A 121896-nucleotide genomic window follows, 5' to 3' on the forward strand; every position below is an offset into this window, starting at 1 on the left:
AACGCAGTTTGGACAGAAGAATGATAAGCCCTTCGGCCACCGTTTCTGAGCAGCAGTAGCACGAGCCCTCCAGCCTGGCGGGGGGTGAGCTCTGGCAGGATCCTGGAGCCCGCCCTGGGCTCTTTCTGCTTTGCCAGGACACACTTCTCTGCCTCCTGGGACGTGTCAGCAAACCTCAGCCAGCCCCAGGCAGGAGCAGCCGGGTAGCTCCAGAAGCCCACGTGAGCTCCGTCGAACCTCACGTCTCTCTTTAAATTTCGCTCTCATATTCCAACTTATATCAGACCGGTCTCTCTTCTGCTCAAAACTCTCCAATGGCTTCCCAAGTCAAAATAAAGTCCAGTGCTACATAGCCTCCAGAGTCCTACAGGATCCAGGCCCCGGAACCTGCCTTCATCTCCTTCCTTCCTCCCTCTCCACCTAGGATGCTCCCGTCTCACCGCCCTACCCCAACTGTGCCACGCACGGCCCTGCCCCAGGGCCTTTGCACCTGCTGGTGCGCTAGCCGGTCAGGCTCTCCCCCGAGGAAACCACACGCCTCCCTCCCTCCTTCAATCCTTCAATCACACCACATGTGAGAGCCACCCCCGAGGGTCCCATCTGAAATCACACCCTCTGCCGCTCCCTAGCTCCTTGCCCTGATTTACTTTTCTTCAAATCACTTAACTCACACATGCACACCCACAAAGGGACGTGTAGGCGCTGAATGAGTATCTGTCAGAGACGAAGGCTCCAACAATCCACTGTCATAAATTTCATTTGAATTCTTAGAGGCTTTTCCAGTGTCATTCATGTATAGATACCCTTACAAAGTATCCTTATCAGGGTCCAGTCTCAGGCTTCCCTGTCCACAACTTGAACCTCATTTCAAAAACATCCGCTGCACTTGGAGTTTGTTCAGGGAGAAAAGTGGGAGCTGGGGGGTCAGGCTGCCTGGGCTTTGTCCCCAGCTCTGCCATTTACAGCAGGCCGAGACCTCAACCTCCCAGAATCTTGTCTTTAAAAAGGAGATAACAATAACAATAACCTCTTAAATACGTGGGAGGATTCAACAAGGCAACAGCCACAACAGTAATAATAGCTACCGGTAATTGACAGATGAGGACAAACTGAAATCCAGAAAAGTATCTTAGACATAGTTACTATATTAGTTTCTTGTTGCTTTTGTAACAAATTACCCCAAAACTATTGTCTGAAAGCAACACAAATTTATTACCTTATAGTTCAGGAAGTCAGAAGTCTGCAGGGGGTCTCCGTGGGCTAAAATCAAAGTGTGGGCAAACCTGTGTTCCTTCTGGTGGCTCCAGGAAGGAATCTGTTTCCTGGCCTTTTCCAGCTTCTAGAGGCGCCTGTGCTCCTTGGCTGGTGGGCCCTCCCCCACCTGCAAAGCCAGCACGGTCACGTCTTCAAATCTCTCTGATTCTGACTCTCCTGCCTCCTTTTCCCACATTACGGACCCTCGTGATGACATTGGGCCACCTGGATAATCCAGGATCATCTCCCCGTATCAAGAGCCTTAATCTAATCACACCTGCAAAGGCCCTTCACAAATTCTGGAGATTAGGACATGAACGGTGCTGGGAAGCCGTTATCCTGCCTACAAGTTACTAAGAGACAGAACTGGGGTTGGCATCCGGCTGGTCTCTTGACGGCTGTGCTACAGAAGGACACAGAAAGCCCTGGGAGTAACGAAGGCGGGGTGGAAAACTTGCATCTCAGATTCGGGTTTTTGTCTTCGACATTGAGCAAGACGATTCATCCCCTCGGCCCTGCTCACCGGCTGTGGGTGCCAGAGCAGCACGGCTGACTCTAAAAGTCACTTTATCTCATCGAGGCCAGTTTTAAATAATCAGTCTCACTTCAACCTCAAACATAGCATTGACTTTCAAGAAACCACAGACAGGGACTCCCCTGGTGGTGCAGGGGTTAAAAATCTGCCTGCCAACGCAGGGGACACGGGTTCAATCCCTGGTCCGGGAAGATCCCACATGCCGCGGAGCAACTAAGCCCGTGCGCCACAACTACTGAGCCTGCGCTCTAGAGCCCATGTGCCACAACTACTGAGCCCACGTGCCACAACTACTGAGCCTGTGTGCCACAACTACTGAGCCCGCGTGCCACACTATTGAGCCCGTGTGCCACAACTACTGAGCCCATGTGCCACAACTACTGAGCCCGCGCACCTAAAGCCCGTGCTCAGCAACAAGAGAAGCCACCGCAATGAGAAGCCTGCGCACCGCTACGAAGAGTAGCCCCCGCTCGCCACAACTAGAGAAAGCCTGCACGCAGCAAGCAACGAAGACCCGAGGCCAAAAATAAATAAATAAATAAATAAATTTATTAAAAAAAAAAAAAAAAAGAAACCACAGACACTCCATAAAAGTCGGTTGCAGAGTGGGAATGAAAGCCCTGCTTGGAGACAGGCCATGCCGCACCGCCCATGGGGGTCGGGGTAGAGGGGGTGCCTGGACGCAGGGTGCGGAGCAGCTGCCGAAGACCCAAGAGCCGGGACACGCCCCGCCCCCATAAGAGAGCAAGCGGCAGGGGCCGTGGCATGAACACCTGGGCGGCACCTGGCGGGCTGGGGGGGGCCACATGAGAGGCAAAGAGGACGCTTTTCATTAGTGCCCAGGTCAGCAGTGTAAACGGGCCGGTCTGGTGGCACTGCCGGGCAGGGGCCGGGCTCTGGGTCCCAGACCTCATTCACGGGCACCAAGACCCCAGATGGAGCCGCCTTGCCTGGAAACGTGATCATTCAGAGGGATTTTCAAACCCTGTAGGCTTCTTGCAGCCTCAGACATTTCTGTTCCTTTCACAAGGAAGATAAGAAGCCACAGGCCAAGCTTCGTACAAGGAACATCTGGGATATAACCCTTACACTGGCCACCGTGTTAAAGGCAGGTGTCCTTTCTCCAACAGACAACTGACACATTTGAGAGTTCTGAGGTTTCTTCTGTGACGTTTTCCTGAATCGGTTGCTTTTTTTCTCTGCTGTCTCCCCACACATTTGTGAGGGAACCACACATTCACAAGAAGTTCTCCTTTGCCTGACTCTCCCCCAAATGCAAACTTTTCAAACTGCAGGTCAGCATCATAGGTCTTAGTGAGTCACGAAATCCATCTAGTGGGTGGAGACCCGCACTTTTTTTTTTTTTATCTGAAATGTGTTTATATTGTAAAATCATTACCATGATAAGTTTAGTGCACATACGTCACCTCGCAGTTACACATTTTTTTGTATATGATGAGAGCTTTTAAGATATACTCTCTTAGCGACTTCCAATATATAATAGAGTATTGTTAACTGTGGTCGCCATGATCTATATTACATCTCCAGGTCTCCTTTACAACTGGAAGTTTGTACATTTTGATCACCTTCACCATTTCACGTTTTGAAGAATAAAATGTAAAAGACTAGAATATGGAAAAGATAGAATAAAAAAGAACAGGAAGCATAGTAAGGGTAAGAATTATTTCATGACGATCTCTCCCAGCACTGCACGTGGGGCTGGGGGAAGCCGTGGGGATGTAAAACTGTACTTCCTAGTTTGCGTTGCTGTCAAAGACTTGGAAGCACTGCTGTCAACATGTGCAGGTTCCCTTTCTCCTGGGTCCTCTTGACGCCTATGAGCCCCCCTCGGATACTCCTCTCTCTCTGCAGATGGCTTTGCCCTCCTTAAGGCAGGAGCCAATGAAATGCTTTCCTACTTGATCAGCTCTACAAATGTGAGTCTTCATGGAAAAAGGAAAAGGGAAACAAAAGATCAAAACACAACCACCTGTGCCATTCATCCAAGAGGGAGACAGCCGTGTGAGCAGAGCTCTGGGGGAAAGGCTAGACAACCCTCGCCCCCCCCCGCCCACAGCATCTCCCCTGCAGCACCACTTGCGCCTGGCGTGGAGGTGCATGAGTGTGTGTGCTGCTCTAATTCACCTCCCTTCTAGGGCCTGAAATAAGTAACACCACCACAGCCTGAGGGACCAGCCCCTTCCGCATTGTTTCATGGTCTCTGCAGCCATGCAGCCTCTTCCTGTAATTTGGCAGAAGGGCTGGGGGGGGTCCTCACTGGTTCCCACATCAAAGGCTGCCTTTGGTGACTGCTGGCCAGGGGAAGGGAGAAGAGGGGCCCCCGTGCAGAGCAGAAGGGAGCAGGACGTCTGGAAAGAGAGAGAAAGCAAACTGCAAAGGTATTTTAATAGACATGCCGTTTCCATTCTTGGCCCATGTGTTTTTCATTCTGATTTTGGTTACTTTTGACTTAAATTATGGAGCTCTGTCTCTTGGTTCAGGCAACTTAGATGCAATTGCTTTTCTATCTCAAAAATGAATACTGACTTTTGGGGCGGGCGGGGGTGCTGGGGATGGTGGGAAGTGGCTGAGACAGAGAGCGTATCTCCTTTCAGAAGGCAGGGAATTTCTGTTTTCCCTCTTCCTCAGGGGACTAGAGAGCGTATGTTTCCAAGAGCCCAGGGGACTTTGACAAACGCAGAGGGTAAAACATTGCATCCTCGTGGAAGAGGTCGATGATGCGACGCTGCGGCCCTCCTGCTCAGAGGAAGCAGCTCCTTTCCCCAGAGGAGCAGGACGTAGAGATAAACAGCCTTCCCGCTGCAGAGACATGGCGGACCCATCCCAGGGCTCCTGCAAGCACTTCCTCACTTCTCCTCTAAGATGCAGATAATTATGTTTGTCAAGGGTCGTTGTCATGAAATACGCTTTTGAAATCTTCAAGTGGCTTCTGAATAATTGAAAGTTGAGCTACAATTTCCAGTCTTCAGTGAGCTGCCCCGTGGCCTGTGTTGGAGCCCTGTCACTCTCTTGACCATTCCTAGCATCTGGGTATCAGGAACTACCTAGTTCTGTGGCAAAATACAGAAGTATCCTCTCTCCTCTGTGGGCAGAGATCAGAGATGGGGAGGGAAGAGGGGCCCCAGGGACACCACTGCCTGAGTCAGGCCCATCTGAGCTGCAGGAAAAGGCAAGAAACAAGAGACAGAGAAAATTAACACTCTGATACCGAAGTCCTCACCATGCTTCCCTAGCCATCTTAGGGACACAGTGTCTACTGAGTGGAGAAATCAGAATGAAAAACAGTCACACTGCAAAGATTTTGGTATCTTGACCAATGCAACCCATAGTATAACTGATCCAGCCAATTGTTTTCTCAACCAATCAATCAATCATCAAATAAAGAGGACACAAAAATCACCCCCAAAGACATAATTTGGTGGCTGTATTAAACTGCAGTCCGTGTTCAGTGTCACTGAGATTTCTTTCATCTGGGGCATTTTGTTGTCAGAGATAAGTCACCATCTGTTTGGACAAAAAAAATATTGACAGAAAATTTATTTTAATAGTCTTGATGTATTTAAATGGCTGGTGGTTCAGTTTGTCGATTCATGTCTAATCTAGAGCTTTAATCCTGTGATGAAAAAGTAAATCAAACCATGAGGAAACTGTAAATCAAAAAAAAAAAAAAAAATAGTCTGTCCTTGTCTGTGACCCATTGTTCCATCACAGTTCTGCTTCTTCAGTGGCTTTGTCTTCTCTGAGAAGCTGCAACTATCCGTCTACTGGCCCTGGCCATTCCCTCATGTGTCCACACATGACATTCATCTCCACGTCCATCTTGCCACCCACTTGGGAAAGCCAGGAATTAGTTATAGTTTGTTATTCTTACCAATGACACCATTTTAAAATCCCAAACCAAAAAAGCAAACAAGTTACAAACACAAGCAAAACAACACATCTTTATTTTTTTTTTAATTTATTTATATTTATTTTTGGCTGTGTTGGGTCTTCATTTCTGTGCGAGGGCTTTCTCTAGTTGCGGCAAGCGGGGGCCACTCTTCACCGCGGTGCGCGGGCCTCTCACCATCGCGGCCTCTCTCGTTGCGGAGCACAGGCTCCAGACGCGCAGGCTCAGTAGTTGTGGCTCACGGACCTAGTTGCTCCGCGGCATGTGGGACCTTCCCAGACCAGGGCTCGAACCCGTGTCCCCTGCATTAGCAGGCGGATTCTCAACCACTGCGCCACCAGGGAAGCCCAACAACACGTCTTTAAACCAAAACAGGTTCTTCTCACTATGACTTTTCCTTTCTGATCTCATCGTGGCCTAGATCACTGCTGAGCAAGCCTCATGCTGGGCGACCCGCTCGTGGGCAGCTGGCCACTCATTCTTTCCTGGGCAAGTCCTCCGGGCTGACCCTCCACTCAGCCACAGGCAGGACCCCAAGGGAGGCAAAGAGCTGATGGGGACGAAAAGGTGCAGTATTGAACATGCTCTAAATATAAAAATAGCGTGGTGAGGAACTAGAAATGTCGTTCCTATTAAATCAAAGAAACAAATCTGGAAAACCAGATCTGAGAGGGCTGAGTCCCGATGGCAGGACTGTCGTTTGCAAGGCTGGCACAGGGCCAAGCCCTCTGCAGGGGAGATGCGTTGACCTCACAGCAGACATCAAGGTCATGCCAAGGGATGCCTGCGTCTTGCTGCTTAGAATGCGTTTGCTTTCTGACCTCAGGCACTGGGCTTTCTTTGGGGCAGTTATGAACCCTCCAACCCAATGCCCAGCATCCTGTGACCAGCGCTCCTTCCCCAGGGTCACCCTGGCCTGTGACCCTGAGCAGAGCAGGACCCCATGGCGGAGCCCCAGGTCACTTGCGCCTAATCAGGACTCTGTCCGTGGTGCTCCACAGGGAGCAGGCCATCCTTCCAGCCCATGACAAGGGTGACACTGGGAAACTGAGCCCTGCTGGGGTGGGCTGTGGCAGCTCCCCAACACAGAAGGGCTTTAACTGACAAGATGTGTGGTGGTACCAATGGATGTGATTTGGAAGAGCGACAGAACCAGTATTTCTAAATATTACAAAATAACCAGTAAGTAAAAGATCCACTTAAAGTTCAAGACAGACCAAATGGGTTTTAGTGGAAAAGAATATGAAAAGTTTATTGATGTGGTTTCAGATTGCACATTGAAAGTAATCTTTAAGAAACTACCATTGGCCAAGCTTTGGTTTGGTAGTAAAAATATATACCTTGACAGTTACCTGAAATGGCTATGAAACACCTCTCTTTTCTAACAACATATCTGTGTGAGGCTGCATCTACACTTCAAATAAAAACACATACCTCAAAAGACGAAGTGTAGAAGCAAATATGTGACCCCAGCTACCCAGCTGTCTTCAATTAAGACAGACATGAAAGAGATTTGCAAATATGTTAAAAAAAAAAAAAAGCCACCCTCTCACTATTTGCTTTGTTTTTGGAAAAGAGTCATTTTTCATGAAAAGAAATATAAGTTAACATGTAATGAGCTGATTATTGTGATTTTTCAAAGAATTAATTTTTTGTTTTCTCCATTTTAATTTTTAAATTTTTATTGGAGTATAGTTGCTTTACAATGTTGTGTTAGTTTCAACTGTACAGCAAAGAGAATCAGTCATACATACATACATATATCCACTCTTTTTTAGATTTGCTTCCCATTTAGGTCACCACAGAGCACTGAGTAGAGCTCCTTGTGCTATACAGTAGGTTCTCATTAGTTATCTATTTTATACATAGTAGTGTATATGTCAATCCCAATCCCCCAATTTATCCCACACCGCTTCCCCCCTTGGTAACCATAAGTTTGTTCTCTACATCGGTGACTCTATTTCTGCTTTGCAAATATGTTCATCTCTACCATTTTTCTAGATTCCACATATAAGCGATATTATACAATATGTTTTTAATTTTTAATGTAGTAAAAAATCTATAGGTGTAACTCACAGAAACAAAAGCCCTTTGGGATCCTGAATAATATTAAAGAGAGTGAAGGGGTTCTGAGAACAAAAAGGTTGAGAATAGCTGGTTTAATTAAACTTGAGATTGATTGAATATGATTCCACACACAGAGTTTCAATTCCCTTAATGTTCCTCACCTACCCCGTCGTATGAAACACTGAGTCACAGACTATTTTTTGGCTTAAATAACCTAGATGATTGTACTGTACATGCTGTCTCCTTCATTTCCATCGACCCCTGCTGCTTAATTTGGGGTTAAGGACGCAGAGAAATCTTTCAGAGGTGCCCGAATCGCTTGTGCTTCTAAGAAATTTGCTTCAGTGACTATTTTTTTGTTGTTGATCTATTTTAGGTACAAATTTTCATTGGGCTTATTTTCCCAACACAGGCTAGTGCAGTTTCCAGAGACACAGTTTTTGTTCTTGCAAACGGATTATCCCACTGCCTGTTGTGAAGCCATTTTCCTTCTCTCTTTAAAAGCATTATTGAATTTTTTTTTAATAAATTTATTTATTTTTTCTAGTTTGGCTGCATTGAGTCTTCGTTGTTGTGCGCGGGCTTTCTCTAGTTGCGGCGAGTGGGGGCCATTCTTCGTTGTGGTGCGTGGGCTTCTCACTGCGGTGGCTTCTCCTGTTGCAGAGCACAGGCTCTAGGTGCACAGGCTTCAGTAGTTGCGGCACACGGGCTCAGTAGTGTGGCTCGCGGGCTCTAGAGCGCAGGCTAGGTAGTTGTGGTGCACGGGCTTAGTCACTCCGTGGCATGTGGGATCTTCCCGGACCAGGGCTCGAACCCGTGTCCCCTGCATTGGCAGGCGGATTCTTAACCACTGCGCCACCTGGGAAGCCCAGCATTATTGAATTTTATTATTTAAAGACATTATTTAAACTGTCTTTGCTCTAATAGGAGATACCACATTTTATTATTCTATTTTATTTAGTAGATCATCAATGCACACGGTGCAAAATTCGAAAGGTACAAAAGGAGAAATGATGAAAAGTGGTCCCTCCCCCGACCTCCATGTTCCCTCTCCTCCACAGAGGCAGCTGTGATTGCCAACTAGAGATAGTCTAGACGTGTCTGGTGGGCACGGGTCCTTTCCTTACGCACATGGGGTGGCGTGCTCTGCAGTGATTTGCACTGCGCTCTTTTCTCTCACACCCCACTTGGAGATTGTTCTGAGCGCACATGCTCTGTATGCAGCGAGTCTGCCTCACTCCTTACAGCTGTCGGATCCCACAGTCAGGATGAGTGATTTATTTGACTCTCCCCTGCCTACCAGCATTTAGATGGTTTCCCATCTTTTGCTACCGTAAACAAGGCTTTAATGTCTTTGTACACGTGTGTTTGTGTATAATAAATATATACAAGTACAGCACAGGGCCTGTCATACGACATCCCTAAACTACAGTGTATCGCAGAAGGTGATGTCCTGGGTCCCGAGAGCGACTGGTAAGGAGCTGCAGGGCAAGTAGCTCTTAGCTTAGTCACTGTCAGTGCAGCTCTGGGGACAGGAGGTGGTCTTCCCTTTAAAAACACAGTGGAAAGGAAAAAAAAATAGAGCGTGGAAAGTTTCCTTCTGTGACTAGGAAGAAAAATCAGGTTTTATGCTTCTTTTTTTTTTTTTTAATGAAAGCTTATTTATTTATTTATTTATTTTTGGCTGTGTTGGGTCTTCGTTTCTGTGCGAGGGCTTTCTCTAGTTGCGGCAAGTGGGGGCCACTCTTCATCACGGTGCACGGGCCTCACTGTCGCGGCCTCTCTTGTTGCGGAGCACAGGCTCCAGACGCGCAGGCTCAGTAGTTGTGGCTCACGGGCCCAGTTGCTCCGCGGCATATGGGATCCTCCCAGACCAGGGCTCGAACCCGTGTCCCCTGCATTGGCAGGCAGATTCTCAACCACTGCGCCACCAGGGAAGCCCCAGGTTTTATGCTTATTGATCTTGGAAAGTTTCTGTCCGTTTTTGCTAGGAGGGTGAAGGGAGAGAGGAGCCTTGGAGAGAAAAGGGACGGGAGAGGCTTTGCCTTTCTCTTGGAGGGTCGATTCCTGTGCTGGCTGCGAAGGAAGAGCTGTGAGGAGAGGAGGCGAGCCGTCCCAGGAGGCAGCACAACGCGGGCGGAGGACCACAGGCCGTGGAGTCAACCTCCCCTGGTCTGAGTCCTGTCCACACCGTGACCTCCGATGTTGGGCACATCGCTGACCCTCGGGCCTTGGTTCCTACCTGGGTGACCACCGCTGCTGCTTCTGTTTATTCCCATCGTTACTAACCCAGATTCTTGGCCTCCTTAATCAATAGAAATTGAAGAGAGGCCAGACAGGAAACTCCGGCAAGGCTTTATTGGGGTCCCTGCTGCAGCACGGGGCGGGGGCGGGGGCGGGGGTCGGGGGAGTGAGAGCAAACAACAGGTTCCCCTGCTTGCTCCCTCCCTGAGATGGGGACGAGCTGGTGAGGGTAGGGGTGGGTCCAGGCGTCGGGCCAGAGGGCTGGCTTAGGCGTTTCGCCCACCCCTTAGGTGTTGCTGTGTGCAGGGGGCATGCATAGTACCCTGCTTTTGTTCCTGACACCCTGTTTTTGCTCCAGGCTCCTCAAAAGTGGCAGTTGGGGTTTTCTGGTCTCTTTGTATCTTTTGGGTCCAGAATTTGCCCGGACTGCGCATGCACGCAGTTATTTTTAGTTCCATGCAGTTTCTTTGTATTTTGTTGGTCAAGGAGAGGTGTGTCCATGTGCAAGCACTGCAGCACCACAGCAAAGGGTCCCAGGTCCCAGCCTGTCTCACTATCACACTTCTCATACCGCCATCGCCACATCCTCAGTTGCATTGACTTCAGCCTACTGAGACTTGGCCTCTGTCCCCCTGAAATACATTTCAGAAGCCGCCAACCATCTCCACGCGGCCACAGCCCACCATCACTCCCGGCCACGACTCTCAGGGATATGTCAGTCACTGGTGTACCGCCCTCTCTCCTGGTCCCCCATTGCTGCTGGACAGCCCTCCTCAGTCCTGTGCCTCCTCCTCCGCCTGCCCCGCAAACCCTGGAGCCTCCTGGAACTTGACCTTTGATCCACTCCTCACAACCCACACCCTCTCTTGGGTGACTTACTGTGTTTTTTAACTGCCATTTAGCCTCCCATCCACATCACCTGCTTTCACCTCCCCCAAGCGTTCATACAAATTTGGAAAATATTTCTATTTGGATGGCTGTCCCCAAAGTGCTTCAGCTTCAATAGGTTAAAACCCAGGAATTCCCTGGCGGTCCAGTGGTTAGGATTCCCCGCTTTCACTGCTGAGGGTTCGGGTTCAATCCCTGGTGAGGGAACTAAGATCCTGCAAGCCACAAGGCCAAAAAAAAAAAAAAAAAAATCAATAGGTCAAAACTGCATTCATCCCCAACCAAAACTTGTATTTCCTATTTTCCTGATACTGGTACCTTCCAGTTTTCCAAGCCAAAGAAATTATCTTAGACTCAACCTCAGTATTAGCATTTCTACTGAGTCGACATGTTTAAAATTCTTGAAGCTGACACCCTCCCCCCCAGTTACTCCCACCCTTGCTCATCACACACCTTCTACCGAGCGGCCGCCACCTGTCGCAGGTTGGGTTTCCCAGGAGCAGAGTGTGGGCTTTGTGAGGAAGTGCCCCCCTCCACAGGAAGTGGGGAAACAGGACAGGGAAGGGGAGGGCTGAGCCAGGACGTAGTTTCAGGTCAAGTCCCAGCCTCAGCCTGATCCCACAGGGATGCGCGTGAGTGTAGACTTTGCCTCTGGTTACCAGACTTGCAGGAGGGGGCTGGGCTTCCACACCCCCCCCCCACTCCGGGGAATCCACACAGAAGCACTAAAAGGGATCCAAAGGGACCCCAGGGTGTCCGAGCAGAGGGTCTCCTGCACCTGCTAGATGAGCCACTGGTAGACTTCTACACCTGAGCCAGAGTCGTGTGGCCCAGGGGTCCCCATCCTGTCTGCAGCCCACCAGGCCGCACAGCAGGAGGTGAGCCGCAGGCAAGCGAGCCAAGCTTCTTCTGTATTTACAGCCGCTCCCCATCTCTCGCGTTGCCACCTGAGCTCCACCTCCTGTCAGCATTATGGTGAGTTGTATAATTATTTCATTATATATTACGTCATAATAATAGAAATAAAGTGCACAATAAATGTCATGCACTTGAATCATCCTGAAACCATCCCCCGCCCCCAACCCCCTGGTCCATGGAAAAATCGTCTTTCACAAAACTGGTCCCTGGTGCCAAAAAGGTTGGGGACCGCTGATGGTGCCAATCAAAGAGCTGAGCAGGGCAGGCGCCACTTCAGCCTTTTCAGAGGCCTCCAGTGTCCCAGCAGCACCCTCTGGGAACTGGCTTCCCTCCCCATCTTAATAGGAATCAGAAGTAGACAAGGGGAGGACTCGTGTTAAAATCCAACATCCCCTCCTGAACATGTGCGCGGCACACCGGCTCATTAAAGGCTCTGAAACATCCTGCAGTAAAGAAGCCTATGAACCTTGCTTAACCTGGGAATGACCCACCTTCTCTGACCTCGGCCTTGCACGCTAGCTTGCTGGTGTCTTGTGTGAGGCCCTGTTACACACTGCCGTCTGCAGACCTCGTGGGAGATGCTAGCCCACAGGATAAAGCTCCCTGACGGGGCACACGAGGTTCTCCATGGCCTGGCCACACCCCCACACCCTCATCCCTGGCTCTGCTAACGCTTGACCTGCCACAGGGGCCTCAGTGGCCCATTCATGTCGGCCAACTGGGCACCTCGTGCCTGTCTGTCAAGGCTCAGATCCAATGACATCCCTTCCAGAAGCCTTCCCAGGACCCTATCTCAGTCAGTCAGTCAGTGTTCTCCAGAAATAAATCTCCAGAGATTTATTATAAAAAAACTGGCTCGTGTGATTTTGGAGACCAAGAAGTCCCAAGCTCTGCAGGGTGAGTCGACAAGCTAGACCCCCAGGAGAGCCTGTGCTTCAGTTCTAGTCCAAAAGCAGGAAAAATACCGATGTCCCAGCTTGAAGGTCATCACGCAAAAAGAATTCTCTCTTACGCAGGGCAGGGTCAGCCTTTTTGTTCTCTGCAGATCTTCAGTGGCTTGGGTGGGATCTACCCCCATTAGGGAGGGCAATCTGCTTTACTCTACAGATTCACATGCTAATCACACCCAAAAACACCTTCACAAAAGTCCCCAGAATAATGTTTAACCAAATATCTGGGTACCCTGTGGCCCTGCCAACTTGACACACAAAATTAATCATTAGAGACCCTCAGGTTGGGCTAAGTGCTTTTCTTGTCTTCCCATCACTTTCTACACTTGCACTTTTCCGTAATTTTTTTTTAACCATCTTTGTTTATAAGTGTACAGTTCAGTAGTGTTAAGTATATTCACTGTTGTACAACAGATCTCCAGAACATTTTCTTCTTGCACAACTGAAACTCTATACTCATTAAACAACAACTCCCTGCTCCCTTCTCTTCTCAGCCCCCAGCACCCACCCTTCTACTTTCTGTCTCTATAAATTTGACTCCTCTAGGTCCCTCATATAAATGGAATCATGCAGTATTTGTCCTTTTGTGACTGGCTTATTTCACTCAGCATAATGTCCTCAAGGTTCATCCGTGTTGGATCCTGTGATGAACAGGATTCCCTTCCTTTTTAAGACTGAATAATCTTCTGCCATTTGTATCGACCATGTTTTGTTTATCTACTCCTCCACTGATGAATACTTGGCCTGCTGCCATCTCTTGGCTGTTGTGAATTACTTTGCTATAAACATGCAAGTGCAAATGTTTCTTTGTGACTCTGCTTTCACCTCTTATGAATATATACCCAGGGGTGGGATACACTTTCTATATCTTAACCCTGACCCTATGGTATTGGGATGTCGTCTCTACCAAGCTGGCAACCTCCCTTCCGGTCGTGCTAGACTTTAGGCTCTGGGAGCTAATGGCCTGAGCTTTATTCATCTCAGTGGCTTGGTGAGGATGACTCACTCAGCAAACAGCAAGTTCCTGCCTGATAACTTCCTCTTGCACATCCTCTTCAATCCAATAGCTCTGAGAAGGATGTCATCTGAGCTTTTAATATCAAAACAGTGCCAAGTTCCAGGCACAACTTTTTCATTTCAAAGATTAGAATTCTGGGTGATTAGGGAAAAAAGATTCTAACTCAAGCCAGCAGTAAGAGACAAGGGCTATTAAGTTGTGCTCCAAACGAATCTTGAGAAAGCAATGTTACACGTGACACTTAGTTTTCTTTGAAAACTTGCTCTAAATGTGACAGCATTGATCTTTGATAATACTCTTTCTAGAGTGATAATTTGTGTTTATTTTTAAAAGTTACCCTTTTAAACTTTACCTCAAAGGTAATACCAGGAAATTATGCTAATGTCCTTTAATTTTGTCTACAGTTTAAGATATATTGGGTGTCAGACTGCCTTAATTTTAGGATCAGTTTTACTGACTGAAGTGAATGAGTTTAAATATCTAAAGTGATGATATTAATGTGCATGTTTGTCCCCCTAGAGGCCCATTTGGAATTCTTTTATGTTGGTTCACATTACTGCTTGCCCCCCAGCCTGCCCTGCCCTTTACATTTCATGAGGATTTAATAAACAAGCCATGGGTTCAGGGCCAAAATGGTGAACGTTTTGTAAATGATGAAATGGAACTTGGAAATATTAAAATAAAATCCTTCTATGTACTGGTCCCGTGACATCTTACCTGAGGCTGGTTTAACATGCAGCGTGTCAGGGCTTCCCTGGTGTCGCAGTGGTTGGGAATCCACCTGCCAGTGCAGGGGACACGGGTTTGATCCCTGGTCCGGGAAGATCCCACATGCTGTGGGACAATTAAGCCCGTGCACCACAACTACTGAGCCTGTGCTCTAGAGCCTGCGAGCCACAACTACTGAGCCCACGTGCCACAACTACTGAAGCCCACGCACCTAGAGCCCGTGCTCCCCAACAAGAGAAGTCACCGCAGTGAGAAGCCCGTGCACCGCAACAAAGAGTAGCCCCTGCTCGCCACAACTAGAGAAAGCCCACGCAGCAACGAAGACCCAACACAGCCAAAAATAAATAAATAAATAAATAAATAAATAAACAAACATGCAGCATGTCGCTTCCTGAGATACGCAAGCATATTCATCACCTAAATTTTCTAAATGCTCACCTCCTGCCTTCAGCTTTGTAGCGCTGTTAACTTTTGTCTAAAAGGATCACTCATTTCACTGCTCCTCACCTAAGCCTCTCAGCATTTCTTTCCACCTGTGTGGATGCCAGCATCACAGAAGCACAAGCCGATACAAGAAGATGTGCATCCCACACGCTGCCCTCGGGCTCCCGGTGCCAAGAAAGCCTCCTGGTCTTAGTAAGACCATCCAAAGTGCTGGTTTCAGACACCAGCATCAACTCGCAGGGTAATGCATGACATGTCCCAGAGGTGAGCAGTGAGAACAGACTTCAAAAGGCCTTGCCCTCCTACATCTGCTGCCAGGTAGTTGACTGCCATTCAGAGCAGTGTCTGCTGAGGACTGGCCTGCCAGCCACGTTCCGTTAAAGTGGCCGTGGCCCTGCCGTGGATTCACGCAGTCTAACATTCAGCTTAACCCTCTCCTCTCCATCTGTCGAGACCGGCCCTGGACTCTCCAGATGCCAAGAGGAGAAAATCATTCACCCTGCAGTTATTTGGGGTTATTTCCCTTCCTGGGGCAGGTGCCTGCTTATCACGAGTACCGTGGAAGGGGGTCGACAGGCCAGGATGCTAGAAGGTGAAGGGTTCTCCATAAAGCTACCCCGGGTCTCCTTCCAGCTGACAAGCTGCTTCCACGGGGGCACAAAGCCCTCCTGCTCGCCTGTCCTTGCTGGTCCGGCCTCTCCGCCCCCAAATCACAGACTTTGCTTTCAGCTTCGCTGGGGGTAGAGCGTAGTCTGGGGTCCATCCGCTACCTCCCAGCCTGGGAACCGCCAGGCTCCTGGTGTTCCTCTCCCCCTGGAATGTGCCTTCCCCTGGGTTAACTTGGCCTTGGGCCCCGTGGCAGGGACCAGGCAGGAGAAGGCTTGTCCTCCTGGCAGAGCTGCTGGGGAGGCCCCGCGAGCCTCGCTGAGTAAACTGCTCCAGGGAAAAGCTCAGCCCGGGCTCTTCTAGGCGGCTCCAGACTCCAGGGGAGGCCAGAACAGACCTGAGATGCTGCAGGGTAGATTTTTTATCCCCACTCTGCCTCCTCTTTCTGAGACAAAGAGCCTTGATAGGCGTTAAACAATAATATCACATGATTTGCTAGCGTCCTGAGCAGGCGTCTGTAAGCGCGGACCAAGGGCCATCAGACCTGGTTAGTCCCGCACACAGCTGCGCTAACCACTCCATTCAACAGAGATGCAAAGTTCACCATGAACTTGCGGCCGATCCAAACTGCCAGGTCTCGGTCCCCTTCCCCTTCCCTCGGCTGCTGTCTTGCTGGGCTTAGTGTCCTGGCCTCGCTTGGAATGGCTGGAGCTGAGTGTGAAGCTAAGGGGTAGGGAGATTTGGGGGTAACTTCAGCTTCTTCCCCAGAAACCATCCCAACTGCCAGGCGTCACTGGTGAACAGTGGCCTTATTTGCCAGCGTCAATTAAGCAGCCACCTCCAGCTTCCCCAGCGGAAGCTCCCTGTCACCTGTTCTCACCACCTTCCCTCCTTCCTTCCCTCACTTCCATCTCTCTGTCTTTCCTGCCAACACTGTCCCTCCGTGCATCCTTCCCAGGAGGCCCCTGTGGCCCCTTCACTATGTCCCAAGGCCTTTCTTGCCACCATCTCCAGCTGTTTTCTGGCCCCATCGGGAGGGGCCCCCCCGTGACGGCGGCTGCCGCGGGCTCCCACCCGCGCTCTGCTCCCCCCGCGCCACCGTGGATGCAGAGCCCACCTCACACCGCCTCTCCTCCTGGGGTTTCAGGGGGAGAGGGGAAGCCAGGCATCTGCACAGACCGAGTCTGAATCTCAAGCCGAATCCGGCCTCTGTACCCTGACACCGAATTAATTTTTGGAGACAGAGTTTTGGGTGAAGTAGGAAAAAGTAGCTTTAGTGCTTTGCCAGGCAAAAGGGGCCACAGCGGGCTAATGCCCTCAAAACTGTGTGTTCCCACCTGGAGGGGGTCGTGAGGAGTTTCATAGTAATGGTTCAAAGAGGGCGTGGTCAGCTCGTGGACACTCTTCTGATTGGTTGGTGGTGAGGTAATCGGGAGTCGGCATCACCAACCTTCCCAACCCGTCTGGGGTCTCCGTGCTTGTGAGCAGCAGACAGTTAACTTCTCCCACCTGGAGGGGGTTTCAGTGTCTGCAAAACAGCTCAAAGATATTGTTCTGTGCATCCCTTGAGGGGAACCAGGACCCTGCCCCAAGGCTGCGCTATTGTTTCCTGACTGCTCCTCTATTGTCTCTGCGTCCCCTCCCTTCCCTGATTAGTAACTGTTTGAACCTGCCCATTGGAACTCAAGGAAGGTCCTGGAGGCTGAATGAAGCCTATTTCCTGTAATCAAGAAATGGGGGACACAGGCTTTCGTGCCCAGGAGCCCACACCTGCTCCGTATCAAATCCACACCCACCTCACCTTTCTCTACAAAACATTCCGCCACATCAGCAGTCAAAAACAAACAAACAAACAAAAACATTTGTTGTAACGGTGATGATGAATCAGGGATGTCAAGTTGACGTCCATCGACCCTCCGCCTGATCAGCTCTGCTCCAGCAAAGAGACGTGTCCTCTGTGTACGCCCTGTGCCTGTGAGCAAGAGAGATCTGTCCAAAATAAGCCACTACTTCTCTCTGCAGCCCCAGCTGGCTGTGGAGGGTGTCCGTCTCGTAAGCACAGGCTGTCACTCTGCCAGTGAACGGTGCTGGTCCCAATCCCAGTCAGGAAGGGCTCTCAGACCCATCTGCTGGGCCCCCATGGTCGCCTCTGGCCAGGTGTGGCTGGCCACGGTCAAGGGAAGTACCAGTTTATCACTCTGGTCCACCTTTGGGAATGTTTATACATCAGTAAGATGAGCCGCAGGACAGGCCCATGAGTCGGAGACGAGGTGCTGAGGCCAGGAATACGACTTTATTCGGAAAGTCGGCAGACCGAGAAGATCGCAGACTAGTGTCTCCAATAAACCATCTTATCGGGGTCTGGATGCCAGTTTCTTTTATAGAATCAGCGAGGGGGAGGCGGTGAGGAAGTCAAGTAAAAGGGCCGTAAGTCTTGCAAAACACCTCCAGGAATGACCAGCCTCAGGGAGGGGATGTGTTAATGTCTTCTTTTCTGCAGCCATTCACAGGAGGGCTGGGTTCCCTGAGGCAGCCTATTATGTATGATTATAATAACAAAAGCGAAGAAAAGCAAAGGTTAAAGCCAAAGAAACAGATCCAAGGTGGAGTCCCATTTAGCTCTTCCCTGTTACAAGTGAAGGAAGAGAATACAGCGCTTTTCCTTCTGAGTGGTTCTGCCTGAAAACAGTCTGGCGGATGGAGGTGAGCGGTTTGCTCCTCTCTGGGCCGTGTCCCGGGCCTGCTCGTCAAAGGCGCTCCTCCAGGGTCCGGGGCCCCTCTTCAAAGCTCCAGCAGAGTCGCTGTTGGTAAATAGGCCACTGATTTCAAGAATACGCTCCCACAGACGGTCTGCAACCCAGGCTCGGACAGTTACGGAGGAGGGAACCTGGCTGATGTCTGTGGGAGGGAGAATTTGTTTTGTATGTTCCCATTTGTGTAGATGGAGTTTGCTGAAAGCGTTTAATAGGAAATCAAAATGCCCCAAGTGTTATTTAAAGACACGAATAAGGCCAGTACGGGGTGAGGGCAGAAGCGGGTCAGGAGGGACCCCCCTCCGCCCCTGGGGAAGAGCAGGAATACCATCCCCAGAGCGGCCACGCTGACCCCTGTAGCCTCCTTTTCAGCGTCCGTACCTGCAGATGCTACACCCCTGGGCTTCCTCCAGGTAATGCAGGAAGCGTGATTACAAGTCCTCGTGTGGCCACCTGGAAGGGCAGGCCCTTCTGCTTTGCTTAATTCAAGCTGTCTGCAAGTTGCATCTCAGCACAGAGCCCTGGTAACTGAGCCGCCCAAAGGGACCACGGGCCTGATTTGTTTGCTGCAAAGAGGCCCATGTGAGCCTGTGTATGGCGGCCTTTTATTATTTTGGGCATTTTCAGGAAACCTGATGTGAATTCAGCAAATATTGAAATATAGAAACAAATGTCCCAATCCTGGCCCATCAGAAGCTCACACTCTATCCTCTGTTGTCATAAACGAACGAAAGATGAGGCAGTGTGGAATGATGAAAATGAGGCTACTGATGGCACCCCACACAGCCTCCCTAGGCCAGGTGCTTTATCTGGGTTATACAGGGTATACTGGAGTTTGCCGGGCAGAGCAGAGTGAGGAGAGGAGTTGCAGCAGGTCACAGGATGAAAGGCATCTTGCTCCCAGGCTGCAGGGGGACCTGTGGGCGGGGCCTCGAGACTGGCTCGCCAAGGTTCTCATTCCCCACGCTCCTGACCCGATAACTTTCCATACACGTTCTTACCTCTCAAGCGTTTCCTTCAACTGATTTTAGCAAGTCCTGGGGACTCAAGGGACCAACATCGATGTAGGGAAACAGACACGCCACAAAAAAGGTGGGAGAGAGAGCTGAGTCCACAGAAGGTTAACAAGGTTGGAGTGCCCGGTTATGGTGAGGCCACCTGCCATGTAAAAAGAGAATTGCAAACTGCTGAAAAGAAGGGGAAAGAAAGAAAAGAGGGAAGGAAGAAGGAAAGGAAGGGAGGGAGGGAGGGGGAGGGGGAGGGGGAAAGGGAGGAGGGAGGGGGGGAGGGGGGGAAGGGGAAAGCACCTGAATGCCAGGGCAGCTAGATGAACGTTTTGGACATCTGGCGGTTAACTTGCCCCTGGTCCATCCCTGCAGGAGGCGCATGAATAATCTGGTGCAGTTATAGAGTAATTGCTCAGCATCTAACTGTGCAGAAGTTTTCAAAAAAATATTTGTGCAGTGAGGATGGCCTAGAATTTTAAAAGACGTTTTGAGGGACAAAGTACTGCCAGGAGAGGCTGAAGGTCAGACGATTTAGAAAATCTTTTCCTGGTTTTTGAACAATCCACTGTTGCAATGATGTAGAAAGAAGCTTGACTGTTCCAGAAAGCTCTGCCATGACTCTCGGGTCCGGTGTCAAAGCACTTTCTGAAATAGGTGCAAGATAGTCCTTAACTTGTTTTTTAGAGGAACGTAAATCAATTTAAAATACAGTTCTTCATCACACTCAAATCCACACCATGGTGAAGAACCATCCACGGGAGACATTCCAGAAATCTTTCAATTATTGATTAGCCATAACAGTGAGTTGAATAAAAACTAAATAATTAACCCTTTAAGGTAAGAAGTGAGGTGGTACATCGTTTGTCTCACAGGTCAGGTGAGGTTGAGTGTGTCTGTTACCTGTGGCCATACCGCTCCGTCAGAGGTCCTGGCGCCCAGGCTCTTCCTGGCTAGACCACCAGGTTTTCTGTTAATGACCCTGATTTAGGGGGAAATAGTACAAAAGGACTTTGGTGACCAGGAAGAGAGATGTTGGGATTTTAAAGTTACAGGGTTGACTCATAAGGTTACTTCACAAAGAGTAACTGCGATTTCAGTGTGGTTTAAAATCAACATTCTGAGAAATAAGTGAAGCATGAAAATCTCCTTTATCAAGGATGCCAGGAAGGACTGTCAGAAGACCCAAACATGTTTCCTTTAAAACAGGATTTTGCCAGGTTTGCACAGACCTGGGACATTTATGTGTCCTTTAAATGGATTTTGGACTGACAGGGAGAAAAAAACACAAAAAACTGCTGGCAAGCAGAGAAGTGAATTGACTGCTACAGAAAAGGACTGGAATCAGAGACCAAACGATCCCAAAGAAAAAGCAAGAGGCAGAGTTTTTCTGGGCCCACAGTAGAAATAGTTTCATCTGAAACAGCCCAGCGTTTCCTGATCTGAAACAGACCCAAAGGAGCTGCGGTGGGAACGGCTGCCGTTCATTGGACGTTAAGCCACCGGACAGAACCGTTCCTACTGACTTAGCAAAGGCACCCTGGAAACTTGTGTCAGATACTCAAATATGCAGGAACCAACGATGGGAAAGTCCGGGATCCCAGAGCTGCTTGTGGATTTGACTCCAAGTCAGATGTGTTTGGAGGTTTTACACACTGTTTGCACCCAGTAAGTCAAAGTTTATGGAAAGGAGCACGAAGAAACGGGATGTGGAAACTCTGCATCTTGAGGAGGAACCAAGCATCTTCCCTCCAAACCAGAGCGTGCGGGGCAGGGGCAGGGCCAGGGGCAGTGTTTGTCTTTTGTGAGGGCTGAGCTTTTCCTGAACGTCCACCAGGCACAGGAACAACACTTGGGTCCTTCACGAGAGAGCGATCGAGCCATTGTAACCAGACCAAGATCTTTCTGTGTGCTCTGTGAGCACCCTGCCTGCCGGCCGGCTCCCACACGATCTCCTGCGCTTTCAGTAAGAGGGAGCGCAGGTGTCCTGAGCCCCCTCCCCTCCCCTCCCGGGAGCCCCGCCGGCCTTGTGATCTGAGACATTCCCTCCCTCTCCAATCACGAGGCAACTACGGATGATTACCTCTGAATCAGGGTCAAATCATCCACCGGCTTCCTGCCCAGGGTTGGAGTGGGCGGAACGAACTGCCTGTGAGAAATCCTCTCTGCAATGGGAGAAAAGTGTTCTGAAGATCTCCGCTGAGATGGCGGGGTAGGGTAACCAATCCTCTCCTCCTGGCGGTGGTGAGGGCCCGGGTACCTGTGGGTACCCACCACAGGGGTCTGCAGCAGGCCCACCCTCCGGGCAGCTGGCCCTCCTCTCAGGGCCGGGAAGAAAGAGTTCAGTTTCAGCGTTTGTATCACTGAGAGGCGTCTGAAACTTCTTGCCCTGTAAGGTTTCTACCTAGTGCCTCCCTCACAACAAGTGTCCGACAGCCTAAGTGATACTTGCAGTTGGATCTGAGTCCCTGGGCCTGCTCTGTGATTAGTCTATCCTCATTCCCGCCCCCATAGAAGCTTCTGGTAAATTATTGAGTCCAGAGAGGGAGTCCCTGGCGGGTATTTCACCTCAAAGCACGATCGGTCATCCGCATTACCTGGAGCGCTTTGTGCATACACAGAGCCGGCCTGAGAACGTTTTCTCCTGCCACGTTTCGGGCGATGCTAATACTTCTGGTTCCAGGTCACTTGGAGAAACACTGGCCTACCCCACAGAGCCTTCCCTTTCTTTCCTGTTCTCCCTGAACCTCTCCCTGAAACCCCCAACAAGAGGGGAAGGAGCCACTAGGGTGGTGTTGGCTGGTGCAGGAATTTCAGGAGAATTGAAATAAACTAGAGGAACTTGGGTAACCCAGCAATATTGCCACTGGATCCCTCTCCCAGGAAATATAATTTCTTAATCTTTTTCCTTCTATGAACTAGACTTGTATCTGTAGCAGAGAATTTTTCCCTCAAAAAGACCATCTTTTATCTTTAGAATAGGATCTAAACTGTAATCCTTCCTGAAGAGAATTGTGTTTCCTGCTTTTTCTTTGTTGAGATATAATTGACTTACAACATTATATTACTTTCTGATGTGCAGCGTGATTTGAGATTTGTATATATTGTGAAATGACGAGCATAGTATGTTTAGCTAACATCTATCACCTCAAATTTTTTCTTGTAAACAGAACTTTTAAGATCTGCTCTGTTACAACATTCAAGTATACCATACAGTATTGTTAACTAGTCACCACGCTGTACATTAGATCCCCAGGACTTATAACTGAAAAAGAAGTTTGTACTGTGTAACCACCTTCACATTTCCTTCTTATTCAGATTCATCTCTCCTTTACCCACAGAATAAAAGCTAATACTTACTGAGGGCCTACTAGGTACCAAGTGTGTACTAGTGGTAAGCGGTGTATATGCAGCGTGTCAAAGGATCTTCCCAACAATTTTGCAAACGATATGTCATTGGCCCATTTTACATATGAGCAAACTGAGGGTTAGGGAGGTTTTGTGTTTACCCAGGGCCACAGAGCTAGTCACAGGTAGGACAAGGATTCAAATCTGGGCCTGATTCCAGAGATCGGCTCTATTGCTGCAGATACTTATATTTTCTATAGTATTCCATCTGCTATACTATGAAATAACCTATTACAAAATGAGAGACATCACGTATTAAACAATTCTTCTGTGATCCAACCATTCATTCAAATTCTGTATTTAATAAGCGCATACTATGTGCCATGCCCTATAGTTAGGTGCTGAGAATACAGTTGGCCTTCTATATCAGTGGGTTCTGCATCTGAAAATTCAACCAACCTCAGATGGAAAATATTGAAAAAAAAAAAAAATTTCCATAAAGTTCCCAAAAGCGAAACTCAAACTTGCCAGACTGGCAGTTAGTTACATAGCATTTACAACTGTTTACATAGTTTATGTATTATACGTAATCTGAGATGATTTAAAGTATACAGGAGGTAATATGCAAATACTACTCCATTTTATGTAAGGGACTTGAACATCCTTGGATTTTGGTATCCTCAGGGGTCCCGGAACCAATACACCTCGGATACAAAGAGACAACTGTACAGTGATGTACAAGATAGAACTTTACACAATATATTTTCTCAGAATGTCTAGTGAACTATTTTTTTAGTAGTTTGTCCTTTGGTTAAAATTGTTCAGAAAAGTACATATGTCATTAAGCTCAGAAGGCATTCCGCCTTCCTCTATTTGCTTTCTAGCAAACCACTTTTGACTTTCTAAAAACTCAGTTTAACAAATTTGTTTCCTATTTTTCTTAAAGAAGGAGCATGTGTTGCTTTAACTTTTAAAATACTTTTATTTTTGAAGGGACAATACATACGTATAGCTCAAAATTTCAAAAAAAACAAAGGATTTACAGTAAAAATCAGTCTTCCTTGTACTTCTGACCCCCAGCCACCCAGAACTCCCCAGAGGCAACCACTATTATATGTATATATTGTCTTCCCTCTTCCTTTCCTTATTAACACAAATGGTTGGTTACTATTGCCAAATTAATAAATATACTTACCTCATTCTTTTTAATAGCTGCATATAGAAATAATTCTAAAATGTACCATGTGATATTTAATTAGGCCCAGTTGATGAACATATAACATGGTCCAATATTTTGCTATTACAAACAATTCTACAATAACTACTCATGTATGTATATGAATTTACGCATAAGCAAGTCTACCTGTAAGTTAATTTCCTTTAAGGGGAAATGCTGGGTTAAGGGCAAATGATATGTGCATTTGTAATTAAAATTTTTTTCATTACTGAATATTTCAAGCACTCAGTAAAGAAAGAGACCAGTATCATGAACTTCTACCACCTTTCAATGGTTACCATTAATCTGTGGCTGATACTATTTCATATATATATATATATACCCTTCAGCCCAAATTATTTTGAAACAACCCCAGACATAATGTTTTTTCATTGGTAAACATTTTGGTATTATCTCTGAAAAGTAAGGGCTTTAAAAATGTGTGTGTGTGTGTGTGTATAATTTCATTATCATGCCTAAAATAAATTAATATTAATTTATTAATGTCACCATGTGTTAGTGTTACACTTCCCAAGATTGTCTCAAGAAAACTTATTTTTCCAATAGTTTGTTCTTTGATTCAGAATCTAAGTAAGGTCCATCCATTCACTGCAGTTGGTTAAGTCTTTTTTTAATCTATTGGTTTCCTCCTCCATCTCTCTCCTTTCTTTCTGTCTTCTTCTTTTTTTTTTTCCTGAGTGATATTACTGTAGAAACTGAGTGAATTTGCTTCCAGAGTCTCCATTTTGCTGATTACATCCCAATAGGGTCATTTAATATGTTCCCCTATCCTTTAGGTCAAAGGAAATATACAAAATTAAACTGTAGAATTTCTTAAAATAATAAGAAAACAACATATCAGAGTCTGTGTGGCATAACTGAAGTAGTTATTAGAAGAAAATTTATAGAACCAAATAACTATCAATTAAAAAATTAAAATAAATGAATTAAACACTCAAATCAGAAAGCGAAAAGAACAAGTAAAATAAAATCAAGTAAGCCAAAAGAGAGCGAAAAGAAGATAAATGCAGAAATGAATGTTTCATTATTTTTTCAACTTGTTTTTACAAACTGAAACTTTAGGCTCATCATTTGAGAACTAGGAGATCATTTTGTAATTTGCAACTAAATAGACAACATACCTAGGTAACTGTCAGAGGGAAAGGCTTTTCTACACAGTTTGCCCTGGATTTCAAGATAGGGCCTGCTTTGACTGTCAGTGGGAAATCAGGTCCGGAGCCCACACTTCCGTTCTTGGTGAGAAGCTGCAAGGTTCAGGCAGGAAGCAGGCGAGGCAGAGTTCTGGGGGCTCAGGTCTGGGGCGAGTCTCAGCCTCTAGGGGCCCTGGAGTGACTGATGGGACTAGGGGTACCTCCTCTCCTGCGAGATAACAGGGCTTGGCCTTGACAGACTCCAGGTCAGATGGCAGCTGCCATAATTATTGCTCAGCAGGCCTTGAGCAAACCTCTCTTGAGCTGAAATTTCTTCATCATAAAACGGGGGTATTATTAACCTCTAACTTTTAAGGGGCGAGAATCCAATGAGATGCCCGGTAGCGCTAGATCTCAGCAGGTGGTAGCTAATAGGATGGCGCTCAGGTTCTGTGATTCCGTGATGGACACCCATGGGGGGCCGCTAAACATCACGGGACACAGAGCATCAAAGAAGGGAAAGCAATCAGAGAGCTTCCCTTCTTCTCTGAGGCCCACTGATGCTAAACGCGACACGCCTGCCCACGGTCCTTCTGCCCACCTTGCGCCCCGGCTGCACGCGGAGGACGTTTCCATCCCGGCCGCCGTGAGCTCTCCGCCTCTGACCCCTCCCCGGCCGGGCTCGGGGGCCTGGGCTCTGGTGTGGGAGGCGCTTTCTCCTCCTCTGCTAGGTCTTCCCGGCCCGGAGGGGGCCACAGAGCGTCCGAGGAGCCCTCGGCCTGGAGTGTGGGCGACTGGTCCTTCCCCTCCCCTCCCCAGCGGGACAAAGACCCGGCCTTCCCCCATTCTTCCTGCCATCGGCCGGCTCACTTGGTGGCAGAGGGGCTGCGGGGCCGCGGAGAGACGCCCCCCTCCGCAACCCCCCGTCCTCGGCGCGCCTCCCGCTCCTCCGGACCCGGTAAGTGGCCGCCCCTCCGCCGCGCGTCCCCGCACCTCCCCGGCCGGGCCGCCGCGCGCTCGGGACCCGGCGGGAGCCCCGGAGCCGGCGCCCGCGACGCCGCAGGACGGAGGAAACGCCCGCGGCAAACAAAGGGCCGGGGTCCCCAGCGCCGCCCCGGAGCCCAGGGGCGCTCGCCCGCCCGGCAGCGCCGCCCGCGCCGCCCGGCGAGCGTCTCTTATTTGGTCAAATGACACGCGGGGTTCTCCGGGCGGGGCGCGCCTCTCCCCGGGCCCAGCCGCCCGGACCTCCGCTGCCATCCGCCGTCCGCGAGCCGCCGCGCGGTGAGTGCGCCCCCGCCGGGCCAGGGGGCCGGCAGTGGGGGCCGGGGGCCGGGGGGCCGGGGGCGGAGGAAGACCTGGGGACCGGGGAGCCTGGGCGGAGGGGGACCCCGGGGCAGGGGAACCGGGGGCGATGGGGACATCTGGGGTGGGGCCATCTGGGGAGGGGGGTGCTGGGCAGTGGGGGGACATGGGGACAGGGGAGCTGGGCCACGGGGACACCCCGGGGGCACCTTGGGTGGGAGGGACCCCGCCCCATCCCGGAGGGAGGAAGGCAGCCGTCCTCCTGGAGAGGAGGGTCACGAAGCCAGTGGTCCCAGAGGGCTGGGCGCCCAGGCTTTTCCCTGCGGTAGGAAGGAGTGGAGCTTGCCGGTGGCCTCAGGCATCGACCCGTGGGGAAACTGAACTACTGAACCACCAGGGTTAAAAAAAAAAAAAAAAAAAAGGGGGCTTGTTTTAGACGAACACAGTGGTAATCTTAAACTGTACTCGTGTGATACCTTAGCATACCTAAAATTGCAGGAAGAGAGTGTTAAATGTTTTATCGACAAATGAAGAGAGTTCTCTTTACTTTCTGATACCCATTTGGGTTTCCATTCCCACCAGTCTAACCAGGTTAAATGAGCTGCACTGGGGCACTTAAATCACAATAAATCACAGCTGGGGCTCACAGCCGGAGAACTCTGTTCAGAACCAATGCCAAATACTTCCCAGCCCTTTGGCGCTAACCCCCGCTTATGTGTGTTTTGTAATAATACGTTAGAGGGAGAGGCTTTGGTGTCCTGAATGTGATTTCGACTAAAAAACATTTGGGCAAGTCTGAGAAGTACAGGAATTCCTAGGCTGCCTGTTAAACTCCTATAAAAGCAAACAGTGAAGAACATTTTATTGTGCGTGTATATGAATTTTTTCACAGTGTTTTTCATCCTGAATTTTAAGGCTATCAGTTAATATATAGAATGGGGTTTCTTCAGTGTTTGTTATCCTGGCGTGCCTCAGTGCTTCTGCACAGCTGCATGTTCAGAGGGCTGCGTTGGCTTACCACAGGCCAGGCAGTGCCAGGCACAGTGGGGTAGGCTCAGGTACAAACGTGCCACGAGGCAGGTGTGGCAGGTAGCCCGTGTGCTTGGGCTGGAGCTAGGCTGCCTGAGCTTACGTTCCCGTCCATCAGCCCCGAGCGGTGCAGTCTTGGCCAAGTCACCTAATCTCATGGTGCCTCAGTTTCAACAGCTGGAAAACACAGATGAGATGGTGCTTGCTTGCAGGGTTGCTATAAAGCCTGCACGTCAAGAAGCAGTGTATACAAATTGGCTATTACCCTCGTTTTTACAGATACACTGAAGCACAGAGGGATCAAGGTAACTTTTCTCAAGGCTTTCCAGCCTAGAAATGGTGACCCTGAGAGGTGACCCCAGGCAGCTCTTAACTGAGAGCCTGAGTTCTAACCACTAAGCTATGGCAGATGCACCCGAACATTTCATTGAGGCCTTAGTCTGCATACTTTCACCCAAGGTTGTTGTTAAACCACTTCCAGTACTGAAATGACTCTAAATTGTAGACAAAAGGGCCCACCCAGCAGGATATTGAAAAAAATCAGACTGGGCTCAAGAGGTCTGGGTTCTCTTCCTGGCGGGCACTGAGGGCCGGTTCCCCAGCCTCTGGAGCTCAGGCTGCCTCGTTATCAGCAGGGGGCTGGAGTAGGCAGGTAACTTACCTAAGCTGCTCTGACTCAGCGCCAGGAGATACCCAGTTCATTGGATACATTGGCTACTTCCTGGGTGGTTTTCTCAGGACAGTTTTATCAGAGCCACATTGGTCCCGTGGACTTATTTACTGAGTGGTCACTTCCTGAAGATGACCAACTTGAACTGAACGCACAAGCCCTTCTCTAGTGACTGAGAGCCCAGTCTTCCGGAGTCCAGGCTGGCATCGTGACTTTGGGGTGAGTTAAGGGAACGGCCTCTCTTGTCCTGACTGGTGGATTTCGGCGTTAGCTCTTGTGATGGTTAATTTTGTGTCGACCTGACTGGGCCACCAGGCGCCGAGACACAAATGTTATTTCTGGGTGTGTCTGTGAGGTTGTTTCTTGGTGTGGTTAACATTTTAATCTGTAGCCTGAGTGCTCTTCCCAAGTGGGTGGCCTCATCCAATCAGCTGGAGACCTGAATAGAATAAAAGGCTGAGCAGGAGGGGACTGCCCCCGCCCTACTGTGCCGCCCTACTGTGCCGCTGGGACTCCGTCCTTTCCAGGCTCTGGTCTCAGACTGAAGCATCAGCTCTTCTTGGGAATTGCGCCTGATGGCTTTTGAGCTAGAACTTAAACCTCTGGCGCCCTGCTTCTCAGGCCTTCAGACTCAGACTAGAACCACCCAGTAGCTCTGCTGGGTCTCCAGCTCGTCAGCCGCTTGGGACTTCCAGCCTCCATAATGATATAAGCCAATTCCTAATATCAATAATAAACCTCTTCATATTATATATATATATATATATATATATATATATATATATATATATCCCCTTGGTTCTGTTTCTCGGGAGAACCCTGACTACTACCGTTCCCCAGTAACTTTGCTTCCCAGTTCTCCCCACCAGCTCTCAGTCTTGTTTTTTTTTAAGATTCCACCACCCCTTTGCTACTGGTGGTCCTCACTTTCCTTTCGCTGTAAAATGTGCTTGCCCACCCTCTTGGGTCTCTGATGAGAGGTTCAGGGCAGCCTCTGGTCTGTGCATCTTTAGTCCACTTCTCATGGGTGATTCTTACACACTGAGTTTGGACATCACATGTCACCCTACTCATCCTTGGTCTTTGTCAGCCACATGTTGCCAGCCCTGATTTAGTCTGTGACTTACAGATCTCCTTTAGGTGTTTCTAAGTGTCTGTGCCCACAGGAGAAGTGGCTGCCCGTTTTTGTTTTTGTTTTTAATAAAATAAATTTATTTATTTATTGCTGCATTGGGTCTTGGTTGCTGCGTGTGGGCTTTATCTAGTTGCTAAGAGTGGGGGCTACTCTTCATTGCGGTGCGCAGGCTTCTCATTGCGGTGGCTTCTCTTGTTGCAGAGCATGTGTGGGCTTCAGTAGTTGTGGCGCGCAGGCTCAGTAGTTGTGGCGCACGGGCTTAGTTGCTCCGCGACATGTGGGATCTTCCCAGACCAGGGATCGAATCTGTATCCCCTGCACTGGCAGGCAGATTCTTAACCACTGCGCCACCAGGGAAGTCTGTCTGCCTTGTTTTTATGGGTAAATAAAACCAGTGTAAAAGAGCATCCTTGAAGCCTGTAAACATTTAGGTTTCAAGAAAATAGGTCTGTCTATGTTTGGTGGTACAACTTTTGGAACAAATAAGAATTAGCCAACTTAGGCAGCAAGCGAAGGGAGCAGCAGGAGGTGTGCACGCCTGTCGTGCCAGGGCCCTGATGGTTGTGCTAGAGAAACACCACGGGGAGCAGGGTTTCGAGGACAGTGAGGGGCCAGACCTTTCCTGGAAGTTGGGGTCATTGCAGATGGAAGGCCAAGCGGATGAGAGCAAACCAGAGCTGCCTTTTGGAGGCGGGAGGAGACGCATGAAGGGCAGTGAGGGTTTTTCCTTTTGTTCTTGTGCAAACAGACATGGATAACTGGACCACATGTTCCCAGGAAGCAGAGGGAGAGAGGGTGGGGTGCACGCCCCCCCCGCCACACCCACACACACCCACACACACACACACACACCACACACACCACACCACACACACACACACCCCACACCACACACACACACACCCACACACACACACACCACACACACACACCACACACACCACACACACACCATACACACACACCACACCACACACAACCACACACACACCACACACACCACACACACACACCACACACAACCACACACACCACACACACAACACACCACACACACACCATACCACACCACACACACAGCACACCACATACACACACCACACACACACCACACCCACAACCACACACACCATACACACACCACACACCACACACACACCATACACACCCCACACACACCACACACCACACACACACCACACACACATACACACACACCATACACAGACAACACACCACACACACCACACACACACCACACACACACCACACACATACACACCGCACACACACCATACACAGACGACACACCACCACACCACACACACACACCACACAACACACCACACCACACACACAACCACACACACACACACCACACACACACCACACACACACCCACACACACACACACACCACACACACCACACACACCACACACCGTACCACACACACACCACACACACACACACCCCACACACACCACACACCACACACCACACACCACACACACACACACACACACGTGCTAGTTACGGACCTGAGGCCGATCGCCATCCTAGCCCACATAATGATGCTTGTCCTGCGTAGACAGAACTGACACGTTTAGAGATTAAATATCCAGATAGTATCTTAAAGGTGATTTAAACTCTTTGGAGCTAGAACTAAACTCGTTCGGAGACTGTGTGTTTTATCTCAGTCTCCCAGGGCCTAAGACGGTACCTAGAAAAGAGAGGTTACTTAATATATCCTTGTTGACTGGATTTAAAAGTCCGCAGGACATCAAAACAAGTGTCACTATTCTTAGTTTTTGGTCTTAAAGTCAGAAATCTGACATTTGTAATTTCGCATTTTCAGTATCCAAAAGATAATTCCAAAGACAGCAGTTCACCTTACTCAAGCCTTGTCTCTCACACAAAACATTTCTTAACATGAGCATAGACAAATCAAGCTTGTTAAACGTTTTTGAAAGTTACCAGTTTATATATCAAGGTATAATACCTCCCTGATCCCTGCCTATATAGTCAGAAAAGGCTCAGTAAATGAAGCCATAAATATACAGCAGTAGGCATAGTCATTCTCAGAAGAATCCCAAAATGGATTTCAAATGAATTTTAAATACATTATAACATGTTTTTAAAAATAGCAACATCCCTCAAGCTGGTGTTCCTCTGCCTTTCACCAGAATTTTATTTAAGAGAAAACAGTTCCGCTGGACTAATGGAAAGAGTGTCGGGGGTAGCAGAGCTGGTTCGTTGTGTTGATCCTTCTGTCCATAGAGAAACAAACTGGCGCAGAATGTTCTCTGGCTTCCCTTCTGGTGTGAGAGCCCCTGCCTTTGGACAGAGGACCTCAGATTATAGGCCGCTGCGCCGGGTGGACACCCGGGGCCCCGCTGGTACCTGGAGCCTGGGTCAGGGGAGCTGGCAGTTCCGCGCAGAGATGTCGGGAACATTTCTCGGTGAGGCTTGTGCTCTTGGCCTGACCAGGCCTCATGCGGGGCTGTGCAGCTGTGTGTGTCACATGGGTTTTGGATCCAAACACAGTAAGAACAGTTCCACCCGCTGTGGAAGCAGCAGTGTATCTGGAAGGGGAAGAGGCCAGAGGCGGAGGAGAAAGAATGCAGCTCAGGATCTGTTGCATTAGAAATTGTACCAGCATCGGACGCCAAGCCCCATTACATCTGGGGTTGCTATGCACAGTGGGTTGTTCACATAAAACATTCCTCGTTTCCACTCTGGATGTTGCCTACATGTTTGTGCTCTGGGATATTTGTGTTCGCCCGCCGCCATCCGTGTGTCCGTCATTCATTCCCCAGGTGTTTATGAAGCGCCTGACCCGGTTTGTCACCCTGGCGTGGCCCCAGTGATCCTAGGGCCCACCTTTGCGGGGCTTATGGTTGGGGGCTGGGAGGTGCACGGGCAGTCAGCATCCTGTGGTGTCACGAAAACACTGCATTTTCCAACACATTCTTCAAAGAGCGAGCCCACATGCAACAGACCAATTTTCTTAATTCTCTCTGAGAAGCCTGGATGTTGGTAAGCCATGGCGTTTCCCACCTGGGACCCCGGGTGGCATTTAAAGCTGGGCATGGCTTCTTCGGCACTGACTTACTGAGGCTGCTTCCTGCTTGTGGGAAGGCTTGGGAGTGTTCGCAGATTTCTCTGGAGGAATCGAGGCTGTTAGGGCAGTCTCCTGGAGCAGCGTGGAGAGAGAAAGACGTGTGGGTTCGAGGGGCAGGAGCAAATGGCATCTTTGGGGTCAGATTAAAGTACGTAGTTGAGGAAAGGGAGCATTGAAGAGGGTGCTCCACGGACACTCGTGCGGCCCAAAGGGCCTCCTGTTCAGGAAAACACCTGAAACTCTGCCCCTCCCTTGATTCCCAAGAAGTGTTTTCGGTTATAAAAAAAAAAAATGCACGTGCTTCCTGGGCTCTAAACGCCCTCCTTCCATCTCCCTCCTCCTTGCTTTCTCTCCTTTCCCCACCCTCTCCACTTCCTCTCCTCCTCCTTTTCTTCTTGTTTCTCTTCTCTCTTCCCCTCCCCCCCAACCAGCCCGCAACTCCAGACACTGATAGTTCTTCAACCTGAGAAGATAAAATAGCCCACACGTATAAGCCTGTGGACCTTGCAGATAGTCATTATTTTTCCAAGGGGGAGCCCTGCGCGTTGCTGCCCACGGCGCTCTGAACCCGTGTCATTGCCTCTGACTCAGCGCAGGTGGAGAATGGGTTTTAATCGGAGATCAAAGCTCTCCCTGTCCCGCCACCCCAGGCCTGTCAGCACCCACCCCTCACCCTGGGACTTTGCTCTCCCAGCACTGTGGTCGGTGGCTGGGCCTGTGGCCACAGCTGTAAACTTGCCCCCTAAGATCCGGGTGCTTGTTCAGAGCCGAGGGGGATGACATCAGAGGATGACTTAACCCGGGGGAGGGGTGAGAACTCCCCGACGCTGGGATTTGGGTTTGGTTCATGAATAACAAGTCAGCAGTCACACCTGCGTCCAGATGTCTCCTCGCTTGCTGCTGCTTCATATTCTCAGCACCTGTGCACAAGGTGATGGGCAGGAGTGACAGGTAACCCGCAGGGAGGGATACGGCAGTTGAGAGAGGGTAAGCAGATTGTGCACAATTAGGTTAAAAAAAACCCCAAGATGTCTGTTTTTTTTTTTTTAATTAACTAATTAATTTATTTTTGGCGGCGTTGGGTCTTTGTTGCTGCACGCGGGCTTTCTCTAGTTACGGCGAGCGGGGGCTACTCTTCGTTGCGGTGCGCGGGCTTCTCATTGCGGTGGCTTCTCTTGTGGAGCACGGGCTCTAGGGGTGCAGGCTTCAGTAGTTGTGGCGCACAGGCTCAGTAGTTGTGGCGCACGGGCTCAGTAGTGGCACATTGGCTCTAGTGCACAGGCTCAGTAGTTGTGGCACATGGGTTTCAGTAGTTGTGGCTCGCGGGCTCTAGAGCGCAGGCTCAGTAGCTGTGGCGCACGGGCTAGTTGCTCCGCGGCATGTGAGATCTTCCCGGACCGGGACTCGAACCCGTGTCCCCCGCGTTGGCAGGTGGATTTCTTAACCACTGCGCCACCAGGGAAGCCCAACCAGGCATTTTTATAAGATTAAAAAATGGAGTTATAGGAGGCGTCTAATTGCAAGGCTATAGCTAAGTTTTTGCCATTAAAAAGAGGCTTAAGATGGATCGTATAACTTTAAATACACAATTTGTATAATAATTTTCTATTTGGTAGCATTTGATTAAAGAAGAATTGGTTTTAAACACTTTGTGGTGGAGGGGACGCTCTTAGTCTCCTCAGTAGCTCGTGGGCTACTGATTCTGACGCTCAGGGTTTGTGCTTCTTGTAACTTTGCCGGAAATGCGGCCAGATTTGTGTCCCTCTGCTCTGCCCCTCGTTAGTGATGGTCTCACTTTCCACCCCAACTTGTTGGTTTAAGCAGAAGTGCTGTCCTAGCCAATAAAACTGGAGTGACTTCTCAGAGGAGATAAGAAACAAGATGAGAGAGAGATCCACCAGCGTCCAAGACAGTTCTGCAGAAACGGGGGCTGTCGGACCCTCCGGGCAGGTCGCGGCCACACGGGTCCTCCTGGGAGTTGGTTTCAGTGATGGGGGCGTTGTCTCGGGGTCACCTCGGTCCCCTTCAGCTGACATGGAGCCCTGTGTGTTCTCACAGTTTACTCTGTTAGATGACTTCTGTCCCAGTCCTGCAGAGTTGGAGGAGGTAGAAAGCATATCCCAGGTCTGAGCACCACCAGGGCCTTACCTGGGACGAAAACAGTTCCCCACTTTGATGGCTCCAGAGCACAGGAACGGTGCCCAGTGGGGTTGGTGCAGTCTATGGTCTGTCGTCTCCTTTCCCCTGCAGGGCCTGCGCTTGTCCAAACCCACATGGAACCAACCACCTTTCCATTTAGATCGAGAGTTTCTTTTTTCTAAGTGAGATGGCTGTTGGGAATGCTCATATGAATCTTCGTTTTCATTAATATTCCTGGCCTCCAGTTTTTCCATCCATAAATGAGGTAGTCATAGATAATCTCCCAAATTGTTTCCAGATTAAAACATTTTATGATCTATAGCCCTATCTCCTTTCCTTGTTCTTATTTCAAATCCTCAAGTCATTATTCTTTAATTTGTGTGACCAAAATAGGCAATAAGCTTCCACAGGTAAATGGCAGCCTTTATTCGAAAAATCTATATGTTGGAGGGACGGCGCTTAACTGCGATGAGCTAAACGATGGCCACTTTCAAGGCCAGTAACTGAGGAATTACAGGAAAGCATTGCATCTTCTGCCAACATAAGCCGCTGCAACCTGACGGTTGGCCTTAGGACAAAGGATATTTAACATGTTGTGTTTCAGAACAAAAATTCAAAACTCTCAGGAGCCTCATCTTGTGATGTTATTGCAAGAATGTCCAGACAATGTTTTCTTTTAACCCAGGAAAAGCAATTCAGAGGGCTGGCTCTCGCTACATGTGTCCAGCTGCATGCTTCATACTTTGGGAAAAAACTGTCCTAATAAACACAGAAGTAACCAAGTATGGATGCTTGAAAGCTGTCCATTTCTTTGCTTACAGTTGTCAGGATCTTACATACACAAAAGTACAAAATAAATAACACTATCAAAATTCGCTATTATCTCATAAACCAGGCAGCAATATTTCATTTGCATCCTGGGGTATTATTTTGGAATTCACTCTGAAGTGGGTGGAAATGACTGAAAATGGAATCAAGTTTAATCAGAGTTTGTGAAACATCGCTCAGAGTTACACAGTCGACCTGTCTCCATATTTAATAATTTATAAAACTTTTTCACTTGTAGCGAATCTAATATTGCCACTTGAGAAGATACTTCTAAAGAAGTTGGACCGTGTTTCTAATGACTCGGAGGCGTTTCTCCACCCCTAGTCTTCCCAGGGTAGAGCGGCTCTTTCTGGGGTAGTGCTGACATGTTTGTGCAGGAACCACATGGGGGGGGGAGGGGGAAACCTCCCGCCTTCCTCTACCCCTACCCTGTCCTTTCTGCTCAGACACACACCACACTCATCCTGGAAAAATGCAGCTCGAGGTGTCGCCTGGAGTGGCCGTTGACTGCCGCCGTCACTGTGTTTCCCACCGTGATAATCCCTGTCCTTGGAAGCCAGCCTTTCCCTTTCTCCTGCTCCCTGGATACCTGGGCTGGGAGAGGATAGTCTTGTCATCTGGGAGGAATGAGGCCCCCGGGGCGGCGGGCGTGCTTCCCTGTGAAGCCGGGTGGAGGTGATGCTCTGACACCCCTCCCTTGGCTTCTGTGGTTTCTTCTTATTCAAATGCATGAATCATAAAGGGGAGCTCATGGAAAGTCTTTTTATAGCAATGAGCATATTGTTTTCTATCCTGCTGTGCTATTTTGGGGGCAGGGAGAATGGAAGATGTGAGGTTGCGTCCCACGTTTGAAGCAGGCACTCCTTTCCAGGGATGAGGGCTCTGATGCAAGCTCTTTCTTGGGTCCAAAACTGAGATCACGCTTTCTGACACGGCACCCAGAATTGGGACTTTTAAAGAAGTGGAATGCACTCAGACACAGAACTGCCCCCAGCGAAGTTCTTAAAAGTATCATTGAAAATTAACACCCGCTTCGAGGGTGAGTGTCGATTGCTCACACGGAGGATGTAGCCACCGGTGGGAAAGGTGATGGGAAGGGTGACCCTCACCGAGCCTGTCCTTTGTCTCCTCCCTGGTAGGTGCAGAAATCTGGTGCCAGGATGACCGAGCGCTTCGACTGCCGCCACTGCGAGGACTCCCTCTTCGGCAGGAAGTACGTCCTGCGGGAGGAGCGGCCCTACTGCGTGGCCTGCTTCGAGGCCCTCTTCGCCAGCACGTGCGAGGAGTGCGGAACCTGATCGGCTGCGACTGCAAGGTACCCGGCCCTGGGCGTCCCCCAGCCCCGTGCCCCCCGCCCTCCCTCGGGCTCCCAGCCCCCCTGGACACCCGCACTGGGACTCCCCGAGAACCACACGCTTCTCAGCACGGTTGTGCTCACGTCCTGGTCCTCATCAGCCTGGACACTCTGCAGGCCCTCTGCTGGGCTCGGACCCTCCACCGGCCTTTCCCAGCCGCCTCCCCACGGGCTTGGTCTCTGCCCGTCCCAGTCCCGCTGCCCCTGGTCGGGGCTTTTCCAGGACGTGTGTGCCAAGCATCCCAGGTCCACCTGTGATGGCCCCGTGGTCCGCATCCTTATCCAACCAGCCACCTGCCACCCAATCCCGTGCTCCCCCGAGGCAGCGCTCTCCCTCCTGGGCTGACTCGTGGGGCAGGTGCAGGCGGTCAGTGTTGGCGCAGTGAGTGTCACGTGGGAGAGCCGGCACCCACCCCCGGCTGGAGGGGCTGAGAGGCCCTGCCTGCACTGGGGCATCGGGGGAGCTTGTCTTCTTCGTGGGGAGGGTCAGGATGTGTGGCTGCCGGCTGAGCAGGTAGGGCTGGCTCTGCTGGGGGCGGTCCGGAGTGGTCCAGCGCGTGTCTGCCCTATTTCTGTCGCATCCGTCCTTCCCATGACGGTCAGTAAGCAGCCGGCTTACTGGCGCTAGGCGTTCAGTGACAGTCGAGGGATATTCCCGTCTTACGGGAAGAAGCCTTTGCCCTGAGCAGAGACAAAGGGTGTGGGATGGCCCCACTTGAGCCCGAGCTGCAGCTACGTGTCGTGGCTCCACAGAGCAGTGGCACGTGGAACGGAAGGGACACGGGACTCGGCACCTGTCCCGTGGAAGCCTTAAAGCGTCCAGAGCCTTGGCTACGACCACGAGCAAAAGTAGCCGGTCCTGCTTGTCTGAAAGCCGCCTGCCCTCCGACCTCCAGCTCTGTGTGATGTGTGCCGAGTCCCTCTGCCTTCATCTCCAGGCCAAGCACAAGAGCTCAGACACCCACGCTGCCCCGTTCCATCCTGGCTCTGCGTCTCACTGGCCGTGTGATCGCGGGCCCGTGGCTTGACCCCTCTGTGCCCGTCTGCACGTTTATAAAAGGGAGCTACAACAAGGGAGCCTGCGTCATGGGTTCTCGTGGTGTGTAGCTATCACGCAATCAGTGCCCTAAGGAGCAGCTGATGGTGTGGAAAACTCCAACCCCCTCTACTCTTCCGACTGCTTCCCTGCAATTTGCTCCCTCCCCCTGCCTCTCGAAGCTTCGCCCTGTCTCTTTTATCAGTTTTCACTAGAGAAACATCAATAAAAATGTCCGCTTTGAGGAAGAACTAAGAAGCAGAGAAAACAATTATTATTTTATAAAGGGTTTACCTGGAAAAGACATAAGTAGGTGAGAGGTTCAGATATCATTCTGACAAACAACTGTGGTTTAAAGGAGACGTTTTGGAGATTTAGGGCTCATCATCCTTGCCTGGGGGCTAAAGTAAAAACAAAAGCGAAATCACTGATCATTTCTTCAGTATGATTTAGTGGGCAGACCCTTGAAACTAGTTATCCTTCAGCACATGCTTTAGGAGCAGATAAACAAGAATTCCCCAAATGGGGCCAAAATCAACAAGAGTGCTGCAAAGTCAGGCGTCAATCACGCTGAACTTTTCAACCCGGATAACGGTTCACTCTCTGGAGTTACGCCACGTGATTCTGCGCATGTGGGAAGGGAAAAGATGTGAACTTGCAGTTAGACCTTGCCACCTGGGGCTTCTGAATATTTGGAACGGTTTTCTTGGCTTTCAGAAGTAATTACACAGTTGGTTTTGTGGAGGAAGTGATGGCAGGAAAAATGTGCCTGCACTTGGGGAAGAGAAGCCCCAGCCTGACAGGCGGGGTGCTGGGCAGAGCTGCCGGGCTGGCGGGTCTGGTGGCCCTTCTCTTGTCTGAAATAGCAGGGGCGCCACAAGCCCCACTTGGGTCTCCCTCCGAAGGACGTGGGTGTATAACTTAAAATACTGCAAGCCACCGGGGATTAGGCTGATGTTGTGGGTATTGACTGACTTTCAAATGAGGTAGGCAGGACTTCAGGATGACCTGCTTCCATAGGTAGCTTACCTGTGTTTGAGCATCATTTCTATGCAGACTCTCTTTCTGTTCTTTCTTTCCGTTTAGTTAACTCTGAGGAAATGCTGTCATCTCCAGGGGTAAAAATCATTCATTTTTATGGCCAGGGGAATAGTTGACAACAGGTAATACAAATAAAAATGTATGATCCTCTGACCTTATGCTCTTCCGGAAATTTTTCCTGGACACCTGTGGATACCAGCAAAATATATGTTTTTTTGCCTGATTACAGATGTTTTTCGGGGGATAGGTCTACCTAATTCCCGGGCTTCAAAAAGTCAAGAAACCAAAGAAAAGATAAGCTGGGCCAGTACTCAGAGGTGGCTGCTGGTCCCTCGCATCAGCAAATTGGTGCCTTTAGCAAACTCTAAAGTTGGGCCGCAAACCTGGCTCAGACTTTGGGTTTTCCGTGTCTCTGCGAGCAGCGCCATAAAGTCAGACGGGCCTCCAAACCCACCCACCCGCGTGCCTGGAGGGGGCCGCGAAGAGGAAGAGGTGATAACAGTCAAAGGACCTTCTGCAGGTCTAAAACCAGCATTGGGGGCTTCCCTGGTGGTGCAGTGATTAAGAATCCTCCTGCCAATGCAGGGGACATGGGTTCAGGCCCTGGTCCAGGAAGATCCCACATGCCGCGAAGCAACTAAGCCCGTGTGCCACAACTACTGAGCCTGCGCTCTAGAGCCCATGAGCCGCAACTACTGAGCCCACGTGCCACAACTACTGAAGCCCGCGCGCCTAGAGCCTGTGCTCCGCAACAAGAGAAGCCACCGCAATGAGAAGCCTGCACACCGCAATGAAGAGTAGCCCCCGCTCACCACAACTAGAGAAAGCCTGCGTGCCGCAACGAAGACCCAACGCAGCCAAAAGTTAAAAATAAATAAATAGTAAAAATAAATTTAAAAAACAAGTAAACAGGTCCCCTTGAGGGCACACCTGGGACAGGCCTGCACAGCGTCGTTCTTCTAGGATTTGAAAGGATGTGCAGTTGGGGACATGGTAGCCTGACAGTCTCAGAGTGCAGAACACCTTTTCAAAGCGCTGAGCACGAATGACACGGCAGATCCACCGATGAGGTGAAATCCCGTGGATTTGAGGACCGGCTAGTTTGGGAATCAGCATCTGAGCTTCCCCCAGCCCAGGAGGGATAGACAGGGTGTAAAGGAGGGTGAGGGACCCCCCTGCCCGCAGCTGCCCTCGTTAACTGGTGGGCGAGGGGGTGCTCCAGGCCGCTGACCCCCCACTGCGGCTCAGCTGAGGTCTCAACGAGGGCACATTGGGAGCAAAGCCACAGGCGCTTCCCATATTAGGAATATTTCTGAAATGGAAAAATATATAAATTCTGAAAGGAAGTGTTTGGGCCTTATCTTACCTTGTGTATCAGACATTTTACTGCAATTTATGACATTCTGCGTGCATAAGATTAGTATTGGTCTTTTTTCTGGAATGTGTCAAAGATTTTTTTTCTTCCTTTTTGTTGTTTCTCCCCTTCATGCTCTCTCTCTACAGAACCTGAAAACCAGGGTATTTCTAGGACATTTCCAAGTTCTTGAAAGTCAGTCAGTGCGTCCATATGTCTTAGCCTTGAACCTCCAGCATCTAAATGGTATCTTTGGGGACCATCTGGCATACTCGACACATAATAGAATTAAGTGAGACGAGACTAGCTCGGTACTAAAAACCAAAACTAAAACTCCGTTTGGAGCCGTGAACACCAGAGGTGGAAAGAGCCGCTAGGAAGCCAGTCTTACAGACGAGCATTCAGAGCAGCCGTGCGTTTCGGTTCAGGCACCGGGTCGAATCAACCTAACCTAACCTGGAGCCTTGGCCTTTCTGTGCCGTTTTCCGGTCCGTCCCCACGAGCCCCGAGCCCCCAAAGCCAGTGGCATTTCCCACCTCCGCGCCCACAGGGCATGGACTCTGCAGAAGTGAGTTCAGGAGGAGGTGGTGACGTGAATTATCAACTTGACTCAGACTCGCTTTTCAGGACCCCACAAGAGAAGGAGGATTACCGGGAAACCCGACAGCACAGCAGCAGATGAGGGCTTCCGTGTGTGGTCCTGAACGAGCTGCATGACGTGGGCTTTTCCGGGGGTGCCCACGTGGGTGGCACCAGGGGCACAGCGTCCTGCAGGGCCAGCATCACTCATGGCCACGCAGGCGTCACCGAGCGGCTGGTGCCCGCGCGGGGCCTCACAGCCGAGGGGGCGGAGGGGCGGGCCTCCCGAGGTCAGGCACGGGCACGGGGTGAGAGAGGAGACTGGGGCAGAGGGTGAGGCTGGGCGAGCTTGCTGAGACCTGCTTGCAGAGATGCTCCCGGGCCGCACGTCAGCAGGAGGGATGCAAGAAACGGGGTTCACGGCGTCTTGGCATTGTTACGTTAAACTTGCTCACCTATCAAATGGGAATAAACCTTATTCCGTGGGGTTACTGTGCGGCTGAAATCAAGGAAGAGGGGACTAAGAATTTTAGAATCAGAAGGGCTGCGGAGGCTGAAAGCACTGTACAGAGCAGTGACTGAGCCAGGAGCTCGGAGCTTAGGTGAGGGCGTCCGTTCCATCCCCGTCTTCACGGGTAAATGTGATCTCAGCAAGTGACGCTTCGGGGCACCTGCTGTCACCACGAGCTGGCATCTAAGACCGACATTAATCGAGCCGTTACAATGTGCCAGGACCGTTGTCAGTGGTTCACCATCATCCCTGTTTCCCCGGGCGGATCTGAGGCTGGGAGAGGTCAGGTGACGCACCCCCAGCCCCACGGCAGGTACGTACGTGGCAGAGCCAGGGTTTGAGTCTGGAGCCGTCCGCTTTAAGCGCTGGGATGAAATACATCAGGCGTTTCAGACACTGTGCTCCTGGGTCCCCGAGGGCACTGGTGGCACAGCAGGTGTGCAGGGCGGTGCCCGGAGGGCAGTCACTGCTGGCTGCAGCTGGAACAGGGGTGGATGGTTCCAGTTCCCCACGGCCCCACCCTCGACAGTGACGCTAGCTTGTTCAGAGACGTTTGTGACTCACCAAGGCTTCTGAGAGCAGGAGCGTGGGTTGGTATTTGTCTCGAGGAGAAACATTTCATCAGAAGGTTTGAGAATTATCAAATGCCCCTGAATGCATATTTCAGGGCTGTGGAGTGTTAATGCAGAAACACGTGTGTGTGTGTGTGTGTGCACGCGCGCGCGCGCCTGAGAGGGGCAGACAAGGGAGCAGCTGTGTGAGGGTCACGGTGCTCCAGGGAAGGGACGGCTGGTAATTCAGCTGCGCCGGCATCCGGGAAGGACAGAGTCTAGCTCCCTGGGGCGGGATGGGGGTGGGACCAGGAAGGGGGGATGTTTCCATGTGGCTGCTGTTAACCAGCCTGGAGGGCTAGGCAGAAGCCAGGGCGTGAGCAGTCCTTCCCTCGAATACGGGATGCGGGACGCAGGACAGCAAGTGACCAAGTGACCAGCAGCCTCGGGAGGGTGGAGCTGGGCCTCCAGAAGGTCTAGAAGTCCTGCCTGGGTGCTTAGGGTCTCGTCAGGACAGGGCGGTGGTACCCAGATTTCGAGGGAACTTTCTAGTGTCAGATGTCTGTCAACACATGAGCTCTTGTCAACCTAGCTGATGTGTTTTCATGCCGGAAATGTTCACCGTAGGCAAGTGGATTTCTGCAGTGCTTTTGAGCCACGAGATCGTTTTAAATGAGCTTTCCCCTGACCGTCCAGTCACCTAACGATGCGCGGCGCTGTCCTCCTATGGGACTCGCTAACCAGGGCAACTGGTGACAGCTGGTGGCTTCGCTCTCACGATGTCGTCCGTGGAGGGTCCCCCCTGGGCTGTGTTGAAGGTCAGGCCCCAAAGGCAGATGTCCTTGGACTTGGCTTCCTTTCTTCCCCGTTCACTCGCAGCCTTGCTGTCCCCTGCCCTGCCCTCCCAGGCTCGCAGCTCAGCGGGGTGGGGCTCACGGAGGGGACCCGCTGAACTTCTGGAAGGGTGCTTTCCACATGCCACGTGATAATCAAAACTTACTTTTTAATTGTGGTAAAATACACATAACATGTGCCATCTTAACTGTTGGGAAGTGTACAGTTCAGTGGTGCTAAGTACCTACACTCTGTTGTGCGACCATCCACCTCCAGAACCATCTCATCTTGTAAAACTGAAGCTCTGTCCCCACTAACACCCGCACTGCCCCAGCCCTGGGCACCCACCCTGCTGCTTCCTGTCTCTGAACTTACCTCCTCCAGGACCTCATATAAGTGGGATGATTCAGTATTTGTCTTTTTCTGACTGACTTATTTCACTTAGCATGTCCTCAGAGTTCATCCATGTTGTAGAGTGTGTCAGAATTTGTTTCCCTTGTGAGGCGGAATAATAGTCCATGTTTATCCATCATCTGTGGATGGACGCTGGGGTGGCTTCCACCTTTTGGCTGCTGTGAATGTGGGTCTGCAGATTCCTTCTTTTGGTTCTTTGGGGCATATACCCCGAATTGGAATTGCTGGATCATATGGTAATTCTCTTTTTAATTTTTTGAGGAACTGCCATACTGTTTTCCATACAAGAAACTGTTAAATGCATTTATTCTATAATCAGTGTTATAACAGTGATCCCATGATCAAAAACTCCTACTCTTCTTAAATTAGGCTGATTACTGTTCTTAGTGGACAGGGCATTATTTATTTATTTATTTAAATTTTTTGGCCACGACGCTTGTATCATGTGGGATATTAGTTCCCCGAGCAGGAATTGAACCTGTGCCCCCTGCAGGGAAGCACGGAGTCTTAACCACTGGACCACCAGGGAATTCCCAGCGGACGGGACTTTAAATGGTTTGTTCGACTTTCAAAGTCTCAACAAAGACAGTGCTGAATTGCATTCATTCATTTGGCCTCCTTGGTCCAGCCCGGCGGGAACTCTCCCAGCCGGCTGCCTGGAGCCGCGGCACAGCTCCGCCCGGCGCCCCCCTGTCTTGCCCTCCTGGTCTGTGCCCTTTCTCTGCCCAGCTCACTGTATCCTCGGGTCTTCGACGCTCAGCTGATGGCACCTACTGGATCTCTCCTGACCTGCTTTCCACCAGGTTGACCCAGGGCCCCATCCTCAGGCTCTGCCTCTGAGCTTCCCAGCAGCCCGGGCTCCCTCCCGCGGGGATCACAGCCATCATCCAGCACAGTTGGGTTTGCCCAGCGTCCTCGCGGCCAGAGGACTCCCGGGGTCTGTGTGTCCAGGAGAAGCGCTGACGAGTTTCATGTGCCGTTTCTCTTTCTTACGGTCCCCAAGGGAAAGGCACTCGTTTTTCAGACGCATCTCGCACACACCCCCGTCTAAACAGTGGCCCCAAGAACAGCAAGGGAAGCATCCTACCTGACTCATTCCAGCCCTTCGTTGCCCATTTGCCCCCCTCGCTGTGGGTCCAGCAGAGCCCACGCCCCCGGCTCCTCTCACGTCTCACGTCTCGTGTGCTCTGGGCCTGCAGGACTTGTCCTACAAGGACCGGCACTGGCACGAGGCCTGTTTCCACTGCTCGCGGTGCAGGGGGTCCCTTGTGGACAAGCCGTTCGCTGCCAAGGAGGACCAGCTGCTCTGCACCGACTGCTACTCGCAGGAGTACTCGTCCCGCTGCCAGGAGTGCAAGAAGAGCATCATGCCAGGTGGGCACCCAGCCGCTGCCTCCCGCCCACCCCCGCAGAGAGAGAGAGAGACCGAGTGTGTGTCCGTGCGCGTGCGTGTGGATGTGCCTGTGCGCGCTTCCCCCGCCCCCTCTGCCTCCGTCCCGCCCACCCCCGCAGAGCGTGCGCGCGCGTGAGTGCGTGTGTGTGCGCGCGCTTCCCCCCCCCCCCGCCCTCTCCGCGCCCTCTGCGCACGCGCGGAATTCCTGCCCCGTTGGTTACTGCCGCAAATGGGTGCTGGGCCGAGAGCTGGGCGCTGTGCCCTTATGCAGGTTACCTTCCCGGCAGGCTCGGCGGCAGCTGCGTCCAGTGCCAAGGCCAGTGATGGGTGACCTGTCTGTTGGTGGGGGAGGATGGGACTGTGTCCCTTGCTCTTTGGGGGGACTTTAGTTTCTTTGTTTTATGGCAGAGAGGAATCTTTCATTTTAAAGAACAGAGTGGACAAAAATACTTTATGGAATTATTCAATACAGAATTTAAAAAAACGAATCTTGTTAGACACGCACACAGTGCGGGCAAGAAGAGACTAAGATTTGGACCTTGGATGGTTCATCGGCTACTTAGGGTCAGTGACGTCCTCTGTGTGACCAGTAAGGGGTGGCTGGACGGTATAGCCTTGCCAGATTTAGCAAATAAAATACAGGACTCCCAGACAAATCGGAATTTCAGCTAATCCCACCTGGGACCTCGGTAATCTGGCATCCCTACCAGAGAGCCACCTAAAACCAAGAGAGGACTCCGTCCATTGACCGTCTTTGGGGATGTGGCCCCCGAATCAGGCTCAGGCTGGGGGAGTGGGGGTCAGGGTCACAGGCCGGGACCCCCAGCTCTTAGGAAGCTCAATACAGCTGCGCAGGGAGCCCTCAAATTGCCTTGGAAGGCATCTGTCCTCAGGACAGCTTCTTTGGTAGATACGCTTCCTTTAGTCCTGGGAAAGTTTAGAATTAAGGGCACACATATAAAGAGAATCCAACCCAGAGCAATAATAGTGTGTTAAATAATCTGGTAAAGTGTGGGTGAAGTGTAGAAAAAATTTCGTCTAAAGAGTAAATTAACCTTATGATGCTGACTGAAAGTGTGCAATCAAGAAAGTGGTTTAGGCTTGTGGTTTTACACTGGAATTTTCTTAATTTGTAAATGGTTTTGACGCTTAAGATATTTTAGGATTCATCATATTTATAAGTTTAATTCATTTCAACAACAATTACTTAAGAACTTGAGGGACTTCCCTGGCGGTCCAGTGGTAAAGAATCCGCCCTCCAATGCAGCGGATGAGGGTTTGATCCCTGGTTGAGGAACTAAGATCCCACATGCCCCGGGGCAACTAAGTCCGCGCGCTGCAACTACTGAGCCTGAGCGCCTCAACAAGAGAGCTCGAGTGCCGCAGACTACAGAGCCCACGTGCCCTGGAGCCCGTGTGCCACAGCTAGAGAGAAGCCCGAGCGCACCAACAAAAGATCCTGAATGCCGCAACTAAGACCCAATGCAGCCAAAAAAATAAATAAAATAAATAAAAGAAAAATAGGGGTTACTTTAAAAAAAAAAAAAGGAGGAACAACTTGAGGTCCAGTTTGCTAGTTGAGGCTTGGTTTGCTAGTTGAGGTTCTTAAAAGGCATGTCAAATACATTAAATTTTCAAGTGTCCTTTTAAAGGAGTTCATTTCACTACATTGGTGAATGGAACTGAACACAAAGAAATGCACCTTAAAAGTAATTTTTAAAATTCTCTGTATTCATGAATGCAGGATAAAGATGTGCAGGATGAACTTCAACTGAAGGTTTTGAATTTTCAGCTTCAATAGAATGAATGTCCATTTGTAGAAACCAAGGTGCCCTGCTGAGTCCTCCTAGTCTGCACAGCGGCTGGGGTCACACTGACACGTGAAGAGAATCAAGGCTACAGGGGTAATTTAGAGTCAGACTACTGACTCCGCGGGGAGACTGAGCAGTGAGGATGCCCAGCTGCCTGGACCCGAGCTATGGGCCACGCATTTGGGGAAAGGCACAGCTTCCCAGGGTAACAGCCTGCAAATTCCAGATTGGGAAGAAAGATATTAACTGCCGCTTTGCCAAGGACAAATATATGTCTATCTTAGAGTAGAAGGTGGATTTTTCTTGATTCTGGCAGGCTGGTCTCAAGACGATGCCCTCCTCCTCCCCAGGGATGTGCATCTCACCATCTCTGCCGTAGGGGGTTTTAGGTAGAAACGGTGGAGAAGCCTGGCTGGTACCTCCTGTGACAGAGGCACAAGCCCAGAGAAGGGCAGCCAGGAAAGGGAGCCTTGGGGCCGTCACCTTTGCGCAGTCTCGAAGGTCAAGCTGATTTTAACAGATGGAGACGTCAGGAGAGGGAACGGACCGGGCACCAGAGGCAGGGTGTCTGGAAAAGGCCTGGTGTGTGGGAAAAAAAAAAAAAAAAATGCAAGCACTAGATACTTTTTTTAAAACCAAAAAAACAAACCTAGACCTGAGCGCTAGCTTCCTTCCTTGGTCTGATTTTAGAAAGTGCTACAACCAAATCAAGGTGAAAGCAGTGCAGACCGTCAGTGTGGCTTCTGCACCGAAATCAGATAAAGAGGACAAGCGGCCCCCGCTCAGTGCAAAGCTTGCCCGCCTGCCCACACCTGCAAGTCACCAACCACGGTGCACGGCTCTGTCCCCACCCAGGGAGGCTGAGCCCCACCTAGGAGGTGCACCACGGCCTCCGGGCAGGGTCACGCTGTCACCAGGCCTTCACCTGGTTCCTCGCTTGCTCCTTTGAATCAGAAAAAGACACCCCTTCCACCAGGCGGTGGACTCTGTCCGAGGCGCGTCCTCATCCGCAGCCCGTGAGAAGGAGCTTTGCCGCCCTCTGCTGGCGATGCTGCACAAGGACCACACGGTCTGCACCCAACTCCCTGGGGCTGCGGGGTGCCGGCGGGCGCCCTCCCACGGACCTGGGACGGGGCAGTACCCCGAGCTCTGAGGTGGACAGAAGACTGTCCTTCAGAACGTGCAGAAGGCACGCGTGGTCTGGCCTGGGGCCTTTAGTGAGAATCACGATGGTCCTCCTTTCTCCCCGACCCCTGACAGGCACCCGTAAGATGGAATACAAGGGTAGCAGCTGGCACGAGACCTGCTTCATCTGCCATCGCTGCCAGCAGCCCATCGGAACCAAGAGCTTCATCCCGAAGGACGGCCAGAACTTCTGCGTTCCCTGCTACGAAAGGCAGTATGCTCTGCAGTGCGTTCAGTGCAAAAAGGTATCTCTTATTCCCCCGGCCCTTGCACACCTGTTGTCCTTTCTGAAAGAGCGTCCACCTATCCCTAAGGTGTCTTTGTTCATCGCCCTCCTTGAACAAACAAGAAACAGCCCTAGACCTAGTGGGGGGCGGGGGCGGGGAGGGGAAAAGGAAACTGGGAAGGCCTGTCCCTGGGGTGGGGACAGATCCCTCGTCACATTCCAGGGCTGCATCAGGTTAAAGAAAGAAAAGCATCCTAAGACCACAGACAGGGTGGGAAGGCAGGCTCTGGGCTCATTTTTTCCACCCAGGAAGCCAGCCCCACGGTGTCTGTTAAGCCTCTTCCTTCTTCCACCCGAGCAGCTGAGGTGGCTGTCGGAGCAGGTGCACCTGGTGCTGGAGAGACGCTCACAGGGGTCTGCCCGCGGGGGGGGGGGCTCAGGAGGGGCTGCGCGCCATCAGATCCCGGCCCCTGCGCTGCGGTCTCCCTGCTTCGCCCTCCTGCCGGCCAGGAGGCAGTGCTGTCCCGGCAGACACCCCGGTACCCACGTCACGAACGGGGATCCGGGGCCTGCAGCGGGGGCCTGGCAGCTTGGGGAAGGGGCGGCGGGGGTGACCTTGCCGTCCGGAGGACAGCGTCTCTGGGACTCGGACGCCGGTGCGGCGTGTCCTGGGCGAAGACCGCGCGTCCTCCAGAGGCGAGGGCCGGGACAAGGGCGCCAGGCACGGGCCCCCGCGGGAGCTGACGCCCTTCTGCCCGCAGCCCATCACCAGCGGGGGCGTCACGTACCGGGAGCAGCCCTGGCACCGCGAGTGCTTCGTGTGCACCGCCTGCAAGAAGCCGCTGTCGGGCCAGCGCTTCACGTCCCGCGACGAGTTCGCCTACTGCCTGGGCTGCTTCTGCGACCTGTACGCCAAGAAGTGCGCCGGCTGCGCCAGCCCCATCAGCGGTGAGTGTCCCGTCCCCGGCCTGCACCACCCGCTGCCCCTCGTGTGGCTGCCAGGCTTCGGCTTGTGGATCTGTTCACGTGTGCGGACTCTGGGCCGCCGCGCTGCCCTCCCCCGCACGCTGGGCGCGCTTCCCTGCCTCCCCCCGATCCCCGCGGCCTCTTCTCCACGGCGGCGTTATTTCTGCTTTCGGCTGGGTTCTCTCCAGACCGCAGGCTGTGGGTCTCTGACATCCCCGCACAGGCGCAGAAAAGCAGCTGGGCTGTGCACATGCTCCCCGGCCTCTGCGGGGGGCGCGCTCTGGGTCGTCCCTTCCCACCCGCCAGGCGCTCGGTGGAGCAAGAGCCCGAATCTGGGCGACTACAGGGTGTGCCCCAAATTCAGAGCGGAGACCAGATGGCTGGCGAGGCTCTGGTCCTGGAAATGCTCCCACTTCAAACACCCCTGGGGAACTCTACACACGTCTGCTGCCTGGTCATGACTTAACTACTCCGGGGGACGACCTGGGTGTTAGAATTTTTAGAAGCTGCTCAGATGATTCATATATGCAGAAAACCCTGAGACTCTGGCCTGAATCACTGGTTTGGTTCTGCCTCAGGGCCAGGGCCTGGGCTGTGCGATCTGCGGGTCTCTCGTAGTCATTGTGGGCCTAGGATGGGTAAAGGCAGTTTAAGATGTTTAGGGGAAGAGGTGAAAAGCTTTGCTGGTGCAGCTCCTTCAGTAGCAGAGGGAGTGTGGTATCAGAAAACTGGCCTCAGTTATACACATATAGATTCCTTTTTTGATATTCTTTTCCATTATGGTTTATCACAGGATATTGAATAGAGTTCCCTGTGCTCTAGGGTAGGACCTTGTTTATCCATCCTATATATAATAGTTTACATCTGCTATTATATATAATAGTTTACATCACACTTCAGTAAAAAAAAAAAAGTTAAATTAGAAAAAGTCCCTATCTAGGTTTCAGATCATAAAAAAAAAAAAGAACTAGCCTTGGAGACCTGGGTTCACCCCCCCCCCACCCGCCCCGTCCTGTCACTCACTAGCCCAGGGGATTAGCCTGAGGCCGCCCACGTGTGAATGGATGTAATGCCAGACATCAGGCTGTTAAATTACAAAAGGAGCTAACTGCTGGGTGAATGACAGACTTCTCCTGCTCCTCTGAGACCTCCAACTATTAGCCAGTGTTGTTACTTGTTCTTAACATGGCAGATTGAGCCGTTATTTCTGGAAAGAGTTTGTAATCGCGAGTCATGATCCAATCCTTTCACCGAGGATTACCCCGTGTATTTGATTCCATTTTGTTTCAGGGGCTGTGTTGTAACAGGTGGCCAGCGTACCTTAAACATTTGGTAAGAAGTAGACATCAGACAGAGTCAGACACCCCAACTGAAATGAGCTCCTGCTTCCGCCGTTTCGGTGAAGGATGGCTTTCTCCACTGCCCACACGTCCTCCTAACCCGCTCTCACGTTCCACCACCCTCACTAGACCTCCGAGTCTCGTGCATGGCTGAGGCTTGTTCCCGCAGCAGGCGTGCCCATCCCTCTGCCCCCCGCCCACGTAGCGTCTCTTTCGTGAGGCCGTTCTGGGCAGTTCCAGAGACGGCTCACATCTTCCTCGTCTGTGCTCCCTTTGGCGCCTCATTCATTAAATCGCCAAATTTTTGAGCACCAGACCTGAGTCACCCAGGGAAGGAAGGGGTGGGAGAAATCGGCTCCGTGACTCAGGCGTTTCACTCGGGTGGGAGGGACACACACACCCCGCAGGCTTCTTATAATTACGGCGATTGTCACGTAGCTGTGGAGTCCGTCTGTCTCTCTTTCTCCTGCGGTTCAGGAGCTCCCCGACCTGAGCACAGGACGGGATTTAAACGTGGAGCCCAGCGCTGATCACATCGCACCAGCCGGGCTTTGAACGCGTCCACGCAGGACTCCTCTCCCCCTGCCCCCCCCGTCCTCACCCGTGTCCTTGTCCTCCGTCCACAGGACTGGGTGGCACCAAGTACATCTCCTTCGAGGAGCGGCAGTGGCACAACGACTGCTTTAACTGCAAGAAGTGCTCGCTGTCGCTGGTGGGGCGAGGCTTCCTCACGGAGAGGGACGACATCCTGTGCCCCGACTGCGGGAAGGACATCTGAGCCGCTCCCCGACCCCCCTGCAGCCCCCCAAGCCCCTGCTCGCGCTGCACCTGGCTCCACCAGCCACCCGGGGACTCGCCTCCGCGCTGCTCAGCGGCACTCACGCCTGTTTACACCCTTCATCTACCCGTTGTGCTCGTTCTGTTAGAGGAGGAGGAAAGCCATGGAAGCCTGAGGCGGGAAGAGGGTTTTGAGTGTTTGTAATCAGGCGAGGCCAATCAAAGTGTAAAAATCCTTCTGAGTGATACCTTTATAAACGCTTTTCTTTCACTGCATATTTAACTTTTAAGTGCAATGAATGTGTCACGAGCTTGAACATTTCCAAGCTGCGTAAGGTGATGAAGAGTTGGTATTTGCAACAGTGTAACTTCCTGTCGTGCGGGGCCCAAAGCAAGATTATATGGCTTACAATAAAGTTACCCAGAGCAAAATCTTGTGCCAGGCGCAGTGTGTGAAGTGGTGATGCAGCATTCAGGTTCTGAGTACGAGTAATACTTTACCACGGGTGCCACTGATCACTCTGGCGGGCTGGGTGGGTGTCGACTGAAACGGCGTCACACCTTTTATTTAAGAGAAAGTCTCAGTTGGAATTTCTTTCTCTTGGAATTCAGTGCTCCGCCTTTGATGCAGTGACACAGGCCCCGCACATGGGCTAACGGCCTCGCAGGCAGCATGGGGTCACTTTTCTGGACAGAACTCGGCGCCCTGCCATCATCATGGGTCCGGACCTGACAGTGGCCTGCCTTCTCCTCCGTAAGTGGAGGGGTGCAGAGGGACACAGGCACCTCGAGGCCAGAAATGACATCTTGGTCGCCCGTGTAGTTATCAACACCCGAGCAACTGAGGGCATCCCGGGAGACTTCAGTGAGTGTTACTGAAAAGAAAGACAGTAAAGAGAGAGAGAATCGCTGCTATCAGGATAACACTCTTTTCCGTTAAACCTCTAAAAATGGTTCGCTACTCACTTGACCCAGAAAACCCCATAAAATTGTGCAAATCAAGAGGTTCAAATCTTTGTGTTCACTTTAAGAACACACGTGAAACTGCCCAGGCCGTTAAGGGTATGCATATCCAAAAAGCCACCAAAATATCTGAAGGATGTCACTTGACGGAAGCAACGTGTGCCATTCCGTCGTCAGAATGGTGGAGTTGGTAGGGTGTGCCCAGGCCAAACGGTGGGGCTGGATGCAAGGTCGGTGGCCCAAAAAGAGTGCTGAATTTTTACTGCACTCGCTCAAAAATGCAGAAAGTAATGCCGAACTTGAGCTTGGATGTAGATTGTCTGGTCACTGAGCACATCCAGGTGCACAAAGCCCCCAAGATGTGGCGCAGGACATACAGAGCTCACGGTGGGATCAACCCGTACATGAGCTCTCCCTGCCACAGTGGATGATCCTCACTGAAAAAGAGCAGACTGTCCCAAACCAGAAGAGGTGGCTGCACAGGAGAAAAAGGTATCCCAGGAGAAACTGAAGCAACAAAAGCGTATGGCCCGGGAATAAATGCCATAAGAAATAAATGCCAATAAAAGTAAAAAAAAAAAGATTTAACACTTAGAGCCCCTAGCCTGGCAGTAGTCTGTAAACTCGTCTTGGAAAGAGCAGTTTACAGTTGGGAAGCACTGAGCCAATTTATGAGGTAGGGCATTGCATGCTTCTCTGTTTATAGTAACAGTTGTGACTTTTTGTCCTCAGTTTTCTAAGACAATGCAATATGATAAAATGATAGGCTCTGCAACAGAAACATCTGGTAGAAATCAAGTCCCATCTGTGCGGATCATGTGTGAAGTCAGTTTCTTGACCTGAGCGCTGGTCGGTGCAGGAAACCCTTGATCACGTCTGAGACAGGCCTCTGGATGGACCGTCAGCTGGAGGCTTTGCTTAAAACGAATAACGCCCTCCATCCCTTGTGAGTTGTTTTGCCGGCTTCTTCTACTTTATGATACAAAAGTAAAAGCATTCTTGCAGATGTGCTTTTTAAGATAAAAAGAGCAAAATGTTTTAGAACAGTAAAAGCTTCCTAAATCTTGTGATGGAGCATCTCACCTGCCCCTCGTGATAACCACGGGCCACTAGACACAGCCAGCGTTAAATTACCCAACCTTAAATGAACGGTTAGGGGAGTTCCATGTCTAGGAAGTAGCTCCTATTGGAATAATCCTCCCACAAGTAACAACCACTCTGCACAGAATATTTTTAAAAATCTGAGAACACTGGAGCCTGACCCACAGCGGGAGGACTCTGGAGGGGCGTGGGCCCTGGAAGAAGAGGGCAACCGGCAGGTTTCCCATTCTTACGGCTTTTAGGTCAGGGCAGGCCCCACAGGGCAGCTACAGCTCTGTTAGAAAACCTGCAGTCTCACCGGCTTGAAGAACCAGAGGCCAGGGTTTGGGACCAACAGCCTCTGGAAAGTGAGATGGAAAATTCTAGAAAAGAGAGCCCCAAGTTATCTGCGTGAAATCCCTACAAATCTCTGGCTGAACCACCGGACTCCAAGCAGCCCAGCCAAGCCTCAAAGAACTGACTTCTTCGAGAAGGAACTTTGGATGGTGGTGTGCACCACCATCAGCCCAGGTCAGCTGGGCTCAGCTGACCCTCTGCCCAGTGAAACAACCCTTTAGCTGGGGAAACTGTATACAAACTAAATAACGTAAAGTCTCTGAAAATGTCCCTAGAGGCATACAGCACATGGAGAAACATTTATTCAGGAAAGTCGACTGCATGTTAACGAGACCAGTGAAGTCTGTGGCATTTGAGCCCCAGCTGATCCCACCCTACCCCCACTCCCCAGTGTCATGCGGCAGAAGCTCTGCTCCAGGTTGGTGCTGCCCGGAAGGGAAGGGCTCCTGTGGTCGAGGGCGCTGCCCCAGGGGTGATAGGCTGAGAATTCCGGGGCTCCAACCTCTCATGGGGTGAAGGTTCCACATTCAGGGGGGCAGTCTGAGAAGACCAGGGGCTACCCCCCCACTTCCCCAGCACCCACCTGGGAGAAGGAGTGTTCACTCTAGGAGAAGCCAACACTGTCCAGCCCCAGGGGGGAGGCAGGCTCTGTGAACCTCTGCAGGAGGGCACCATCTCGTACCAAGAATGGAGAAATCTGCCGCAGGGGACTGTCAAAAACGACAGAGATCTTGGTGGCAAGCAGTCGAGAGGGGGCTGGCGGCTCCATGATACTAATAGCGAAAAGCAAAACGGCAGGCAGGCCTCAGGTGTAACTGAAAGAACTGGGGAAAGAGTTGAGGAGCGCGGTCCTGGGATCCCCCCACTTAGCCCTGGGGGCCCGGAGGCTGTGGGCGTGCGCCGGGCCGCACCCACCCACTCAAGAGCAGCCAGAGTGGGACGTGAACAGACTTGGAAGCATTCTCCAAGCCACACCAGCTCCTCAGCAAAGGGCAGAGGTCCTACTAGCTCAAGGTGCTTACACAGACCCTCCAACCAAACACTGCTGAACGTGTGTTATAAACACGTTCAAAGAGGGGCTTCCCTGACGGCACAGTGGTTAAGAATCTGCCTGCTGATGCAGGGGACACGGGTTCGATCCCTGGTCCAGGAAGATCCCACATGCTGCAGAGTAACTAATCCTGTGTGCCACAACTACTGAGCCTGTGCTCTAGAGCCCACGAGCCACAACTACCGAGCCCTCGTGCCACAACTACGGAAGCCCGCATGCCTAGAGCCTGTGCTCTGCAACAAGAGAAGCCACCACAATGAGAAGCCCGCGCACCGCAATGAAGAGTAGCCCCTGCTCGCCGCAACTGGAGAAAGCCCTTGCACAGCAATGAAGACCCAACACAGACAAAAAAACAAAAAAACCAAAAAAACCCCCAAAAAACATGCTCAAAGAACTAAAGGAAACCACATTTACAGAACTGAAGGAATATGTGTGAGAACAATCACTCATCAGACAAAGAATAACCAAAAAGGAGATAAACATGATAAAAAAGAATCAAGTGGAAATTCAGTAGTGGAAAAGTATATTAGCCAGAATGAAGAAATTCACTAGAGGGGTCAATAGTAGATTTGAGTTGGGAGAAGATAAAAAACCAGTGAACTTCAAGATGGATCAACAAAGATTATGAAACTGAAAAACAGAGAAGAATAAAGGAAAATGAACAGAGAAATGTGGACATCACTAAGTGAACCAACATATGCGTAATGGGAGCACCAGGGAGAAGAGAGAAAAGGGACGGAAAAAACATTTAAGAATTAATGGCCAAAAACCTCCCCCGGGTTCAATGAAAAACATTCATCTAAAAATACACATCCAGGACTTCCCCAGTGGTCCAGTGGTTGGGACTCGCACTTCCACTGCAGGGGGCACGGGTTCGATCCCTGGTTGGGGAACTAAGATCCGGCATACTGTAAGATCCCTGGTTGGGGAACAGCCAAAAATATAAAATAAAAAAATAAAAACACACATCCAAGAAGCATGACAAACTCAAAGTAGGAAAAATGCAAAGGGACCCATACCCAGACACATCACAGTCAAAATGTTGAAAGCCAAAGATGAAAGGAAAAATCCTGGGCTTCTCTGGTGGCGCAGTGGTTAAAAATCCTCCTGCCAATGCAGGAGACACGGGTTCGAGCCCTGGTCCGGGAAGATCCCACATGCCGCGGAGCAACTAACCCCGTGTGCCACAACTACTGAGCCTGTGCTCTAGAGCCCGCGAGCCACAACTACTGAGCCCGTGCGCCACAACTACTGAAGCCCATGCACCTAGAGCATGTGCTCTGCAACGAGAAGCCACCACAGTGAGAAGCCCCGTGCACCGCAAAGAAGAGTAGCCCGTGCTCGCCACAACTAGAGAAAAGCCCGCGCACAGCAGTGAAGACCCAACGCAGCCAAAAATAAATAAATAAACAAATTAGAAAACAAAACAAAACTAAGGACATCTGAATAAATCTATGGACTTTAGCCCATAATAACGTATCAATACTGATGGGTTTCAACACATATACCACACTAACGTATAGCAGTAACAGGGGAAACTGGGTGTGTAGTATATGGAAACTCTCTGTACTATCTTGGTGATTTTTCCATAAATCTAAAACTTACCTAAAATAAAAGGTTTATTTAAAAAAATTATATAGCAAGGCAGAATAGATATTAACAGAAGGCTTAGCTAGATGATGGTGTTTTTATATTTATGAAAACTATCTTTTACCTTAACTGGTATTTTAGTCTCTCCTAAGACTTAATTATTAGCCATATTTTTAAAATGAATATTTAAATTCAAATATGCTAAAACAAAAACTTAGATAATTTTATTAGATAAAAAATGTTTAGGTCTATTATATATACTTATTGAACTAGTCTTATTTCAGTCTTCTCATTAAACTGAACGCTTGGTTAAGTCCGAACACAGTTAACAAAGAGCTTCCAATTGCTCTTAGAATCAAATCCGAAGTCCTTACACGGCCCGTTGAAGTCCTGTGTGATCTGGCTCCTGCCCCCCTGCTTTGGGGTCATTTCACACTAGCCTCCCCACTCTCTCACTGACCCTAGCCACACCAGCCTTCCTGCCATGAAATCCTGTCCAGCCTCAGGGCTCCACTCTGCCCCTGGCTGGCATCTGAGTTATCCAGGGCTAGGAGCAAAGCACCCCAACACCTAGTGGCTTCGTACACCCCTCACTCTGCCCCCTCATGACTCTGAGTCAGCTGCCTGGGCTGGTCTCACCTGGCAGCAAGTGGGGAAGGGTGACAAGCAGTCCCAGGTCTGGGGGTTAGTGCTGGCTGCGGGCTGGGACACGTTTCTCCGGCAGGCTTTTCCCACGGCTGCCGCAGGGCTCCAAGAGCGAAAAGCAGTGGTTTGATCAAGGCAAACTACCAGGCCAGCCCACACCCAGCGGTGGGACGCGGATCCCGCCTTTGACGGCAGGAGCAATAAAGACCACGCAGCCCTTTAAAACCCACCGCGAACAGGACGCTCTTCCCGAAAGCTTTCCCAAACCGCCTTCCCTAACCACTCCTCACCCTCCCTCCTTCCCTCAACTGTTTGATGACTGGTTTTCTTCCCGTCATTACGATTATCCATCATTCGCTGAGCAGGAACTTACTAACTCACGTCTTTAGCTTTTCTGCCACAGTAGGGAAGACAACCAAGGTCAGCACCGACAGCACAGAGCACGTGAGCCAGCAGAGGGCACTTCCGTAAAAAACCATCTAAATGGAAATGAGATTTTTTCGTCTCTTCTGTCCAGACAAAAAATGAAAGATCTACTTTCAAATTCAAGGTAGAAAGTTACCTGAGGCTTTTCCAAGTTAATTAGTTAATTTAGAGCTTCAGTCTCCAACAGTAAGATACCAGTAAAAAATATTAACTTCTTCAAGATCACTCCAAACACAAACAACCCCTCGACCGAATCTCTGGTCAGTCCCCCCCCCGCCGCACCCCGGGCAGGAAAGCTTCCACAGGACAGGTTCGGGGGACGGCGTCTCCATCCCACGAAGTGCAGCAGGCCGCCCTGGCGACCCAGCACCTCCCGCAGGCCCACCACGTGGCCGGACTGTGGGCACCAGGGCGGAGCCCAGCTGATCTGGGTACAGGAGGCTGTACATAAGGGATAAGTAACACTTTTTGACATAGTTTAGTGAAACAGAAAGAGATCAAATCACTACAGAGTGCGTTTCCATTTTATTTTTTTTTGTGAATGAGAAACCTACTCAATAATTTTATTCCTTTTATTTAAATAAGGATAAGGCTCCTTAAAAGACTTTTTACATACAAAAATGTACATTACAAGGTTAAACTTTCTGTACCGAATTACAAAACCTGCACAAGCATTTAATAAAAGAGCACACTTAAGAACGTTTTGACCATTTTGGAGCCTCAGAATTACTGAGGTCCCACAGTAGTAAACAAAGGAAGCTCTTACATACATATGATTTAATCCACTGGCAGTTTCACTTAATGTAAGTTTTTAACAGGTTGTTGCTATTAAATGAGTCTCTAGATCAGTTTTAGAATCACCTCTCAAAACTTAAGTTAACCAAAACACTCTTTCAAACAATAACTGCAATCCTGAAGAATTTTAATACTAGGAGAAATATTACAGCCTCACAGCAGTAGTTGAGCCAGCCTTGCAGAGTGCCTGGCAGCCGCCCAGATCAGTGAGTGGGCCCTGGTAAACCGTCCTGCCTCCAGAGCCACCGCGGCAACTCAGCGCCCGGTGCTGCAGGGCCTTGAGACTCGCAGACCCCCGCGGCAGCGTCTGTGGTCCTCAAGAAGCACGGGGCTCGCCTAGCTCCAGCCCCAGCGACAAGCGGGCCGAGCAATGCGACTTGTAAACCTAAGCCTGGAGCTCAGGATCTACAGGGTGACGGAGAAGGGGCAGAGCAAGTGCACTGTGGGAGGGGAGAGTAAGAAAAAGGAGAACAGGGAACAAAGAGGGGGAGGAAGAAAAGAACGAGACCACCTGCTAAGGCCAGGAAGTGGACACATGCCTATTCCCCAGGAGCCGCCTGACTCGACCGACTGCCCTTCGCTGACCCCAGGAAGGAATCCAAGCAACCAGATCAGCCCACGTTAGGGGGCGAGGGGTAGTCCAGGTGTGCGCTGTTCACATCAAGGCCTTGGGAGCTCTCAAGCCCACAAGGCACCACCTCGGAGCCCTACCACCGCCCATGGAGCTGTGTCCGCGCCCCGCGAGGAGGCCTAGCGCTCCGATGTCAGTGTACGTGACACACAGCACAGGGTTGAGGCTTCCCCACTTTTCAAACTCAAGATAGCTCAATAATATGCTGCTATATGAGCACTGATTCTGAATGTTCATAATATAAACTTCAATTTGAAGCAACAATGTTACACAGTTCAGCTGTTATTACCAACCTACTCTGTAAGTTAAATACACAAATTAAAAATTAATTTTATTGAGTAACTAAAAACAAGTTTCCACTGACTTAAAACTGTCAAGTGGCTAAATCTCTCTTAACTAAGAGAGAAATGCAGATGGAAGCAGAAGAGAAAACAGAATGTAGAATATAATTTGTCATTCTACCCTGAAATCTGCACTTTTAAAATCTCCCTTAACACACAGTTGTGTATAGGATTATGGCTGTCCTTCAACAATATTCCAAATATCAGCCCTGCAGACAACCAAACATTTAACAATTTAGCATAACATTAACAACTTATGCCACACTCAGTGTCTTTCAGTTTCGTCTTACGGGTATGGATTTATAGTCTGGATAAAGGCAGAAAGGCTAAAAACTGCAGGGTTAAAGTTTTAGTACAGTACTTACCTGCAAGGCTGAATTAATTTTTTGTAAGGCTATTCAATAGCTGAACTAAAATGCTTGTTTTAACATATCAAAAAAGCAATGGATTGCTCTAAAAAGTGTTGAAAGGCAAACCCCATTCGAAGGTCAGTCGTACAAGGGAAGAGTGTAAAGTACCCTTGGCTTTGGTTAGAAATGCACAGCAGGAAGTGGACACCAGAACCCGTGAACATGAACGTGAGGGCTACCCTATCTCCCCGCTGACTTCCGCTACACAGCTGGAGTGACACCACTTAACACCAACGAAACCTCGCGGTGCCTCCGCGGGTGCCGGGCCCCTGCCCCCGTGCTGCTCTCTCGTGACCTCCGACTCAGCAACCCCCCTTCTGCCGACTGCACGTCGCGCCGAGTTCCCCTCACTGCCGGGCTTCCTGGATTCTCAGGTTCTAGAATTCTACCCACCCTTCCTATCCTGTAAGCTTTCTGCCATCAGGTACCACCTCTAAAGTGATTACTTCCCCTGCAGAGTTTGAAGTCGGCCTCATTTGGAAAAGATTAAGCTCCCAGGAGACAGTGAAACCAGAGCTGAGAGGGAGGTCAGAGCCGCAGTGAGAAGAGGAGCAGGGCTGCCACGTGACAGGAGCGTCCAAAGGGTGGGCCGGTCTACTCACAAGAAATCAATTCACAATAAACGGGAAGGAGCAATAGCAAGCGCCCGTTTCCCTTTCGAGTTTATGGAAAGAGGCAACACGAGCACTTAAAGAACAGCAATTTCATCTGTATATTCCGAACAGTTTATTGGCAGCACTACTAATATGCTTTCCATGGGGAACCTTGAGGAGGAGTTTGGCAGAATTCACTAGAATATTGCAATGAACTGTTATTTTCTTTTGCTTGGGAAAAGAAATGAAAATTGTGAACTTCTAAAATATCCGAGTTTAAAAAACCTCAAATTTCCCCAAAGACCAAAAGAGACTAATGCGAATAATTCCTAAAATTCATCAAATGCTTTATACCAGACTTGCAGCTAATTATTTGAGTAGGGCCAATATAAATGACTTATACTAAACCATTTGTTTAAAAAGAAACTCTTTTCTAATAGGAGCATGAAAGGCAAGATTTGTTCCCCCCAAAGGAAGGAAAAGGAGGGAAAAAGGAAAGGAAAGGACTTTATTATTTTGAACCTAATTTAAACCTCTTAAGAAAATTCCACAATAATCAGGATCTCTGTAAATACTGTCAGTAAATGTGAACTTGTTTGAAAAACTACAGTTACAGTTATATTTACATTTTTGGAAACTTTCCTTCACGGCCATGTAACATGCTGTATCTTCCTCTTTGCTTCTGGGGGCTTCAGGTTATTCTGAAAAGACATGAGAAGAAGTCAGTTTACACTTGCAGAAATGTCAGAGAATACCCAAAAGGCACATTTTAAACCACCAAGCCTGACCACTGATGCAGAAACGGTGGGGCACTGCTGCCATCTGGTGGGGAAGGTGAGGAAAGAAGGCTAGCCCCGGGCTCCCGTTTTGCCAGCGGTGGTTCTCAGATGTTTACCCTGCAGACTCACCCACGGTAAAGTTGACCAACTGACCAACATGCCCAGGCCTAGGCCCTATCGCAGAACCAACTCAGTCAGCACCCACGGGAGGTGGCTGGGACGAGGCTCCGACTTGGGCCAGGTTTTCTGGAAGCCCCTCGAGGTGACCTCAGGCACATTCGGAGTTGAGAACCACTGACTGCTCCAGACCTGCTTCCTCCCTGCCGAGCCCATCTCCTCCCAACCTCACAATCTAAGACCTTAATACAAGATTTAAAAGAGAAAAAAAATCACACCTCTGAAACAGTAAAAGCTTTCTGAGTAGAAAAATGCTTTCCAAGAGACTGGGGGAAAAAAAATCCTCAAAGCTCACTCTTATCCCAATATTCAAGGTCTGGACTGCTCTTCCCGCTCGTTTCTGACACCCCCTCCTCGTCCCACAGGAGTGATAGAATGAGGGCAGAGGCAGCGTGGTGCCCTCAGAAGTGCGTCCGCTGAGGCCACAGAGACCTGGATTCAAACTGCGGGCCAGCCACTTACTGACTCTGGAACCTGGACAAGGTTATTTAAATTATTTAAGCTTCTTTCCCCTCATCTGTGAAATGGGAAAAGCTATTGTACCTCCTTCACAGGGTTGCTGAAAGGAGTCAATGAAGAACTAACACAAGAACTTTGGGCGGCTCAGATACAGAGCAGCTTTCTTTTTCCAGGGTCTGCTATTTTAGTTTTTTTTTTTTTTTTAATTAATTAATTAATTTAATTTTTGGCTGTGTTGGGTCTTCGTTGCTGTGTGCGGGCTTTCTCTAGTTGCGGCAAGTGGGGGCTACTCTTCGTTGGGGTGCGCGGGCTTCTCATTGCAGTGGCTTCTCTTGTTGTGGAGCACGGGCTCTAGGTGCATGGGCTTCAGTAGTTAATGCTCACGGGCTCTAGAGCTCAGGCTCAGTAGTTGTGGAGCACAGGCTCTAGGCACGTGGGCTCAGCAGTTGTGGCTCGCAGGCTCAGTAGTTGTGGCACGCGGGCTCTAGTCCACAGGCTCAGTAGTTGTGGCTCGTGGGCTGTAGAGCGCAGGCTCAGTAGTTGTGGCACGCGGGCTCTAGCCCACAGGCTCAGTAGTTGTGGTGCACGGGCTTAGTTGCTCCGCGGCATGTGGGATCTTCCCGGACCAGGGCTTGAATCCGTGTCACCTGCATTGGCAGGCGGATTCTTAACCACTGTGCCACCAGGGAAGCCCCGGATCTGCTATTTTAGAAGGTCTGAACCACTCAGAGTTTTGCTCCCTTTGACACACAACTTGAAGATGATAATAAAGCCAAAGTATACTTACAGGAATGCTATGGATGGAATGTTTGTGTCCCCTCAAAATTCTTGTGTTGAAACCTAATCTCCGATGTGATGGTACCTGGAGGTGGGGCCTTTGGGAGGCGCTTATGTCATGAGGGTGGAGCCTCATGAAGGGGATTAGTGCCCCCATAAGGGACCCCAGGGAGCTCCCTTGCCCCTTCTGCCATGTGAGGACACAGTGAAAAGCAGCTGACTCTGAACCAGGAAGTGGGCCCTCACCAGACACTGAATCTGCCAGCGCCTTGATTTTGGACTTCCAGCCTCCAGAACCATAGGAAATAAATGTTTATTGTTTGAGCCACCCAGTCAATGGTATTTTTTGTTATACCAGCCTGAATGAACTAAAATAAGGAATAAAAGCTATAAAACTGCTGGATGTTTAAAAGTGAAATCACTTTTCTGAGAAGACTATGGGAAGATCAAATATATATAGATATGTAAAATCTCATAATTAAACTCAAAATAAACCATGTTATCTATAGAAATCTGCCGTACGAAATCCAAGCATCCAAATGGTAAGTCTAGTAGAGCGTAACGGAGGAGACTCCATCCTTCTAAAGATAGGTACATGTGAGGGGTAGGGGAGGCAAGGGGTAAATCCTAGAGATTCTGGTGTGATTTTAAGGTAAGTGCAAAACAGACTTAAGGTCAAGCTCTAAAATGCTACTTCATAAATGCGTGACCCTGGACAACTGAGTTAACATTCTAAGCCTTGCTAACAAGGGACTATTTCTCTCTTTTAGTTCCAAGATAGTTAAAGGATCTAAGTGAGGAAAATCTAGGAAAAGGGCCTAAGAGACACTCTCTTTACACATTTTAAGCAGAAATAAACTGAGTGCACTTTAAGAAACATTAGCTTATCATCATGGATTCCAGGGCTCAAACACACGAGAAATGAGATGTACAAGTGAGACGGATCACTGACGGGCTGGAGAACGATCACATCTCCTGTCCACACTCACCGCGGCCTCGGCCTCGGCCTCCTCCTTGGGAGCGGCTCGCTTTAACTTCACCGGAGTAGTTCCTACAGGCGACAAAGGCGGCGACTTCACGGGGCCGGAAGGACTTTTCCTATGCATTAAGTCATGGTTCTGTTTAGTGTCATTATTATTGTGTTCCATTCTATTGTTCGTAGGCAAATTGGAAGACAAAATTAGGGGTGAAACACCTGAAGAGGAATCTGACAATTTTCGAAAGGCATTACTGGTAGCGCCGGCCTGAGGCCGGGACTTGAGTCGGTCATTGTCTCCGTTCTCGCTCTTCTTCACTTTTATGCTTGTACTTGTTGAACTCCCGTCAAACACGATGAGGGGTCTTTTCCGAAACCCGTCTGCGGTGCTACTCCTGAAATCGGAGAGATGTGTCATGAAAAATACCCTCTGGACAGCAAACCAGTTCCCTGGGACTCAAAGGTAAAACAATGACCGAAAAAGATTTATTGATAAGTAGGACTACTGGAAGTAGGGCTACCAGAAATGCAGTTTTCTATGTTTACTTTAAGTGAAATGATAATTTTCCAGTGCTTTTAAGTTTAAAATATTTATTGACAAAAATTTACAGTTACCTTTCACGTATACACAGTTATTTTTAAAGCATCAATCCACCAACTAACCCCAAAACTTAAAACAGGATATCCTAGTAACAAAAAAAATTTTTTTTTAATTTTTAAAAATCACCATCCTATTGATAGGGTTATCTTACCCATGTATCAATGATTATTTAGAAAGGAAACAGACTATAAAACTATACTAAACTACCATAATGGCAGTCTACAGACGATGGGACAGGACATCCTACTCCATTCATTAAAGGTCTTTAAAGCCACGGCATCTTCGAAACTAACTGTAACATCTGTATAATTTTAAGTTTATAACTTGGCAAGTCTTCACATTTAGCTTCCGAAAACCTAACTGCCACTCTTAATCATAAAGATTAATAATCAAAGCATTCATTTGTTCATTATTAATTATACCTCAAATGAAACATAGATTTGTTTATTTAAAATAAACACGTTAAAAGGACTTGAGTCGTCGGGAAGGACACTTGGGCTTCGCCGCTCAGGGGCCAGCAGCACCAGCGCCATCTCGGGAGCTCGAAAGAATCGCAGCAGCTGGGGCTGTGATCCGTACTGACTGAGAGTCTGCACTTTAGCCAGACCCTAGGTGACTGGCCAAACTCACCAATTCTTAGGCCACCAGTGAACACCATTTGGTAGAAGATGAAAAACAAGCTCACCGTCCACCCACCGCCACCTCCGAGGGCAACAGACAGCAGGACTGAGGGCAGGACTCTCCAGCTGGGGAGAGGTCAGCCTGACTCAGGAGCACGCTGAAGTTTGAGAAGCACTGCACCAGAGAGCCGGGCCTGGCGTGGTGTGCCCTGGGGGACATCACAGCACCTCTGGAGCTCAGCTCCTCCGGGGAAAGTCACAAGCAATTCAAAAAGGCCTGATGGTCTCTTAGATCCTTCCAGCTTTAATGCTCTGATTTGAGAGCCAAACTGTGACGTTTACAAACAGTCAAAGATCCTTTCCAAAATGATATAGAGGAATTAAGAGGGATTACCATAGGGAGTAAAACGTAACAGTACTGAAAGCTTTGCTTACGACAATGTGCCTGAATGTGCAGATCAAGAAGATACTTTCTTAATAAGAGTCACCAAAAATAAATTAAAGGTATACACGGCATAATCCACAGATTTACCACAGTTAACACTCATACACGGCCTGTAACCACAGAGTTAAAATGATGCTCACCCTGAACCGAATGTGTTCCTGATCAACAGTGAGACTGTACCCATATCTATTCTCCAGAACACTATACACAGATGAGCACACACGTCACGTTCTTCAGCTGTTCTCGGACTTGGGGAACAACCTCCCTATCAGTCATGAATTCTTCTTTGTACCTAGAGAGTAAAGCCACTAACTCAGAGCTGGCATTCTCCTCACGCAGCCCTCTCACTCCATCTCCTCCCACTTTCTCTAGTGCACTGCCTGTGACAGTAAGGCTCTAAAAAGAAATTCAGCAATTAATCAAGAGCACCCACTTGTGATAAACAGACACAAGAAAAGAAATAATTAGCCCATTTAGGGATCTTAGGATACTTGGTCCTCACTAACCAACTACACTGATTAGTTAAATGTAACTTTCTTTATAAAAGGAAATTCACTTGCTTGTGGTTTTATGAAAAATTTTCTGGAATTTAAAACTTTAAAATAGTGTACCTGAAGCTACACGACCATCTCTTCATTTCTGTTTTATTCAAAGACCTCAGAGTCTTATCTGACTCCACTTTTTTCTGACAATTCAACAAATCTTATTGGCTCTGCCTCCAAAACACATCCAGACCCCAACCGCTTCTTACCAAGTCCACTACCTCAGTCAAAGTCACTGCCATCTGCTGCTAGGATTACAGCACAACCCCTTAAGTGGTTTCCCCATTCCCCTCCCCCAACCTTAAATCATTTCTCAGTACAGCAGCCAAAATAAACCTCTTAAAATGTACATCAGATGGTGTCATCACTCTGCTCAAAATTCTCCAATGGCTTCTCATCTCAGAGCAAAGCCAAGATTCTTACAACGACTGACAACCTCCTGCACTCACCCCTGTGCACCTCCTTCCCTGCTCTGCCTTTGATGCTCCCCGCCCAGCCTGATGGCCTCTGGGTTGCTCCTGGCACATTGTGTGGACACACTCCTGACCAGGTTCTCAGGTTCGGCCTGGGACGCTGGCTTGCCCTCTACTTTCTACAGGTCTCTCTACTGAAATGTCACTTTTCAGTGAAGTTGTTCCTGGCCACTTTACGTAAAATTGTCCTCCCTTTCCCTGTTTCACTTTTCCCTTAGCATTTACCACAATGTAGCATACCTTGTATTTTACTTAACTTTTTTATTGTGTTTCTCCCAATTAAAATATGAGCAAGGAATTCTGTCAGTTTTATTCATGCTACAGCACAGTACCTGATGCTCAATAAACAGTAGCTGAGTCAATATTGTTTACCTAAGTTTATCTGGGGAAAAAAGAAAAGCAAAATTGTTTAGTCATATAAGATAAGACGATAACCAGAACGACGCAAAAGTACCTTTTCGTCTCATTTTTTATCTCATGTTGTTCTCTTTTCTTTTCCATCACTTTCCCCCATCTATTCTTTGGCAAATCTCTCTGCGGCAGTGGTATCGCATGCTGAACATAAAGATCGGTAAGACTGTCTTTGTTTACTCTCATGTCATTTTCAACAGTTATGTTCTTCTGTAGAAAAGGAAACAAAAGTAATTTCAAAACAACATCTCTCATTTTAATAACTAACCAACTGCCTACCTAACAGGGTAAAACATGACTGCTTAAATTACAAGTATAAAACCATTTTCACGTTTAGACACATGCCTAACATTCTATATGATACTGCAAGAAACAGTATTATAGGGCTTCCCTGGTGGCGCAGTGGTTGAGAATCTGCCTGCCAATGCAGGGGACACGGGTTCGAGCCCTGGTCTGGGAAGGTCCCACATGCCGCGGAGCAACTAGGCCCGTGAGCCACAACTACTGAGCCTGCGCGTCTGGAGCCTGTGCTCCGCAACAAGAGAGGCCACGATAGTGAGAGGCCTGCGCACCACAATGAAGAGTGGCCCCCGCTCGCCACAACTAGAGAAAGCCCTCGCACAGAAACGAAGACCCAACACAGCCAAAAATAAATTAAAAACAAACAAACAAACAAACAAAAACAGTATTATAAAGACGCTAAGCTCTTCAAATTTTGGTTCAGCTTCATCTTAAAGATAGTGGTCACATGTCCTCAGTGCGACAAGGACAGCTGTCCACACTGCTCAGCCCACACAGGAGGCATAAAGACCATTTCCAGGAGCAGCATCTTAACCTATGAACAAAACTGAAAATGAGGGACCTTCTGGGGAGACCAGACAAAAGAAAACAAACAATGATAACAATTACTACATCCTGTCAAAAAGTTATCTAGAGTGTTACTATCATGATCAGATTAGCGGGCTGGAGGTCTCACCCTGTATATTACTCCCCATGTTTCCCTAATAGTGCCTCTTAGACTGAAGGCCACCGCCCAGACTTGAATGCCCCATGGGCGGAAGCTGCATTCGCCTTCCTGATGACGGTCCTGGTAACAGCACACACCCCAGAACAAGCGGCCCCTCACGTCTGCACCAGTCCTTTCAGTGGCTCCCGGTCATCGTCCAACTATCCCTCTCTGCATCACCTCACTGTCCGATTTACTCTCAACAGAAAACACATGGCAGAAGGCACAGGAGCAGTTACGGACAGAGTTGGATTTAGGAAGGAAAATAAGGATGGAAAGGAGATTGTGGGCTCAACAATTCAGAAAGGCTTGGAAACATTTGTGTTTAAAACTGACAGAACAAATCCAATCAGCCCTCTGATAAATTGATCCCCGTTCTTTTTGTTCTTCAAGATTTAAAAGCACAAACTTTACTTCTTTTATCTCTTATAATGTCTCTGGACCATTCTTTATTATCAATTTTCACCTGTACTCACTCAGAAGAATGGGGAAACGCTAGGGATTCTCTTGGACAACATTCCTACAGAATCCATAGACACCTTAGTTAGGGAAGCACTGCCCCAGGACAGTGGTTCTCAAACTGTGGTCTCTGGACCAGCGGCAAGAACTCGTTAAAAATGGCAATTTCCAGGCCACACCCCAAACTACTGAATCTGAAACTCTGGATATGGAGCCCAGCAGTCTGTGTTTTCACAAGCCCCGGGGTGACTGTGACCTACCTAAAAAGTTTGAGAACCACAGGTAAGAAAGGTAACTGACATCCCTAAAATAATCTACTTAGCAGGGGAGCTTGAGGAAACCAGAGAAAGAGTACCGAGGGGGAAAAACACAAGGAAAACAACAAAACACGCTACTTAAACCCCTCCAAAAGCTTTCAGTAATTCTCTACCACTTTAAACAAAACTCATCACTTCTTTGGTCTTATTTCTCTTCTGCTATCAGAGGCCACACCAGCTGAAAAAGAGCAAACGCTGCACTGAGAGCCAGTTCGCCTGTCTGCACCATCTACCGACGGTGTGACCTCACAGAAGTAATGCCACTTCTCTGGGACTCAGTTTCCCCATCTTTGAACGCGGTGAGAGTGGAGAACAGTCGATTTCTCCGATGCCCTCCAGCCCTGGCAGTCGGGGACCACCACCCGTCATTTCCGTTCTTCTACGACCTACCCCTCTCTTCGGAGGCCCTTGCTTACATCCAGGCCGCGGGGGTCGCCTGAACTCCCCTTTCCGAGCCATCAGGACCCAAAACCGTAAGTCCTAACTCCCGGGAGTTCCTGATATTCTAAGGACATCTCTCTCCCGGACAGGGTAGTGAGGAGACCCGGCCGGGCCGAGCGGGGCGGAGAGAGGCTCGACCCGGCGGCAGGCGCGCCGGCGGCGGGTGTGTCCGGCGCCGCCGAGGACTCCCCGGGGCGAGCTCAAGTCCCAGCGCCTCCCCCAAGCAGGCCCGCCCGCCCTGGCGCGCCGCACCTGCTCCAGGGTGAGGAGAAGGAACTCCTGGGACAGCAGCTCCGGGTGCAGCAGCAGCTCCGAATCGGGGCAGCTGCGACCGCCCACATCCCCCGCCATCATCGTCGCCAGGAGACCCCGGCCGGCTACCCACAAGGCCCCGCGAGGAAGCGCCCCGGAAGTGACGTCCCAGCCGGCGCGGCGGTCTCGGGTGCGTCGTCACTCTGGGTGCGCCGCCCGTCCCGTTCCGCCTCTCAGGGTCGGCTGGGGTGCCGAATGGGCTCTCGCCGGGGAATATCCCCGGGGGCGAAAGAAGTGAAAGGTCTTTCTGCCGAGGAAACGATTGGCGTTTCCAGTCTGGCGGGAAGAGACGGAAAGGCGAAGTTCACGGAGCGGTCCATGATTGGTCGCGGCCGGTCGCGCCTCCTGTGACGTCAGGGGCAGAGACCAATGGGAGCCCCAGGACGGCCTCGCGGGAAGACGGCGCGGGAGGCAGATAGACGTTATCCCAAATATGGCGTGGGTAGTGTCTCGGGTTTCTCTTTTTAACCGTTTTATTGTTTGTTTCTTAATCCTCCTTCAATATGATGTAAGGCCAGAGGGTTTAATTCCCTGAAACCCCACCGCCTGGCACATAGTAGGCACTCAAGTATTTGTTCTCTGAAATAATACTCGGATGAAACTGCTCAAACATGAAAATAACGGCTGAGAAGCGCTGGGGACACGGCCGCATTTTTGTTTAGCTTCCGCAGCTGTGAAATGGGAATGATAACGCCACCTCACAGTGTTGTGAGGTTGGAGCCAAAGCACGGAAAGTCCCTTCCCTGTTACCTCTATCTACCCGGACATTTGTTGTAGCCTGTTGACTGTCATCAGGGGAGAGAGGTGGCAGGACGGTGGTGTAGGTTGGGGGAAAAGAATTTGTAAGAGCCTGAAAATGTGGTTACCGGTTCTTGCTGTGTTCTTTCTCCCTGTGGTTTTCAGGACTTAACCTGAAGCCTCAAGCTCTTCATCAGCAAAAATGTTTTATGGCAGGTGAGATCTGCGCTTTTTTTTTTCTCCCGATATTTCCCAGTTTAAAGCTAAAAGTACTTCCCTGCTTAAAACTAAATCCATTAAGATAACTCTTGGTGCCTCTGAAACAAACATCTCAGGATAGAGGGAGCGTCCCCTGGGCAGAAGAAAAAATAATCAGGAGTCAGAGAGGAGGGAGTAGAATTCGGTTCTAACACCGCTCCCTGCTCCAGGGAAGGAGAGACTATGTCTTTGGTAACGCCTGCCCCGGCTCCATCCTGGGCAGAGGCTTGCAGAGTGGAGCCTCCGAGAACATGTGGTGTGCTGTGTTTTAATCAGAGTTTCTGATGTAGGAAATAGGGCAAGGGAGAATTTGCGTTTCTAACAAGTTCTAAGGTGATGTTTCAAATGTGTCCAGGCAGAAAGGCCACCTCACAGAGACTCCTGTCACATCGAAACAAGGAAGCTACAGGTTTCCCGACCTTCAAGCCAGGCAGTTACCGTGATTGGAAGGGCCAGGCCTGTCAGCACCAAAACCAAAAGACAAAACCAAACCTCAGAGTTGCCAAAGAGCATCTCAGAATCTATGTGGGGACCAGGGATGCGAGGACCTGACCTCTCCTGCTTCTCCTCATCTCTGGCACTTCACAAATTCCCTAACCAGACACAGTCCTGAGAGAGGGAGCCGGCCTCCGCTGATAAGATTATTGTCACTGTAGCTGAGTGGGGGCTTAAAGTAGAAATAAAGCTCAGTTACAGAAAAAATTCCATTTGTTGCATATTTAAGTTTGTAGACTGAAGTTTATTCCTGCTACAGTATTATCTATGAGTATTATATAGTAACCATAAATGCTTAAGTTTTTTTTTTTAATTTAACTTTTTTTTTTTTAAAACTCTCTAAGAGTTAAGCCAGCATTTTATTTATTTATTTATTTTGGCTGTGTTGGGTCTTCGTTTCTGTGCGAGGGCTTTCTCTAGTTGCGGCAAGTGGGGCCAGTCTTCATCGCAGTGAACGGGCCTTTCACCGTCGCGGCCTCTCTTGTTGTGGGGCACAGGCTCCAGACGCGCAGGCTCAGTAGTTGTGGCTCACGGGCCTAGCTGCTCTGCGGCATGTGGGATCTTCCCAGACCGGGGCTCGAACCCGTGTCCCCTGCATTGGCAGGCAGACTCTCAACCACTGCGCCACCAGGGAAGCCCGATGCTTAAGTTTTATTAGGAGAATTTTCCCTTCACTCAAAGATCATGAGGGTTTCATTAACATTTTTATTTGGTGCCTGTAGTCGACAAGAACAAAGCTGAGGGAAACCAACAAACACTGCCCTGCCTGGCATCATCACCTCACTGGGTTATGAGCTCCTCTGGGACAGGGTGCATATGTGTCCTTGGAATCTCCGCCCGGTCCCTAGCATGCGCAGCGCTTGTACTTAGGTACTCAGTAAGTGTCTACTGAATGAATAAATTGTGAACAAGATATAAACTGAGAACCTGGGGTGTTGATTCCTCTTGTTGGCAGTGTAATATTTAAGAGACTTATGTTATAAATATTTTATCAGATGTATTGTCAACTGTATCTGAGCATCCATAAAATGCTTCAAAGTGAATATAACAAAAAACAGTTCACGTTTTGGACCCATGTTTTTAGCTATTTAGAACCACAGTTCTGCTATGTGTAAGTGAGGATGTTAAGTTTTGGGAGTAGATAGCAACTATTAAAGTATTCGGTTGTACCTATTCAACGCTTAATCTATTAGACCATTTTTTTCAAACTCTATAAAATACTCTAACGTGTAGTATGGGCCCAAGGGATGTTTAATAAATATAATAAATGAAGTTAATAATTCCTTTGAAAATATTACTTTGATCATTCATAAATATGACCAATCAAAACAACATGAGAAATATTGAATTAGCCTGATGTAGATCTTTGCACATTTATGGAATAGTTACTTACATACAGCTGCCGGACATATGTGAAATAGATTCCTCAGAAAGTTCAGGAAGAACAAATGTTTCTAGATGGAATAATGAGCACATGTGGAGTTTGCCATTTTAAGAATCTTATGGCAAATCCTTTCAAAAAGGAAATAATTATTTCTGAATTACCTCCTTTTACTCCCCTTTTTTGTTAACACGTTTGCACTCCTAGATTGTTTAAAGCAGAACACAAATATTCCATAAACCATTCAACCAACAAAACTTAATTTTATGTATAAAAAATTTTATGGTGTTATTGAGTTCTGGGTTCTTATCCTTGCTCTTTTCTTCCATGGAATTTGGGAGAAGCCTTTCACTTCTCTTTGCATCTGTGAATTCGCGTGTACAATGCAGAAACCAATAGTGCCTACTTCATAAGGATATGGCGAGGCTTAGATGAGATCACTGCCCTAAGCCCCTTAGCCCAATGTCCAGCTGGCAGTCAGTAGGTGTCGCCTCTGCACCTAATCTCACGCCAGGCCATGGTGGAGCGCTGAAATGAAAAAGCGCAGAGTGGACTCTAGGCCCGGCTGGGCCAGTGATGAGCTGATGACCAGTCACATATCCTCCACAGGCCTGGGCCAAACGAGGAGACGGCTGAACGTACTCCGGTGTTCTCCAGCTCCCTGGCTGCGCTAGAGCCGGGAGTCCATTCATTGCCACTTGTCTTTGAAGCACACATAGCTGTACACTCTGGGAAACCCCTTCCCTGCCTGGAGGCTGGGCCAGTGATGCTGGATCCGCTGGGTCAGGGCTGAAGCACTGTCTGGGGCTGGGGCACGTGTGTGGCCACGAACTCCGAAGGGAAGGGCGTAAAAGGCCATAGAAGAGTAATTCCTGATGGTTCTTTATTTCCTTCACTTAACTTTTTTTGGGGGGGGTGGTCATTTGTTTTTCTCCATTTGAAGCAGAAGACCACAGAGTAGAATCTGGTATGACTCCTGATTCTGGAGGACGTTTTTATTCTGTAATCCCCAGGGGCTGGAGGAAAGCTGAGGTCACAGGGGACCTCTAAAGTCAGGGGAAATCATTGAGAAAATTGGGCTTTTTATAATTTATGCTGACAATTGAGCACTGACAGCTCTGGAGGGAGTTTTCTAATTTTTTCATCGTGAAACTGGATTTTGACTATATATTGAAGAGAGGCGCATGGATTCTTCGTAACCTAGGAGTCTTCACTGTGGCTTGACCCAAAGGAATAGCTATTGATGAGCTTTCCTTAAGGAGTGGGTAAAATAGTCCCAGGACTCCCTGCTTCAATAAGGACACCTTGGAATACACTGCCCCTGGGGCTCGGGGCTAGCGGTGCCGGAAGCCGGCGGCTCATGCCCAGCAGTACATTTCGGTTCCAGGGGGGCCACCGGCAGCCGTCCACTCCTCCAGCCCGACTTCGTCAGGTGGCAGCGCCATCCAACCTTTCCCAGGAGTGATGGATGGGTGGATGGATTCATTCATTCCTTCAGCAGGTGCACTGCCCAGCGCCGTCGCGGTGCTAGAAGCAGGGCGGCGAGCGAGTCCGGCAGGCCGCGGGGGAGAAGAAAGCGCGGCCCCGGCAGCGGCAGCCTCGCCGCGTTACCGACCCCGCCCTGCGCCCGGCAGGCTCCGCTCAAGCGCCCGCGGGGATCGGCGCGTCTCCCCCCGGACCCCCGAGGCAGGCGCGCCGGGAACCCTGCAGACCCCCGGCACCGGAGGCCGGAGGGGCGCCCCCCTCCCCGTAGCCCGGCCCGGGGCGGGGTCTGCAGGCGACGCGGGCCGCAGGCCGGACGGGGCCTGGCGCTCCCGCCCTCGGCCGTCCACGTGACGGGAAGCGGCGGGGCCGGGCTGGAGCCGGGGCCGGGGCCCAGGAGCGCGCGGCCCGGGGCGCGGGGCCCGGAGCGGCCGGAGCGCGGGCCGGTGAGCGCGGGGCGGGCAGGGAGCGCGGGGAGGGTGGGGCTGGGGTCGGCAGGGGCTGGGGGTCGGCGGCCTGCGGGCAGGTGCGCGGACAGGTGCGCGCAGGCAGGTGCGCGGGTGGCGGGCGCGCGGCGCCGGGAGGGGGCGGCTGTGCGGCTGCGCGCTTTCGGGGCAGGGAAGACCCGAGACTTGGTCCCGGTTTGGGTGGGCTTTCGCTGTTCTGGAGGGAGGAGCCCGGCGGGACAACACCCCGTGCCCCTCGCCCGTCTCCCCTCCACCCGTGCGTACGATGGTTTTGTCGCTGTGGTTGACGTTTTCTGGAGCTCGTGGGATTTGAGAGTGCAGATTCCGGGCCACATTCGGGCCTGTTTGGCCTGTACTGGGAGACGGGGCAGGGGTGCGATGGGAGGAGGGGAGACCTCGCCCCTGTTCTCCCCTGGGACGGAGGTGCGGGTGGAAGGAAGTTGAGTTCTCCGCTTCTCGCCTCCTGTGTTTTAGGGGGTGGCTTTCAAGACACAAGCTCCCGCCTGCAATTTCCCGCACCTGCCATTGCTTCCGTGACGGGCTGCTGGGTGACCATCACCCCCCCAGGCCCTGCCTGGCCGCTGGACATGGGGGTTCACCCAGCGCCTCTTAATGCACACGGACTGTACTGGGTGCTGGGGTCCCAACCTGTCGGATCAGGGTTCCATCCTTGAGGAAGCACTTGGGGAGGGCAGGCAGCCGCGGGGACAGTGGTGGCAGGCGAAGACCCGGGGAGAATGTGTGAGGAGGGTCCGCTGCGGTGTGAGCTGGCAGACCCTGGCCCAGAGCTCACGGCTGGAGGTGCCCCCGAGCTCACTACCCCTCCTCTGGCCGCGCTTCTCTGTTGGTCAGCCGGAAACTCCAGCCCTATGGTCAGGTAAGAAGGAACATCTGGCCAGCTGCTTCCTTTTCTTTTTCCTTCCATTTCTGACAGGCACGCAGCCTCAGTGGTCACTGGAGCGGCCTCTTTGGTGTGTGGCCCTAGAGGCCGTCTACCACTAGCCTTCGCAGGCCCCGTTCCTTTGTGCAAAGGGGCAGTGCTGTTCCGTGGCGGTGGTGGGCGTGGAGCTGCAGGTGCAAACCCTGACGCTGCCACTTCCTAACTGGGAGCCCAGGGCGTTCACTGGACGTCCTGAGCCTCAGTTTCTTCAATCAAAATAGGGGGACTATGAGAAAAGATACATGCATTCCAGGAAGAAAATGTGCATTGGGCACAGAGCCTGGCACTTAGTAGGTGCTCGATGAATTATTGTTACTAAATAGAAATGAGGATGTGGCGTGGTGGCTGTCTCAGTTTTGACGGCGGTGGTCTTGGCTCTGAGTAACTGCTAACCCAGTGAGGGCTCTCCTCTGGGGTGAGGCTCCCCGGGGGCTCTGAACTCCAATTTGCTGTGCACATTTTACAAAGACGTGGGGGACAGGTGTGGTGCTAGCCCTCACCTTCAGGTACGTCCTCTGCCTTTTCTCTTCCACTCAGACGGTGAACAGCAGTCCTTGGGTCCTACAGGTGGAGGCAAGTTGCCGTCCACTGCGGGCTCCCAGGACGCTCCAGCCTCTGCCTGACCCTCCAGTGACAGGGCTTTTTGTCAGGAGCCTGTTCTTCCCTCAGGCAGCTCCAGTTGACAAGCTTTAAAAGCACCGAGCTCACTGTTTAAAAAACGTGAAATTTCCAGGCCTGATTTGCAGCTAGCATTTCTGTTCATAAAAAAAAAACCTGGTTATTATGGTTTATTCCTTCACGCTAATATTAAAATTTTGTGATCCTTTAAGAAAACTCGAGGAAATTTGACTTAACGAGTTAAGCATCTTCATCTTGGTCTCAGTTCTCATTAGAAATACATTAATCATTTGTGGCAGCCAGGTGTTTGGATACCGCCCAACAATTTGGCCTTTATAACTCATCTCCTCTGTGGCAAACCTGACCCGTTTTTCTTTCTTAAACAATACCGTACTACAAAGTGAGCGTAGAAGTAACAAGTTAATTTGGGGCTACCCCGAGTGAGCTGGAGAGCTCCATGCAGAAGGGCAGGAGTGGTCACTGAGCGTGTTGTGAAATCGTGCAGATGATTTGAGATCAGGATCTTTTGATAGTCAAGTAGCTGCTATTGGGTAAATTAAAGATTCAGGAAAAATAACATGTGAAAGAGGACAATTGCCTAGCATCCAGTAAGCCCTCAATAATTCTTACGACGGTTTGAAGGTCCAGTATTGAGGAAGATGTTACAGAGGAAATGCCCTGGAGAGCCATACTCCTCCTCTGCAGTTTGTCTGCCTCCCCTGCCCTGCCCTTCGCAAATCCCTGCTTCAGTTATAACTGCTGGTGTTGCTGTTACAGGACGCATATGATATGTATACACAGAGACACACAAATGCATATATGTGGTATGTGTATATATGTATGTGTACATACACTTGTGTGTGTATATTTACATATATACGTATTTAAATATTTCTGATTAGTATTGCCCAGGAGAAGGGTCCCAACTATGAATAGTTACATATAGGTATGTACTGGGAAAAGATCAAGATGACAAGTTAGTTGTTCGGCCTTAGTTGTATCTTTTTTCTTCTTCTGTTTTAAGATACTCTTTCAGGTCATTGAAACAGGTTTATTGTGATGTAACTAGCCTTATAATATCTCTGTCACATGAGTGCAAAAGAGAACATTAAACGGTCATCCAGTGGTGTCCTGATTTTCAAAAGGGGGAAAAGTTGTCTTTGGTGCAGGTCAGTAAATGTGTTGTCGATTCCTGGCGGATTTCAGGACCGGGTCACTGAGCATCCGGCTGTGAGAGCTGAGAGAAGCACAGGGGCAGCATGGGCTGCCGTCCCTCAGAACATTTGACGCCACAGAAACGTGTGTCCCGTTTAGATGAGATTACCGGGCTGGCGGAGAGACGTGTCCGCGTGTCACTCTGTATCTGAGGTTGAGCAAGGCAGTGCTGGCTGCGCTCCATTTGGGAAGAAGCGTTTATTTGTGACACAGCTTGTTTAGGGGGCGTGGGGAGGGGGGGAGGCGTTTGGCCACAGAGAAACGTAAGAAGGGAGGGTGAGGCGGGTCCTGGGGGCCCTCTTCTAGCCTCGGGATGGAAAGCGAGGACCTACTGCTGAGGGTCCCTCGGGAGGAGCCGCAGGAGGACCCCACCTGTGGGCCTCACACCACGGTGCCCCCCGTGTCTGGGGTTGTCTGAGTTCTCTTCGGGGATCCGAAGTCACACTCGCCCACTTTGGTCAATGCAGTAGGAAGAACATGGCCTTGGAGTCAGAAACAGAAACGGGGGTGAAGTCCCAGTTTCTTCACCTGCGGCTGTGTAGCCTCTGTGTCCACAGTGACACCCGCCTCTCGGAGTGAAGCATCCGTCCAAACCCGGGGCCCAGGGCCGCAGTCAGCTGGTGCCCATCCTTCATCCAGACTCAGAGCGGCCTTGACCCAGGGGTGGGCGGTGTTGCGCAGTGGTTAGGGCCCCGCTCTCCGTGGTCCTTCAGCCTGTGAGAGCTCCACCTCCCCCTGCGGAGTGGAGTGACGAGAGTGCTGGCCTGGTCGGCCACCGCTGTGAGCTGAAAGAGCCCACTTGATCCGGAGCCTGGAACGTGAGGAGCATCCCAAGGGGTATGGCTTCCCTAGGATACTGTTGTCACTACCCTGTCCTCCACAGGAGCCAGAGAATAGCCCAGAGACAGCGTGTCATCCACCCAGATTCAAAGAGGGGACAGGCCCAGAGGCTTTAAGTGACTTGCCAGGAATACACACTCTGTCCACCTGAGTCCATCCCAGACTTTCGTGGCTCCCCTGGTCCAGCATCTGCTCAGTCTTCTTCCTTCCGCGAGAAACTGGCCCCGAGCTTGCTCCAGCCTCCACGGGAGTGAGGCCAGGTGACCTGCGGTGTCGTGAGACCTCCTTTGCGGCCCCTCCGCTCAGCTCCGTCCTCTGGGCCTCAGCTGTCTCTCCTGATCTTATGGGACCAACGTGATAACCTGTTGACGTGGGGTTGAAAACAGCCGATGAAACTTGGGAGGCTGTGTATCTCCCCCCAGCCCTTTCCTGGAACGTGAGAATGTGTGACAACTTTAATTCCCTTGTAGGTTTGATATTTTCAGACCTGATTTCAGTAGAACTGCTATTTTCAGTTTTCCCAAAGATCTCCACCTTCTAGAGTGTTGGTATCTCAGGTCTTTATAAATGCGTTTACCCAGGTTAATCGAGAAACTTCTTACGAAACTTTTTTCTATGAAAGCCTGTTGTTAAAATGGCAAAATAAAAATTTTTTTAAAGTTGCATTTGTAGAAATACTGTAAATGACAGGCAGATTCAAGGAACGCAAGCTCTCTTACAGCTAACGCCTGAGCTCCTGTGACCAGTGGCGGGCTCTCGGAGGGTCTCTGCCGTGCTCCCTGGGCCCACTTCCAAGACTCTGACCCCCAGTCAGAGTCTTTCTTTCTTTCTTTTTTAATTTCTTGGCCGCACCCTGCGGCATGCAGGATCTTAGTTCCCCAACCAGGGATCAAACCCGTGCCCCCTGCGGTGGAAGCGTGGAGTCTTAACCACTGGACCACCAGTGAAATCTATTTTCTGATGAATGGTTTCCATCCCTTGAAACGGTGCCCAGGGAGTGGTTTTTGCTCCCGATCCCTTTTGACAACTGGTGGGTTTGTAGAGCCCCTCACATGCTTGCAGACGTAGACATGGCTTTCCAGCTCAAGTGCCTGAGGAATTCAAGGATTCAGAACTGAATGTAGCTAATAAAACAAGTGACTGATGTGGAATAATATGAATAGGTTAATGACTGTAATTTATAATTAAGAGGAAAGATTGGCCAAGTTTACATTTTTAAGGGCTTCGCATCTTGTGATCAGTTTGGAGTTTATCTTTTAGGTAGTGGCACACTTTCCGAAGCGCTTTAAGGGGGGTGAAGACGTGATGTTTGAGATGTGAGGTCCATGGTCCTGCCATCTTCCCGTGTTGGCTTAGAATCAGGCCTGGCTCTGGTCCAAACGTTAGAATGACCGTTTGATCTCTATTCACTTATAAAGGACTATCAGAAAATTTAAAAAAAATGTAAACTGGGACGATAGCAAATCTGCCTTTAGGTAAAGTGTTCTTTTTAAAATGTAGGTAAGAATTAATCTTTAGCTGGTCCATAGGGAAGCACCTCCTGTCATAGGGCTGTGATACCCATTGATGGGTTTTTTACCTCTAAAGTGATATATCTGTGATGCACATATGCTGCGTAGGGCTCTATAGAGTTTGTTTTATTTTAAAGTGTCGATGTAATCCTCAAATGTGTGATTCTTTGCAGACACACAGGATGCCATGCCCATCTTAAGGCTGTTCTCATATTATGTGAACGTTCTGTGACAGGAGGTAACAGTGTCCTTTGGTTCAAGAAAAGTAATTATTGGCGAGGATCCCATCTTAATAAACAGCACTTTGTCATAGCATTCTTTTAGCAGGATATATTTATTTCCGGCTCAGATCGGGAGTCTATATGTATATATATATTTTTTTCTTTGTTTAATCTTGTAACCTTGGGTCTACGAGTGTCTTTCTGCGTCTAGATAATCTTTCTACTTCAAACATTGCCTTTATTCCATGTTTATTCTTTCTGCTGTGACTTTTACCCGCAGCGTGGAGCATTTCCATTGCTCCAGGTTCTTGAAAATCCCCAGTGTCATAGGACTTCAGAGGTGCTGTCCGCTTGATGGGTATGCAGCGAAGTCTCCTTGTAGCTGCAATTTGCAATTCCAGATGGTTCTGCAGGTTGATCACTCCTCCACAGCTGCTGGCCATTCATGTCTCCGCTTCTATGAGAAGCCGGATCGCCTTTTGCCCATTCTTCTGTGAGATTCGTGTTATTTTCTTCCTGTGCGAGTTCCCTGGACCATCCAGGCGTCTTTTCGTCAGACGTGTGAGGTCAGCGTCTTCTCCCCCATCCTCATGTTTCTTCATCTTAACTTTTCACTTTCTTGGTGGTATCTTTTGAAGAACGTAGGTTTTACATTTTAACGTGAATAAATTTATCTTTCTCCCTAGGGTTTGTGCTTTTTTATCTTATTTTAGAAGTTCCTCCCTACCTTAAGGTCATTAACATATTTTTCCCCTATTTTCTTCTCAAAGTTTTAAAGTTATGCCTTCCATACTTAAGAATCTTCATCCATCTGGAATAATTCTGGTGTACGGTATAATGTAGGACTCTAGTTTATCTTTTTTCTTCTGTGTGGATATCCAGTTGCCCGGCACTGTTTATTGAGCATGTGCGTGCTCTGTATACACCCTGTGATATACAGTGCCACCTCTGTCGTATTCTTAGGTTCCGTATATGCATGGTCTGTTTCTGAGCCCTCGGGTATGTTCTCTTGGATTCGTCCTGTACCAGCACCACATTATCCTAATAGCCATCACTTTATATTTCATCTTCTCTGTTGAGTCAAGTCCCCTTACCTTACCTTTTTCAGAAGTGTCTTGCTTTTTTTTGGTCCTTCTCTGCATATGAATTTTATAGTCTTGTTGAGTTATACACACACACACACACACACACACAGATACACACATATATACCTGTTACAATTTTATTGGAATTGCATTTTTTTCTCTGGGTCTTTTAGGGGCGAGTTTGCTTTTTTATGGAAGCAGAATTTGCATACAGTAAAATACACCGAACCTAAGTGCACAGTTCAGTGAATTTTGACAAACCCATACACCTGTGCAACCAATACCTCAAACAAGATGTAGGATATTTGTGTCACCCCAGAAAGTTCCCTTGTGTCACCCCTTTCTTTCCAAAGTAACCACTGTTCTGGCTTCTATCACTATAGATGAGTGTCGCCTGCTTTTGAACTTCATATACGTGCAGACACATATGTGTATGGTTTCTTTCATTCAGTGTTTTTGAGATTCATCCATGCTGTTGGCTTTAGCGGTGGTTTATCCTTATTTCCAAGTTGTATTCTGCTTTGTGAATACTCCACGTATGGGTACGAATGGGTAAAACTGAGCTGTTTCCTGTTTTGGGCTATTATGAATCAGGCTGCTATGCACATTCTTGTACAAGTCTTATTGTGGGTGTTGTCATGTACTCCGGAGAAATGGAAACATTAAGAGCGGAACTGCGGGGTGACAGGATATATGCATGTTTAACTTTGTAAAAGACCACCAGATTTCCAAGGCAACAGTACCATTTTATCCTCCTTCCAACAAAGTATGAGGTTTCTAGTTGTCTTTTGTCCTCATTAACATTTAGTGTTGTCAGTCTTTTTAATTGTCGCCATTCTAATAGGTGTGAAATGGTATCTCATGGCTTAAAATAGATTTCTCTGATGACTAATAATGGTGAACATCTTTTCATGTTCTTATTGGTCATTCACATACCTTCACTTTTGAATCTTTTTCCATTTAACAACTAGAGTTGTCTTTTTATTATTGGTTGGTGGGAGTTCTTATATATTCTGGAAATGAGCCCTTTGCCTGATATGTATATCACAAGTTTTTCTCCCAGTCTGGGGCTTGCCTATTTATTTCCCTAATTGTGTCTTTCAATGGATACACATTTTAAATTTTTATAAAATCCAGTTTATCACCTTTTTTTCTTTTCTGGTTAGTGCTTTTTGTATCCTAAGAAATCTTTATATACCCCGAGGCCCCAAAGATATTCTTCTGCCTTTTCTTCTAGAAGATTTATAGTTTTAGCTTTTGCTTTTAAAATAATTTGATGCATCTCAGATTAATTTCTGTACATGGTATGAGGTAGGGATAATTGAGGTTAATTCTTAACCCCATTTAAGGTTATCCACATGTTCCAGTGCCATTGATGGAAATGACTTTACTTTCCCCACTGAATTTCATTGGTGCCTTTGTCAAGAACCAGTTGAATACATATGTGTGGGTCTAATTTTGGACTTTCTCTCCTGTTCCATTGATCTATTTGCCTATCTAGATATCTTAATTACTCCAGTTTTATAGCAATTGCTGAAATCAGTGTAGGTCCTTCAACTTTGTTCTTTGTTTTCAAGATTGTTTTGACTATTCTAGGTACTTGGATTACCATTTAAATTTTAAAACCAGCTTGTCAATTTCTGCAGAAATGTATGCTGAGATTAAAAATCAGGTCTTCCTTAATATCTAGCAATAAGATTTTATGATTTTCTCCTTGAAGTTCTTACACGTCTTTGCTAGACAATTTCTTCATACCTTAATTTTTTTATACTACTGTAAGTGTCCTTTATTCAAGATTAAAATTTCTAATTGTTGTTTGTGTGTAGAAATGCAGATTACTTTGGTATACTGATTTTTTTGATCAAAGGATATTTCTAACCTTTTATTAATTCTAATAGATTATTTGTGAGTTTCCACGCAAACGGTACTATGACCTGTAAACAATTATAGTTTTATGTCTTTGTCTTCAGTTCTTTGTAACTATTCTTTTTCAACCGGCGAAGACTTCCATTACAATGTTGACTACAGATGGTGTATTAGTTTGCTAGGGCTGCTGTAACAAAGTACCCTAAACTGGGTAGCTTAAATAACATAAATTTTTGTTGTCCCACAGTCTGGAGTATAGAAGTCTGAGATCAGGGTGCTGGCGGAGGTGGTCCCTCCTAAGGACTCTGAGGGAGAATCTATTCTAGGCCTCTCCCCGAGGTCCTCACAGCCTTGGGTGTTCCCTGGCTTGTAGATAGCCATCTTCTCCCTGTGTCTCCACGTGTCTGTCCTCTACGTATGTCTGTCTTGAGTCCAAATTTCCCCTCTTTATAAGGATACCACTCATATTGGATTAGGGTCCACCCTAATGACCTCATCTTAACTTGATCATCTGTAGGGACCCTATTTCCATATAAGGTCATATTCACCGGTAATGGGAGTTAGGACTTTTTAACATATTTGGGGAGATACAGTTCAACCCACAAGAGGTGATAAGGGTCTTGTTCCTTCTTTTATGTGTTTTCTCTTTTAATCTTTAAATGTGCTCAGTTAAACTGGCAGATTTTATTACCTTAAACCAGTATTGCATGCCAGCTTATTCATATTGTGTTCATATATATACACATACACACACACACACACACATATACATGTATTGCTTGATTCAGTGTGCTAACATTTAATACTTTTGCATATTTATTTATAAGACTGATCTATGATTTTCCTTTTTCCTATATCCTTATCTGGTTTGGATATCAAAGTTATACTTTACACTGGCTTTATAAAATGAAGTAGGATACGTTCCTTCTTTTTTATTCTCAGGAAAATGTATTGTGTGAAATTGGAAATATGCAATTGCCAAAGGTCTGGTAGAACTGTTAGGAGATCCATCTGGACCTGGTGCTTATTTTATGGGACAGTGTCCATGAAATCAGAATATAGTCCGAGGTCTAGCATTGTGTAAACGCATCAGCTCTCCCAGGCTCGGCCAAGTGCTACGAAGAGAAGTAGGGCCTCTAGAAGCCTATACGGCTGTTGTAGCAGTTCTTCAAGTAAAGAACACAGAAAAACGTTTTTGAAGCTTATGGGTAATCTCAAAATCTGCTGCCCAGCTCTCTGTGTAGCGGCAAGAAGGGACTTACTGAACTGAGGTTTCCTAGGAAACCTAAAGGGACCTAGGAAGTTGCCAAAGCAACAGGTTCTTTTGACAGTGTCTTCAGGTGTAACTAAAAGATACTGTGTACATCTGTAGAAGAAAACTAGTATTTTTTTTTTTGAAAACTAATATTTTTACATTAACATTTTCAAAGACACTCAGATTCTGATTATCACTAGTGGTGGTGTGTATATTCTTAATTTGGTGGAAAGTAATCACTAATATTTAAATTTTGGCCCTTAGCACACACGTTGCTTTATACTGTTACTTGTGTAGTTTTCTATTATGTCCTTAATGAGATTGGGAGACTCTTGGGAAAGGCACAGTGTCTTGTAACTTTTTTTGCACACATACAGGTGCTTGTTGCATATGTAATGTTATCTTTTTTTATTGTCCATGAGTGTATTAATATTTTTCCATTTTTTTTCTCTAGGTATATATTTTGCAATTTTGAGAAAACTGAAATATTGATCTTTTAAATTACAGCCATGCTTTTAAGGTGCAGTTCTAAGAAAAAGTTAGTTTAAATATCAGATCAGTTTGCGATCACACGATAAAGTATGAATTGTACACTTTAGAGAAATTTTTAATCTTATTACCATGTTAAAACCTCTCTGAATTCAGACCCAGTTGGACTTAATATAGGGAGGTAAGTTGGACTTAATATAGGGAGGTACAGCCTAAAGTTTATCTTTCTGTGATTCATTATTTTATCCAAGTAAATTTATCATGTGACTAGATCATGGAGGAAATTTTCCTGCTGCTTAAAGGAATAAATCATTTTTAAGTATCAGAATGTTTAGTGTCAGCTTTCATTTACCTCCATGTAATTCTGTTTTAGCAACTTTGGAGTTTATAATACACTATTGTTGACCTTCGTGCTGTGAATTGGCTCTCCAGGACTTATCTAGCACTAGATACACACTTGCACCCTTAAACAAAATCTCCCCAACATGCCCCCAGCACCTGGGAACCACCATTCTACTCCCTGTTTTCAGGAGTTCAGCTTTTTTAGACTCCACATATAAGTGAGATCAGTCAGTGTTTGTCTTTCTCTGCCTTATCTCACTTAGCATAACGCCTTCAAGGTCCACGCATGCTGTTATAGATGGCAGTATTTCCTTTTTCTCATGGCTGAATAATACTCCCTTGTATAGACGTATATGTATGTATGTGTGCGTCTGTGTGTGTCCATATATCTCACATCTTCTTTATCCATTCATCCATTGACAGACACTTAGATTGTTTCCATATCTTGGGTATTGTGAATAATGCTGCAATAAACATGGAAGTGCAGAGATCTCTTCGAACTTCTTTTTTCATTTGCTTTGGATATATACTGAGAAATGGAATTGCTGGATCATATGGCATTTCTATTGTTAATTTTTTGAGGAGCCTCCACACTGTTTTCCATAGGGGCTACACCAGTTTTCCACCGACAGTATGCAAGTGTTCTCTTATCTCCACATCCTCATCAATACTTGTTGTCTTCTTGATCATAGCCATTCTAACACATGTGAGGTGATGTCTCATGGGGGTTTTGATTTGCATTTCCCTGATGATTAGTGATGTTGAGCACCTTATTGTGTACCCGTTGGCCATTTGGATGTCTTCTTTGAAAAAAACGTCTATTTAGTTCCTCTAAATAGACACATTTTTTATTGGATTGTTTGGTTGTTATTATTATTAATTTATTTATTTTTTGAAATAGATTGAGAAACTGATTGGAAATTGAATGCAAACTAAGACCGCTTGACTGTTACTGAAATGAATAGCCCAGTTTGCTTTTTTTTTTTTTTTTAAAAGAAATTCACGTTCTTTTATTTATTTATTTATTTATTTATTTATGACTGTGTTGAGTCTTCGTTTCTGTGCGAGGGCTTTCTCTAGTTGCGGCAAGTGGGGACCACTCTTCATCGCGGTGCGCGGGCCTCTCACCATCGCGGCCTCTCTTGTTGCGGAGCACAGGCTCCAGACGCGCAGGCTCAGTAATTGTGGCTCACGGGCCCAGTTGCTCCGTGGCATGTGGGATCTTCCCAGACCAGGGCTCGAACCCGTGTCCCCTGCATTGGCAGGCAGATTCTCAACCACTGCGCCACCAGGGAAGCCCTGTTGTTATTATTATTGATTTGTATGAGTTCTTTATATATTTTGGGTATTAATCCCTTATCTGATATATGGTTTGCAAATATTTTCTCCCATTCTGTAGGTTGCCTTTTCATTTTGTTGATTATTTCTTTTACTGTGCAGAAGCTTTTTAGTTTGATGTAGCCCCACTTGTTGATTTTTGCTTGTGCTTGTTGCTTGTGCTTTTGGTGTCATATTCAAAAAATTATTGCCAGTCCAAAGTCAAGGAGCTTCCTCCCTATGTTTTGTTTCAGTTTTATGGTATCAGGTCTTATGTTTAAGTCTTTAATCCATTTTGATTTAATTTTTGTGAGTGATGTGAGATGGGGTCCAATTTCATTTTTCTGCATGTGGTTATCCAGTTTTTCCAGCACCATTTGTTGAAGAAACTGTCCTTTCCCCATTTAGTATTCTTGGGTCCCTTGTCAAATATTAGGTGATTGTATAAGTGGAGGATTATTTCTGGGCTCTCGATTCTGTTTCATTGATCTGTGTGTCTATTTTTATGCCAGTACCATACTGTTTAAATTACTATAGCTTTGTAGTATAGTTTAAAACCAGGAAGTTTGATGCCTCCAGTTGTGTTCTTCTTTTTCATGATTGCTTTGGCTATTTGGGTCTTTTGTGATTCCATACAAATTTTAGGATTATTTTTTTCTATTTCTATAAAAAATGCCACTGGAATTTTGATAGGGATTGCCTTGAATCTATAGATGCTTTTGGGTAGTAAGTACCTTTTAACAATGTTAATTCTTCCAATCCATGAACATATTCAATAGGTATCCTTCCATTTGTGTCCTCTTCAGTTTCTTTCATCAACATCTTGTAGTTTTCATTGTACAGGTCTTTCACTTCCAGCCTTTGCTGGAACGCATCAAAGGATTAGGGGTTTGGTCTCTTATGAGGCAACGCTTTTGGATACGGGAAGTGAGAAGAAGTCCAGCCAGCCTCCCTCTGACTTCATCAGGCCCTGCAGTTCTCTTTAGAGCTGCATAATCCCCCCTCCTGCTTGGGGCTATCAGGGACTACTGGGCGTGAGTCTGCTTTCTGGCCAGCGGAGACATCAGGGAAAAGCCATCTGGCTCATTTCTGCTGCCTCTAACTTTGTGGAGTGTGAAACCAGAGTCCTTTCCGGAGGAAGAAGTAGAAAGCCCAGGGTTAGAGTCTGGGGCAGTCTGTCTTCTGGTGGAAGTAATCCATTAACTGACCTGTCCGTAACCTCACAAATCCACTAAGCACCTCAACTCACCACCTGCAAGACTTGGAGATTTGCAGCACATCTTTTCTTTTTTTCTTTTTGGCCACACCGTGCAGCATGTGGGGTCTTAGTTCCCCAACCAGGGATCGAACCCACATCCCCTGCAGTGGAAGCGTGGAGTCTTAACCACTGGACCACCAGGGAAGTCCCGAGGCACATCTTTACTGCTCCACACGAACAGGTTTCCTCTGGGAGCCAAATATGGTGCTGGGGCAACGGGCGTACCTCAGTGGGAAAAATGCAAGGGAATTTGGGGTGTGATCCCCGCCTCTGTGTCTCCTGCGAGATCTGAGGGGCAGGAGTGAACCACACAATAGAGGTTGCTCCCCACCATTGACTTAGACACCGAGTCAAGTGGCTGGTGCGGCTCAGGGGAACATCAACGAGAATCGCTTTTGCCTTTTTCTGAAGTGTTTCTGTTGCGTTGTCTCTGGGCAATAGGTGTGCTTGTCTTCTACCCACAGGTGTGTTTCCCTGGAACAGGAGACTCCCTGTAAGTCTCAGCTCCTTTGAGAAGGAGCAGGGTGGCACTTCATTAGAAGCACGCGTGTGCTCTCCTGCCAGGGTCTCTGTTTGCCTGGTGGGAGGAGACCAAGTGGGAAAGGTTTTCTTTCCTTCACTTTTTTCCAACAGTGTCGAATGATTTCCTTTCACTGAAATCAGAGCTGGGAGTCAGCGTGTGTTTATCGTGACCGGAAATGGTTCTGCTCGGTCCTTGTTCCTCTAACTCACCTCTCTTCTCCTCTCCCGCAGATCAGCCGCGGACATGATGAGCACCAAGGCCTTCACCCTGGTCCCCGCCGTCGAGCGGGAGCAGCTGATGGGCGACAGGGAGCGGGTGTCCCTGGAGTGCGTGGAGTGCTGCGGCCGGAACCTGTACGTGGGCACCAGCGACTGCTTCGTGTACCGCTTCCTGCTGGAGGAGAAGGCCGTGCCCGGCGGGTCGGCCACCTTCACGGCCACCAAGCAGCTGCACAGACACCTGGGTTTCAAGAAGCCGGTGAATGAGCTGCGGGCGGCGTCGGCCCTTCACCGCCTGCTGGTGCTGTGTGACAGCTCCATCACCCTGGTCCACATGCTGAGCCTGGAGCCCGTGCCCTCGGGTGCCCGCATCAAGGGGGCCGCGGCCTTCGCCTTGAACGAGAACCCGGTGAGCGGAGACCCCTTCTGCGTGGAGGTCTGCATCATCTCCGTCAAGCGCAGAACCATCCAGGTGTTCCTGGTGTACGAGGACCGCGTGCAGATCGTCAGGGAGGTGTCCACTCCGGAGCAGCCCCTGGCGGTGGCGGTGGACGGCCACTTCCTGTGCCTGGCCCTCACCACCCAGTACATCATCCTCAACTATAGCACGGGCGTCGCCCAGGACCTGTTTCCCTTCTGCAGCGAGGAGAAGCGGCCCATCGTCAAGAGGATAGGGAGACAGGAGTTCCTCCTGGCGGGCCCCGGCGGATTGGGTGAGCAGGATGCCAGGCGCCTCGGCTCACCTCGCCCACCTCTGCCCGCTCTCCCTGCGTTCCGTCCTTGAATTCATGCCGAGATCGGAGAGGGAGGTGGTGGTTCTGAAAGCTAGACACTCGTGCAAACAGAACTGCACGTCCGGTGCTTGCGCAGTTTTGATTAGATTGTTTTGTGAGTGTGGGTTTAATGGAACAAAAATAGACCACTCTTAGAATCACATTTCCTTTGTGCTAAAGTAGAGCCTGAAGGTGGCTCTGGGGAGAGAATCCCACTAAGGGGATAAGTACACAAAGAGGAATCTGTAAGACTTCTCTATAAGATTTTCTCCTGTGGGTGGGTTTCCTAGCGGATTGTTTTTTTTTTTTTTTTTTTTTTTTTTTTTTTTTTTAAGATTTATTTATTTAATTGATTGATGGGTTGCTATGTTGGGTCTTCGTTTCTGTGCGAGGGCTTTCTCTAGTGGCGGCAAGCGGGGGCCACTCTTCATCGCGGTGCGCGGGCCTCTCAGTATCGCGGCCTCTCTTGTTGCGGAGCACAGGCTCCAGACGTGCAGGCTCAGTAGTTGTGGCTCACGGGCCTAGTTGCTCCGTGGCATGTGGGATCCTCCCAGACCAGGGCTCGAACCCGTGTCCCCTGCATTCGCAGGCAGATTCTCAACCACTGCGCCACCAGGGAAGCCCCCCCTAGCGGATTGTTTTTATTCTCCATTCTGAAAGGAGCTGAGGGAGCTTACTTAACAGATGATTTCAAAGGTGGAGGCTCCAAGGGTATGTCCCTGATTTTCTCTTACTGACTGCAGTCTCGTCCCACCAGAAAGCGTCTAGCAGCTAGCTCCTTAAAAGGGCTTTAGCTGTTTGGTGTGGGCTTTCTCATTCTCTGCACTGCCTCCTAAGAATCAGAGCTGGCAGCGTCATCTGTGGTCATGGTCGTGGATGGTTCATAGTGTGTGTGTCTGGGACAAGCAGGTGCTGAGATGAGTGTCTCCCTTAACACCCATAGTCTTTAACCTGTCTTCCTGTCCTCTTACGACTTTGTGATGTCCGTGGCTACGGATGAGTAGTGCCGGGATCCTTTAAGTCACAAGGGGCTGCCGAAGGGCAACATTCTGTTGCTGTCCATTCCTCCTTCCTGTCTACTGGAACCTTCTGCAAGAAAAGCTTCTCATTAACTTGGTTTGCCCCCAGGATCATCGTGTAAGAAAGGCAGGAGAAGGAGGTTTTCGCAAAGATGACCCTTCTGTCTTCCCCAAGTGAAGTGTCACCATGAATCATGGGCGTAAATGTATGTGGTGTTTCAGTCCATCTGCCCTTGGGGGTGGTTTATTCAGGTTGACTGCAAGCCCCTTCCCCGCACCCCTGGAGCTTTGGTATCTTCCTTGCCTTCAGCTGTGACAAGGTGTCCGGGGTCCCTCCGTACGTTTCCTGCCCTAGATCTGGTTTCCGCCATTTCTCCAAGGACCCCTGATGTTTAGAGACCACAGTCTGGGTGCCGGAGGTGCTTGGGGTCCGTTGTTTCTAGGCCTCTTGGATGGACAGAGCTGGGAAGTTTGCATTATTTAAAGATAAAACCCATCGTGAGAGCGTATCGATGGAACAAGTTTGGGGCTACCGGGCGCTGACCCCGTCTGTCTGCATGCCTGTGTCTCCTCCCACCCACCCCCAGATCCTAGTAAATTCCCACCGTGACATGGTTGTTCCTTTGATCTGCCCCACAGGACACAGAGCTGAAGGACAGGACCGACACCACTGCGCCCACCATGTAATCACAAGAAAACGTTTAATTGTAGTTTCTTTTTGTCCTCAGGGTGGGGGCCGTGTAACCCACTAGGAACGTGCAGTCAGTTTCTGCGTTTAAGGTCACTGGGAATAGTTCCCATCCGTGTGGCTTTGCCAACAACGGGATATACAGTTAGACAGAAGTGTTTCGTTTCACTTTCCATTTCTAGAAATTGCTTTCTCTTATTGTTTTCTTCTGTAAATATGCACAAGTTTCCACGTCAGATCCACACAGCAAGGTACATTCACCTACTCTCTCCTTCCTCCAGAGGTAACCTTTATGAGTGTTTGTCCTTTCATTTTCAAACAAAAATTATAAATGAATATGTAGATATGTGTATCTCCCTCCTTCAGAGTTGCAGGCTGTCTCTCCTGTGTGGAGGGACCACCGTGCATCAGTCAGGCCCCGGTGGTGGGCATTTGGTTTTTTTCCAGTCCATGGTATTAGTAGGAGCTTATCTGTTTGGATTTTTCCAGTGTATCTGTGGGAAATCTTTCTAAAGATGGGGTTGCTGAGGCCACATGTAAACACATGTGGATCTGGAGGGGGACACTGCCACCCCCCCCCCCCCGACAAAGGTGGTAGGTACCATTTTTTCTTCCCCTGGTGCCTGTTTCTCCTCAGCTTTGCCAGCAGCGTCAATATATTGTCAGACTTCCGTGCTTTTGCCCGTCTGGCACATGAGGAACGGTATCTCAGTGGTGTTAATCACATTTCTCCTCTTATGAGCAAGATGGAACATTTTTCAAGAATTTAAGAGCCATTTGCCTTTCTTTTGATGGGAATTATCCCTTCTCACTAGCTGTTTACTTTAGCATTTGTTATATATTTGAGATACCAACTTCTCTGAGACATGTTTCAAATATCTCCAGTTTTTACCCTGAAAAAGCGTGTCTTACACGTTTCTATATAATCAAATGTATTAACCTTTGTACTTTATTGCTTCTTTTTTGAGTCACAATTATGAGGGATGTTTCCCCCTCTCCCAGGTTGTAGACAGATGCACCCACATTTTCTGCTGGTACTTTTATGGTTTCATTTCTCGTAGTGAGGAGCGAATTCGGTTTCATCTTTGTCTGTGTGGTTGTCTGTTCTCCCCACACCTGCTTCAGGAGTCTGTCTTTCCTCGCTGGTGGTAGTGGCTGCCTCTCCGGTACCGTCAGTTTCCTGATGCCGTTGGGCCTCGCGTAATGGGTTTCCTGTTTCGTTCCGTCAGTCCGATTGCTTACTGATGAGCCAGGAGCCTGCTTTAGCTGTAAAGGCTTTGCTGTGCAAACATTTGACTCCAGTACCCTGTGTTGGTTTTAGTGTTCAGATTGAAGGGAAATGGTAGTCAGTCATGTTCAGGCCTCATTTTTCCTCAAACTTAATCTGTCTCAACTACCTGGACATCACGGTAAATGAACCACCCTTCCTAATTGTTGTTCTGCTTGTAATAGGTGTGATGACAAGCACATTGGCGATCCCCTGTCAGCTCTGTGATACATCACTCTATGCAGGCTCTGTGTACAAACACAGTGATCACCGCCATCGTTAAAAGGCTTCAGATATTAAGTTCAAGCAAATTGCTATAATGAATGCATATGCACCATCAGACATATGAACGTTGTATGTTTTCATTTTGCCCACTGCCTTCCCCCCTGAAGATCACATGTGCCCACTCCCCTGTCATGAGAAATTGCTCTTAACTTTTTGCCTTAGTTTTTTTAATTTAATTTAATTTTTTTTTTGGCGGGGCCACGCAGTTTGTAAGATCTCAGTTCCCCGACCAGGGATTGAACCTGAGCCCCGGCAGTGAAAGCCCAGAATCCTCACCACGAGGCCACCAGGGAACTCCCTGCTTTCGTTTAAATTGTACTATTTTAAGCAGTGCTTTGTTGAAAATTTCATAATACAATTGATTATTGTGACTTTAAACTCTATCCTTGGATAATGCTTCTTGAAGAATGCAGATAATTCAGCTACTCCTTACCCCTCATGGCCCCCTTCCCCCTCCCAGCTCAGATAAGGGGGTCCACTTATATTTAGAGGGTAGAAACCCTCTAAATGGAAAAATAACCCAGCGGAAAACAATGGTTTTTAAAGATGTACCATTTACAAACGTGGTACATTTGCAGGTTGACAGCACTTGTGTGCCTTTGACAATATGGAAACAATAGCGCGTGTCACCTGCTTTCAAGCATAGAATCGGTGGGTGTCGACAACGGTGCCCCTGTTCCTGAGTGGACCTGTGGCACCTTAACTCTACCTGACCTGGACCCCTGGTTGCCAGTTACTGATCTGCTCTTTTATTCCAGTGAAATCCTCTGCTTCTCTTTTTTGTGTGGAAGCCTCTGTTCTTGATCTCTGGTTTCTGCCCTTTGCATTGCAAGAACACTCATGTCTGGGCCTCTGCTGCACAGTCCCTGGTCGGGTGATGCCCGGCCTTCGCGGGTAAGTGCGGCGACGCCGATTTAATTCCAGGGCGAGGCTGGACAGCGTTTTGGTGTCCGTGCTCCCATGAGAGCTGTGCTATCCAGAACACGGTTGTTTGACCTGAAATTCACAGGCTCCTTGGGGAGCCTGCTTGTCCCGTCACCAGGTTACATTTGCCAAACGTCTGGGTGCAGATGGTGTGCTTTTCCCTCCCTTCAGGCTCTTTCGCTGGCTGGTTCTAAATGCTCGGAAAATTCTAGAGAGTGCGAACGAACCTCATTTCCTCCTGCAAAGCTCAAGCTTTGCACCTCGAGTTTCTCTCCCTCCGCATGTTTCCTGCTCTTTGAATACTTTGGAGATACAGTCGTGGGGTAATTCAGACCTTAGTTACGTCCTCTCGGTGACTGTACAGTATCAGAGATGCCAAAGTCGTGCGTTCACTCTTGTGCCCTCTCCACCCCTGGTGCAGAACCCACTGCCCTGTCGGCCCCTCTTACCCGCTGGCGCTGAGCTTTCCGGCGTTTTCCACATGTCCACCGAGCTCCTTGCCTCCTGGTCTGCTCTGGGAAGAAGTAAGGAGGAGCCCTCGCCAGCCTCAGGGGAACCTCCTCTGCCCATGGCCTGGCCTCGCCTGGCTCTCCTGCTGCAGGAAGGGTACCCTCACCCCTGAGGATGCACTGGCGCTCCAGGCGCCCCTCCCAGAGGTCCACGCCCTGCCAGCCCTGTATCCTGACCCCGGCTTGGCCTCAGACCCGCCCGATCATGTTGGTGCTGATTCTGATGGCGCACAGTGGCCTTGACTCTCGCTCCCTCTAAGTCAGGTGCCCAGTTCCCTGATTCGCCCCGGAAGTTACCCCTCCTCGGTCAGAGCCCCCGGCTGGCCTGACTCAGGCCTCCTTCCTAGTGGCTGGCGGCCGCCTGGCCTCCCCCGAGTTTGGGTCTGTCCCTCCTTCCAGGCTCCTGCCAGGCCAGCCTTCCTCAGGCCCCTGTGACCCTGTAACAAGTTCAGCCTGACTTTCCTGATCAGCGTTTCCCGCTCTGCCCCGAACTTGAACTTGACTTTCTGACCCTCAGCATCCCAGGCAGGGTTTGCTCTCTTCCGGGGCCACGTACCCACTTCCCTGCATCCCGGGGACCCTCGTGCTTCTTGCTGCGGGGGCCCCACTGGCCTCCTGTCGTCCTCCTGTGTCTGCTTTTTATCTGGGAGGTGGTTACCAATGCATCTCCCTGAACCCCTTCACCGCCGCGGAGCTCCTGGGCGCGGCTCAGGTCGGCTGCCGCTTTAAGCTGACGCTCAGCGTGCTGACTTACAGCTCTTCTTGTTTGTTCTCATCTAATAGATGAGCTTTCTTTTCTGTTCGTGGTGGGTTCACCCGAAGTCATGTACTCTTTCGGTACATTATTCTCAATTTTACACTATTCTTAAAAACACCCCAGTGACCGTTGTGCTTGTCAATTGCCCATCGATTTAAAAGTAGAATCACCAGATTAACATGTCAGTGTATGTTCAGTTTTGATAAAGAATTATTCTCCAAAAGTGTTCCTCATACCAAACCAACACTTGGTGCTGTTAGTCTGTAACCTTTGGCCAATCTGATGGGTATAAGTTGGTTTTTTACTTTTTTTTTTTTTTTTTTTTTTTTTGAATTTCTGTTCCCCTGGTTACTAAGGAATATGGGAACCTCTTCAGGAATTTATTAGCTATTTGCATTTTGTTTTCTGTGAATTACTGATGCATATCCTTTGTTTTTCTCTTGAGTTAGTCTTTTTCGGAATGATTTTAAGAGACTTTTAAGGGTGGAAGGGAAATACTGAAGGGGAAGGAATGTGTTTCCTTAGTAGGAGATGCACTGTCACACACACACACACACACACACACACACACACACACACACACACACTCTCACTCTCTCTCTAAGGCTCACTTCTCTGTCATCTTGACAGGGTTTTGGTTGGTGCTACTTACGTGACGAGAGCCAATATTTTAAGTGTGAAGCAGAACCAAACAAGTGTTGTACGTACAAGTGGCCCCTGCAGGAGGTGCCCCAGATTGTGTCAGGCAAGAGCACAGCGTGGACACGCATGTGTGATCCCACCTGATACCCATTTTCTCTTTTTATAAATTTATTTATTTTATTTTATTTTTTTGGCTGCATTGGGTTTTCGTTGCTGCACATGGGCTTTCTCTAGTTGCGGTGAGTGGGGGCTACTCTTCATGGTGGTGCGCGGGCTTCTCATTGCAGTGGCTTCTCTTGTTGCAGAGCACGGGCTCTAGGTGCGCGGGCTTCAGTATTTGTAGCACGCGGGCTCAGTAGTTGTGGCTCGCGGGCTCTAGAGTGCAGGCTCAGTAGTTGTGGCGTATGGGCTTAGTTGCTCCGCGGCATGTGGGATCTTCCTGGACCAGGGCTCGAACCCGTGCCCCCTGCATTGGCAGGCGGATTCTTAACCACTGCGCCACCAGGGAAGCCCCTGATACCCATTTTCAAGAACAGCCTACTTTAGAGGAAAAGAGCTATGTTTGTACTTGATTAAGTGCAATACATTTCACTCTTTGTAACCATGGAAAATTTAGGAGGGTCAGTGATTTCATAGGCTTAGGGATTTTGCTCCTATCATATATTTGAGATACTTTCCATTGTTTTAAAGTACTGTTTGTATTTCTCTGTCTCTCTCCCTCTCCCCACTTCTCTGTTGTGTAATAGAAACCGTTTTTCTACTGTAGGAATATCTAATCATTTGCAGGCAATAGCACGCTGTTTTTTGTTTTTATTGAAGTATAGTTGCTTTACATACCATGTTTTTAAAGGTATTTTATGTCAAGCACTTTGAAAACTGACTTAAAATGGATTGACTTCACTGGGTGAATGTGAATTTTCATAAACCCCAGTATCTATGGACTCTATCCAGCTCATTTGGAAATGTCATTTAGTGCTTTATATACAAAATAGATGAACCGTGGTTGACTATGGAAGTTATCATTGACAAACACTTAACAGCTCTCTGTTTTCAGTTGCAAGATTGGTTGTATCCCTGCGTCAGAGAGAACGTGTATCCAGAATTAGACTTGAACTCTGAACAGAGACAGTTCTGGATAGGAAGCCTTGTAGAGTGCCCGGCACACAGTAGGTGCTCAATAAGTATCTGAATGAATGCGTTCAGTGTTGAGTGAATGTATAGGGAAGAGCTGGCACTTAGAAATGCAAACCCGTTGGAGGACCGGATATGGAAGCAAGCTTGTGAAGCTTCTTAAATTGTGTGAAAGTCACTTTTCCCCACATGTGAGGACATGAGCTGTACATACCTTCATGTGGGTACATGTACACGTTTTTAACGTCATGTTTACTTGGAAGGAAATACTGATGTAGACATCCTGGGGAAAGCGGTTCTCTTCACGAGAATAGTCACGGAGGGTCCTTTGCACACGCCGCTGTTATATTATCTTTCCCAGCTCGAAATGTAACGAAGGGGCAGGTATTCTGCCTTCAGACACATCTACAGAAAACAAACAAGCAAAGCCCAGCGCTTTGAAGCCCCCCTGACCCTTCCTGTTTTCCCAGGCATGTTTGCCACGGTGGCCGGGATATCTCAGCGCGCGCCCGTGCGCTGGTCGGAGAACGTGGTTGGAGCGGCCGTCTGCTTCCCATATGTCATTGCCCTCGACAGCGAGTTCATCACCGTTCACAGCATGCTGGACCAGCAGCAAAAGCAGACCCTGCCCTTTAAGGAAGGTCACATCCTCCAGGATTTTGAAGGTACTGGTTTCCACGGAATCTTAACAACATTTAGCTGTCAATCTTTTATGCTTGTATTTCTTCACTAAATGCTATTAAGGGTCCATTGGGAACTTGGCCTCTTGCTGAGCATGGAAGACCCACAGGCAATGGTAATACAGTCTCTGTGCTTCAGGGGCACCGAGGTTAAAGGGAGATAGTGAAACAAATAGCCACAGCAGTTTGAGAGCTTGATAGCAACAAAATAAGGCCAATTGGGAGAGCAGAGGAGGAAGTGTTTCCTAGAAGTATCAGGGAGGGCTTCCTGTAGGAGGTAGTATTTGAGCCAAACCTTTAAGGATGAGTAGGAATCTGCCAAGTAGATGTGGTGTGAAAGAACCTTCAGGCAGAGAGAAAGACACGCGCAAATCTGCACAAGAGGGAACTCTGGGCTCCAGGCCACGCAAGTGATTCACCGGGACTGTGGTGCCTGTTGTATGAGGAGGGCTGGCCTGGGTGAGGCCGCAGCGGACCAGGGCAGCCAGAGAGGGAGGGATTTATTTTACTTCTCCTAAATTTTATTATGAGCATCTTCCAATGTGCTGAAAAGTTGAAAGAAAAACAAAGTGAATCCCTGCCCCCCATTCACCTAGATTTTGTACTGGTTCACATTCTGCTGAGCAGTTTGGAAGTAAGCGGAGGAGACCATGGCACTTAATCCGGAATCTTTCAGCAGGCATTTTCCCACGTGACCACAAAGCCGTTTTCACACCCCAGAAATGTGCTCTCAGCCCCTGCCTGTGGTCAGATTTCCCTGGCTTCCTAAGAATGCCCTTGATGATATTCTCTTCAAACCAGGAGCTAATCTAGATCTGTGCGTTGCCCTTGCTGTGTCAGGATTGGGGCTCCCCAGACATTGCCCTTCCTGTGATAGATGCTGGGGACGCAGACCTGCTGAGTCTCGAGGTCCCACGTGAAGCGTGTTAGTGCTTGACTGGGGCCCTGACACACATGCTGGGAGAGCTTATTCATGCCAGTGTTACGTGCTGTGCGCACTGAGGGGCGGAGGTGGGCACAGGGATGGGTTGCGGGCACGCAGAGGCTGGCGACATAACCCACCCCTGGCGGGAACATGGGGAGGCTTCCCAGAAGGAGGGACGCCAGTGCAGAGCAGGGCAGAACCTCATCTGAGTGTGAGGACGGTGACGTAGGTTGACATGCAGGACAGATGACGCAGACAGAGAGCCGGGCAGGGAGGCCAGGAAGGGGAGATCCAGGCGGGGAGAGACCAGGCGGTGGGACTGGGATGGACACGGTGATTCCCAAGGAGGGAGGAGCAGAGGGAGAAGAAAAGGCTCGGCTGACTCTGAACGACCTTCAGACAGACAGACAAGGTCGCTCCACTGCTTCCTGGGAACAGGTGATAGTTTAGCTTAAGGCATGTCTCCAGAGAGAGCAGAAATTGCTCTCAAAGCTTGGCAGGAGGACCTGTCTTGGGTGGCAGGTCCGACTCCCCAGTGGACCGTGCCAGGCATCACGGTGCCACGGGGCAGTGGGGAAGGGAGAAGGTAACGCCGAGATCGGGTGATTCGGGATGACGGGCGAGTGTGAAATGTTATCTTATGGTTCAGAATGTTGCGTTGTAATCTTAGATTCCTGTAAACTGACTACCCTGGAGAGAAAAGAATTTTTCAAAAGTTTTATACGAGGGATAGCATAATTCTTACTGCTTATTTTCCAGGACTGAGCTCTATAGCCTCATTATGGATCTACTCAACTGGTTTTAAATTTATCAGCACTTCAGAATAAAAAAAGGCCAAACATTTTAACATCCCATACTTCGGAAATGTAGTGTTAAGAGTTCACGCTTTTCTGATGGTGGGAAGAAGGAAAGAGAAGCGTTCGTTTCTGGTTGCTGTGGGAACTCGGGGTTGGGGCGCCGTGATGACGTGGGTCAGACATCCGCTCGTGCCCCCCTTTGGGCGAGGCGGTGTGTTTTCTTGCCAGCGCTGTGTTCTTCCCCTTTCCAACCGTGTTCCATTTCTTCCCAGGAAGAGTGATTGTCGCCACGAGTAAAGGAGTTTACGTCTTGGTTCCGTTACCTCTGGAAAAACAAATACAGGATCTTCTAGCAAGCCGGAGAGTGGAGGAGGCTCTGATTCTAGCGAAAGGCGCCCGGAGGAACATTCCAAAGGAAAAATTTCAGGTTTGTAATCAGCGGGCCCCCAGGCTGCCGGCTTAGAAAACGTTAGGCTCTAAGTGCGCCAGGCCCCCGCAGACCGCTCCCTGTCTGTCATTCAAGTTTCTCTGCGTCTCCACGTTGCACAGATAAGGAAGCAGGTTGTAGAGCAGCCGGACCAACAGCTGGATGAAGTCACGCTGCCGGCAGAGGCCAAGTTGGGATCTGAGCCTCTGACATAATTCCCGTGCCTAATACTCCAAGTTGTATTTCTAATCAGCGTCCTTCTTCCAGAGGAGACTCAGGGCACAGTCGTTACAGACGAAAAGAGGAACCTCAGGTTAATTTGTCTCCCAGTTCAGAATGTATATTTGTTGGGATGGGGTTGAGTTTGTAGAGTTTAGGTTTATGTTATCTACAGAAAAAGCTTTGTGAACCATCTAATGTTGTCGGAATCCATCTAATTCATTTCCTTAGGAGAAGACTTTTAGTGCATTTAAGAAACGCTAACTTTAATATCGTTGGTATGATCAATACCATTGATGAAACAAACACAAATTATTCTCATGTCTGATGAAATCAGGTTTCCTAAAAATTGCTCCCTGATCAGTTGCAAGGTGGGTCCGCGTTACTCTATGTATTTGAGAATAATAAAGCGTAATATTGGTGTGTGCACGCTTCATGGGAACATCTAAGTCCATCGTTAAAAGTTCTAGTGAGTTCATAGCGATCCCCTTCTTGTTTCTGTTGGCCAGGTTTTCAGGACGCTGTGGTTTGTGGGATGTAGCTGCGCTTTCTGGCCTCCGTGGCTTTATGCTGCAGAGGGTAGATTCCGAAGGTGGAAGAAGTCAGGACGTGTCATTTATGGTCACCGGATAAATATTGATAAACTTTCCATCTTTACTCCTCATTTAAAAAAAAAAAAATTTATTAAAGTCTAGTTGATTTACAACGTTGTGTTAATCTCTGCCGTACAGCAGAGTGACTGAGTTATACATATATATCCTTTCTCACATTCTTCTCCATTATGGTTTATCCCAGGCTGTTGACTGTAGTTCCCTGTGCTCTGCGGTAGGACCTCGTTGTTCATCCGTCCTACAGAGAATAGTTTGCATCTGCGAAGCCCCCACTCCCAGTCCTTCCCTCGCCCACCGTCTTCCTCATTTTTTAGTGAGATGATCTGTGAGCATTCAGCAGGGGGCAGCAAAAGCACAAAGGAGAAACCCGTCAGTTCAGGGCGTGTTTCGGTGCTGAGAGCGCCTGTTTCTGCCGCGTTTTCCTTGCGTGTCCACGTGGGGGGGCGGGTGCTGAGGCGGCCTTGGCCTCTGCTCTGCTGCTCTCAGCTCCTCTCCGTCCCGAGAGCGGGCCCCGGGAGCTCATGGGCGTCTGGACGGGCACGTGTCGGGTGCCCCCTCCTTGCACACACCCATGGTGTGCCCATTTTCTTACAGAGGCTGCCCGTGTTCCTGGATTTTTGCTTTTCTCCCCCCGTTTTCCTGAGAGCAGCTGCGCAGTGGATAGTGGATGGCGTTAGTGCTTGTCTCGCTCTGCTGTCCGACATCCCAGTTGGGGTTTGTCCACCCAGCACGCTCCCCGCCTTCCCCCTGTTGTACGCGCCCCAGACGTGCACCCTCAGTGGCCTTGAACTTGGCTCTCGTTCTCATGCCCGCGTGGCTGCCGGGGCCCCTTCTCCCGTTGTGCCTGAATTATTTTCACAGCCCCCTTTCCTGCGTGTCTGCAGTCCGTCCTCCACGGCCCTGAGGAAAGTGCTCTCTGACGTGTCCACCAAGCCCGTAGCTGGAGATCCTTCCGCGGGCGCCTCCCTGCCCACAGTCAAGTCTGCAGCAGGTGGCCTTCGCGGCCAGGCCCTGCCCGCTTCCCCGGCCCCCCGCTGCCTCCTTCCCCCCCCCACCGTGACCCCGGCCTGAGCTGCCCGCCGCCTGAGCCCTGCACTGTGCAGGCAACTCCGGGAGCCATCCTAAAACACTTCTAATCCTGAAAACAAGTCAAGAATGGCCAGTGCCACCATCCAAAGACCCACTGCAGAGATGGCTGGCCTCTGGGCATCCCTGGGTAAAGCCGGGCCACCCGTGCTGCCCCATCAGCGCCCCGTGCTTTCACCCACCTCCCCGCCCTCCCTGTTTTTTCACTTGTTATCTGTGCTGTTTTCTATCAGTGGAGTGAACGTCTAAACTCCGCCAAGTACAGGTTTCGATACCTTGCTCAAATACGCCCTTCTCTCTGAATCCCCCCCCCATCCCTGACTGCTTGCTCTGTGCTCCCACAATTAACACGTGTTAACCTGTAACCCAGGGCCCTTTTCTTCTCAGCTTCTGCTCATCCCTCCCCGAGGTCCTGGGCAGACGCCTCCCTCTTTTTTCCCTCACACTCTGCTCGTGCCGGGGGCTGGACCACGAAGGACGCTGGATGGGCGATTCGGAGCTTTGAACTGGTCTTCAGACAGCTGGGCTCTGAATCCGGGAGCAGGAGGGTTTTGTTTAAAATAGAACCATGAGAGGAAAAGAAGACAATATTGACAAAAACGTTCAGAGGTCATTTTTCATGCATGTGTATGCATTTTCAAGGGTTGCCTGCGACTCTTACAATGATTAAGTACATTACTTATTTTAACTTCAGGAGGCTTGCGACCAAATGCTACACCCTGGGCTCAGAAAAACCAGAAAGGGAGAGAGAAAGGGACCAGAAGTTCAGGGGACTGGCTTTTCACAGGTCACCTTTCTCTCCATTAAAGTGAGCATCAGTTTTGCTTCACTGAGTTCTGAACCAAGGAGGGATTTATCAAGAAGTTTAACTGTGGAACTTGGATTAAAGGAATATCCCTTCCATAGATCCAAAGGGCGAGAGAGCTTAGATCTTTAAGGAAGCCGAGCTTAAACCATATTAAGGTTTGGGATGCCATACAGAAAGAGGCAGTAAGGACACATTTACAGACACAGGTTTGGGTCAAACAAAAGGTTTGCTTGATTTGTATCATGTAGTGTGGATGGTATCATGTTTAAGTTTGAGCTCTGATACCTGTCTTGTTTTGTTTTTTCTATTTCATCTAAAAATATTTCACTATGTATGTTCCAAAGACAAGAAAGCCCCCTTTGAAATGTAACCATCACATAAGTCTCCAAAATCAACACTAATTCCTTCCTAGATTGGGGTGTCCCATCTGCCCACGTTTCCCCAATCGTCCTGTGAATGTTTGCGTCTTACGTCCTTTTTATCCTTGGGGGAAAACCCACTAGGGCTGTATGGTGACAATTCTCTGTTTCAGAGTCACGTGGGCCAATTCTTCTCTGAGTGGTTCTGCCACCAACATATGACTTTTGTTTTCATTTGAATTTGTTTTATAGGGATTGCTTTTTAAAATCTAATTTCATTTTATAAATATGTTAAATAGGTACATAATTCAGAAGTCAAATCAACAAGACACAGTATATTCAAAGAAGTCTATATTCTCTCTCCCCCTTCATCCAATGTCTTTGCCCTCCCTGACTCTTTCCTCCTCGCCATCTGTCTGTCTGCTTTTGGTGTGAGGGTCGGTGTTTTGTTCTCATGGTTACCCTAACAGTATTAGCTTTGTAAAAGCCCTTTGGTTTTCTGGGTTTTTTTTTTTTGCAGGGGGTGGAGGTGGAGCTCCTATTGTCTGTTGTTTCCCCACTTCGAGCCGTATTTGGAATTGGCTAGTAGCCTCTTCCTCATCTTTCCCCCAGCATCTGCGCTGATGTAGCACCCCTCTATCCCAGTCAATACCTGGCAGGCAGCCGGCAAGCACAGTGTGCTTTCCGTGCGATCTCCCCATCCTCCCCTAACCTTGGGGGTTCTGCTGTCTCCCCGACTCAGAGCGCACGGACGCCCACACTGTGCCGTCCCCCTTGTACCTATCAGTCCTGCTTCTCCAGGCGCACGCGCATTGAATGCTCACCGGCACCTCTCCTGTTGACAGCTCTGCAGTCGCTGGTTTCTGAAGCAGCCCAGGCTTCAGTCAGGACGGGCACCTGGGGACATACTTCCCGTGTGTCTGCATGTTGATTACGGCTCCTCTGAAGCCTTTGTACAGCCTTGAAGGACAGTTGGGCTGGATAGAAAATCTTGGACTCCTGTCATCTTTCAATGAGAAACTTAAATAAGTTCCACCATTATCTTTCTTTTTTCTTTAATAAATTTATTTATTTTATTTATTTATTTTGGCTGCCCTGGGTCTTTGTTGCTGCATGCAGGCTTTCTCTAGTTGCGGCGAGCGGGGGCTACTCTTTGTTGCGGTGCACAGGCTTCTCATCGCAGTGGCTTCTCTTGTTGCGGAGCACGGGCTCTAGGTATGCGGGCTTCAGTAGTTGTGGCACGTGGGCTCAGTAGTTGTGGCTCGCGGGCTCTAGAGCGCAGGCTCAGTAGTTGTGGTGCACAGGCTTAGTTGCTCTGCGGCATGTGGGATCTTCCCGGACAAGGGATCGAACCCGTGTCCCCTGCGTTGGCAGGCGGATTCTTAACCACTGTGCCACCAGGGAAGCCCCCCACCATTTTCTTTTGGCATAAAGCATCTGCAGTCGAAAATCGGTTGACAACCTGAATTTCTGTCCCTTGTGGCGACTTAGTCTTTTGCTTGAATCCAAGGATCTTTTCTTTGTCTTTAGAGTCCGGTATCTCAGTGCTGGCCCTTCCCAGCAGATGGGGTCTGGGCAGTCCTTTTCACTCCCCACTGTGTCTCGAGGGGCCCCCAAGCTGCCCAGTGTCTCCTGGGGGGGACCTGGGGACCCACGGCCTCTTTCTGTTCTTCCCAGTCCCTCCCACAGTTTCTGACCCCACCCAGGTCCTGTAGCTAGTGGTGGCTTGTCCCAGTGGCTCGTACTGTGGGTTTGTGGGCAGGCCTTGTTGTTATAAATGGTGTCAGTGAGCTTGTGATTTTCTATCTCAATTGTTTTGTTTTGTTTTTTAAACTCGTGATAAAATACACTTAACATAAAATTTACCATCTTAACCATGTTTCAGTCTACAGTTGAGTGGCATTAAGTACATTCATATTGTTGTGCAGCCATCCCCACCATCCGTCTCCAAAACCCTTCTCATCTTGCTGAAACTCTGTCCCCATTAAACAGTGACTCCCCGCTCCCCTTCACCCTACCCCTGGCACCCACCCTCCTGCTCTCTGTGGATCGGACTCTTCTGGGGACCTCGCATGAGTGGAATTGTACACTATTTGTCTTTCTGTGTCTGGCTTATGTCACTCAGCGTGATGTCCTCCAGGGTCATCATGTCGTAGCAGGTGTCAGCCTGTCCTTCCTTTTCAAAGGGGAATAATTTGCGTGAGTTGAGAAGTTTGTATTTCACCTCGGCAGTGCATATTAAGGAGGGGCCAGAAGATGAGGTACACTTTGAATCTGGTGCCAGAAAAACTGTTCTCTCCAGAAGCTCTTGTGTGATATTTAACTTAGTACAACCTTGAAAGCAGGTTCAGAAATCTCTAGAATAGAATCTTCTGTTTCACCAACTTTCCAGTTCCCCGAATCACAGACAGTAGAAATGTCAATCCAGAAATAAAACACTAGGAACATAGGTGTGACTTCAGCCTCACCTCGCTTCCAGAATACAGGCGCCCTTTACACCTGGCTGGCATCAGGCCCACAGCCTTGCACGGAGCAGGTGCGGAGTGGCGCTGTGTAGAGGTCTGTTTTGTTCATTTTCCCTCTTCCCCTGAGAGTTTTGGCAGCCACCTTACACTGACGACAAACTCGTAAGTGAAAAGGACAGCTGATCCCGTCGTGAGTTAGCGCTGATGTTGGGGGTCTCGACAGACTTTCTGGTTCTCTTCCCCACACACCCCACGTGCTCACCCCTCTCCTCCTCCTCCTCCCGGCCTCCCTGGCCCCAGGTCTTGTAGTTCAGCATCCCCTGAGCAGGACCAGGAGGAGGTGTCAGCCACAGGGGACGCTCTGGGAAGGAGGCTGTCCCTTTCAGAGACCCAGGAGTTGGCTGCGCTGGGTACAGGTTCTGATTCAGTGGTGTTCTCGCCACAGCGGCACGGCTTCAGCATCCAGGATGAAGGAATCTCTCTGGGCTTCTTCCAAGTCTACATAGAATCCCCGGACTAGACTATAGAGAGCGACCCCCACACTCTTGGAAGTCAGGAGTGTTAGCAAAAGTAGTTTTTGTTTCCCTTTAGGAAGGGGAAGAGTGGGTGACATTTGAATCCTGCAGCCACGAGGAAAAAACTGTCATTCAGCGGATTTCTCATCAGCAAGCCTGGGTGTGAATGAGAATTCTTCTGCCGCAGCTGACGGGTCCTTTCTATCCTTCTTGCTAAGTGGTTGGCCTTTGTTGCTTCTCCTTTCAGAGACGGAACTGGTATTCCCTCACAACAGAACCTGGCCTCACTCCTGTCTACTTATTGCTGGCGGCATACAGAGGCCAGTTTTCCCCGTCAGACGTAGCTGGTATCGGGGAAGAGAGTCATGAAAAAGCAGCTGCCTTTCCTGCTGTCTCTGCAGGAATTGCTCTGCAGGGGCGGGAGGAGATGCCGCTGTGCTTTGGAGAACAAGCCCCTCTGAAATCTGATCGGAAGGAACAGCCTTTCGGTGTCTCCACCTCCCTCGTTTCTGCAGGGGTAACAGTGTTAGCCGCCTGCTGTGTAGCTGGGCGAGCCAGTGAGCGGGAAGAACTGGGCTCTAGAAGCAGGAAGGTCCGGGTTTCAACCCTGGCTCAACCACTTACACGTTAGTAACTCTGGGCTAAAAACTTAGCATCTCTGAACAGGATGTTCCTATCTGTAAAATGGGCTCAGCGAGTGACAAAGTGGAGTTTCATAAAAACTGATCAGGTCAATAGGTGATTACTTAAACGGCAGGTACTCTGCCAGGGTGCGGGGATGCTGAGATGAATAATGTACATGCCTTCAAGGAATTTATGGCGTTTCAAACGGCGGGATGGATGGAAAGGGGAGGAATTGAAGTCCTAGGGTCTTAAGCACAGTTAGAGTCTTTAGTTGTGAGGTGGTGAGGGCCCGGGCTGAGGTGATGGAGCCAGTGAGGACAGAGCAGAGACGGGTCCACAAGGCCTTTCAGACAAAGGTGGACAAAGCTTGAAGCTCACCGGCTGGATAGCGACGGGGACGGGGTGGAAATACAGACACCCCAGGGCATCTTCCTTAAGTGCGTTGCTATTTCTGGAAGTTACCAGAACAAAGGGCTCTGTGGTCCGGGAAATTTGGGTAGGACTGGATTAGACACAGATCAACGGCACTTTTATTGCAGGAATCCTCGGGCTGCGGTGTGGATGGGGCTGTGTATCACCGGTGCGGGGAGGGGACGGAACGCAGTCTCCAAGTGTCTCCCAAGCTTCGGCAGGAAAACCTGCGTATTTATCTGTTTATCGTTAAATGGGATGGGCCTTGTGCTCTGGGGGCGTGCTCAGAAGTGCTGGTGTGAAGAGTCAGCTCCACAAGAGTGAAGAAGGATGGGCAGCTTCCGGGCTCCCAGGGACGCCGGCGACGTTCACATCCGTCCGAGCACCGGAGGTGGAAGCAATCGAGAAAGCCAGGGAGTGTGGGAGGAGGAACACGGGTCGGGATGGATGGGAAATCCACGGAGGAGAAAGAACGATGCTTAGACAGAGAACCACTTGGTCTCAGGAATGAGGGGCTGATTGACATGTAGACGTGTATATGTTGAAAATCATTTCGTATAAGCCTCATTTTCTCCTTACCTTGTAACTTCAGGTTTCCATGTAACAGTTAACAGTTAGCCTGGATTATGACCAGAAACTTCGTTCCTCCTCCTGTCGTGGTTCCAGGGCAGGTCAGAGCGATGAAACGTGTCTTTCCCTGCAGGTCATGTACCGGCGGATTCTGCAGCAGGCGGGCTTCATACAGTTTGCGCAGCTTCAGTTCCTGGAGGCTAAAGAACTCTTCAGGTAATCTGAGGTGTCGGTAGCCAGCCTTGCAAGCGTCCCTCCGCGGTCAGACCTCCGCTGTGGCTGTGACGGGAAAGGCCGCCGTGGGTGCTGTGCTCCGGGGAGAAGTAGCGAGGCCGTCGTGCGTACACCCCTCGCGCCCCCTGCCCCCCTAGCCCGAGGGTCATTGTCCTGTGTCTTGAAGGTGGGGCAGATAAGGGGCATACAGAGTGGTCCTCTAAGAGAGGAGAAGGCAATTCTTTTTTTTTTTTTTTTTAATAAGGAACGTGGAAATTTCTTTTTTGAATTTATTATTTTATTTATTGATTTATTGATTTTGGCTGTGTTGGGTCTTCGTTGCTGCGAGCGGGCTTTCTCTAGTTGTGGCGAGCGGGCTTCTCATGGCGGTGGCTTCTCTTGTTGCAGAGCACGGGCTCTAGGCACACAGGCTTCAGTAGTTGTGGCTCACGGGCTCTAGAGCGCAGGCTCAGTAGTTGTGGCGCACGGGCTTAGCTGCTCCGCGGCATGTGGGATCTTCCTGGACCAGGGCTCGAACCCGTGTCCCCTGCGTTGGCAGGCGGATTCTTAACCACTGCGCCACCAGGGAAGCCCGAGAAGGCAGTTCTAAAGAGCGTGTTCGATGCCCTGTGAAGGATTCCTAGGAAAACACGATGGCTCACTTTCCCTTTCCTCCAGAGATTTTACCAAAAGCTCTGAGTTTAGAGAAAGAGCAGGTGCTTCTGGGAAGACTTGAAAAACTGTCCTTCTTCTGAGGACATTGTAAACGGCGTGCTCCTGGTCCACCGTCTTAGGAAGCTGAGGTCCCTTCCGCGTGACATGGATCCTGCACGCGTGGGCCGCCCCCTTCACCAGCACCCACCCCACCCTTCTCCCTCCCCAGCCCAGGCCTGTCTCAGCCCCTCCCCCCTCCAGCAGCCCTTCCTCTGGGCTGGGGGTCAGGTGCACCCTGGGAAGCAGTGGCTCTTCACGCTCTCTCAGAAGATGAACTTAAACCCGCTGTGATCGCCCTTCAGTGTCCCACGAAGGCATCGCCTGTAGAAGAAGTTTTCCAAATGTCCACGTAGAACAGGTTCTGCATGACTCAGAGCCGTGAAGGAGGAGGTGTACACGGGGCCTCCTCCGAGTCTGCCTTTGATCAGAGCTGCTGTGCCTCCTGCTGTCCCCCCCCCGCCCCCGCCTGGGTTTGCGGGGACCCACGTCCCACCGCAGCACTGGAGGGGCCGCGTCTGCGGCCGCCAAGCCCTCTGCTCTGTCGTGGGGTCTGGGGGTGGGCGGTGCCTGGCTCGTGGTGCTTTGCAGCCCGTGCAGCTGCGGACGGCGTGCAGGCAGCGCACCCGTCCAGTGTCGTCTTGTGTGCCTACGTGCACTCTCTCTCTCTTTTTGCTTCATTTAGTTTGACACTGTAATTGCAGAAGCGGCCAGCTCGACGTGCGGGAGCTGATCTCGCTGTACCCCTTCCTGCTGCCCACGTCCTCCTCGTTCACCCGGTCCCACCCTCCTCTGCACGAGTTTGCAGACCTCAACCAGCTGACCCAGGGCGACCAGGAGAAGGTGGCCAAGTGCAAGCGCTTCCTCATGAGCTACCTGAACGAAGTCCGCAGCACGGAGGTGGCCAACGGCTACAAGGAGGACATTGACACAGCCCTGCTCAAGCTGTACACGGAGGCTGACCACGACAGCCTGCTGGACCTCCTGGTCACCGAGAACTTCTGTCTGCTCACCGACAGCGCCGCCTGGCTGGAGAAGCACAAAAAGTGAGTGTTTCTGTCCCCCCGACGCTCCCCCCGAACCCAGGGCTCCCTGCCTGGCCCTTCCCCGTCCCCACCCACGGGAAGCTGTCGTGCACTGAGGCACCAGCGTGACTTCTGAGCCCCAGGCGTTCATCAAGGGACCACCCGGCACCCTCGGGATCTATCAGCCTCATCACGGTCTGCAGATCCACCACAGGGGTCTTAGAGGGCACCAACTCTCGTGCCAGCTCCTTCACGACAGATCGTACAGTCATAGGCCTTGTCAGGCAATGGTGTGCTTGTTCAGTTTCCATCTGGGTGGGACTCAGCTGTGCGAGATGCCACATGCGTGTCGGTAAAATGATAGCGCACTTCGGCCACTGATGGCCACACTGAACGGACAGATGGGCATCTGGATAAACAGATAGAAAGGGAGGCTTCTGGATCTCGTGGATAAAAGGTTACGGGGTCGAACTCCTTCATTACAGACGTGAGCTGGTCGGCACCCACCCCCTTGCCGACCGGCCACCGGGTACGATGGGGGCCCGTCTGCAGTGACGACGTGATTAGATGTGGCAGCTTCTTCATCCTGGGGGCAGGCGGTGGTCTAACCCCTCTAGGCCTGGGGGGGGGCGTTGAGTGCTCCCTGTGAGATTCTTTGTGTGTGACTTTTGGTATGCGTTTGACATGGCGGAGGTGCTGGTGAAATTCCGCGGAGACCCAGGCTCACCATCCAGAACCTGTTCAGATGCAGGACGTCATGGGCTGGTGACTGACCTCCACGCGGGAAGTGGCTCGTTCAGCCGTTTCCCAAAGGCCCTGTGGAATGGAGTGATTTATTTAGGAACCAGAAAATGCACTGACAGCTCATGGCAGTGACTTGGGATGGCAGGGTCTGGCGGAGTCAGTGTAACTTCCTAAAAGCTTTCGGGAGAAGAGAAGGGTTCTAGGGAATAGTTCAGTATCTTGAGAGGTTGCTCTTTGAGGGAAGAAATCCGACGGCCCCCTGGGGCAGCTTGACCTGGTCACCTGCTGGGGAAGAGGACCAGGAGAGGACACACCTGTGAGCGTGGGAGGGTGGCAACAGCTCACGGCCCGGGCGATGCCCGTGTCATCACTGATCCTGTCTGCTTATAAATGAGGAAGCAAGGGCCAAGGAAGTAACCTACTTGCTCAAGGTCACACAGTCCCTAAGTAATGAAGCCTGGATTGAAAGTCAGGGCCTGGAACTCTGGGTCCCCCCAACCCGACTCTCCCTGACCTTCTGTTCTCTGCAATGCCTGCGTACTGTTGGCATTTATTGCTGTTCAAAATCCTTACCCCAGAATGGCTCAGACAGCATCCCTTCCAAACAGTCTTAATACCTCGTGATAAGTTAATAATGGTTAACTGAAGAGATGGCAAATCATACTAGTATTTGAAGCAAGTTGTAAAGCAATTCCAAATGTGATTTTCCATAGTATCATTACAGTTTTATTTTTCAGCTCATCTTAGATGTGAATACGGTCCTTTCTGGAAATTGATAGGGAATACATTTTCAGACTATAAGTAAATAAACAGAAAGGAGGATCTTTCTGGTGCTTGAAATTTGTTGTTGAACTGAGTTGAATAGCACATGTGGGGCTGGGGGCCCAGGGCCGGGGGCGTTGCTATGGGGGTACTGCCCGCAGTGATTGGTCGGGAGAGGGTGCACTTACCCTGAGTTTTCTTGCAGGTACTTTGCACTGGGGCTGCTCTATCATTACAACCACCAAGACGCTGCTGCCGTTCAGGTGAGTTCAAAGGCATCTCAGCACTGTTTAAAAATCACCACCATTTAACTTAGCAACTAAGTTGCTAAGCAACTAAGCCCGTGCGCCACAACTACTGAGCCTGTTTGAAAAAAAATCACAAATTGATAGAGACCAGTCTTGCCTGATCTACAACCTTTTTTACAAAACAAAAATAGTACTGTTTTAGAAAGCGAATCCTTGAGAAATGTTGGCCAAGGATTTTCTTTTTTTTCTTTTCTTTTCTTTTATTTATTTATTTATTTTTGGCTGCATTGGGTCTTCATTGCTATGCGCAGGCTTCTCATTGCGGTGGCTTCTCTTGTTGCAGAGCATGGGCTGTAGGCACGCGGGCTTCAGTAGTTGTGGCTCGCGGGCTCTAGAGCGCAGGCTCAGTAGTTGTGGCACACGGGCTTAGTTGCTCCACGGCATGTGGGATCTTCCCGGACCAGGGCTCGAACCCGTGTCCCCTGCATGGGCAGGCGGATTCTTAACCACTGCGCCACCAGGGAAGCCCCAAGAATTTTCTTTTCTTCATCTTTCCATCTCTTTAAAGAACATTGTCAAGACTGAGTTGTTTAAAATGTAAGAAAGATAGGATTTCTTACTGAGCCACAAGGCCTGTGACTCCACTGCCTTATCAAAAATTATGGCTGTAGTAGGTTGTAATTTCCACTGTTAATGACAATAAGTCTTGCCAGAGAGCTGGGTTGTCATGTCATCTGTGACAAAACTAAAGCTGATCAAGGCCAGTCACTTGCCCGGGTGGCACCTCTGGTCAGCAGGAGAGCTGGGGACTGAGCCAGTGCTCAGGGCCCTGGCAGGGGCTCTTGCGCCCAAATTTCTCATCTTGTCTCTTGTCTTGCATCTTTTGTGAGCGGCCAAGAGCATCAGCAGTGCTCACCAAACTCACCAAGCATATCTGGTTGCTTTGAGAAATTACCATGGTAACATGATTGTGGAATAGGTAAAAAAAAAAAAAAAAAAAAATGTTTCCATCAACATACACCCCATGGCTAAGAGCAGATTTGGGTGTCAAAGCTAAAATTTTTATTTTTTTAAAACACCATGTTCTGAGAATTACAGTTTGTTATAAGTGTTAATAACATTAGCAAAGCTATATAGACAGGAGTTTACAAAATTGAAATAATATGGAATAAATCTCCATATATGGCAGAATTTTTTTAATGACACATTTCAATGGCTGTGTGAATAGCTTGATTTGGGGAATTCAGCGCTGAAGAAACTAGTAACATAAAAAACATTGGTGCGCTGCTACCAGAATTACGGCGTTTACACTGCCTGCCTGTTTCCTGGGCTGCCTGCTGGTATGGTGTGGTTCAGAAGTCAGTGTGGACACGTGGGTGAGGTCCACGGCACAGACGATGGTGCAGGGGGCTCTCAGGCAGCCCCCATCTCTGCCACACCTCGTGATGCCACTTCATTCTGAGGCTCTGAAAGTAAGATTCAGTTTACAGGGACTTCCCCAGTGGCGCAGTGGTTAAGAATCCGCCTGCCAATGCAGGGGACACAGGTTCAAGCCCTGGTCCGGGAAGATCCCACATGCCACGGAGCAACTTAAGCCCATGCGCCACTACTACTGAGCCTGGGCTCTAGAGCCCACGGGCCACAACTACTGAGCCCGTGTGCCACAACTACTGAGCCTGCACACCTAGAGCCCGTGCTCTGCAACAAGAGAATCCACCGCAATGAGAAGCCTGCACACCGCAATGAAGAGTAGCCCCTGCTTGCCACAACTAGAGGAAGCCTGCGCGCAGCAACGAAGACCCAACGCAGCCAAAAATAAATTTAAAATAAATAAAATAAATAAAAATTAAAAAAAATAAAAACAATAGTACATATGCACAGTGGAGCATTAAAAAAAAAAAAGATTCAGTTTACACGGCAGGGAAGTGTCTGGATGAAATAGCAAAGGACTTTATTATTAAAATCTACCCTGAGCCCCCGTTCCTAGACAGTAGAAACACCAGGCCACAGGGTCACCAGAGGTTTTGAAAGCATATCAGACTCTCACAGTCCCAAAACGTCTTCAAAATCAGAAATTCCTGTGATGGAGAAGGCTGAAACAGCCCGGCTGATGGATGTAGGTGAATTTCTTCTGTGTCCAAACATTGTCAGTGATGATTTTATTTCAGGAAGAGACATTTTTTAATGCATCCAAGTCTCCTCATATACTATTTTTACTTTTTGTATTACTGTGATCTCATTAAAAAGGAAAGAAAAAGAACTTGGTGCTTTATGTTCCTGATTTCCTGGACCGTGTCCCCTCTTTTTTTTTTTTTCGTGTGTGTGAAAAAATTAAAATGGATTTAAGCCTCTAAAGTTTCTCCTGCCACTTTGAAATATTGAAAGGCCAAACAAACACTTGCCCTTTCTGAGCTAATTCTAAGAGGTATGTAACTTTCCCTACCTTCTTTTTTATTCCTCTCCAGCTGTGGGTGAGCATCGTGAACGGGGATATTCACGACTCCACGCGCTCAGACCTGTACGAGTACATCGTGGATTTCCTCACCTACAGCCTCGACCCGGACCTCGTGTGGCACTATGCTGACTGGGTCTTGCAGAAAAATCCGGAGGTTTGTGCTTCGTAAACGCATTCGTTCAGGGGCGGCAGGGAGGCTGGTGAAAATGCACAGAAAACTTGATTCTAGGTGGGAAAACAAGCTACACTTTAACCCTTCTCTCCGCTTTCCCCCCACCGCCTTTTAATACATGGCTTGAGCCGTCTGAATCCCAGCTCTCGAGGAATTTCTGCATTTCAGTGCTTCTGCACACCTGTGTCGGGGGCAGGCCACTGTGTAGGAAAGCAGAAAGCACCGCAGGTCAGGTCTTAGCATCTTCTTAAACACCTGTGTGTTGACCCCCGCCCCTAACGGCATCTGGTCCCTCGTTCTCTGTGGGCTGGAGCAGGACCAGACTGTTGCCCTGCAGGGCGTGGAGCCGGGCCTGGGCCACACCAGGCAAACCGTCGCCCTTGCTTCTATGTCCCCAACCCCCTTTGGGGGGGGTGGGTTGGGGACACAGAAGGGCCCTTTTTTTTTGTTTGTTTTCATCAGTCATTTTATTAATCCTTAAGGGAAATGTAAATCAAAACCATTTCACACCCATTAGGATGGCTAAAACTTAAAAGACAACAATAGTACCTGTTGGCAAAGATGCAGAGAAATTAGAACTCACATTCATTGTTGGTGGGAAAGTAAAACAGTACAGTCATTTTGAAAGGCAGTCTGGCAGTTCTACAGATGGTTAAACAGAGTTATCATATGAGACAGCGATTTCACTCCTAGGTGTGCATCCAAGAAAAATGAAAACCTTTATTCACATAAAAACTTGTACATGAATATTTATGGCAGTACTCTTCCCGACAGCCAAAAGAAAGAAAACACCGTGTCCATCACTTGATGAATAGATGAATAAAATGTATATGCGCAAAATGCAATATTACTTGGCAATAATAAATGAAAGGGGGTTTTTTTAGTATTTTTTTTTATAAATTTATTTATTCATTTATTTATTTATTTTTGGCTGAGTTGGGTCTTCGTCGCTGTGCGTGGGCTTGGGTCCCATGTGGGTAATGCACGCGGTGGGTATGGGCCTTTGGAGAATCGAGTTCACTGAATCTTCAGCCGCTTTTATCTTCTTTCACTTATGATCCAGCAAGTGACCGTCCTTGTTTCGGATGATCTAAATGTTACAGAGTTGTTGCTTCATGGATTGTCAAAACCTACCACCAATAAATGTTTGGTTCCTTAGTTTCCGACCCTTTTAGAAGGAATTTCAGCTGGAGCTCTGCGGCATTTCCTATCTCTGTCAGTGCTTCATCTGCACTGTTTTTCCGAATCATCATGTTTTTTTGTTTGTTTTTTTTTTAATGTGGACCATTTTCAGAGTCTTTATTGAATTTGTTACAATATTGCTTCTGTTTTATGTTTTGCTTTTTTGGCCATGAGGCATATGGGATCTTAGTTCCCCGACCAGGGATCGAACCTGCACCCCCAGCATTGGAAGGCGAAGTTTTAACCAGTGGACCACCAGTGAAGTCCCGCAAATCATCATTTTTTTAACAATGATTTTACCCAAAGCGTACAGTGCTCAGAATGAAGATAAGATGGGGTGTTTGCAAAGCACGATAAATAAATTGCTATTCTTCTTTCAGGTCGGAGTTCAAGTTTTCACCAAGAGACCTGTGGACGAACAGCAGAGTAGATTTAACCCAGATGATATCATCAGTTGCCTTAAGAAATACCCGCAAGCCCTGGTTAAGTACCTAGAACATCTGGTCACGGACAGGAGACTGCAGGTGAGGCCCCAGAGCGCAGGCTGAGCTGCGTGGGCTGCGGTGGCATCACCGGGACCTGAACTTGGCCCACGGGTCTAATGTAATGTCTCGTGTTCCCGGCGCTCAGTCTGTACGCGTGGGAGGTCAGGGAGGGAGCCGGATGTTTGTGAAAGAGACCGGCGGCCTAAGTAGCTTTTTTCTCACCCTCCATCTCTTGTCCCCTCCGCTTATATTTTCTTCTCTTTTCCTTCCTTGTTATTCTTTTTTTTTTAGAGTTTTTTTTTTCCTTGTTGTTATTCTTAAAGGAAATGAGGAAAGCTGTCCCTTTTTTGGAGAATACCTAAATCCCGTGGCCCTCACTTCTCAAAATGAGATATTTTCCCATAGATTTTAGATTCAGCTTCTCTGTGTCGTGGTTTCTGAAAGCTTTTGCCCCGGTACGCGTGTTCTGTGGTTGTCCTGTAGCCCCCGCTCACCTTGCATGTCCGGTCTCAGGCACCTGCTGGCTGGTTGGTTGGGGGGCGTTCTCTGGGCTCCCCTAGCAAATGCTGTCTGTCTGCCTGTCCCTCTGTCCTGCAGAAGGAGGAGTACCACACGCACTTAGCCGTCCTCTACCTGGATGAGGTGCTGCAGCAGAGGCCCAGCGCCAATGGCAAGGATGCAGAAGTGACCGAGACGCAGGCGAAGCTGCGACGCCTGCTCCAGAAGTCTGATTTGTACCGAGTCCACTTCCTGCTGGGTGAGTGGATCTCGCTGGATAAACGTCACCGGCGGGGGTGGGGGGGTGGGGCCAGGGACGGAGGCGTTGGCATTTCTTCGTCTCTATTCGGAGGGAGGGGGGGGTTCGTGAGCCGGTGTGGCACAAAGTCAGCCTCCTGGAGGGCAGGCGAGGCTCCTTGTCCGTCCTCCACCGTCTGGGAACGGACAGGGCCCCTTAGCTGATGACGCGAAGGCTGCCCTGGGCGTTGGGAGGTCTGCACGTCTGCTGCGCCAAGCTGCTTTGAGCTTGCTCATTTGACTTTGACTCCCTCGGGTCAGTTCCTTCTGAGGCTCCAGCTCTGATCACGGCTTTGAGGGTGGCACTGCCCCCAGCAGCCCACTCGGCTGCCCCAGGCTTGGAGGAAGGCGGGGGTCCTGGAGGGGGTCTGGGTTTCATTTCCTCCAGGGCAGAAACCTCAGTGTCCCTGTTGTGTACGAGCCTCAGAGCAGCACCTGGCACACTGAACTTGTCTCTTGCCGTTTCGGGCACCGTGGAATTTCCAGGTTGTCCTTACTGGGTTAATACATTCCTCTTTAGCAGCTTTTAACACCACTCTCTGACCATTAACTACACCCATTCTCATTGTTCGCGGTAGTTGTGTCCTGTAGAGTCTCCACCACTGAGTTCACGGACACTGAGCCATCAGACCTGGAGGGATGCAGGGTCAGGCTCCTGAGAACCTCTGGTCACATCATTTTCACCAACCGATCAATATGTAACCTTGTTTACGTGTGTTTCTGCTTAAAGACACCTTTTTTAATGTATGTTGTTGATTCGATGACACTGAGCTCGTGGCCAGCAGCACACGACTCAGGCCTGAATGATGCTCGTGTGACACATGTACTTTGTCCTAAGGCACGTGGCAGCCCTCCTGGGAGGCTACGTGGGCACCCCTAAACTCTGCCACCCAGGCCAGGGTGTCCAGGTAGCCTGGGTGGCAGAGTTCAGGGGTGTCCAGGTAGCCTGGGTGGTAGAGTTCAGGGGTGTCCAGGTAGCCTGGGAGGTAGAGTTCAGGGGTGTCCGGGTAGCCTGGGAGGTAGAGTTCAGGGGTGTCCAGGTAGCCTGGGTGGCAGAGTTCAGGGGTGTCCGGGTAGCCTGGGAGGTAGAGTTCAGGGGTGTCCAGGTATCCTGGGTGGCAGAGTTTAGGGGTGTCCAGGTAGCCTGGGAGGTAGAGTTTAGGGGTGTCCAGGTAGCCTGGGTGGCAGAGTTCAGGGGTGTCAGGGTAGCCTGGGAGGTAGAGTTTAGGGGTGTCCAGGTAGCCTGGGTGGTAGAGTTCAGGGGCGTCCAGGCAGCCTGGGTGGCAGAGTTTAGGGGTGTCCAGGTAGCCTGGGTGGCAGAGTTCAGGGGTGTCCGTGTAGCCTGGGAGGTAGAGTTCAGGGGTGTCCAGGTAGCCTGGGAGGTAGAGTTTAGGGGTGTCCAGGTAGCCTGGGTGGCAGAGTTCAGGGGTGTCAGGGTAGCCTGGGTGGCAGAGTTTAGGGGTGTCCAGGTAGCCTGGGTGGCAGAGTTTAGGGGTGTCCAGGTAGCCTGGGAGGTAGAGTTTAGGGGTGTCCGGGTAGCCTGGGTGGTAGAGTTCAGGGGCGTCCAGGCAGCCTGGGTGGCAGAGTTTAGGGGTGTCCAGGCAGCCTGGGTGGCAGAGTTTAGGGGTGTCCCGGTAGCCTGGGTGGTAGAGTTTAGGGGTGTCAGGGTAGCCTGGGTGGCAGAGTTTAGGGGTGTCCAGGTAGCCTGGGTGGCAGAGTTCAGGGGTGTCAGGGTAGCCTGGGTGGCAGAGTTCAGGGGCGTCCAGGTAGCCTGGGTGGCAGAGCTCAGGGGTGTCCAGGTAGCCTGGGTGGCAGAGTTTAGGGGTGTCCGGGTAGCCTGGGAGGTAGAGTTTAGGGGTGTCCGGGTAGCCTGGGTGGTAGAGTTCAGGGGTGTCCAGGCAGCCTGGGTGGCAGAGTTTAGGGGTGTCCAGGTAGCCTGGGTGGCAGAGTTTAGGGGTGTCCCGGTAGCCTGGGTGGTAGAGTTTAGGGGTGTCAGGGTAGCCTGGGTGGCAGAGTTTAGGGGTGTCCAGGTAGCCTGGGTGGCAGAGTTCAGGGGTGTCAGGGTAGCCTGGGTGGCAGAGTTCAGGGGCGTCCAGGTAGCCTGGGTGGCAGAGCTCAGGGGTGTCCAGGTAGCCTGGGTGGCAGAGTTTAGGGGTGTCCGGGTAGCCTGGGTGGTAGAGTTCAGGGGCGTCCAGGTAGCCTGGGTGGCAGAGCTCAGGGGTGTCCAGGTAGCCTGGGTGGCAGAGTTCAGGGGTGTCCAGGCAGCCTGGGTGGTAGAGTTCAGGGGTGTCCAGGTAGCCTGGGAGGCAGAGTTCAGGGGTGTCCAGGTAGCCTGGGTGGCAGAGTTTAGGGGTGTCCAGGTAGCCTGGGTGGTAGAGTTCAGGAGTGTCCAGGTAGCCTGGGTGGCAGAGTTCAGGGGTGTCAGGGTAGCCTGGGTGGCAGAGTTCAGGGGTGTCAGGGTAGCCTGGGTGGCAGAGTTCAGGGGTGTCAGGGTAGCCTGGGTGGCAGAGTTCAGGGGTGTCAGGGTAGCCTGGGTGGCAGAGTTCAGGGGTGTCCGGGTAGCCTGAGTGGCAGAGTTCAGGGGTGTCCAGGTAGCCTGAGTGGCAGAGTTCAGGGGTGTCCAGGCAGCCAGGCTTGCTCTGCCCATACTTAAGCACGTGGCCCATGCAGTTGCGGCATTGGATTGGCACCGCCTGGCGCGGCCCTGCCGTTTCTAACCAGCGGTCCCGCCTCACAGACCGGATCCGGGGTGCCGGGCTCCCCATGGAGAGCGCCATCCTGCACGGGAAGCTGGAGCGGCACGAGGAGGCCCTGCACATCCTGGTCCACGAGCTGGCCGACTTCCCGGCGGCGGAGGACTACTGCCTGTGGCGCTCCGAGGGCCGTGACCCGCCCGCCCGCCAGCGGCTCTTCCACCTGCTGCTGGCCATGTACCTGGGCCCCGGCCCCTCTGCGCCCGAGCTGGCCGTGGCCGCCGTGGACCTCCTGAACCGCCATGCCGCCGAGTTCGACGTGGCCCGGGTCCTGCAGCTGCTGCCGGGCACGTGGTCGGTGCAGCTGCTCTGCCCGTTCCTGACGGGGGCCGTGAGGGACAGCGTCCACGCCCGGAGGACCACTCAGGTGGCTGTGGGCCTGGCCAAGTCCGAAAACTTGATCTACAAATACGACAAGGTGAGAGCCCGGCCCTCTCGGGCGAGACGTGTGATTTGAGGTCGGTTTTACCTGTGGAAAAATAGTCCTTGTCCGTTTTTTCTCTGTAACTTCAACACGCGGGATTTCTTCACACAGACACAGGTGTGTGAGCCCAGGTGGGAGCCGGGCCGGCAGGTGTACGGCTGGGGCAGCTTCCCGCCCCTTTTAGACACTGACGGTCCCGAGAGCCGCGCTCCGGGCCCTGGTCCACGCTGCACGTCACGGTGTCACTGCATCCGCACCGCGCTTCCGGGCAGAATTGCCTCCCCGTCACAGAGGAGGGCAGGGGCACCGGGAGGTGACACAGGACACAGAGGAGCCCGGGTGTGGACCGCAGGCCGGTTCAGAGCTCCACGTTCCGGGTCCCCATCGCTGTCTCGTGGGCTTGCTGTGACTAATAATAGCAAATCCCACAGGCCCGGGGCTCAGACGACACGCATCCAGTTCTCACCGTCTGGGGGCTGGGAGCCCGAGATCCAGGCGCCGACAGATTCGGGGCCCCGTGAGGCCCCCTTCTCAATGAGCTCGCGGGGCCGGGAGCCAGCGCTGGTCTCTTCCTCCTCCATAAGGGCCCTGAGGCCGTCCTGGGGGCCTGCCTCCAAACACCATCCCACTGGGGGTCAGGGCCTCGACATTTGCTGAGAGATACGGGCATTCGGTCCATAACACCCCCAAGCTCATCCGGAGGAGGCTTCTCTCTGGTGAGGCCCAGACGCCCCGCAGGCAGCAGGGTGTCCTTCCAGGGCGGGAATCCGCCGTGTTCCTCCCGCTGGGAAGCCTGCACTGACTCCCCAGTGGAGAAGCCGAGGCCGGGAGGATTCAGCCTCCCTCCTCTGGCCCGCCCCTGCCCGTCCCAGGGTGCTCAGAACCTCCCAGTGGACTTGCCATTTCGTACGTACGGCCTTTGAAGCCACCGTTGCCTCTGCCTGAGACGGCTCACCTCTTCCTTTTGTGCCTGGGGAACGCCTACTCGAAACCCCGCCTCAGTCTTTCCTTTGTGAAACCGTCCCATCCCTCTAAGCAGACGGGCGCCCCGTGGGCCAACTCACGTGCTGCATCCGTAGCTGTCCCCTCCCCTGTGAGGCTTTGGGTTCTCTGAGGGCAGGAGCTTCCTTTACTTATCTCGGTACTCCTGAGCCAACCTGGCATCTTGAAGGCATTGAATGTTTGTTGAATGACTAAAGAAACTAATGAGTAGGGTGAATTCACTAAGCCGTCACTCCGTCCTGCCACTAGGCTGACTTGCCGGGCTGATTCACGTGAATTGTGCAGAAAGGCTTTTAGCTTGCAGAACTCAAGTCCTGTTTATCAGACAAGAAATAATAAAGTTTTGTTACTTACATTTAAAGAAAGGAAATGATGTTTCCTGGGGCCAGTCAGGAATGTGCCATGGATGGACCCCATCGCTTTGACCCAGTCTCTTATTCGGGCCTTAACTTTTCTTGTTTGCAAACGAGGGGAGCAGGGGATTAGATAGCTTTCATGGTCTTGTCAGCTCTAACGCCCCATGATTCTGTAATAGGCCTTGCTTGAATAGATCAGAGCTCAGAGAATGTTTGAAAGAAGATCTTGGTGAGAAATTCCTCCGCCAGACAAGCAGCAATTACTTTTGTAAAATAAGAAGGCAGTTTCGTAGCTTTTTTTGACTTGTCCAGTTCCGAGGATGTGTTTGTTTATTTTCACCGCTGATACTCTGTTTCGAGAAATTGATATTAAAGCTGTCCTCACCAGTGATAATAACAACCCATGGGGTAACGCGTGTCAGCTCTGAAAACCGGTGTCACTTATGTCACAGGCGTCCCTGCCTTTGTTTCTTTTTGCAGATGAAGCTGAAAGGAAGCTCAGTTCGGCTCTCAGACAAAAAGCTTTGCCAGATGTGCCAAAACCCCTTTTGCGAGCCCGTGTTTGTTAGGTATCCGAACGGTGGTCTCGTCCACACCCACTGTGCGGCCAGCAGGCACTCGAACCCCAGCTGCCCCAGCCCCGGGGCTCGGACTTGAAGAGGCCGGGCCGAGGGCTCCTTACCAAGCCGGCCGGGTGCACAGAGCAGGGGGCCGCGTCAGCCGTCATCTGGTGCTGGGGGGCTTCAGTCCGTGGGAAGTGGGATGCGGCCGACCCCCTGCATCGGATGGAAACGGGTAATCCCCAAAATAGAGACATGCCAGATTCACCCGTCCAGGGACATCGCCACCCAAAACAGATGTCTGCTCCGAAAGGAAATAAGCCTTCCTGTGCCACCCGGACAAACCGGGCCCCGCACCCCGAGCCCCGATCTGTAGACACGTATTTGCACTGGAAACGTTTGCTCCGGTGGCACGGAGGGGACCGCGTCCTGGCGGGCGAGCGGCCAGGGCGCAGAGCTCTCCATCCTCCCCGCCTGGCCACCGGTCACCCTGCGGGCTCTGCCTTTGCCCTGAGGGACAGCTGACCTCAGGGAGGTATCTTTGTTCCTTCCCACTTCCTATCTGGCTTCCAACCCCTAAAGATCTGCCTGGGTACCCAGGCCCTCCCTTTGGGGTAAATGCATTCGCTTCTGGCTGCCTCGCAAGTGAAGGCCCCGAGAAGCTGTGGACGTGCCAGGAGGAGCCGCTCGCAGGTCTGGAGCCGACGGCAGGGGGCAGGGGCACACGGCGCATCGCCCGCCGGTTTGTAACTCCATGATTAACGTGTTCAATTAGAACTTTTAATTTGGCGTTATATCTTCTTTGTGACTTTTCTCTCTTTTGGAAATTCACCTCCGTCATGTTCATTAGGGACGTTTTTCTTTGTTACCCCCCATTGATTCCTCGAGAAATGAAAAGGGAAAGGTCGTGAGCACAAGCCAAGCGTGTTTTCCGGGGCGGCTGGTGGTCACCTCCACGCTGGCCAGGGCGGGCCGTGGGCGACGGCTGCCCTGCGCGACGGGGGCGTCACCCCTCCCGAGGGAGCGCCGCCCCCAGAGGAAGTCCAGGCAGGCTGCCTTACCTCTAGCACTTTACACGCCTGCCCTGCGGCTTCCTGGACACACGGGACAGACACCTCCCGCATCACAGACCCCGCGTCCATTCCGCGTCTCTGCCCAGCATCGCGGAGAAGCTGACGCTGTCGTTACTTCACTGCCCTCTCCTGAATTTCTTCCCGGTGATTATCGACTCTATCAGGGACTAAGAAGAAAGATGCCGTGACGCCTGGCAAACGTGCGTCGGCTCGTGTGTGTGACAAGGGGACCCCGGGACCCGGCCCCTCTCCTTCAGCCCAGGCCTTAACAGACGGGGTGGAGAGCTCGTCCTCCCTGCTGTGAAAACGCTTTCTGTACTATCACGGTCACTGTTCTCTCTCCTCTTGTGATTCCAAGGGGGTCCAGAAACTCTTCCCTACGGTGTCTCGATTTCTGAAGAATAAATGATGAAGGAGTTCTTGCAGCTCAGCCGTGTGCTGTGTAAGCTGGTGTGAATGAATGCCCAGTCACGAGTCTTCACCCTGCGGATGGCTGTGAAGGAACGGCCGTGTGCCTGGGGACGTTACCATCACGACTCGTGAGTTTGGGGTTATCCCTCAGAGAACAAGCGGCTAGGACACGGAAAACTGCACCTGTAAAAGCACTGTTTCTCTCCACGAGATGGGTACAATCCTGGAAAAGCCTTCGGATTGTTCCTTTCTCACTTGGGGGCACTGGTCTCTCTTTGCTCTGAACACTGATCAGTATTTTGAAATGTTTGTTAGCCTTTAGAATAATGGGAACTGAAGTTGAGCAGTTTTCTGTCTCTACTCTAGAATCCGCTAATGCAGCAGAATTCTCTGACCCTGTGCAGGATTGTTAAAAACCTTGCCTTTCTCTAACTCCCACGAGGCCCTTTTCTCAAATCATATTTTTAAAAGAAATACGTGGTTCTTTCTAAAGACCTGCTCTCTTGTGATTGTGCCACTGGTTAGAGGAATTGGAACCATCACTTGGCCCTTGTCCCCCTGGGTCGGTTCGATGTCACCATCCTAGTTAAAATAGCATGAACTGGACTCAGCTGACATTAGTATTCTCTGGGCAAGACTCTTCAATTTCATGAGCTGGTTTTCTGCTGTCGCTTATCAGGTATCCATGTGGGAGTGGCACGTGGGCTATGGAGCCTTGAGCCCGCGCTCAGAGCTGGAAGGCCCCGGGCCTGAGCCCCAGATGTGCTTGTGGTGGGGCTCCAGGGGCCCTGGGTACCACCCTTGAGTCACTGCCTGTCACACAGCCGGGGTAACCTGGGCTTCCCCCTCGCCCGCCTATGGAAACCTGGTCCTTTCAACTTTACCCTCTGCACCTGGTTGGATCCCAAATACACGAGATGTACAAATGTAAACTTGTTGATTTTATTAAAGTTCTTTTAATTCTTTGTCCCTCCTGTAATTGTTTTTTTTTTTTTTTTAGGAATTTCACTTTATTTATTTATTTATTTTTGGCTGTGTTGGGTCTTCGTTTCTGTGCGAGGGCTTTCTCTAGTTGCGGCAAGCGGGGGCCTCTCTTCATCGCGGTGCGCAGGCCTCTCACTGTCGCGGCCTCTCTTGTTGCGGAGCACAGGCTCCAGACGCGCAGGCTCAGTAGTTGTGGCTCACGGGCCCAGCTGCTCCGCGG

General features: G+C 49.9%; 3 protein-coding genes across 5 annotated transcripts; 2 read left to right on the forward strand and 1 right to left on the reverse strand.

The window, feature by feature from the left end:
• The first annotated feature begins 25632 nt into the window (after positions 1 to 25632).
• On the forward strand, positions 25633 to 50916 carry FHL2 (four and a half LIM domains 2). Its single transcript, XM_036873031.1, is given in 7 exon segments — positions 25633 to 25993; positions 36401 to 36551; positions 36554 to 36576; positions 44135 to 44309; positions 47400 to 47569; positions 48312 to 48498; positions 50483 to 50916. Coding segments are annotated over 6 exon segments (837 nt in total). The 5' UTR covers positions 25633 to 25993; positions 36401 to 36421; the 3' UTR covers positions 50635 to 50916.
• Positions 50917 to 60004: 9088 nt separating this feature from the next.
• Positions 60005 to 68539, reverse strand: C13H2orf49 (chromosome 13 C2orf49 homolog). Its single transcript, XM_036873827.1, has 4 exons — positions 68251 to 68539; positions 65819 to 65985; positions 62697 to 63078; positions 60005 to 60216 (listed from the first exon to the last, which is right to left on the reverse strand). The coding sequence occupies exons 1-4, from the start codon at positions 68350 to 68352 to the stop codon at positions 60160 to 60162; spliced, it is 708 nt and encodes a 235-aa protein (XP_036729722.1). The 5' UTR covers positions 68353 to 68539; the 3' UTR covers positions 60005 to 60159.
• Positions 68540 to 72997: 4458 nt separating this feature from the next.
• Positions 72998 to 121660, forward strand: TGFBRAP1 (transforming growth factor beta receptor associated protein 1). 3 transcript variants are annotated; one of them, XM_036873086.1, is made up of 12 exons: positions 72998 to 73110; positions 86842 to 87542; positions 95295 to 95489; positions 97499 to 97653; positions 105455 to 105537; positions 106950 to 107291; positions 108982 to 109039; positions 111490 to 111633; positions 113214 to 113357; positions 113916 to 114075; positions 116851 to 117284; positions 119129 to 121660. In XM_036873086.1, exons 2-12 carry the CDS (start codon positions 86855 to 86857, stop codon positions 119303 to 119305), a joined length of 2580 nt encoding a protein of 859 aa, XP_036728981.1. In that variant the 5' UTR covers positions 72998 to 73110; positions 86842 to 86854; the 3' UTR covers positions 119306 to 121660. The 3 variants fall into 3 exon arrangements, with proteins under 3 accessions (XP_036728981.1, XP_036728979.1, XP_036728978.1); XM_036873084.1 differs by lacking the exon at positions 72998 to 73110 and adding an exon at positions 73686 to 74008 and having other exon boundaries at positions 120640 to 121660; XM_036873083.1 differs by lacking the exon at positions 72998 to 73110 and adding an exon at positions 73689 to 74008.
• Positions 121661 to 121896: the final 236 nt, after the last annotated feature.

This window comes from Balaenoptera musculus, chromosome 13 (assembly GCF_009873245.2).
Source record: "Balaenoptera musculus isolate JJ_BM4_2016_0621 chromosome 13, mBalMus1.pri.v3, whole genome shotgun sequence".
In the NCBI taxonomy this organism is placed as follows: domain Eukaryota; kingdom Metazoa; phylum Chordata; class Mammalia; order Artiodactyla; family Balaenopteridae; genus Balaenoptera; species Balaenoptera musculus.

What these genes read in the sequence shown, in the direction of transcription:
- C13H2orf49 (XM_036873827.1), bottom strand. Translation starts at nt 68,352, where the DNA reads ATGATGGCGGGGGATGTGGGCGGTCGCAGCTGCCCCGATTCGGAGCTG. An exon ending in ATAAAAAATGAGACGAAAAG is followed by an intron (nt 63,079 to 65,818) that starts GTACTTTTGCGT and finishes CTCCGATTTCAG; the next exon opens with GAGTAGCACCGCAGACGGGT. An exon ending in AGGCCGAGGCCGAGGCCGCG is followed by an intron (nt 60,217 to 62,696) that starts GTGAGTGTGGAC and finishes ATGTCTTTTCAG; the next exon opens with AATAACCTGAAGCCCCCAGA.
- TGFBRAP1 (XM_036873083.1), top strand. Translation starts at nt 73,869, where the DNA reads ATGTGTGAGGAGGGTCCGCTGCGGTGTGAGCTGGCAGACCCTGGCCCA. An exon ending in AACTCCAGCCCTATGGTCAG is followed by an intron (nt 74,009 to 86,841) that starts GTAAGAAGGAAC and finishes CCTCTCCCGCAG; the next exon opens with ATCAGCCGCGGACATGATGA. An exon ending in TTCCAAAGGAAAAATTTCAG is followed by an intron (nt 97,654 to 105,454) that starts GTTTGTAATCAG and finishes CTTTCCCTGCAG; the next exon opens with GTCATGTACCGGCGGATTCT.